General features: G+C 46.1%; 6 protein-coding genes across 17 annotated transcripts in view; 1 reads left to right on the forward strand and 5 right to left on the reverse strand.

The window, feature by feature from the left end:
* Nucleotides 1-811: 811 nt before the first annotated feature.
* On the reverse strand, nt 812-41,824 carry PAK6 (p21 (RAC1) activated kinase 6). 10 transcript variants are annotated; one of them, XM_030483615.1, is made up of 11 exons: nt 41,432-41,520; nt 28,899-29,227; nt 28,414-28,612; nt 18,426-18,634; nt 12,825-13,442; nt 8,895-9,386; nt 8,506-8,639; nt 5,970-6,096; nt 5,640-5,765; nt 4,846-4,980; nt 812-2,936 (listed from the first exon to the last, which is right to left on the reverse strand). In XM_030483615.1, the coding sequence occupies exons 3-11, from the start codon at nt 28,499-28,501 to the stop codon at nt 2,769-2,771; spliced, it is 2,097 nt and encodes a 698-aa protein (XP_030339475.1). In that variant the 5' UTR covers nt 28,502-28,612; nt 28,899-29,227; nt 41,432-41,520; the 3' UTR covers nt 812-2,768. The 10 variants fall into 10 exon arrangements, with proteins under 10 accessions (XP_030339475.1, XP_030339481.1, XP_030339477.1 ...); XM_030483621.1 differs by lacking the exons at nt 28,899-29,227; nt 41,432-41,520 and adding exons at nt 22,639-22,993; nt 27,740-27,804 and having other exon boundaries at nt 28,414-28,491; XM_030483617.1 differs by lacking the exons at nt 28,899-29,227; nt 41,432-41,520 and adding exons at nt 22,636-22,993; nt 27,740-27,804 and having other exon boundaries at nt 28,414-28,491.
* An 11,295-nt stretch (nt 41,825-53,119) lies between these two features.
* Nucleotides 53,120-80,434, reverse strand: BUB1B (BUB1 mitotic checkpoint serine/threonine kinase B). The gene is made up of 24 exons (XM_030483590.1): nt 80,216-80,434; nt 79,674-79,836; nt 78,116-78,175; nt 77,751-77,895; nt 76,728-76,924; nt 76,456-76,634; nt 76,147-76,340; nt 74,149-74,243; nt 70,736-70,962; nt 69,771-69,883; nt 67,575-67,672; nt 67,246-67,298; nt 66,686-66,796; nt 66,244-66,328; nt 65,762-65,864; nt 64,818-65,104; nt 63,708-63,898; nt 61,134-61,283; nt 60,851-60,963; nt 60,416-60,577; nt 59,585-59,727; nt 58,013-58,184; nt 57,797-57,903; nt 53,120-53,699 (listed from the first exon to the last, which is right to left on the reverse strand). Exons 2-24 carry the CDS (start codon nt 79,814-79,816, stop codon nt 53,507-53,509), a joined length of 3,321 nt encoding a protein of 1,106 aa, XP_030339450.1. The 5' UTR covers nt 79,817-79,836; nt 80,216-80,434; the 3' UTR covers nt 53,120-53,506.
* A 6,905-nt stretch (nt 80,435-87,339) lies between these two features.
* Nucleotides 87,340-100,966, reverse strand: CDHR5 (cadherin related family member 5). 2 transcript variants are annotated; one of them, XM_030483631.1, is made up of 14 exons: nt 100,857-100,966; nt 100,476-100,654; nt 99,554-99,604; nt 98,848-98,940; nt 98,632-98,730; nt 97,100-97,210; nt 96,592-96,768; nt 96,147-96,237; nt 95,198-95,295; nt 94,436-94,642; nt 93,288-93,404; nt 93,052-93,124; nt 90,329-90,486; nt 87,340-89,448 (listed from the first exon to the last, which is right to left on the reverse strand). In XM_030483631.1, exons 1-14 carry the CDS (start codon nt 100,930-100,932, stop codon nt 88,987-88,989), a joined length of 1,992 nt encoding a protein of 663 aa, XP_030339491.1. In that variant the 5' UTR covers nt 100,933-100,966; the 3' UTR covers nt 87,340-88,986. The 2 variants fall into 2 exon arrangements, with proteins under 2 accessions (XP_030339491.1, XP_030339490.1); XM_030483630.1 differs by having other exon boundaries at nt 87,340-89,478.
* Nucleotides 100,967-102,638: 1,672 nt separating this feature from the next.
* On the reverse strand, nt 102,639-109,169 carry SCT (secretin). Of its 2 annotated transcripts, XM_030483718.1 has the most exons (6): nt 107,860-108,303; nt 107,142-107,238; nt 106,118-106,222; nt 105,732-105,836; nt 104,539-104,640; nt 102,722-103,034 (listed from the first exon to the last, which is right to left on the reverse strand). In XM_030483718.1, the coding sequence occupies exons 2-6, from the start codon at nt 107,228-107,230 to the stop codon at nt 102,923-102,925; spliced, it is 513 nt and encodes a 170-aa protein (XP_030339578.1). In that variant the 5' UTR covers nt 107,231-107,238; nt 107,860-108,303; the 3' UTR covers nt 102,722-102,922. The 2 variants fall into 2 exon arrangements, with proteins under 2 accessions (XP_030339579.1, XP_030339578.1); XM_030483719.1 differs by lacking the exon at nt 104,539-104,640 and having other exon boundaries at nt 102,639-103,034; nt 107,860-109,169.
* An 11,219-nt stretch (nt 109,170-120,388) lies between these two features.
* Nucleotides 120,389-133,132, forward strand: DRD4 (dopamine receptor D4). The gene is made up of 4 exons (XM_030483739.1): nt 120,389-120,655; nt 131,159-131,271; nt 131,600-132,147; nt 132,866-133,132. Exons 1-4 carry the CDS (start codon nt 120,389-120,391, stop codon nt 133,066-133,068), a joined length of 1,131 nt encoding a protein of 376 aa, XP_030339599.1. The 3' UTR covers nt 133,069-133,132.
* Nucleotides 133,133-134,230: 1,098 nt separating this feature from the next.
* Nucleotides 134,231-141,220, reverse strand: part of DEAF1 (DEAF1 transcription factor) — a 21,184-nt gene continuing 14,194 nt past the window's right edge. The window contains exons 11-13 of the mRNA XM_030483637.1: nt 136,415-136,480; nt 135,682-135,771; nt 134,231-134,867 (exon numbers count right to left, since the gene is read on the reverse strand). Coding sequence (XP_030339497.1) covers nt 134,769-134,867; nt 135,682-135,771; nt 136,415-136,480 — 255 coding nt within the window. The 3' untranslated portion in view covers nt 134,231-134,768. The remainder of the gene's footprint in view (nt 134,868-135,681; nt 135,772-136,414; nt 136,481-141,220) is intronic.

Here is a 141,220-nt window from a genome sequence, read left to right on the forward strand (position 1 = left end):
TTCAGGTGAAACATGACACAAACCAACAGACCCCCTCAGTACGTGTAACCTTGCTGAAAGCAGACACGCAAAGATATTCAGAGCTAACAGCATCTCAAAGCATAATTGCCCACGGAGCAGGCTCTGAGCTCTTCAGAGAAGAGGCTACATTTTGTTATACGCTTAGGTACCACTCAGCATACAAGAAATCTCACTCCTGAATACACTGCATTGCAAATCACAAACCTGCTCTGCTTCTCCTGCTCCTCCTGCCTGGCTGCCTGCTGCCTGGGGAAGGAGCTGCTGGCCCTGGAGATGCATCTTCAGCCTCTTCACTAATCTAGGCTTATCTTAGGCTTTCTATTTGATTCCATACTCATCTAAGTAATGGAACAACTCATTGGTGATGTGCCATGCACGAACTGTGAAAAGAGAAACACAAGAGTCAGATATTTAATGTTCTGTTGGGCAGGAGGATGGAAACTTTCTGCATCCTTCACTAATACGGTGATGAAGTTTTAAAACTTTAGAAGCTATTTGAATGCAGGGCCCTGCCTGGGCTTGGTCAGGCTTGAGCCAAGGTGGAAACCAGTGTTAAATGTCAAACCTGCCACCCCTGTCTCCAACAACTGTTTGTTTCAGGATCCAGGCTCCTGCTACAGCCCCTTCTTGGTTTAAAAGCCACATAGCCATGGAATAGGTAAGTCAGACCAACCTTCAAGGTTCCCACTTGATGATCTTAAAGGTTTTTTCCAACCAAGTTGATTCTGTGATTCCCTTTACAGCTCTGAAGTACAGACATATTTTAAAGCATCTCAGCACCGCAACAGGCTTATGAATAAATCAAGATCTACTTTAATTTAAAACACGAGTGCAAAGGATTCACAACTACAGACGAGCAGGGTCCTTTGTTTCAAATTAGAAATCTTCTCAAAGCCCTGCTCTTTGGCATAAAAAAAGCAGGATATCTGGAATACAGAAACATTTTACATCAAAACCTTCCAGTGCAGCTAAAGAGGAGCCAAATGAATTCATTCCAACCAACTTCATCAGCCCCAAACGCAGACATCCAGTCTAGACAAACCACCCCCATCCCTGTACTGGCCACAGGCAGAGTGAGTGGTGTGAGAGACAGCGATGTGTCCTTCAGCAGGTATCTGAGATAACAGAGATGAACCACCTCTGAGGTGTTCCCCTCACCATGCTCTGCAGAGCCAGGCTATATGCCTCGCAGACTGGGTGCCCACCATTTGCTGGCTGGCATCAGTGCAGATGAATTCCATCCCAAATTACTTCAAGTAATCAACTGTGGCTTCAATTCTGAAGCAGGATCTTTAACTGGAGTCAATAGCAGAGGATAGAACTTAGTGACATCTTCTGCAACTATGAGGTTAGTTTGAGACAGAACAACTGTCCCAGGAATAACTTAAATCCCAATAAATTTGTATCTGGAGTTTCCAAAAAGGATCCGAGTTCCACGTGTAAGATTATACTCTTGAGACCTCACAACACACACTGTTACTGTACAACGTCACATCCTGACCTCGAGTCCAATGACCCTTGACCAGCTCACTGATCAGAAAGTGTATCATATAAAATAGCTACATCTATTTCAAAAGAGCTAAAAGAGCAGTTTAGACAACCAGCAACCTTCCAAATGCATCGGCAAAGGGGTGGTGGGAAGGGGCACACCAAGAATGGAACATACATTAAAGGTTTCTCTGCTCCCCATGTTCTGCGGTAGCAAGCCGGGGAGACAGAGGCTCAACAAAGCACCTCGTGAACACAAAACTCTCTCCTGGGATGTGCAGGACAGCTCAAACTCTTCCATTCAGTCTCCTTGAGCATCCTCAAAGTGTTCCCCAATGATTGTCCCAGGGAGGCCTCTCCTGGGAGGAAGGACTGGGAAAGAAAGGTGCCTGGAAACCAAACACAGGAACCAGCTTCCACATTCCAACCAGCACTGAAGGTGTTGCATATAGTGAATTTTCAAACACGAGATCCTGGTGGCAGGAATACCTGTTGCCAGAGTCTGTTTTGAAGCCTGTGTCCAAGGGTTTCCCCCTCCAAAAGTTAAAGAACATGAAATGGATTCAAGATTGACCACTAAACCATACATATTCCTCAGCAAAAGAGAAGCATGATGATGCAAGAAAGCCATTTAGAAACAAATATATACATATCACATCTGCTCCCTAGGAAAATATGTACAGTTTTCGAGGTCCACGTTTCACCCAAGGAAATTAAAATCATCTGTGAAAAGGTCTCAGAGGAAAAAACCTGTCAAGTCTTTGTGCATTGTCTGAGAGTTTCAAGGGGCCTGTGCCCCACAATGTACGTTTGAGTCAGCTCAAGGCTCCAGTGTACAACAAAGGAAACAAAGATCACATTCGTAATGGGGAAATAGTGTTCCAGTTCAGTAGTCAGCAGCCAAGGTTTGCAGGAACCTGCAGACATTCTGATATGCAACTTCAGACTCCACGTTAAAATGCCATTCTTCAGAAGCAGCAATCCACAAGATACCAAACACCTGCTTTGTTCTTGAGACATACTTGCTCTTATTGGGATCCAGTCTGTATTGATTGTCTTCAGCAAAAGAGAAGCCACAAAAGGCTGAGAATGCAAGGACAGAATTCCCATTCAGCCTCTAAAATGACCGATGACAAGTTCCAAGCACCATTCACAGGGCGAGACTGCCTGTTAATCTATCAGGATTAACAAAAACTCTTGATCTTTGTTAATCTGTGTTTAATAAACATCACTTTTTCCTGGCATTTCCCCTCGGGTAATCAGCAGGTAGAGGTTCGCTTCCTGTACTGTTGGATAAGGGGGACCAGGCACTCTGGAAGTCCTGTCTGGAGTAGAAAGGGGTGATCCAGAAGCTCTTGTGCCGTTGCTCTTTCCAGCGGATCCCGGGTCAACATCCTCTCCAAGAAGTCTCTCAGGACTGGGGAGGTCTGTGAAAAAGCAACCAAGTCAACCCCATAAAGGAATCATGCAACAGCAGGTTGCTGAGGTGGCTTTGGTTAAAAAGGAGCCTGTACATCCAGCTTTGCAGCCGTGCTTCTGCACAGAGACACAACTTGAGGTAGCATCTGTGCATGCTACAGCAGTAACTTTCTGTCACTGGTAGGCACAACGTTTACACAGGTTGTTTTTAATGGGGCACAGCAAGTTAAGACAAGACAGCCAAACCCTTCCATCTAAGTTAATTGTATTTCCCATTTTGTTATTTAATCTTTTCTGCCTTTAAACTCAAAAAATCCACAGAATTCCTCCTACCCAATGCACATCACTTGGGTGTGAGGAGCTCGTTCTTTTCCTGGCCACGGATTGTGGTAAAAAAGCAGTTCAATAGGATTCCCAAATAGGTTTTGAGAGTCTGGAAGCCTGATGCTGCAGGTACAAGAAGCTGAAGAACAGTGTATCAAAAAACCTCAGCAGGTTTGTGCTTTGCAAGATGTGTAAAAGCCTGTTGGCAGCCAGACCCAAGAGCCACTCGGAGCCTGCACATCTCTTGCTGGTGGTAATCCTCTGCATCATTAAAATGGAATAAAAAATTAACCTGGCATGTATTTATTTTAATGCCACTAATTACATCCACTTTAGTTTGGGGGCATTTTCCCAGCTCTGATTAACTTGGAAGTAGATCATGAAATACTCCTCACACTGAGCTACTGCTTATTTTACAAGTGTTTTGAATGGTTTCACTGTGATTGCTAGAGGGAGGAGGCACAACACCGCTCAGTACAAGTGCCAAGATCCAGCCTTTATCACTCTGTCAATAAATCAACTTCTACTTCAGAAAAACAACACAGATTATCCCAGGTGGTGTCAGTTCAACCTGTTGTACCCAGTACTACAGTGGCTGACCATAGTGAGCCATTAGTTGTAATCAGGATGGATCCACAGCTGGTCCTGAGCTCTGCTCAGACAGCAGGGAGATGACAGAGGATGGCTACTGGCCTGGGAATCCAGAGCTCTGCTGGCAGCCAGTTTGCTTCCCAGGACAAAGTGGAACAGAGCAAGACTATAAAGAGCTCTGGCTTTTACAGTCTGTGGCAGGGTCATCTCATCACCAAAGGTGCGTGATCCCAACCGGTACAGGCTGTACACCTAAAGAGTGCAGGCACTGGGTGCAGAATGTGACCTTGAAACGTAGATTCATGTTGCAAAGGCAAAGAGGGAAAAGCAGCTGTGGATGTGTGTGAGTGTCTGCTGTTAGTTCTGCAGTCTACTCTGCTAAATAATTCACATTTAGCAGCTGCAGATATCCTGATTAATTGGAAAGGCCCAACAGCTCAGAATGCTGCAGAGCTGTTTGATCTGAGAGGCTTGGGCTGAAATGAAAGGAGGACTGGCTCTAAGTGGTGACTGAAAGCTAATCACTGTGTTTCTTATGTCACTGCTACTTTGTCAAATGAAATCACGCAGCTGAGCTCATCTTCAAAAGTGGCTCCAGTATCTCCATGAGCTACTGTCTGTACTGAGCTCTCCTGCTTGGACCATAATGTAGCCTTTGCAGTTCTGAAAGCTGTGAAGCTGGAAAATCTCAAGAGCAAGGATCCTCCTATTTACTTCCCTAGAAGATACGCTATTCTATCGACATCAGCAAGATGTTAACTGTTGGGTCCACCTGAAGCAGCTTTGATTTGCATTCTCAGGTTGATGCCCAAGTGACCTTACATTATCAGGGCTATTTCCCAGAGCAGCCACTAGCTGTCAGCAGCAGCTTGCATCCACTGAGGCACCAGGGCCAAAGAAAGTTCCTCAAGAAACATGTGCTAGCAAGATCATCTTTACTGGGAACATCTGATATGGATGTTTCCCCATGTTCATCATTAGTTTACATGCCAGCGTGCTCACCCTGTGGAAGTTCTTCAGCTTGGGAGGAGGACTGTCACGGAGTCTCTTCATTGCCTGGACTGGAGAGTCACTAAAATAGGGGGGTTCTCCATCCACCATCTCTATCACCATGATCCCCAGAGACCAGATATCCACCTGTGGAAGCCAATGTTACATCAATACACACAGCTCAGAGCAACAGGTCCTTGCTTTGCTGCTTTCACAAAGACCACAACAACTCACCCATGACAAATAGCACTGAGCAAGTAAAACATTAACCTACTTGCTGCTATTGGACTCCTTACCACAGGTTAACAAAGCAAGCTTTCCACCTAGGACTGAGCGATGCTGGTGTTGCAACATGTAAAGGTCTGCAAGTAACTGCTTGTGCTACTCCTGATTGGTTGGTGAACAACACTAGTCAGTCTGCTGCCACTGCCCGTAAATCCAGAGCTCACATTTGGGCCTTCTCCCCTCTCCTCCCCTCCCTTTACGGCATTGATTTACTGATCCATATCATGTCACAGGCTGCTCCTTGCCAATATCTGTCCACACTAGAGCAGATACAAGTCTAGGCCAAGCTTCAGGTATAAGAATAGAGTAAGTTTACGCCTTGTTCCCGGAAGCAGAACAACCCGTTCTTCTCCTCTTTCCAGAAATATTGATATCATCCCAATCAAATGTGTAGTCATAATTGTATTTATATTTTAAACAGGCTCTAGAGGCTCTTCCTAGAAAAGCCAACAGTTTTTTTCCTGTGACACTTCAGAATATGATTTGCTACCTCTTCTGACATCGGGGAAGTGGTCCCTTACCTCGGTAGTGTATGGTATCCTCGCAATAACTTCTGGAGCCATCCAGTAGGGAGTACCTACTAGGGACTTCCTCTTAGGTACGTCTTTACTGATCTGAGCACAGAAGCCAAAATCTGAGAGTTTGACCTGTACAAAGAGAAAAGCAACCAAACTTAAAGATGCTTTTGAAACAACATGAAGGGAAACACCAGAGACAAAGAAGACAAAGGGACTAAGAGGTTTGTGAACCTCTTGTTCACAAACAAGAGGTTGCAAACAGAAAAGAAATAAGGAGACAGGCTGAGGCTGCAGCAGCAGGCGGCAGGAAACAATCTGTCCGAGGAAACATACCCTTCCATCCAGTGTCAAAAGGATGGAGTCACTCTTAATGTCTCGGTGAATGACCCCCTGAGAGTGAAGATAGGTCAGAGCCTGCAGCACTGATTCACACACTGTTGCAATCTGCTCTTCATTTAGCCTGAAAGGAAAGGATACAGGGGTTTAACTGCATTGCACTGGTCAGTTGACAGTACTCGTCCACAGGTCCTCTTTGAAGGCACACAGCAATTTTGAAGTTGAGCCGCAGATACATGTTTTGGATCCCCATGACCATTATTATCTCAGTTTCACTGTTCTTCTATGACTGCCTTTTACTGTTGCAAACATTTCTGCCTCAATGGTTAGCAATTTTAAGTTTTCATAAGTCTAATACAGAGAAATTGCATTTAAAAACTTGTATCTCAATTCATTCTGTAAGATGCTGTTTCAAGCAGTTCTGATAGGCAAGCCTGCTTCTTTGTGCCAAGGTGCCACAGGAACTGTTGACACAGCTCTTTCTTAAGCAAATGTAGTAAAGCTATTGTTCACAAGGCTCATTGTGCAACTTTATCCAGAAAGCATCTAAACACATCAATTGAGAGTGAATGCAGGGACCCTTTACAGGTTTCATGTAGCTAGACACTTTGGATACGCTTATACCAGACTAAAGGTAGCACAGACTACAAGCAGGGAAGACACCCCTGAATGTTACCACTCTCTCTGTCAGCACACACTGAGTACAAGCAGTGAAAAATTTATCCTTCCATTGCTTGGTTCGTATTCCATATCTTATTCTACCAAACTGACCATCTCACCAGGACAACCACGTGTGGCTGCACTCTGGCACCCTGATGGCAAATACATCTGAAGGATGTCAGGGGCTACTTTTCATTTAGCCTATAAAGGGAGAAGGGCAAAAGCTAACTGAGGGACTACCCCAATAAAGAACCTATGTAGAAACAGTGCTTTTCATTTCACAGTGCATGAGCTGTAAGAAAAGCTGATACGCTTCTGAGCTCTGTGGTTCCAGAAGATAACAAGAAGTATGCTTTCAGCTTGTCACGTATGGAATTTGGTTTCAGTCAAGTGATTACATAGTGTAAACCAGATTACTAGAGGATTACCTCACTCCTGGAGATGCAGATCAGTTATCAGCCTCAGCAAATGTTTAATGAGTGGAATGAGGGTATTTTCCTCCCTGTGAAAAACTGATAAAGGCTTGCAGCTTACCTTTGATAAATGCTATGGGTAGAACAGATCCTGTTTCCACTATGTGGAAAAATAAGCATTCATTAAAAGCTTCAAAGGAAGGCTTCATAAAATCACTCAAATCTACGTTGAGGTCCCATAGTGGAATTCAGTCTCACTGGTGGGTATAAACTACACAGACCCTTCATAAACCTCTTCAGAACCTCTGTTGTTCCATTGATTCTAATACAAGCTGAGAGCTACAAGAGTTTCACTGGTTCTGCAATGCCACAACTCAGCACTCTTCTCAGGCTTACACTTTAGTTCTCAGACCCTGAGATGCAGCTCTGAACTCAATGCTGGAGGGCCTGGCCAGCTCAGAGTGTCCAAGACACTCCTTACAGGTGGGGTTGTAGAGGCTACAGAGGACAATGTGCTTTTTATGGCTTCCAAACACATCACAGATAGATACACTTCAAAGCAGAGAACCCAAAACCCAACAGAGCAAGATATGTGCCTTAAATCCACCACAGGCTCTGCAAAGGCCAGTCAAAGCACGTAAGTGAATTAAAGGCATAGTGTGATTAAAAAGAAGTAAACACAATTAGTGTTAGCAATACTACCTCATTGTAATCCAATTCAGATTCTGAATGCTCAAAGAAGGAAAGCTCATCCTACAGACTCTCTTGGTCAGTCTTTTCATTAGCATTCCCTGCACCAGCCTTGCAGGATTGCTTGGAAGCAGGAGAAAGGTGCTCCAGGGTCATGGGTAAGACACAATCATCATAACTGCATCACCAGAACACCTTGTGATTTGGACTCTAGAGGCCATCTGAGAACAGCTTCTTTGCCCTACAGAAACACTTCGGGCCTTAATGATTATGAAGTGGTGTGGATAAGAAAACAAATTTAGGAGAGTGTCCAGTAGTTGCTATCTTTAGGCAATGAAATTTGGGAAGGAGTCCAGATCTCAAGGCTCTGCTGCTCTTCTCCAGAGGAGTTAGCCACAAATTCAACCTCACTGAGGCTGCACCACTACAAACTATTTCTGTATGCTCTTTAATACTTATTCAATGAGCTTCCTGGCCAGAATTCAATAGAAATAGTAAACAATATTTTTATGAGTGCTGTATTGTACAGGGAAGGTTATCAAGTAGGTAAATAACAAGTATCTAAAGGGATCAGTGCAGTAAATGAGGTCCCTTCTACATCAGAAGTATTATCACACACTTCGAACGGATGACAATTAAAAGTGTAGTAGTTTCAGGGGACTGCAGACACAAGATCTGAGGGAAACTCTTCTTCCCAGAACTCTCCACTCTCCTGCTTTTGCCTGTCAGGTGGGAACACAGGTGTTGATGTTCCGGATTTAGCTTCGTACCTGATCTGAGACACGATGTCTGTGAGGGCTCCCCCCTGCAGGAATTCCATCAGCACCCAGAGCTCCTCTCCCACGAGGTAGCTCTTGTACATCTCCACTACATTGACATGTTGATAGTCTCTCATTATCACCACCTGTAAAAACACAGTGGACAATTGACCACCACCAAATCACTAACAACACTTAATCTTATCTAACAAAGCAAGTATGCACAACCCTACGAATACAACGCAGTAGCCTCCAACCCCCCTCAGTCATTCTTCTTCTTGCTAGCAGCATAATGCCACTAAAAGGAGACGTCTCCTGCTCTTCCCTTCTCTTTACCACGCTACTGACAGTTACCATGGCTTCCTGGTGGACAGCAGAACCCCTCTCACCTCTATACTCACCTCATTAAAAAGGAGCTCCCGGCGCTGCTGCTTTCTCAGGTCCATCATTTTCACAGCCACTTGCCGCCCTGAGTGCTTCTCTCGAGCAATGCAGACAATGCCTGTGGACCCTTCACCAATCTTCACATAGTTCTCCAGCAATGTCCGAGGGTCCCCTTGATCCACAACCATCCTCAGGGCAGCTTTGAACTGCTCATGAGTCACAACCACCGGGTCCTCACTGGCCAGCTGCCCCTTCACAGAAGAGTCCTGGGGAAGGTGGAGGTTGCTGGAACTTGTCTGAGTCTGCCGGTTCCGAGGAGACCCAGCAGGGGAGGGCCTGCCCTGTGGCACTGCCATTGCCTTCTCCACTGGTGGGGACTTCTGGGGGGTCCCAGCTTCTGAGATCATCCTGGGGAAATCAGATGCAGGCTGGTCTGGTGGAAGAGACTGGGCTTTGGCGGCAGGGCTGCGTGGGGAACCCCATTGCTGGGGCCTGAAGAAAGCGTTAGGCTTTGAGGAGAACAAATAAAGTGGAAGAAAGAAAAAGCACTGGTTAGATTAATGAGAAGAAAGAAGTGTCAGGAATCAGATGTGTGTTATCCCACTCTGGCCTAGTACATTTTGTGGCAGACTGGAGGCAAGAGCTCAGGGTTCTTTTTCTTTGGTCTGCCCAACATTTGGTCAATGAGAAACTGAACATGACCTGCCTTCAGTGCGCACTCACAGCCCAGAAACCATCCATGTGCTGCATCTCCATCTGGCTGCATCCCCAGAGTGTGAGCAGCAGGTCAAGGGAGGAGATTCTCCCCCTCTACTCTGCTCTTGTGAGACCTCACTTGGAGCACTGTGTGCAGTTCTGGTGTCCTCAACGTAAGGACATGACAGGGTTCAAGGCCACGTTGAACAAAGCCTTGGCAACATGGTCTAGCGTGAGGCATCACTGTCCATGGCAGAGGGTTAGAACTGGATGATCTTAAGGTTCTTTCCAACACAAACCATTCCATGATTCTATGAACATACGCTGCATGACTAGGGGAAATCACATGGATGCAGATTTTTGGGGATCAGTTACAGGATGGGTGCTGTGCTTTAAGGACCTCCACATGGAGACAATTTAAAAGGGACCTTCTAAAACACATGCTTTAAAAATAAAATACCAAACCCCAAAACCCCCAGAAAGAGCCAGCTGCTATAAAGCATTCCAAGCTTGCCACCAGAACTCAGGGCAACCTGTGTTGCAGAGAATTTGAAAATCCTTTATCCCTCTGTGCCTCTGATCTTCCTATATATAAAAGGAAGGAGGATTCGTGCCAAAGCTGTAAATCACTTTGATGTCTTGGCCTAATTCCCTTTGGGTAATTCTGCTCTGCCTACTGAAAACTCTCCCTTCACTTTCCGCTGGTACCTGCAGACCATTCCTGTCAATCAGACATGGAATTAGCACTGTTTTTTGGGAAAGCTCCTTGAACCAGGATAGCTGTGGGTGTCCAGCTGAGACTTCAGCTACAGAGAACTATCTGCCACCTCATCATCTACTGGCTCTAAACTGGCTGGTGATGAATTCAGATTAGCTGTGCTCCTTCCCAAAGCACTCCAGGCTTCTGGAGACCTCCCACTCAAGTACCACCCTGGCCCAGCCCTGCTTAGTTGATGAGACGTAGGAAGATCCCAGCCTCTGGCAATGTGGCTTCAGGATATGCATTCCCATGCTAACACTACACACAGGGCTCCCAAGAAGGATAAATCTTGAAGTGCTGGAAATGTTGATTACTTAAAATCCAACACCATGGAGCAGGTTAGGTTTAAACTACATTATCTACATTAGCTCTATGTAAAGTAATAGTGGGTCTGACAAAGTAGCAACTTCAGAAAGAGCCAGCCAATCATTTATATTATAGGGCAAAATAAAAACTTCAAAGCACCAGCTTTTTCTCTCTCACAATTGAGACAGATTATTAATAAAGTTAATAATATGCACATGAGAACTGAAACCTGCCAATAGATAAAGCTTTTCAAGGGCTCTCATTTTCCCTGTCTCAGACAGAAAATAATTGTAGAGCATTTCATTCCAGGCACTTTGGGTTTAATCAAGGATTTTTGTCAACAGTGAAATCTGGATAAGCCTCACACAGGGCTCATTCTCACACACACACAGAGGCCCTGGAAGTCTGAGTGAGCAGCTCCTCGCACCGGGGTGCGGGAGTGCACAGACACAACCTGCCTGTCAGAGGTTCCTTCCTCCTCATTCAGCAGCTCCACCCCTGCAGCCTGCACAGACACGCTCATGGCAACAAGGGCTTTATTTCCCAACTCTTGTTTTGTCTCAGGAGGGAGGGAAAAAAGGAGAAAAGAAAAGGGTTTATATAACCTAGAGCATGCACAGGGCACACAACATGCATGCGAGCTGACACATGTTTGTTTAACCATGTGTAAGCACTGTTTCCTGCTCCTGTAATTTGACAGCCCCTGTATAAACAGAGTCTCTGGACGTCCTGAGGTGTCACTGGTACTCCCACTCCTGCCCACTCATATTAAGTTGAAAGGAAAGAGCATCCGACCTTCCCATGGTGACTATAAGCAGTGTGTCAAGGCACCCACCTCCTCGTTTTCAGCCAGTTGCATCCCGTTCATTTCATCTCCAGTGATGCATTTCTAATATATCACAATTACACATCATCACTTCCATTTGGGAGGGAGAATAAGGTTTTAATCAGAATAGCTTAGAAAAACAATTGCCAGTGACAGCACAGATCCTTCACTGGAGCAAGGAGGTGATCTAAATAACCTCAAGGTCTTTCCTACTCCTCTCTTCTCACGAACAGCCAAATTCAAACATCCAGGAGCACACACCATTTGACTGGTAACCTCTGCTCTTCCTCATGAAAGTGCTGAGGCAAAGACACTCTTGCAGAGAAAAAAGAAGTGGTCAGTTCTCCTAAGTACTCAGGACAGGCCTCCAAGCAGCATAGATCAGCCCAGAGTCACCGAGAGAGCAACGAGTGTAGTCTGTGCTACACAAAAACTGCATTCTTTTAAACCCCACTCCCTTGGAAAGGGAATCTGCAGGGAGAAGGCTGTGTCTGACAGTCCTGAACCTGACCCTGACCCTGCAAAAAGCCAGGTTGGAGCGAGTTCCACCCCGCAATACACTTTGGAACAGTCAGTTTTGTTGGGCCGGTGGTTCCTGTTGTCTCCCTCCGAGTTCAGGAACTCCACATCTGTTAGAAATGAGCCTGGCCAAGCACCAGCCCAACCTTTGAAACCACCCAACAGCTCTGCCAGGACAAGGAGTGCTGAGTTAGCCTGGGGTGAATTAGAGCAGTGGCCTCAAGGGCTGCATTTCCTATCCAGTAACAGGAACCAAAGGTTTTCTCCTAGTTCAAGAAGCGAGTCACTCATTCAGGATAGCTTTCCTGGGGGAGATGGAGCTATGAGCTGTCCCATTCTCACCAAAACCCAACAGTCAGATTTCCCATTTGACAGGGTTCCTATTGCAGGCAGCTTGGCAGATAGAGCTACAACCAGCAAGCTCTCCTGAGGTAATTCTATTTTGCACAGGCAGAAGAATACATTACTACGGTAAATGATGGCAATTTCCCAAATGGCAAAAGCACATTTACACTAGTATAATGGCTGTAAGTTATGCCTTTACTACTAGAGAAGGGCAAAAATGAGTAAGTCCTCTACCTCCTGCAAGCACAGCTCCACTAACAACCCTTTCTCATGTAGATCTGGCTGCCATTTTGAGCTAAGCCTAACAGGATATTCTGTGAAGCTTAGGCAACCTACACGTTCCCCCTGTCCAGGACTGTTTTGATTCCAGCATTAATCATAACAATAACAGATGGTTGCATGATGTTTGCAATCGGATTTGTTCAGCTGTGTAAGTGACCTCTGGAACTGTGAAGTCAACATGGCACTCACGCAAAAACCACTGAATAACTATACCTTTATCTGCAGGGAAGGGCCTGGCTTGTTCGAGCCACTGGATGAGGGGAACACGCTGCGTAAGAGCCTCCTCTTCAAGCTGTTCTCCCTTGATTTGGAGCTCGGGCTGCCCTCCCCTGCGGGCCTGGAGTTTGCTTGTCGTACCAGACAAGGCTGAGGCCAGCACTCTTCTGAGCATTTCTTTCCTGTCTTCTCACTGTCCCCTGGTAGAGTTGGCATGTGCTGCAATCCAGAAGCACGCTGGAGGCAGCTGCCATCAGCACCCTGGAACTCCGAGGGCCCGAGGGATTGGGCTTTCATTACCATTCCATTGGGATGAGATTGTCCTTCCAATCGAGGTTTATAATCTGGCCACATTGTCTGCCTCCGGGTCACCTTGGTCCCACCATTGCAATTGAGGTAGTTTCCATATTTGTCTGCCCAGTCTGCTTCAGGACTCTGAAGGTACATGTCTGGGGGTCTGTCCTCCCCCAGGAGCCCCAGGGACTGTGCTCTCCTCCTGCTGGTGGGGCTCCTTCCCCTCAGAGTGTTGGAGCTGATGGCAGAAAGCTTCTGGATGTCGTTGAGTATCCCGGAGATATAACCTTCCACTTCCACTGTGCTGCCCCTCACCACGGTCTGTGAAGCACAGGGAGGGGGAAAAGTTAAAGTTGGAAAAACAGGTTCAGTTTATCTTGCCAAAGGTTGGATTTTGTTTGTCTGGCCAAAGAAGACTCAAGAAATATAGGAAAAAAGAGAGAATTTTCATAGAATCCCAGAGTGGTTTGTGTTGGAAAGGACCTTAAAGCTCCTCCAGTTCCAACCCCCTGCCACGGGCAGGGACACCTTCCACTAGAGCAGGTTGCTCCAAGCCCCTGTGTCCAACCTGGCCTTGAACACTGCCAGGGATGGGGCAGCCACAGCTTCTCTGGGCACCCTGTGCCAGCACCTCAGCACCCTCACAGGGAAGAACTTCTGCCTTATATCTAACCTGAACATCCGCTGTTTCAGTTTGAACCCATCACCCCTTGTCCTACAGCCCCTGATGAGGGGTCCCTCTCCAGCATCCTTGTAGCCCCTTTCAGACACTGAGTCTGAAACCTTTCAGGCTCTGAGGTCTCCACACAGCCTTCTGTTTTTCTTCTTTCTGTCTTTTTTTCATTGTCCTTTACTGAGGGAAAGAAAAAAGAGGCATCCTTGGATTACATCCTTCTGTCAGAGGCAGCAGAGCCTTCAGCCAGAACAGGGAATTCTGCTGCTGCACTCACATTCTAAAGGACAACATTAGAGCAAAACCAGGGTTATTTTAGCACTCCTGACTCTCTTGTGCTGAAATTGTGCTACGCTACATCACTAACCTGGGCTCACCAAGCTCCTGAGGACATGAGTTCTCAGAAGTTGCAGCATGTTGTAAGCTCTATCTATATAAATCACCTTGCTGTTCCAATACAAGGTTCATCTCTCCCTTGAAGCGCTCTAAACAGTGTTGTAATCTGCTTCCCTTAGCCTGGTTCTCAAAAATTTTTGCTAATGCATCTTCATCCTGACCAGTGAGGACCACACTGTTCCAGCACTGCATCCCTCCTCTGTTCTGCCAAGCTGTTAGAATTAACAATGATGAACAAAGGGTCACAGCAGCTCACAACTGCTTTGTAAGCAAGCCATGAAGAACAAGGCTTCCATCCAAGCAAGCAACAGCACTATACAAGTAGGACACTTGAAGCTGTTGGTATATTATGCAGTGCTCTACCTTGTTTATTCTGGAACTGAAAAGCTTACAGAAGCTTTTTTAGTGCTGGGAACCAAAATGCTTCATTTCTTCACAGAAATTCACAGCATAGGATCACTCCTACACTTTCCCAAATCTCTGCCTGAGGAAAGTCCTTCCCTGGAGGGACGGCGAGCTCCTGTTTGCTAACTGAGCTCCAGGGGTCTTCTAAAGATGCTGAATTAATTACATGGAGCCTAATATTTAGCTGGTGCAAAACAGCAGCTCCACTAATTTCAAGAGAGTGCCAGCACAGTGCACAAAATGAGGACCAGGTTTGCTCAGTGCCTTAGAGTGAAAGACAGAATGGAAGATGTTGTCAAACAAGGTGAAGAAAGGACAATCCAACTCCTACCATTGCATACACACCATCACCTGCCACAGGGAATTCTGCTCTTCAGTCCTCCTGGAGCGATATACCTCCCTCACCACATACATCCACCTTCCTCCATGGCTGCTGTCAAGCAGACAACATGCTGAGGCCACCACTCCTCAAACTGTCTCCATCACTTTGGCACCAAACTCAATAGGGAAAAAAAATACCAAAAGTAAATGGTCAGAAACCTCACCTCTGGAATCCATCTGTGAGGTGGGAAGAGTCTTCTGTCAGTTCTAATTCATCCATTAGATATGCCAGAGGTATCAATTACCTCAATAATGCACTCACTTAAGAGCACTAATTCAGAAAGGAGTCTGACAAATGTAATATGCACACCCCCAAGTCACAGGATACTCAGCAAGATGCCTCCACACCCCTGCTCATGCTTGCATGGGCAGATGGGAGAGAAAGAGGCCCTCCTCCAACACTCACTGATGGTTCTGTGTTTCTACAAACTGGGACAAAGGATAACTCAAAATGAAGTTGGAAGAAATCTCAAGAGACCAGCTAGTCCAGAGTAGACGGACAAAAGCCCTTCCAGAAAGACCTGTATCTAACATGTTCTCAAAGGAGGAAGTCTCCGAGACAGATACCAAGGCCCCTCTAGAAAATCCACTCCAGTGCTCACCTCAGCTCCTAGCTAAAAACTTCCTAAAATGAGACTGTAGTCACTCCTGTTGCATTTCTATTCCATCAAGTCAGTCCTCGGTGGACAGAGGGGATAGGAGTTGGCTGTACTTTGCAGCTGTGTTTAAAGGCTGCAGCAGATTAATGCAGCAGGATGCTGGAGAGGGACTCTTCATCAGGGACTGTAGCGATAGGACAAGGGGTGATGGGTTCAAACTGAAACAGGGGAGATTTAGGCTGGATATAAGGAAGAAGTTCTTCCCTATGAGGGTGGTGAGGTGCTGGCACAGGGTGCCCAGAGAAGCTGTGGCTGCCCCATCCCTGGCAGTGTTCAAGGCCAGGTTGGACACAGGGGCTTGGAGCAACCTGCTCTAGTGGAAGGTGTCCCTGCCTGTGGCAGGGGGTTGGGACTGGAGGAGCTTTAAGGTCCTTTCCAACACAAACCAGTCTGGGATTCCATGATTCTATGATAGTTGAATCCAGGACTCTCTGTGTAGGGGCTTGGCCTAATAGGGAAAATTAGCACTTAGAATAAATCATTAAATAAGTACATAATCTTATATTCATTGGTATCATTGAACAGGGATTTATTCAAATGGAGTTTACCAGAAATAATCAACTAAGCTATGCAGTCTAAGAGAGTATTTGCTGTTGGACTTACTGGGGTAAATAACGCCAGTATCAGTTTAAGATCCTTCTGTAGTTTTTAACCACTGTTGGTATTCTATCCTTGCTCTCAAAGATTTGCACCTCCTTTCAGCTTTTAGCATTTGCAGGTTTAATAAGTCAGACATGAAAGTACCGACTGGTATTAAACTCTGGATGAACTCCAATAAATCTCTTCATGCCCATTTCTATTCTGACAGTGACGCCTCACACTCCTGAGTAGACTTTTCCTAACACTTGAGAAAATGTCCTCAGTTTGCTCTGGGAGTGCCATAAGTACAGCGTCAAGAGCCTAAGTGAAGTCAAGATACAGGAGAGAGCTCTCATTTCTCCCTGACCCAAAGCCTGATACCCTGTGATTGATGGAAATTGGGTTGCATGACATGATTTGCTCTTGATAAATCCATGCTGGCTCCTGGCTATTACCCTGCTATCTCCCAGGAAGTGGTTGCGAATAGATTACTTGCTTATTCGTTCCAGTCTTTTTCTGAGAATTGAAATTATTCTGTCTAATCTGCAATTCCTTGAATTTCATTAGGCCCAGCTGCCTTGAAAACATGGAACTCATCTAAGAAGTCTCATTTCTGTTCATGTTCTTACTCTAGCCTGCATTCCCATCCCATCATGCTCATGTTACCCCACTGATCACAGTTAACCTTTCCAATAGACTGAAAAAAAAATCATTAAACATCTAAGGGAGACTTCTTAAATGTGTGTGAGGATTCTGCATAGTGTCATCTGTTATTAACTTTCCCTGAACAAGGAACAAATTCTTTCCTTCATTCTCCTTTCTCCTCCTCTGTGTACTTACGATGTCTCCTTAGTGCCCTTTATGTTCTTTGAGAAGAACATCTCTTTTTGTGCCTTGGCCTTCCAGTTTTGTTCCTACATACATTTATTTCCTATTTGCCCTTTATAACTTGACCTAGTTTCCACCCTTCTGAGCAATCCTCCTGCAGTTTAAGCTCATTAGAGAGCTCCTGATCTAACCAAGTTGGTCTCTTATTACACAGTTTCTCTCTTCTCTGGATTGTGGACCTATCTCCTACTACATTTGAACCTCAAAGCACATTCAGGACACCATAAACCAGAAGGCAATACCTCCTTCCTCTTTTCTTTTACCTGCTCTTCCTGAGTAAGTTTTTCCTTTCTAAACCAGCATTCTGCTCATAGATTCTGGTGTGCCATTTAAATTGCAGGTTTGATTTTACATTAGTAGTTGCATTATAGTAAAATGTATTCCCATTTAGTCCCTGTGTTTTAATCCTCTGTACACAAAAAGCTATATATTCATCAGACAACTACTTTATGTCCCTCCTAAAATCCAAGTAGTGCCATCTCTATTTTACAACTTACCACTCAGATTTTAGACTCCTGTAGGGTTTTTATGAACCAGGAACAAAAACTTCCCACAAGCTAGCAGGACTTTAAACACAGTAACTCTGTCACTATCTTTCATTTCATTTTCCCAGAGGTCATCATGAATCTGCCTCTCCTCACACAGCAGTCACTTAGGAGCACACAGTCTCCAGATGCCATTATCGATAGCCATTTAAATACACCTACCTACAAGGATCAGGAACTTGTTCCTCCTTGCTGAAGGACTTGCTTTAGGGACATTCTCCTGTTTACTATGTCCCAGTTTGTGTTCAAATGCTGGTTTATAAACCCTTTTAGCCTAAACCCTTGTTTAGTCTTGCTCCCTGTTGTGTCTCATTCACTTCACCTCCCATGAGCAGCAAGCTAGTGCTGCCCCACTCTCTCCCACTCAGGCTTCCTGTTAACTTAACTACAAGCCAGATTTGCTCACCCACGAGAATGACACACTTGCTAAAACAACTCTCTCCATGAATTCTCCTCTTTGCTTCCCTGTACAACAGCTGAACACATCCCAGGCCCTGTCAGCTACCGTGGGAGCTTTCACAGGTCCTTGTTACCGTGACAGGCAGCCAGCTGGTTATTTGAACAGTGACACTATGCCAGTTAAGGACACGACTGTCCTTATTTTTCTTGAAGTTACTATTGCCTTAGAACAGTGTTATCCAAGCCCAGTCCTGACTGTCCACTGAATTCCTTACAGATCCCACTCTTAGCCCCATTTAAGTACATATTGCCTCAACCTGGGCCTCCCCAGAGAGCAGGAAAGCCCAAGGGACGGGAAAGAGTAGGCTTTCTCTCTTACCTTCATAGGCTGGAGTTGCATCCTCGTGATCCTTGAGGGGTCTACCACTGGCTTGGGGCGCCTCAGCGTGTCGAGAATGTTCTGCCATTGAGGTGGCAGACCCACAAATTTGCCCTCCTTTGGGTCAAAGGAAGTGTGGACACGGTGCTCAAAGTTCTGTGGAGCAGAGATCTCCGGGCGTTTCTTCTTCTTCTTGCGGAACATGATGCCTGAATCAGAGAAGGCAATGCCATCAGTGCATGTCCAGGTTCAACATGGCCCATCAGTAATATCACATATCAATTATAATAGTTAATTACATTATTAAGAACATTTTCTAGTCACAAGCACTTTAACAACAGAGTTATCATTTTCTTGTACAGATGAGGAAATGGAGGCAACAAGAGAGCTCAAGAGCTGGGACTTTGAGTGACCTTTCTCATGCTCTGCCCACTGTGAAGCAGTGCTCCTATTTCAGAAAAGGAACAGAGACCTGTTATATCTGTGGCTGAACTCCTACACTTGGCTTCCTTTATTTCTGCAAATTCACATTGCATGATATAAATGTTTTAAATATCTATAGGAGATACATTCTTGTCCCTGCCCATTGCAGGAGGGTTGGAACTAGATGATCTTTTAGGTCCCTTTCAACCCAAACCCTCCTATGATGCTATGATATGTACCTTGGTTAAATCACTTTGGAAGCCAGCCAGTTAGTGTTAATTCCACTACAAGCTTGGAATGAAGGGTGGTTATGAACAGGTTTCAGGCTGTCTTCTCACTGGTTACTCCAGGTAAGTAATATACGTTGGATTCCCATTTAAAAACGACAGAGTTGGGCTGCTCTTCCTTTGGCAATAAGAGTGATTTTTTGCTCTCAGTTTTTCTAGCTTAGGCAGAGGGTCTGGGAGAGAGGGAGGAGGTGGTAGGTGGAAATCAAACCTGTCAGCAGGTAGCTGAAGAAGCTAAAATTAAAACCTAAGACTCCTTTCCCTTGGGGGCTGAAAGAGACAGTTTGTGTGAAGAGCCATTACAACTGCAACAAGCCAAAAGCGGCTACACTTAAATATACCTGAACACAAGAGACTATAAAAACCTGCATTTAGACTTTATAGCCAAAAAAAGAGATGTAGATAGATAGAAAACCGAAAGGTTTAGACCTTCTTGAGATTGGGAAGATATAAAGGGAAAGGAAGAACTGGAGCTCTGCAGGCAGTCACAGAGGTGGGAAAGCTGGAGTAACTGGAGGGCTGCGATGGATAGACACAACTCCTTCACAAAAGACAGACAGGGAAGATGGGGTGAGGGGGAAGTTACTCTTTCCATGAAGAGCCAGCTCAGAGGCAGGGAGATTTTCTATGGAGGGTCAGGCTTTTCAGTGGGAGAGCGGTGGGAGTCAGAGATGATAAAAGGAGAGGCGTAACAAGAGAGGTCCCAACTGGACAGAAGGGAAAACTTTTATGTGACTAGGAGAGTCCATCATTGAGCAGGACAGGCTGTACAGTCTCCATCCTCAGAGGTTTTCAAGAGCATGTTTACTCTTGCAGACAAAGCCCTGAGCAGCCTGGTCTGACCTCCCAAGAAGACCCTGTTTTGAGCAGCAGGTTGGACTCCAGGTGTCTTCATGTCCCTTTCCCCTGAATTGTTCTCTGAGTCTATCGATTAGTTTGGTAGCTTCAAAGTTACAAGTATTCCAAGTTACATTTTCCTATTTGCTGTTGAAGAACATATTTAATGGGTAGATTACTGTATGTAATGTTCTGTAGATGCAATGGAAGTGGTGTGCCCCAGAGCTCCTCTTCAAGGTGCTTTCTGTTAATGCACAGGATGAACTGCACAATGAGAGCCATCAGAGAGATGGGACAAAACAGACTCAGTGACCAAATATTTTAGGTATTGCAGTGCTAAAGCTCTCTGGGAAAAAGCTGTACAGGTTTCTTTAAGGCACTTTTTCCCCAATAGGGGAAAAAAGTTTATGTGCTCTTCCCTTTCCACTGACAACTTTAATATTAGCACTTGCGTCTCACTAATACTCCTAAAGTCATGAATGCTGCCTCTTGCTTGACATCAGGTAGATGATTTTTGTCACAATCTTCAACTCTATCTCTTGTGATTACTCTTCCCCTGTACAGGACCTCAGCTTCCCGCTATTTGTGCTGAATAAATATTTACACGGTCAGAGACCAGAACATGTACAGAGATAATGTGTTGTGTGGATATGGACAGGCTTCTAGAGGACACTGGTCTCAAAACTCAGCAAACCTCGTGCTTTTTTCCCCCCCACAGTGAAATCCAGGTTGTTCCACTTCAAACTTGTTTGAGGAGCAAAGTGCAGGCACCAGGTCAATGCCAACATTGTTTCCGAGTGCTAGACTGAGATCCTGAAACATGTACACTCTGGCTTAACATTTGGTTACCACGATCCTGCAGTCACTGGGATGGGAAGGGTTTGTATGTTGCAGAAGGATCTTTACACCATCTAAACCCCCTTGGTAAAGTACAGACTTCACACACTGACAATGTCCATTGCAGTACTACATCCAGAAGCCTACTAAAGATACCTTAGAGTTGAAAAAGAAAGCAAAAGGTTAGACAAGTAAAAAAGCACTTACAGAAGAGGCTGGAAGCAACTGCTCTGCCCAGAAGAGCTTTCACAGCCAGGATAATCTTTGCTTAGAATATGTTCCAATGAAAACCCAAATACATCTTAATGGAGAGATTATAGGAATACCGTCCGTGCTCCAGGTCTGGATTGCAACTACTCAAACACACTGATTCATAGAATCGTAGAGTCACAGACTGGGTTGGGTTGGAAGGGACCTTAAAGCTCCTCCAGTTCCAACCCTCTGCCATGGGCAGGGACACCTTCCACTAGAGCAGGTTGCTCCAAGCCCCTGTGTCCAACCTGGCCTTGAACACACGTAGGGCAATTCCTTAAGGAAAAAAACACATGCAGACAATTCTGGAAGGATATTCTAATAGCTCATGGCGTTAGTACTATTCAAACCAACAGCTGGTGCTACTGAGGAGCTCTCACAGCCTCCAAGGAAAGCAGGAAGTATTTCTGTAGTATTATATCAAGTGCTTCAGTTCTGAATCAGTGACTACATGTCACTCCTGACAGCTACTTGATCCACCAGAACAGGGGTATTTCCAGACTAAGAAATGGTACCATTTTGGCCAGTACCTTCCCTTCTCTTGCTTCTCTCACAGCTTCATTTCTCATCTCATCTCCATACAGAGAAGGTATTCAGGGCACAGCACACAGTGTCTTACAAGTTTGCTCTTTATCTGCTTCAGGTGGCCAGTAAAATGTGGTGTTACAACAATTAGCACTTGTAGTATCAATTGTTTTCTGAACATTTCAGACATTTCCCCTTAAGGAGAATGATTCCAGCTCAACTAACCCAAAATGCAAATCTGTAAAGCCCAGGTGGTATTTTGGCCTCAAACAGAGCAGTGGCTCTATGCCAGCACATCAGTTTGCATAAGCACAAACACTTACTACATTCGTATACTTACATTCAGTCAACACCTGGACTCCACCTAGATCCTCTATACAAAGCATGCTTCCTAAAGCCAGCAAGAAGCATCTGCTAAGGTCATGGCCAATCTGAGGGTGAGTAGCTGACACAGCCTGACTCTACCTTATGCTTATAACAGACATCTTAAAAACAGCAAAATGTAATCAACTCCAAAACCAACATACCCCTGGGTATCCACTGACATTTGTTTTATAGAGTCAGCATCAATCTTTGCTTATACAGACATTGCCATATCAGACAGGTGGTTTAAAGGTACCACTGCATTAAGAGCAAATGAAATGAATACACTAAAAACAGTTATTTGAAACCCAATGGACTGCAATAATCTGTGTAGGTTTTGCATTTCATGGAGAAGGTCTGGATTTAAGCAGTCTCCTTTCACTTTGTGGTTGTCATGCACAAGCTATTTACTTGTATTTCCAATACCCACCTAAAGCATGTTGAAATACAATACATAAAACAGGCCTTTTCTAATTCAGTAAGAAATGCAGAACAATATTTTATGCAGAGAAGATTTTGTAAATCAAGCCAAACCTGTATTTTAACGCAGACAGCATCCCTTTAATACAACAGCACAAATCCTGTGACACTGATTTTATAATCATCTCCTAGACTTTACTCTTTCATTCACTGCTGACAACTGCACTGTACGAAATGTCACAAACATAAATAAGAAAAGTCACTACCACAAGACAAAAGCAGTCGGAGATTGGTATTCTCTCAGCGATCCATTCCTGCTGCCTGGGAAACCACGTTAGGTTTTTCAACTCCACATATAGCTGTTCCTAGATGATACAGTTCCAAAAGCTGTCACATCTGCCAGGGAGCATGAGAAAAAATCCCACAGCCAGCAGATCCAGAGCAGGGGGAGGGATCGGCTGGGAAGGAGGGGCAAGTAGAGCGAAGGGTCAGGCTCAGAGGAGAGGAAGGGGTGGGAAGACTAAGGATGGAAGAGGGAAAGGGGAATGAGAGTTAGGAAAGGAAAGACGAATGGCTGGGAGACAGGCAACCCGAGGAGCAGGGCACAGGAAAGAGCCAACCCCACTGCAAAACAGAAGTAGATAAATGTTATCAGGAATTGCTCAGTATGACACCCGAGTTCAAACACACAAAGCAGCATGCACTGTCATTGCATCTGACTTGCCTCCACCCCATACACACACAGTCACATACTCCATTAGTATAGATGCACTGTACTTATCCATGTCCATGTTCACTCACACGTACACTTGATGATAGCAAGACAGCAGAGAGCTACTTCAGTCTCACTTGTGTAGTTTCCAGTTAAAAATAAGCTTTCCCTCCCCCTGCTCACTGCAGCAACCGAACGCGCTCCTCAGTGCCTATGGCTCTGCTATCGCAGATCTGGATGCTGCTCTCTACATTCCTCCCTCCCCACACAGCAGATAACGTTGGTCCCTGGGCTGGAGAAAGCCATTCCCCTGATTTCTGAGTACTCCCTCAGCTGATATGTCAAACCACTCTGGGCAGCTACAAGAGGAGGGGGAGAGCTCTTCCTACAGGACCTGGGGACCTGCAAAATGCAGATTGAGGTTGGAGTAGGAAGATGAAGAAGATCCCAAAGAACCCACCAATTAAAAGGAAAACCATTTCCATACTCTGCCACAGGTCACTGTCATGTAATGCATTTCAAATGCAGCACAAGTTAAATAGGCCACTATCGATGCATGTTGTATGCATATGCTCACTCATATGTATGTGTGAACATGCACACAGGGTACTTCATTGCCTTCCATACCTCCTAAACCCTAATATTTACCCTCCTGAAGTTTCTGACATGATTGTTGTTTATAACAAGCCATAAACGTTCAGAGCAGTTTGCAGACAAAGAAAAATGACAGGTTACTTCCCTGGGGAGTTACAAATCTAAATGTGACTTCACACAGTGAGAAATGACAACAAAGGGTGAGCAAAAGGGAGAAAGCAAATGGGCTGAAATCTGAAATGGGATCTAAGAGCACAGAGGCACGATGACACCTTCCACATTGGTCTGCAATTGGAGTTTTAGAAATCCTGGGTTAGGTACTTGTATTTCTCCCAAAGGCAGAGTGGATATTTGCTTGCTGTGCTGTCACTTCCCCAATTTCAAGTCCTTCCCTTCCACTCCTCTCTCAGCCCCCATCAGCAAAGCTACGTGTTGGAGCAAACCAGCAGCACAACAAACTGATGTAACGCTCTAAATCCTGCCCAAACACACACATGAGTGCACAGATTAATATTACACTAGAAATGAGCTTAGGGACAGACATATTTGTTATATTGGTGGGTTTCTGTTTGCCAAATGAGAAAGAGAACACAACTGCTGGATGGCTTTTGCTGTGCCTCCTCTGAACAGGGTCTGAAGGCCACGGTGCTGCCTCTTTTTCTCCTGCTCCATTTCCTTGCTCATAAATTAGGAGTAAAGCCTGAAATGCAGTGAACGCCTATTTGCAAAGCTTGTTTTGGACGCTGCTCAGTGACATACTTTTAGGTGTGTTTTTAGACCAAATCCATTCTGGGACATATAAAAGCACATGCAAAGACCTCTTGAACTTTCACAAACCAGTACAGGCACGTCCCAAATGCTAATGGGCTTTTTCCCTTGACAAGTACTAGTTTTTCCATTCTTTCCAGTCCCTTAGAAATCCCAGCTCAAGTCACTGTCCCACTGTGCCAGTCTCTGAAGCTGGGCCCCACCCTGCAGAGGTTTCATCTGACCAGACAAAAGGTAAGGAAAAGGAATTATTATCCTCATTTGCAGACGAGACAGGACAAAAATTACTAGCTTGGTTTCTTCTCAGCTATGTGTAGATTAGCAAAGCTAAAAGAGCTTCCAGGGACGTCTCCTGGCTGCTTTTTAACTTCATATCAAGGTCAGATCCAGGCCCAACACACCCTGGCTTGCATGGAGAGAAAAATGGGTGCACAGCACCAGTGAGAGCCAAGACGTGCTCTGACCACACGTTTGATCTTGGCACCAGCACGTAGGTCTAGACACCATGACAGAAACCAGCAGCACAGAGAGAAATCACACCCAAACCTCAAGTGCAATCCAATGCCTTCATTATTAGATCAGCCTTTTCCATCTGTGTTTGGTTTGTTAGAGGGTTACAGCTAGCAAATACCACTGCAGGACCCAGAGAAGGCTGCAACTCATCACAGCCTCCTCACCCACAGCCAGCAAGATGAGTGCTGCAGCTCATAAGGCTGAGGCATAAGCCACTTAACAACAATGACCCTTTTTCCCCACCTTTTAAATACCATTAAATGGGGCTGTGACCTGTTCTGGATAGACAAAACCATGCAGCACGGCACCTCTTTGACACGTGCCTTACCCATGCACACTTTACTGTTCCATGTCCAAGATGTAACTGCATTGTTTCAAATGGGTTTACTGACATTATTTCCAATGGGTTTACTGACATCATTTTGCCATGAAGGATGCATTAGGGTTAAAAACAAGTGGCTGTATTTTGGTGTTAATCCAAAATATCAAAAAGCTTCAAGACAGGGATTAAAGGCTGTGGGGCTTCACTCTCCACTGTCTTGTGTGACAGATCCATTCAAAATGAGCATTAAAATACTACCAAGATTAGAATAAGAACATTTAAGGTTCTGTCTCTAAAAAATCACATGAACAGCAACATCTTACAGATCAGATAGGAGGTCACGTTGGGACATGTGCAAGGGGCCACATCTGGTGTGCTGGGTCATATGACACACGGAGAAGCCAAGGCACTGGGCTGCATCTGCGAAACATGTTCCTTCCAACAAAGCACTTTGGAACACCGGGTGCCACATCCTGCAGCTCTGCCTGAGCCCTGTAACCTCGCTGTGTTCCTCCATGCCACGTCCTGGATCACAGATCCAGCTGCCTCTGGAACACTGGGTTATTAGAGGGAAGATGCAAATGTACATGGCACAGACTTAACTTGTGGGAAGCACCAGGCAGGATCCAAGCAAGAGTGGCACACTCAGTGAGCATGGCCAGTGACTTGCACCCAGACCTGTCCCAGCAGAGGCACTGGTGGTCATACACATCCTGGATCACCACTGTCACTCCAGCAGCATGGCAAAGGGCTGGAAGAGACACTTCAGTGATTCCCCAGAGTACCCAAGTATAGAGATGCAAGAGTTAAACTTCCTTCCTGTGTAAACAACACTAAGCAATCTGAGTCCTTATTTATGATCATCATGTTCTCCCGAAGTGAGATACAGATATATTTAATTGCTGTCAACAGCCTGCAAGGCAGTTCACTTGTGTTATTCCCACAGGATAATTGATGGGAAAACTGCAGCCCAGGCAGTGTGCCCCAAAACACGGAGGAGACAGACGAGCTCAGACCCCACAACCTGGCTGACTCTCAGTGCCTTCCTACTCACTGCTGCCAACCCCGAGAGGGAAATCCAAATCAGAACAGACAAGTCTTCTCCTTGGGAGTATCAGTTATTCTGCTCTGCTTGGAAAGGAAAAACACTGCCATGAGTATGAATGTTCACATAGCACTTCATACATTAAAACCTGAAGTGCCCTTATAACACAAGTGAAGATAAATAACTGTTGTTTGCAGCTATGTTATTCATCAATTAATTACAAAGTAATCTCATTACTAACACTATAAGTTAAAATGGCTCAGCCCTAAGGGATATGTAATTTCCTGAGATTTTCTAAGGGACTTTTTGAACTAAAAGTTCAACTCTATTTCAGCACCCTACATTCACATTGCTCTCTTATGCCAGACAAATGGAAGATCAGTCTCAAACCATCATCATCACTAATGACCAAATGTCAGTGCATTAGTCCTCAAACCATACTGAGAAAATCCTTTAAACCAGACCTGTATCAGCCAAGTCCCAGTTCTATACACCACTGTGCTGTGCCCATTATAACTTCAAAGCCAGTGAGACTGGTGCAGGAGCAGGGTTAGTACAACAGACAAGAAAGCTGGTCCCCTACTCCAGAACCTCCCTGGGAGCTTGCTGTCCTCTCTCCAGCTATCAGTGCTGTGCAGCAAAACGTGCTGGTCAGCCTTCAGCTGCTCTTGGTGACTTCAGAGCTGATGTCCTGTCCATGTACTGATGCACAACTCTGAATGTGATCAGACTTCAGCATCTCTATTGGTACCCTCAAGAAACCATGGCGTGCAATGCAGATCTCAGAACCTGGCTGGGTTTTTGCTTGTAGTTGGTGTAGACTAGTCCAAGCTGTTTTAAGCAATTTGCACTAAATATTTAGCTCCTTCCTCTGCTTGTGAATTTCCCTAAGCACATTAGAGAAGTAGGTTAGAAAGTGCTCTTCTTCTGATTGGAGGCAGGACAGCAAACTTCTATAGTGCTTCTCCCTGGCAACCAAAACCATTTTGTGACCAAGCAAGAGTTATGTTTCTCACTTCTGCAAGCCTATGCAGGAGGACCCAGGTACATACATACCCCTGTACAGGGAGCAGACTGGAAGCCCAGTTACTAATCCAGCAAACTATTTGCTGATAGACCTTTCCACTATTTGATCAGCTTTGCTACTAGATACATAAACCATTGCTCACACTTAGCACACAGGATGTACATACCAAGGCAGTGTATTCAAATCAATACCCAGCTTCATCACACTGTCAAGAATGAGACTTTTCAGTGGAAAGGGGTTCAGAGAGCCATACAGCAGAGGTCCTTCCCCCAGAGTAGTGGCTGACTCAGGTTTTACCCAAGAACTCAGAAAAGCAGAGGAAGCCTCAGCAAGTATCTCTTACTCTATGTACAACCCCCCCTCCACCTCACCCAAGAACTCACACTCACCAGCCACAAACTTCTCTTCTGGTTTGTCAGTACTCTGTCCCCAAATACATTAAAGCATTAATGTCCTGGCAAAGAAAAAAGCAAAGGCATCAGCGAACCTCTTTTCTGCAGCTGTAAATACCTGGCTCTTTATGTTGGTTACTACCTGGCAAAAATAATTAAGCACAAATGCCCAGTGTAGCTTCACCAGAAGGAGATGAGCCAGCTCTCAGGTAGCCAAAATCCACTCATGCACTCATACACACACGAGTACTACGGGTCAGTTTCAGTGGGTGTGCTGAAAGGCTCTTGGCTGGCACAGCAGCAAGAGGTCAGGAGTACAGACATGCAGGGTTTAACCAGGGAATCAATTAGACCTCACAAGACATGGTGAGGGTCCTTCAGATACAAGAGACCTCAGAGGAGATACTGCTATGTCTCCTGTAAAGGCAACGAGCATGCATGTTCCTGACATGCTGTCTGCTCTCCCAAGCATCATCCACAGTAATTTTTAACCCCTTCTTCATCCCAGTGTTTTAAGAACATCACCCTGCAAGATTCAACAATGCATTTTCCTCTCCATATTCCCCATCATCCTGAGGGTCAATAGGCTAAAGCTCTAGACCCCAGGCTCCACAGACCCAAATGTTGGTCCACCTAAAAGACACTGGAAAGCAAAAAACACAAGATCTTACTGGCAGTCCTGCTGCAACAATGCCGGTAGAGGACAATTCCGAGTGAGAGGAGAAAGAAGGGTCTGGAGGGAAACTCTCCCACTGTCATGCAGCAAAGCCGATTGGAGGACGGTGTTGCTGGGCTATAGGAGTAAAGATGAAGTAAAGTCCTTCCCAAAGGAATCCACCTCCTGGTTTTTCTTCCCTTCCAGGACCATCCCTTGAGAGAAAAAATTGTATGACCCCCTGAAACCATTCCCCTCTCACTCTACCTTAGGCTGGCACTGCCAACACAGGCTAATTCTTGGCAGTGGCAAGGCTTAGCTCCGGAGGGAAGGGGTTAAGCTGTAGCTGCACAGCCACCGGGGAGTGAAGACGTTAGTTCAAACTGACAAACCTAGTCCTCTGTAAACAGAGGAACAGCAGCCATTAGGACATGGTTGTTACTGCTTTAAAGCAAGCAAGCAAGCCAATACTGAGCCCCAAATCTGCAGGAAGGAGCTTACCCCTGACTCCTCATTGCTCCGTAAGCAGAGGTGAGGTGCGAGTGCTCTGCCACCGGGATCCGCTGACACGCCGATAAACTTGAGAGGGAAAGACGGCGGGAGCAAGCGGGAGAAGGAAAAGGGGTGGAGGCAAGTCTGACATGTTTGTACAGTGCCTGCTTCACCTAAGCTGCCGAGTTTGATTTCAGGGCGTGGTAGCAGATGGGACACAGAAGCTCTTAGCGCGGAGAAGCCTCAGGTTCCTCTTCCAAGGCAAACGACGGACGCCGATAGCGGAGCCTCTTGGGACCATCTTGCCTTCTCCTCATCGTCTTCTCCTTCTTTGGTCCCTAGAGGGGATGAGAAAGAGCTCAGAGTCACACCTGGGCACTGAAGTCTGCTGGGTCTCAGGCAAGAGCCTTTGGGGAGATCATCTCCTGTTCCCCTCCATCCTTTTTTTACATCCCCACTTCACTGCTGACTTATTAAAGCTCGTCAGCTCTTCTCTCTCTGCTCCACAGCCTCAGGGCCTAGAGCTGCTGCAGCTTCTAACGAATCCAACATCTCCGCCAGTGTTGCCTGGCTGCAGATTTCAGGACCTGCCCCGATCCCCTTGTCATTCCTGGCAGGAAAGCTTTGATTTCTTGCTCTATGGCTGGGTTATAGAAGAATTCACCCATGTATTTGCATTGCAGATGAGCAGCACATGACCTGGTGCTTTTACTTTTCCCCTGTCGCTGCCCGGCGTGAGTCAGTGCTGCGAGGGCTGAAGTCTTGTATCACCCTGTAATCCTGACGCCGCGCCTCGGGGCTCACCAGCTCCTGGAAATAGCCGGTTCCACAAGCAACTCGTGTTCAGTGGGACACCAGCTCCACCACCAGCACTGGCGGATGGGCAGGGGTGGAAGGGGGCATCCTTAGAGGACACTTATGGGATTACAAGCCTGGAAGAGGTCAGAGTTCATGTCAGCAAACCCATCAGTTCCTCTTGCTCCACTGCAAATAAAGAGGATTCTTGGCCTCTGCAGACAACTAACAATGCTGGCTTAACCTTAGGATACTTTTAGGTCCAAAGAGCAGAGATAAAAGCCTTAAAAATCCACCTTTTGAACTGCCCTTAAAGTAAATAAAGGGCATGCTACAAATAATCATTAGGCTGTCATCACTTCTGCTGGGAGAGGCTTGTCCATCAGAGGTGGACCAGCCCAGTAGCGTTTTAGCCATGTTCCCTCATTCCCATTTTCCCTCCTACCTGTTCATCCTGCCCAACTAGGCTGCAGTATCTTTGTACAACAACCAGAGTCACAGATCTATTGGGAATGCAGCTCTACAGCAAGATAATGAAGAAGGAACAGAACTGGGGTTCATATAGGGAGCATAGAGGGAACCCTGGCATTGTAGCTGGTGGTCTGAGGTTCCTAATCCTCATTTCCAGACCTGCTAGCTAAGTTGTGGAAAGCTCCTTCCTGAAAGTGCAGTCACCACATCTACATTACACTGCAGGTCCCTGCCTGCCAGAGCCTGCCAAAGAGACCAAGGTTTCCTGCCTGTTACCTCACAGCAGCATCCCTAGGGTACAGGAAATAAAGGTAGCCAGGTTCCTTTCTGTCTGGGGATGAGCTTGTCTCCTACAGGGCAGGCCCTGTACACAGATGTAATCAGAAGAAGAAAAGTCCATGTTAATAGTAGTAAATAAACTACAATCAAGAGAGGGGGACACATTCTTTCTCTAGAAGACTGGAACTTGCAAGGCAGAAGCAGCCTGGTGGAGGATCAGAGATGAGGAAACAGAGCATAATCCTGCTAGGTGTGGAGGAAACAGGACAGCGAGGGCAAAGTCGCTGTCATCTGCTGCATCTCTGCTTTGCTGATGTGCCAGTCAGTGAGGAGTCGTCTACACCACCATAGCTTTGGGAGCATCACAAAGCAATGTCATTTGTGTTCTACAAGGAGTCACCCAGGCTTGGAACTGGCTTCAGATTTGCATAAGGATTATATTTCATGGGCTTACATGCTAAGATAGTCTTCTAGAACAAGACACGAGTTCTTTATAAATGGAAGAGCCTGATTTTACTTGTCAAGACACAAGTTTAGATGAAACCAAGGCATCTTTGAGTTGGTGTGAACCTCTGCTGCCTACAGTCTTAATGAAAAATGAGGACACTTCCCAGTGTTTCTATTCACAAGTTTGGTCCCACAGTCCCACACTCCTTGAAGAAAAATTTCCCAAAGTGATGCATTTCTAATTTCCCCCTTTAGCAACTGTCCAATATTAAACATTTCTCTGCTCCTTCCCCTGCCCACTGCTCCCTTCTTACCTAGGGAGTTGCACAAGATAATGTAACTAATGATACTCACACATCTCTATAAACACATACATACACACCCCACTCCTCCTACAGCTGCTCTACTCCATGCTGCTCATTCAGGTCCTGTCTGCCTTGGCTGTGGCAGCCAGAACTGGCAAGCAAGAAGTGCTGCAGGGTACATTGACTAACTGCTTGCATTGCAGACTGCCTGATGTATCTACACACACAGCAAAGGCCATTCCATGCTCCATGTCCCCTCCCCAGACACAAAGCATAGCAAATTGCAGATGAGAACTGCAGATCTCACCTCTTTCCTCACCCTGCCCGTCCACATCACTGCATCAGGAAGGCACCAGGACTTCACGCCCTGTGCTGTTGCTGCAATAGATTCCATTTAAGCCCATTTCACCTCTATTGGAACAGAATTTTGTGAGAGAAAAAAAACCCTTTTCAACATTTTACAATGCCAACAGGCAAGACTGGGCACTTCCAATCTTCAGATGGCCAAATCTACAAAGCCTTTCTCCTGCCTCAGCCAGGAGAAACATATTTGGGCACCTCTTTGGAGTTTGTGGGACCTGGGAAAGCTGTTAGGAAAAATTTATCCTGCTTCAACAAAGCTTCCAGAGAAGCCTAATACCAAGGCACAGTAAATCTGATGCATTCAGGAAGTCCCAGTAAGATCTAAGGCAATTCCACCCATGGAGATAGGTTGTGGTTCAGAGCCAGACCTTCGAGCTGGGCTCCTCTGAGCACTGGGGTTTGCTAGGAGGCACAAATGCACTTCCACCAAAGACATGCGGTCCCTCTTCTCTTTCATGGCTCCTGAAGTCCAGAGTAAGTTGGACAGGGAAGAGAAAAAATACACCAACAGTTGGGACAAAGGGGTTACGAGGAGAAAGGCTGTGTTGCAAATTCACCAAACATCAGCATCAACTGGTGGGAAGAAGCATGAGATAGGAATCAAGTCTGCAAGTCTCTTAATCAACACATGACATTAGCCAGGACTGGAGATAAGGAGGGAGCAATGCAGAGGCAGTTTCGTTTTAAATAAGTGCTTACAGCTCAGCTACTTTCTCCAAGGCTGCTGTATCCAGAGGTGGGCAGAGCATTTCAAGAGAGCACTATTTGGATTGCTAGCTCTAATGTTCAGGTTATCCTCCTGCTACTGTGTATTGCTGACATTATAGAGGCAGTGTCCTGGAGATCCCAGCAGGATCCACTAGGTCCTGGTTGATAAGAAGCTTCCCATGACCCAGCTTCAGCGTGTGCTTAAGCCCAGAACACCACCCATGCTCTGGGCTGACCCCCAGAGTCTGAGCAGCAGGTCAAGGGAGCGGATTCTCCCCCTCTGCTGCATGAAGGGGAGACCTTAGAGCAGCTCCAGTGCCTAAAGGGGCTCCAGGAAACCTGGAGCGGGGCTTTGGACAAGGGCCTGTAGGGACAGGCCAAGGGGAATGGCTTTAACCTGCCAGAGGGGAGGCTGAGATGAGCTCTGAGGCAGAAGCTCTTCCCTGTGAGGGTGCTGAGGCGCTGGCACAGGGTGCCCAGAGAAGCTGTGGCTGCCCCATCCCTGGCAGTGTTCAAGGCCAGGTTGGACACAGGGGCTTGGAGCAACCTGCTCTAGTGGAAGGTGTCCCTGCCCATGGCAGGAGGTTGGGACTGGAGGAGCTTTAAGGTCCCTTCCAACACAAACCACTCTGGGATTCTATATCATTCTATGACAAAGCTGCACCTACACTCCCACTGTGTGAGCTCCTTCAGTGTGCTGGGAAGTGGCCCCAAGGTTTACAGTCTGATCCAGTTTCCATTTTTTTTGGCGCAATTCAGAACAAAACCCAAATGCACCAAAGATGAAGACCTGGAAGTTGCTTAAGCAACTCCAGCACCTCTACCAGAGCACTGCAGGCTCTTCTAGATCAGGACACATCCCCGTGGCAGGGCAGCATGGTGCTCAGAGTCCCTATTCACCATATGCACATCACCACATACAACCCACACCGGGTCACATGAAAGAATAAAGTTTGTGCCGCTTCAGGCTCTTGTGGGCACTAAGGAAGAATCGCAGCCAGGCTCTGCTGGACCATGCAACTCCAATGGTGGAGCAAAGCAGAACCAACACAGGGGCCTGCAGATTCTGCCAGGATGAGGACACTGGGCTATGCAGAGAGCTGAGAACACAGGCAAGAAATCAGATTAAGCTTAAAGAGAGCAAGAAAACAGCAGATTCTCTGAAAATTTCCACTCCCACTGTGATGAGGAGTTGAAACTAATGCTCCAGAGGATCACCTGAACACAGCACACGCTATTTTGCTACTGGTTGAATTCCTGTGGCTTGGTAGACATTCCCTGCAGATAATATCAATACAGCTTGGCTCACAGCCACCTCCTGCTCCTTCCAGATCTTTTACTTGCAAAAATTCACAGACATATTAAGTTATAATGGAAGTAACGTCATGCTCCACCAGACAAGTCTGTGCCACCCTCCACAAGAGGTATATCTGCTGCTTCCCATAAAGTCAGGACTATCAGTCCGTCAATGGCAATACCACAGCAGGAATTCAGTGTATCCTACCTTTTCCAGTCGCCAGGTCACCTTGGGAAAGGCATTCTGCACACTGGTAAGATGACTGTGACAACACTTAACTCCCACAGAACAGAGGCGGCTTAATCTGTTGGTTTTTCAGGCATGCTGCAATCCTTAAAGATGCTATAGAAATGCAGATTGAAGTCCCTGGCTGACATAAGAGGAATAGAGACTCCAGCTTTTGTTCTGAAGAACTAGGTCAGTCAGCTATTGCAAAAGTATTAACCAGAATTCAGAGTATTTCTAGTGGCTAAAATAATGGTAGCAAAAGTCTAATGCCATTTACTGTTATTAGTCACTCTCTACATCTGAGAACATTCAAACCCAACTCTCAAGAGCCTAGAATAATTTGAGGGCTGAAGCTTATGCTTGTCAAACCTCAGGCACGTGGCTCTGTACAGCACAAGAGCTCCCATCCCACTTGCTGGAGGCAGGAAACAACTGCCCTCATAGATGACACAGCTTTAAGCAGCTGAGTACATGGAGCTCATGTTTGAGAGCTTCACTGTTAGTCTTGTGCCAGGGAATGGGTGGTACAGTCACCCTCCCAGCAGCAGCCACCCTACAGCAAGTGCAGGAGGGTGCTTTGTACTGTGGTGGTGTACGGGAAGGTTATTTTGGGGGAAGGATGATGGAGGCAGAGAGCAGCTGTTTGAATGGAAGGTGACGAATAGAAAAGGGGAAGGGTCGACCATTGCAATGGGGATGAGGATCCAAAGTTTATCTCAACCCCCTCCCCTAAGAGTAATTTCTGCTCTTTCCTTCTAGGAGTCAGAGAAGCGTTTTACTTCCTTTATCCTCAGCTCTCTCCCCCAGTCTTTGTTCAGGCTGCAAGCTAAAATAGTCTAAATACCAGCACAAGACAGAACACACTGTTTCAGCAGAACACAGGCACATGATAAACCTTCCAACCACCATTTTCTCCCTTAAAAAAAACTTGTGAACTACCCAGAACATTTGTGCAACTATTATAGAACCATAGAATCACACAGTGGTTTGGGTTGGAAGGGATCTTAAAGCTCCTCCAGTTCCAACCCCCTGCCACGGGCAGGGACACCTTCCACTAGAGCAGGTTGCTCCAAGCCACTGTGTCCAACCTGGCCTTGAACACTGCCAGGGATGGGGCAGCCACAGCTTCTTTGGGCACCCTGTGCCAGCGCCTCAGCACCCTCACAGGGAAGAGCTTCTGCCTCAGAGCTCATCTCAATCTCCCCTCTGGCAGGTTGAAGCCATTCCCCTTGGCCTGTCCCTACAGGCCCTTGTAAAAAAGGTCCCTGTCCAGATGCTGTCAGAGTCCACAATAAGAAACTGTGACATGCCCACAGTCAGACAATGCACATTACAAAGGACTGAAACATGCCGCTGTTTCTGGTATTGCAAGAACACTTTTATACCAAAACCCTACTGCATGATTAATGGAGTCCAAGCTGAATACAGTCATACAGCCTACCTGACCACATGGACCTGCTGGCATTTGGCTGCAGTCAGAACAAATGCCCTTCCTCTGGAGCAAGTCTAGGTCCTGCTGGCTACTGTGTGGCTGAAAGCATAGAGGAACAACTGAACTGGAATCCTCTTCAAGGTAATCCAGAAAATAATCCACTTTATATCATAGAATCCCAGACTAGTTTGGGTTGGAAGGAACGTTAAAGCTCTTCCAGTTCCAACCCCATGCCACAGGCAGGGACACCTTCCACTAGAGCAGGTTGCTCCAAGCCCCTGTGTCCAACCTGGCCTTGAACACTGCCAGGGATGGGGCAGCCACAGCTTCTCTGGGCACTCTGTGCCAGCGCCTCAGCACCCTCACAGGGAAGAGCTTCTGCCTAAAAGCTCATCTCAATCTCCCTCTGGCAGGTTAAAGCTATTCCCCCTTGTCTTGTCAATACATCTATATATATATGAGTAATTAGTTAAAGGAAATATTCAGATTCTGAATAATAATAATTAAATAACTTAAGAAAGGAGCAACATAAGACACAGCCATTCAAGCTGTAAATAAAATTTTATGTCTCCTATTCTGCAGATCTAGAGATGCTGAAGCTGGCATCATAAAAATAAGTGAAAAATATCACTTAACCTTCTACTTAATCATCATTCATCAAACTACTAATTCAAAAACACATTTCTTGCTCATCTGCTCTCTGCAGTGCCAAAGAAAGTCTATAAATAAATGAATTCAGAGAAATGTGTTCAAATCAAAGAAGTATTAACTTAGTTCATTTCCATCTGTGACCTTTAAAAACAAATTCAAGTCTTGTTAAGACTCAGAATGAGCATTTGCTTGCTTTGTTCTTCAGAACGTTGATGCACACTGGAAGCCTGGTTAGCAGTTGTGCTCAAGCAAAGGTTTCCTACAGAAAGACTCGGGTAGTTATCTGGAATATTCTTCCATATCCTTCTTTCAACAAAGAGCAATCTCAGCCCAAGAACAGCCACCACCCATTATGAAGGTGACCACAAATGAGAAGTAGCCAGATGATTTAAGTGACCCTGAGTTCTAAGGGAGAGTTTAAACCCATGCTTTTAAATGACACAGAAATAAATGACAGTGTTCTTTAAATAAGTTCCTGGCTCAGCTTTACGTCACTCCGGCTGCTATTTTGCAGACGCTTCAGGAGAACATATTTAGAACTTGGAAGAGAACACAAAAGACCCAAGAGCTTTGCAAATTCCTGATTTGGGAGTAAGCAGCAGAATTAGTATTTTCTTCCTGTTAACACCCAACAGGGCATATTTTATAACAGTGTCAGAAATCAGGACGCTTCCTCAGTAGCAGTCACAAACAGGAGTGTCTTGTCTACTAACATCATCTGTGGTTGATGAGGTGGTCCAAGATCTAAACTACTTGTGACATTGCTTTATCCATTTCGGTTTCTAATGAAATAAACACAGCATGCATTTTCATTTTATGGCCCAAATAGTCTCTAACAGCATGTAGGTTTGCAATCTGATTTTCCATTACCTTTCACTACACACCCAGGAGCTCCGATTTCCACAAGTGAATTATGTGCGTACCCAAACTGGACAGCTCACTGTAGCATGAACAGCTCAAAGGTGACTTGCCCAGAGAGATTTCTTTCCTGTAATGTCTGTTCTTCAAATCCAATCCAAAGTCCCTTGAAACCAGAGGTTTCTCATTGACTTCCACAAGTACTAGAAAGATTCTTATTCCAAGCTGTATGCTACAGGAAAGGAGTTAATTTCCAACATTATTGTATGCATTTTTGTACTTTCTTTGGACAAGACCCAAAGTACTCATTATGGAGTGTAACACCCTGCTTAATTCTTCCAGAAACCAATCATAAGGCTACTATGAATGTTAATGAGCACTGAATCAAGACCCAGATGGTTTTTAAAGCAAAATTATCCCCATCTTGGTTATTTTAAGCTCTGAATAGTGCCTTCTGGCCACTACACATATTAACCCATCTGTTCCTGGGCCAGGTTAAGGCAAGACCTTCATACCAGTTCTCCCTATCCAAACACTGCTCTTCAGCTCCTGCAATGACTTGAAAAGTCACATCTTTGAAAGAAGACTCAATGGTTGATATGGGTGAGAATAAAACATACCCACAGCACAGCAGAGAGGGCAGTGGCCTGATCCATACTCTTTCAGTAACACAACTGAAGCTCTGCAGCCTATTTAGTGCTGTCTTCTGGACACAGTAACATGAATATCACCAGAGATCAGTAAGTGAGATCTATGAAAGTTTTCATCAGAGTATAAGAAAACCAAAATATAGTTGTTTATAAGGCATTGGGCATAGGGAGGAAAGTAGGAAAACTAGATGGCCATCAGGAAGATGACACTGCCACTACAGACTGTTCAACTGAACCAGATTCACAGGGGAAAAACAATTGAGCTCAGAGCCATCACTTGTCCCTGCTGAACTGCTGAGTGTGTTTGCCTTCCAGTTTGAAACAGCATGTTTCATTTTAAGGACTAAAGCACCTTTTTTAGACAGTGGTGTGTCAGGTATCTCCACATGGTATCGGCAGGGTACCTGCCCCTGGCCAGTGGATGCTGACTGCAGTGCCTCAGCTGAGTAGAAATGGCACTGCTCAGAGGTGTAGTTTGGCTACACTCTGATTCTTCAGAGCAAACTACAAGCTACCTTCCATATTTACCACAAACAACTATTACCTTACTCTTTCCTTTGACTAAACTTGGGGGTTTTGGGGCTGTCCTTGTTCCCTGCAGAGCACTGCTGTTGCAAATGGTAGCCTGTGTGTGTCAGATATTCTCCAGGTCTTCCTACTTCCCCTCAACAACCTGCAGGGGAAAAAAAATACATCCCTCAACTGTTTCCACAGTGCTCTTTGGTTGAAGCAGCACTATTCCTTGCTAGACTTTAAGCAAGTCCAGAGGAACATGAATTCTTGGTTAATGCTTCTTTCTTAGCAGATCTTGTCACCAAGAACTGACTACGGCAACACGTGCCAGCCTTTGTAAACCAGACAGCTTTCAGACAGCCACAATGCCAGCTGTGGTGGTTTGCTTGGGGTTTTGGATTGGCTTTTGGGAGGTAGGGGTGATTGCTTGGTTGGTTGGGTTCTTTTTCCAGTTTGGGGTAAGGGGGAAAGAAAAGAGAAAGAAAATAAAAAGAAACAGGTTCTACTACCTGCTTTTCTGGTCCCCAAGCAGCAGGTTCTTCCCTCACTTTCCTACCTTGGACAACAGCAGTTCTCATTCCAGCGCCCTGGCACCTCTGTTCTCTGTTAAATCGCTTTACAGTCACTTGTGTGGGTTTTTCTTTTTGTATTCTGGGAGGTTTTTTCCCATTTTTTCCTAAACCTTGTCTGGTAAACAGATGGACATCATGGAAATGAAAAGGATGAAGTGGAAAGAGTAACAAAAATCAAAGTGTATCATTATGCAAGTCAGTGATGGAAAAAAATCATGTCACTGTATATTACTCAGTTGAGAATGGTTAATGACTTGATGCTATTTAAGAACCTTACCAGAATGGGCATCACAGCTTGAGGAATGCAGACGGAGCTCTGAAATGATTTCACAATTCGAAATGAGGAGTGGGAGGGAAATGAGGAAGCAAAAGATGGTTAAATGTCCTTTCTTGCCTCCAGATGCATGACACATGGCTCACTTATCCTAAGTCTGGGCCTGAAATACTCATTTTTAATTCACTGAAAGCACATTGACTGAGCAGCAGGAGTGTGACACACTTAACTTGCTGTCATTTGTTAGAGCAGAGAAGGAGCTCAACCTCCTGGCTCTGCTGGGATTGCCAAGGAAAGCATCAGCCCCGGGTTCAGTAACTCAGACAACTCAGCCTCCTGAAATGGCCTGAGAGCCCCGAGGAGCTTTAACAGGTTTCAGTCCCTTTTGACTTGAACCACATTTGAACTTCTTAGCAGTGCAAAATCATTCTATCCTGTTACTATTCCTCTGAGCAATTGCATCCAGGCCCCTTTTATTATTACATTAGTGTAATTTTGTCTCCGACATTCCCCCAAGAGAAATTATTCATGTCCTGCTATTATTTATTTTACTACTAAGAGCCTGGGTTTTAGCTGTAGTTTTAATTAAATACCAATCCTCCTTCTCCTCAATTAGGATCACCTTTAGCTAGCTTGCTGTGCTTTGTGTTCTCCAGCAGTACCATTTGCTTCCTCCTATGCATCCGTCCCTCCACGGTTCTCTCAGGAAGGGCAAAAAGTCCCTCTCCCACCAAATCCCAGCAGCAAGAAGAAATACAAGAACCATCACATGCAAGATAATATGGTCCTTATGACTAGTTATGCAAAATTCCAGTTTAAATTGATGTCAAGTGATACTGACAAAAGCAGCAGCACCTTCCGTACCCCCCCAAAGCCATACTTCTGGCTGTGCACCAGCCCACAGCACACTGCTACTACTGTCCCTCTTTGGTTTCCCTGCTCCTCTGTAGCCTTGCTTGCACATCCCTTGCTCTCCTACCCTTTGATGCTGGTGTCTATCCTCTCCAAATGTCCTACTGAAAGTTGTCAGGGCAGGTTTTCTTTGGGAGTTTGAAGTTCAATGTGTCCACGCGCTGGGTAAACACCTCTTCAAAGTCTTTGCTGTCCCTGGATAATGATTCAGAGCACAACGTATTCCAGACTTCAGTACAGAGGATTCTTGGAAGCTGCCCTAGATTAGTGTTTTGAGAGTTATTCATTCATGCTCCCCAAGTGTCAGAGGCAGAACTGATGACTCCTGACGGCGAAGCTGGCAGGAATATCCGCATCTCAACTATTTCTACAAAGTGGAATCAAACTGCAGCAACAGCATCCAAGTGCATTAACTGCTCCAGTGCCTGGCAAAGCCGGCTGTGGAGGCAGCAGAGCTATGCACTGACTGCTGGCACCAAGCACCCTCCTGGCCACCATTCCCTGCCTGAGCACCACGCGTAAGTACCTTTCCCTGGGTGATCTCACCCAACCACTCTGCAACCTTCCCAGAGCAGAGCTTTCCCTCTAGGCACCACTCCATTCCTTACCTTGCACAGGGAAGGGGAGGCAACAAGTCAGAGATCATCCTGATTTCAGTTCTCAGACTCAACAAGCTTTTACCCCCTTCTCAGCTCTAGGTGCAGAAGTTTTCCAACTACACTTTACTTCCTTAAATAGAACATGTTTCTGCTTTTATGAGCACATTTTATTCCTTTTCCAAGAGCAAAACGGAACTGAATACAAGTACTAGATCAACCAGTGTGCAAAGAGAAAGCGAAGACTCATGCCTACACCCTGCGCTGTACTTCCAGGCTCAGCAAGTGCTTTCCTTCCTGGTTCCAGCACCTTTGCAAAACCCCTGCTCTGCTGGACTTGCATCAGGGACTATAATTTATACACCACAACCTAAGCATGCAGTTCTCAGCTGGGTTCCCAACTAGGAGGAGTTTCAGGTTTATTCTGGGGAGGAGGGAACATTGATCATAAAAGATTTTTTAGATGTTACCGGTTTTTTCCAGAGCTGTCTCTGGACATTTAAGGTACTTTTTCCTACCTTAAATGAGGCTTTTCAAACAAGTTGCCTACAGCTGGGACAAGGAGCTCTCTATGACTTTCTGGCCTCTCCACAAATGGTTTTTAACAGTGATAAACTGGTTGTTCAGCTGTAATTCAAACAGATGCTTTAAATATATCCTATCATCCTCCTTCCTTGTTTCAATAGCATTTCTTGAAACCAAACATATTAAAAACCTTTGAGTTCAAGTTCTGAAGGCATGAACCATCTCCCTTTTGCCTCCTACAGAACAGCAAATACTCTATCAATGTTTAAAAGCACTAAATGAAATTAATAAACCACAAGCTCATGTCCATTTACTCAATTTGCCTTTCATTCATCCTCCGTTCTTACACCACCCATCATTCTACTATTAAAGTACACGATTTAGAAGCACAGGCAATGGCATTTATTCACCACTAGACCACAGGCAGGCAAAAGGCAGAGCCAAAAGCATTCCCCCTCACCCCTTTTTTACAGCTTCAGACCTCAGAAAATTAGTTCTTATTGGCTGATTTAAATGTGTAGCCTAAAGAGGGAGTAGCAGGAACATCAGATTTATCTCAGTGTTACAGCTTAGGAAGGTAAAAAGACATTGTAGAAGTCATCTCAGTTTTAAAACTCACGATGCTGGACCCTTTGCCCCATCCACCTCCCACAGTAAAGGTCTTACCTTGAAAAAAAGGTCTCCGAGAAATACTTGTGGAGTGAATTGAGTCTCTTCTTCCTTGTGAGCGCAGGTTGCTGCTTGTCTTAAACACGGGAAACATCCCTTGCTTCAGGCAAAAATTCTCAGCAATTTCATCTTCAAGCTTCTTCTGAAAGCTCCTGGTTCAGTCTCACACACATGCAAACATATCAAGCTCAGCTGCTTACTCACCAGCACTACCCAGTGCCAGCTGCCGTGGAGGAGTGTACCAGTGCCACACACTCCTCCTTCTGCCACTCGGCAGAGTGCTAGAATTCACTGAGGTAACATGTCCTCACACTTGGAGGACAGAGGGAAGCACAGTGTTAAATTCCATTCAAACCTTGCACTTAACTGCTGAGATCTCAGTGTAGCCACACACTGTACTGCAGTGAATCAATGTTTTCTGGGATCTTTATTATCGTGGGCTGTGAGCTCAGCAAAGAGGATGGGACTGTGTGTGGAGTGACATTTTGCACAAAAGGCAAGAGCAAGATGCTAATCAAGATCCTGCTGTATAAAGATGATACACACATTTCCCCTCAAATGAGCCTTGAAATCACAGGAGGGCTGACTTAGGCTACACTCTGGGGCAGGGAGGGACTTCACAGACATAACAAAGCTCACACTTTGTGAATCAAAGGCTCCTTTGCCCTACAGAGCTATAAACTGCAGAGCAAGAGTGGCAAATACAGCATTGCTCAGGCAAACCAAAGTGTTACTTATCAACCTGGGCTGCAGTGCCATGGCCCTTTCTGGCTGTCAGAACTCTGTAGGTGTTGTGCTGATCTTGCATAACTTGCCTGAGCCCATGGCACACAATACCAATCATACACAATATAATATCAAGTTGACACTTCTGCAGGCTGAATTTCAACAACAGATCCCTGCAGAAGGAGGGAGGAAACCTGTTCTAAGGCTTTAGACTTCATAGGGATGTAAATTAGGACAGATTTATTAAGCTGATTGAAGCAGTGACAGTTCAGGCTGACTGAAACTCTGCAGATGTATCCATTATGTTCCTGCTACTTGAGTCCCAAATGGAACCCAGCAGAATCCAATCCTGTAATCAAGACAGCAAGTGGAATAGCTTCCCCCCACTGCAGTCGGTTGAGAAATCAAGTCAAACCCAGCAGGGCTGCCAGTGAGGCAATTAGGTATTTTCCATAGGTAGTCTGATAAAGCAGCCAGTTATTTACAGCTTCCTGGCATGGCAGTCACTTTAGTATTTCCTGGACAACATTCAGAAAGGAGAAGCACTTTTTCCTTTTCCTTTTTTTGAAGATAAAGGTGTTGTATCCAAGAGACAATTCATTTCTCTTGCTTTTAGACTTGGCTTTCATTTCCTCCCCTGGATAACCACAAGCACGGTTTTGTGAGCATTAGGTAACAAGAAAACCTGCTGCTAATTCTTTCTCAGCAGGGCCTGGGGAAAAATACAAGCTGTTGGGTGAAAGCTCAAAAACAAACAGAAAAGCTGGAAGGGGGGAGAGAAGGGGAGGGAGAAAATAACTCAGGAGTGAGTCAGTCCTGCTCCTCCTGCTTAGTCACCTGTAGTGCTTCTCTCCAGACACACCGGAGATGGAGAATAAGATGCCTTCCTCCCACCCACCTCCTCCTCCTCCTCCTGACAGGGGCTTATAGAGAGAGATGGGGCAGAGTTTCAGAAGCAGTCATTGCAGATGCAAGCTTTCCAGAGAAGCAGAGGTGACAGGATCCTGTTTGCTCACGCTTCCCACTCCCTCTGATCACCCTCTGCACTATTTCTCAATTAAATCATCTTGAATCAACCTGTTCATCTGCTGGTTTAAGTTTCTGTGCTGGTGCCTTGCAGTTTTGACATCGTAGGGAGTTGCCATGGAGAAGAGGGTGATGTCATTGACACAAAAAGCACTGAATTTACAAATAGGACAGGAACAGAGCTATTTATAAAGAGCTGCTTTTCTCCCCCCACTCTTTGCTGGGGTGGGTGGAGGCAAAGGCAGCAGTTCCGCTCTTGATGTTTCTGTCAACAAGTCTCAGGAATGAATTTTCTTGGTAGAAAAGCTCCTGAGCCTGTGAAATTGCTGAATACTGTCAGCTTTCGGACTTCATTCATTAGAGCTGGAGTTTGCTTTCCAGCTCATAGCTATTTTTGAGGTCATATAACACTCGTGTTTGTGTAGGAACTTGTAGGCTGAAAAATCTCTGCAGCATCACCAAAATACAGCCACTTCTGAAAGGAAAGACAGTAGCATGTCCCCAAAAGAGAGGGGACAGACGCCCTGCTTTATGTAAAGGCTTCACCCTGCTTATAATCACTTTGAATAATAACTGTGAGTGTTGGCTTTGCCTTGACTTTGTGGAGTGCCACTGCACATTAATGCAACCTTCATATAATGAACCATGTAGTGCACATAAAAACTGCAAAACACAGAAGAGAAAGAAAAGAGAAGATGATACATTTAAACATGAACAAAACCCACCATTTTAGAATGCGTTGGGAATAAATTGGGAGGAATAAAGGGTGATTTAAGGACGTGACAGGGAAGCTATCAGAGATGTCAAGAGAGCGTTCTGGGTATGGCACCTAAACTAAACATGCAACATCTATCACACTGAAATCTGACAGGACCAGGACATTCCTAAAAGCTGGATGCTAAAAAGAATTAGTTCAAGATACAGATCAAGCTCCAAAATTCAAAGTTTTGAGTTTAAAAAATAGCTTAGTTTTCAAAGACAACAGCTTGGATCATAACAGCCGGCAGAGCTACTACACCCCAGCTCAAACAACAGAGGATGGATGTCCTCTTTTACTCTCTGGATACTAATACCAAACACAAAACCTGTTTTGGTGAAACATTACTGGTTGAACTGTACCTTACAACTGCCCAGAAGCACTAGGGATAGGGACCAACAGAAATTGCTAATCCCGATGCAGGTGAGGGAACCAACAACTACATGTATCAAAGTGTTACCTTGGTTTTATGAACCATTTCTCCTCCACAGAAGTGAAATATAAATATGTATATTTAGATATGAAAATATACATAAAGGTATAATACCTGTTTTATAAACAGGAAAACTCCAGGAATTAAATGATTTGCCCAGAATCCCATGCAATGCCAGCTCTTCAGTCTGGAACCCTTCTTGTCTCAGTAAGAAGAGTTTAACAAAACTGCACATGCCAGAAGCATTCACAGGCCTTTGCCAAAACATCCACAGCTTCTGCAGCACAAGACCCAGCAGCCTGGCTTTTACCACAATGAAATAGCAAGAAGATTCAGGAGAAGCAGTTTTCTTACCTCTCCTTTACAAATCCAATTACTCAAACACCATTCCCGAATTTGCTGTCTCCCATTTTAAGAAGGACCAGTGTGGATTTCCTAAGAAAGCAAGGAAAACTGGAGCTCTTTTTGTTATCCAATGCAAGAGCGTGTTCCTAATCACATGGCAGTTGTTCTGCCTTTTCCCTCTATCCAGATTGCTACACATCCATTTCTGGAAAGGATATAAGGAAAGATGACTGTGGAAACCACAATGAAGTTTAAGAAAGTGAAGAATACATCATATAGTGAAAGGCCACAGAAACTTAAGCTTGTAATTGAGAAAGTCAGGAAGCGATTTGTGGGCAGCCTAAAAGTAGATAGATATATTGCTCATGTAGATAAAAATGTCCACAGTTTAGCTGATAGGAAGCAAACCCACATTTTGATCTTGGTGCATGGAGCATGTGTAGCAGAAATGAATGCTTATGAACAAGAAGTGATAAAGATGGATCCAGTGTTCAGCTGTGTGAGAATTATCTGTTGAAAGAACTGAGAAGAGGATCCCGGTGAGTTTTCCAGTGTTGTCTGTCTCTTCAGCTGAAAAATACTCTTTCCCAGGAGATAAGGAGGAATAATAACTTTTATAATTGCATCAAAATGGCCTGTTCCTGTTACACATTCCCCATGTGTGAAGCAAATGAGAGCCTATCTTTCCAGCTGCCCACACCAGTTGCCAGTAATGTTTTCTGTTTCAGGCTAAGCAAGACTTTCAGCTGACACTTAGGTTTTACATCTTGATATAAAAACTGCTGCTTTTAGCTGCACGGGAGCTAAGTGATAATTTCCATGATATAATAATATGGCACTCTGCACTAAAGCTACATGGAGGAAAGTCTTCCATGGATCCCTTACAAACATAGCAGGAGCAGGCGACATGCCACTAAGACAATAGGTGCCTTCTTACAGTTGGGTTTAATCCCTGACATCCTTATCTCTTCAACGGGGATATCAGCAGATCTGGACTGTGGAGCCATGGGAACAGACAAATGAAAGGACAAGTTGTAGCCAGTTCAGTTCACAGGTGAAGTACTCATCCAGGCTGGCTCCTTAGGGGTAAATGCAGAGCTCAAGGTGTGGCAGAATGGCGCAAACTGCCTTTTTACTGGATCTATTCTGACTGGATATCGAGGAACAAGCCATATCCACTGAATTTTGCAATACTTCAACACTTCCCTACGAAATGATTCCTGAGTGAATGATTATTTCAAGTGTTACCCTAAATGAAAACACATTAGTAGCTCAGCTTCAAGAAAGGAACTATGCAATTCAAGAGACACTGAAGAGCTGTGCGTCAAGAGAATCCAAAGCACTGGAAAAACAAACATAAGCTCAGGCACAGACACTGAACTGAAGAGTGATGTTTGTCTTTCATCAGCATGGTGTCACTTAGCTGCTGATCCTGCTCTCTAAATCACACTTCCACACCAGCTGGAGCCACGGGATCAATAATTAAACAGCTTGGGATGCTACTTATTATAAGAGGAGAGATGGGAACACGGATTTCTAGACAGCAACAGAAAGGACCAGGTTCCTCCCTGCTCTGACTGACCTCAATGTTCACTTGCTTGTTCAATAATTTAAAACATTCTAGCAGATAAAGAACAAATGGAAATGAAACCTCCTTGTTTTGAAGTTTCTAATGGCATTCTGCTAGCTTAACCAAGCAGAGGGGCAGTGAGTGTAACATAGTAAGAACTGAGAGAATGGAACTGCTAAAGGAGCTTCAGTCTTCCTTCAGCAAGCTTTAAGGACAATCTAGTTAAGCTCAGGCACATTAACAGCAGTGCCCATAGCCCAAGGCTGAACCAGAGTTTCTAACCACCGGTTCTCAAGACCACAGTCAAATAGCTCACTTAGAATAAGAACACTGAGCTTTTGTACACTGAAGCATCCCTGGGGAAATCACTAGTGCAGAGCAGAAGCACAACATCTCAGAAGTTCCAGTTTAGCCCAAAGCCATTTTGGAATATTTATTATTTGGGAAATCAGCAGCAGAGCAGAGGAAAGGTTTAGAATTATTTGCTGATGCACATGCAGGAGGTGTAATTTGTCTGCTTAGAATCATAGAATTGTTTAGGTTGGAAAAGAACTTTAAGATCATCGTATTGAACCATAAACCCAGCACTGCCAAGGACACCACTAACCCATGTCTCCAAGAGCTACATCCACACATCTTTTAATCCCCCCGCAAGGACGGTGGCTCCAGCCCTGCCCTGGGCAGCCTGTTCCAATGCCTGAGCACCCTCTGGGGAAGGAATTGTTCCTCATCTCCATCTAAACCTGCCCTGGTGCAGCTTGAGGCCGTTTCCTCTTGTCCCATCCCTTGTTCCTTGGGAGCAGAGACCAGCCCCCTCCTGGCTCCATCCTCCTGTCAGGCAGTTACAGAGAGCGAGAAGGTCCCCCCTGAGCCTTCTCTTCTCCAGACTAAACCCCCCCAGGTCCCTCAGCCGTTCCTCATCACACTTGTGCTCCAGGCCCTGCACCAGCCCCAGTGCCCTTCTCTGGCCCCGCTCCGGCCCCTCAATGTCTCTCTTGCAGTGAGGGGCCCAGAACTGACCCAGGATTCGAGGTGCAGCCCCACCAGTGCCCAGTACAGGGGGACAGTCACTGCCCTGGCCCTGCTGCCACACTAGTGCTGATACAGGCCAGGATGCTGTTGTCATGAAGGAGATCAGGTCAGTCAAGCAGGATGTGCCTTTCACAAACACAGGCTGACTGAGCCTGATCATCTGGTTGTCCCATATGTGCTGTGTGATGGCACTCAAGATGATCTGGCTCCATGACCTTCCCTGAGACTGAGGTCGGGCTGACAAGCCTGTAGTTCCCTGCTGCTAAATGATGGGAAGTGGCTTGGTGAGCACTTCCACCAGCTCCCTCAGGACCCATGGGTGGATCCCATCTGGCCCCATAGACTTGTGTGTGTCTAAGTGGTGTAGCAGGTTGCTGGCCATTCCCCTTGGATTATGGGGGCTCTGTTCTGCTTCCCATCCCTGTCTTCTAGCTCAGGACACTGGGTACCCTGAGAACATCTGGTCTTATTATTAAAGATAATATAGATATATATTAATATAAATATATAAATACAAAGATATTATCAAAGACCGGGGCAAAGAAGGCATTAAGTACCTCAGCCTTATCCTCATCCTTTGTCATTATGGTTTGCTCTAGCCCTCTTTTTGTTGCCAACATATTTATAGAAGCCTTTTTCATTACCTTTTACAGCAGTAGCAAGGTTTAAGCTCTAGTTGGGCTTTGGCCCTTCAGATTTTCTCACTGCAGAACCTCACAACACCCTTGTTGTCCTCCTGAGTTGCTGCCTCTTCTAGCTCATTCTGGGAATCTTCTGGTAAGTAACAGCACCTGCTTGCACAAGCCCAAGCTTCCACCTCTGATCATGTATCAGTCAGAGCTGCATACTTCTGCTTTATGGGTTTCATAATCTATTTAATACAGTCCCCAGGCAAGGAGAAGTCTCAGATACAAAAGCATTTGGAATACGTCTATCTGAGCTGATAAATACTTTTACCAGTTATCTTAGTTTTAGGAGTTTGTAGCTCCTATAAATATCTTTTGAGGGCAGCAGGGGATGGTACAACGAGCTGACACATTGCCTTAAAATGATCTCTTAAGATGTGATATTAGCAAGTTACTTTCAGAGTTTGCAACACTTTTTGTATGTATCTGTAGATATACTTTAAAAAGTTCTGATTTAGCATTATTGTTTTAGAAATCTGAGTCTTTTTTTTTTTGCTTCTGCAGCTTCTTTTAAGAACTTTCCAGTTCTTCACTATTAAGAGCTGCTTTTTCTTATCATTTGCACTGATATAGTCAAGCATCACAGAATCCCAGATTGTGTTGGAAGGGACCTTAAAGCTCCTCCAGTTCCAGCCCCCTGCCACGAGCAGGGACACCTTCCACTAGAGCAGGTTGCTCCAAGCCCCTGTGTCCAACCTGGCCTTGAACACTGCCAGGGATGGGGCAGCCACAGCTTCTCTGGGAAAAGTCTGTGCCAGCGCCTCAGCACCCTCACTGTAAAGAATTCCTTCCTTGTATCTAACCTAAGTCTCCCTGTTTTAAATTTGAACCCAAGTAGAAGTAATAAGGTTGCACAACACTGTTGGTCATTACAATATATAAGTACTAATGAGATAACCTGTGTCACCTGTGTTTCACAGGTGTAGACACTGATCCTGATGAGCCCCAGAACCAGTAGAAGCAGCTCCTTCTAACCCAGACAGAGCCATCAGAGCTTAATAAGCTGAAAATGGCTCATGACCTGGGGTTCACCTCTGGCTGAAACCCACTCATGACCTGTGGGGTTCACCCCACTCACAGCCTATGTACATCTCATGCACATTAGATCAACCTAGATTTTTTATCTGCAGCATTTGTTGGGGCTCAGTGACTTCCTACCATTATTTCTAGATCCTTTTCCATTTAATATAGAATTACAGAATGGGGAAGAAAGATTCTTAAGACCATCTAGTTCCAACCTCCTGCCCCGGGCAGGGACACCTTCCACTAGAGCAGGTTGCTCCAAGCCCCTGTGTCCAACCTGGCCTTGAACACCGCCCCGGATGGGGCAGCCACAGCTTCTCTGGGCACCCTGTGCCAGCGCCTCAGCACCCTCACAGGAAGAACTTCTGCCTTCTATCTAACCTGAACTTCCCCTGTTTAAGTTTAAACCCATCACCCCTTGTCCTGTCACTACAGCCCCTGATGAAGAGTCCCTCTCCAGCATCCTTGTAGGCCCCATATAAGAGTGGACAACATTATGCACTTAACTCTTACTTTTCTGAAGCAAAGCAGACAGTTTATATGAACACAGAGGCAAAGGGGTGTCCTATGAATACCAGCAAATTGTTTCAAAGAACAACCATTCCACAGCTTCAGCAGCAGCCAAGTGCTCCATGGTCTCATGTGAAAGTATCAGGGGGTTTGGGTGGGTTACTGCATGCAGGGCTGCTCTGTGAGGTGCAGTTCAAGGCCTTTAGAGCATCAGCTAAGTTGCTCTTAATTCCTCAAAGAGTTAGAAGCTCAGCTCTTCTGTACCATTACCCTTTCCTGTAGCCTTTGAAGAACCCTTATCTATAGCATGATCCTAGCAAGGAATAAAAAAGAACTAGGGGCAGGCTCTTCCCAGTCAGAACTCTGGGGACAGATCTAAAGCTGACAGCTGCTGCTGGCACATGGATCATAAGAAAAGTGGCAAACCCCCAAATTCTCAGGCTTTAGAAGCAGGATCCGGCAGTGTCCAACATTACAAATCACCTCCATTCTTCTGACCTTCCTTGTCAAACAGCTGTGATGCTACTGCAGCATTTCAGAAGCAGGGAAATAAGCTGTGCATAAAACAAACCCCCACTTTCCCCCTGCAGGTTACCAAGGTAGGAGAAAAAGCACCATCTGGACAATAATATAATTCCAAGTGGAGTATCATGCATATTATTAGACTGTACCTGAGTTGCATCAAATTAATAATTCCAGTGGAGAAACTTCACTACTGCCACAGCAGCCAAAGAACAGGATATTGTTGCTGTATCTCCAGGTAATATAGATGCAAACCCATCTTTGTGTTCAAATGGAAAGCAGGCTGAGGAAGAACGGCAACATCTCAGGCATCACAGATTTTTTTTTTCCTTCTTTCAGCTATGTGAATATATTCCATTTTCCAATTTAAAAAATTAGAAAGTCCCTTTTATAAGAATAATTGATTTTCTAGCACACTGAAATAGTGCATCTGCTGGAATCCTGCCTGTCATCTCCTACATTCACAATAGAGCTCTTCCAACTCTGAAATTTAACCAGAGAGTTGCCGGATTCAGTAGGCACTTTGTTTGACTAACATTCATATTGATAAACATCACACAACTTGTGTTGTATCCACCAAATGTATGATGAAGGAAACATCCTTCTGTTGAAAGCTTTTAAAGCCATTTCCTTAGGCAAGGAAACTTTTAATAAGAGTTTGATGTTTTCTCCTCAGATACCAAAGCACCAAAGACAAGCAGAAGGGATGTGTGAGATTACAAGCATGTGGCATTTGCCCCAGGAAACATTAGTCAAGTTTGCACCTTGCTCTCCAGATGCCAATGATATTAGTTTCTGGTAACTGAACATGATCAAACTTATTTAGCCTCTAATATTAAGCACATATTTGCAGGCATGAAGCCTTATTATGGGTTTCTTTAACCTTTTAAAGTAAGTGTCTGCCTCCAACCTTAGACAAGTTTTTCCTAAGCATCACTTTTTGAATCATTGTGTAAAAGACACTTGTGCCCCAAGATCTGAGGCCAGCATTGTAATAGACCAGTCATGAAATAAAACTGGTTTTATTTCTTGTGGCTTTGCCCACAAGAAGCTTGGGAGATCAAAATCCTCCTAACTTCTTCAGAGGAAGAGGCAGCTGTAGGTGCTGAGATGACAAGGACCACCACACGTGGTAGAGGGTAGGGTGAAATGATGTCTGATGGCCAAGCCTAGAAGTCCTGGTGAGGTTATCACTAAAATATATGGTGATTGAATCTGAGCTATTACTGTTTATTACATGAATAAGAGTGTAAGCCCAAGGAATTTAATAGATCACAGTTGTACCCAGTTGTGTGGAAAACAAAACTTCCACAGAGATACAGACGTCCCTGACCTTTTTTCACATATTGGTGCAACCAGCTCATAGGATAGGGTAGGTAGAGACTAACCCGTGTGGAAGAGATGTGGAGTTACATTAGAGTCGAACAAGCAGCACAAGAGATGCTGCTCTTTGTTTTTATAGCTGCTAGTTGCTCTTCTTTATTTGTGTGTGTTTGGTTCTATAGAAAAGGTTGTAGTGCCATTGCTAAGTGTTTGTTATTTCAGTCTTGGGGAGGAGTAGCACACATTTTGCTCAGTAAGAACACAGATGCCAAGTCAACATAAGAGTAATAATCAAGCATTTCAGCTTTAAAGTAGACTTCATTAAAGACAAACAGATTCACTTACTGATATTTAAGACCTGAAGAACAAATTTCCTTTACTGAACTTCTGCTGAGAGTCTCATCTGTGTGTTCAGACTGTTCTCAAAAGCTTTCTGTCAGAATTGGGTTTATGAAACAGGTGAAGAGGTAGTGAAGTAGTTCTGTGTTGGCTGGAAACATGTCTTGCCTGAGAAGTCCTTGGGATGACCAATACTTTGTTATGAGCATCCTCTTCCTAAGCTACCTGGTTTCCATATCAGTGTTGCAGGATATAAACTGAAGCAGCTGAAAGCGAGAGGACAGTAAATGAGAACCCCCAGACTTTGCCTAAAGGGAGTTAGAAGATCAGCAAAAGAAAACAGATTTCAGCTAAAGGAAAGCACTAAGAAACACCCAAGTCCTTTTAGAGCTAAAGAAGCTGTAATCTACCAGTGATCTTTGCTTTCCACTCTGGCTAGAGATAGATCATTATTTCATCTGCTTGCTCAACAGATGACTAATGACTTGTACTACAGGAAGCATTATTTGAGGTATTAACGGACAAAACTTCTTGAGCAGCAGTTTACGTAAGCAAGCTTTAATATCTAATCAGTGCATTCAGGTCTTACTCCTGAATGACAAGAGTATATAACCTTCATGAAGGGAGTATAAAGGCAGCACTGGATATCTGGAAAAGGAAAAAGAACACAGGTCAAAACGAGAGGAGTAGTGAGACATACGCAGAAAGAACAGGAAAGAAGATGGGTTGTAGCAACTCAGAAAATACAGAATGAAGTTGAAAAGCAGAATTTAGACAAACAGAACTGTAGCTGGAGAACTTGACCAAATGAAAACACACTTACAGCCAATTTAGTTTTAAAGGAAGAAGTTACTAGTGATGAACTCTTCTACTCTCACTTTGATGCATGGGAGAAGCTATGAGGAAGTAAATCCTAGGTCTGAGAAGTTCCTCTGTACTTGAGGTATGTAGCATCTTTGGTTTGGATCCTGTAAATTCTGTTCTCTTGAATAAAATGAAGCTGTTGTATTGATTTCAGTAATACAGTGCTTAAAAGGTTAACACAAAGATCTATCCACAAAACCTCCCATAAAACCTGCAAACAGATTTAGACTTGAGTGAGATCTCTGAGAGATGCTCGATCCAGTCAGGAAGTGCAGCCCTTGCAAAAGTAAACAGAACACTTGCATTGAGAAGCAAAAATTGAAGCATGTATCTTTTTCACTCATGACAATCTACTTTTTATCATCCATGAGAGCATAGTCCAAGTAGAATCACTCAAGTTGTCTTCAAGTGTCCAGGAAGTCCCGTGTGGTTTGGAAAACAGCCACCAAATGAGGGGGTTTTGTATCCAGCAGCCACAACCAATTCCCAGTAAGGCAGAAGCACTCCAGCACAGACACTAAATCAAGTCTTTTGAAACCAGCTGACAGGAACGTTTAATATGACAGAGTTGCTACTAAAATACAACTTTATTAATGAAACACCAATTAAAAGACCAACTAAATGTAGGTCAAAGACGTTTCAGAGACTGTGGTGTGAACTAGGTATTAAACACATTCTTAAACTATACAGAAAGGGGAGGAGGCAGTTGTGACAACCAATTTCCTCTGGCAAACTGGTCAGACACGGACCAGTTCATGTAGCAGGCTTAGGAGGTTACCTATGCAGTAATGCAACATCAACAGTCTTTAGCAAGTCCCATGGGGAAGCATTGCAGATCCAGCTACAATCACTGTTCACGCTTGGAAGAAAATAAATAAGTTAACAACAAATTCCTCTCTCAAAATGCATTTGTCCTCTAGGAAATCCCAGGAAGTTCTCCAAGAGTTTCTCCCAGTTCAGCTAAGGATTCACAAAGTCGTCCTTGGAAGCTGCTGTCAAACATGTCACTTATTTCCTCTCTTAACTCCCTCAGCAGAGGCACTGTGGACTTACCATCTGCATTCACAATTCTTCCCAAAAGTTTACTCCAGAAATCACTGTCAAAAGTCCTGAAACAAACAGAGCAGTGAAACAGGATGACACATGTCAAGGTTTCCATTTGTATTCAGCACTAAACATCCTTGGAGAAGGAAGGCTGAAATAATAATTTCACTCATATGAGTAAATGTAAAGGAAAACGAGGAATGTGTTGTTAAGTTTATACATGTGAGCCCCTTTTCTCTTTCTCCAGTAGGATTCTGGATAGTAACTAGACAGGCTGTGCCACAGGGGTATCAGAACCAGTGGTTTTGGTTACCTCTTCTAGTATATCTGACCACTATCACCTACACACTTTTAATTTAAAGGAGTTAATCAAGAGCGCTCTTTAAACCAACAAAGTTGGCAGACTCCTTTCATGAATAAGGGATAGAGATAATAAGGGGTAGAGGTACCCCATTTGGAAGCTAAGTTCATAGGTCAATATTAAAAGGAAAGCTGCAAGAGAAAACAAGAAAGTAAAGGGGTTTACAGCCTGTTTTACTGTCTTTATTCCCTGCCTTCCATCTGCCAGAGCTCTCATAGAGATAACATTTCAAAGGCAATTAACAGTAATAAATCCCCTCTCCCATATACCCACACAACTGCAATAGAAAGGTTAAGTGACTCATTACAGTATGAAAAGTATCAGAAAAGTGATATCAGAGCTAACCCTTTGTTCTTCAGTCTCACACTGAAGTCCATAGACCACACTGCTGCTGACTGCTGAAGCGCTTTCCTCCCTCAAGCTAGGAGTCACAGTGGCTTTTGAAGCAGTTATCTGCCTCTGCTGTATGTGACTCACAGACACAGCAGCAGCCACAGTCTCAGAAGGAATCTGGCCTGAACTATTAACTCTTCTATTTTCTAAAATAATGAAGTCATATAGAATCTAACCAAGAAACTAAAACATGCGGAACTTGAGGCCGTTTTCGTCATGGATTTAGACAAGTAAGAGGCATAGCAGAGGAGGTTAAAGATTGGTAAAGATGTTGCAGGAGTTACGAGTGGCAAAAGCCCTAAAAATTCAAACACAGCTTCTACATAGTACCTCACATAAGCCTCCACAGATGAAGTTTCCTAAAATAATATAGTGAAAATACAAACACTTCTGGAACTGAAAAACCCCCAAATCCATTATTTAGCAATGGCAAGATGCTAAAACCTCCTCCCTTGAAAAACAGTTTGTCAGTCTTACAGCAGTACTTAAAGATGAAAAGAGAAACTTCATCATAATTCACATTCTACCTTTCCAGAAGTCCTTACTACAGTGTTTAAGTGCTTGCATTCATTCCATCAGTGGGTTCTGCTTTACTGAGTGCTTTTAGAAGAACTATTTTGTGCTTTGCCTTGCAATTCCCCACTGCTTTGGTATTTTGTTGAACTGGTGGTAAAATTAATGGCTCTACCAGTCATTCTTCTATCTTTAAATGTGTTCAATACTTAAAAATAATTAAGTCTCTTTTGAAAAGCTTTCCCAAGATAAGATGGTCATGGCTGTTGCATTTAACACCAGTCAGCCTTCTAGTAAAAAGCCTTCTTTCTACGTGTCACTGCCTAAATTCTCATACCATTCTTCTAAGAGAGTTATCCTGTCAATATAACCTTCAAAAAATCCCCCAACAAACCTAAACCAACCCCTAAAGAAACAAAAGAAAAGTCCAAACCACTTTCCAAGTCACTTCTAGAACTTTAGCAGAAGGGATATTAGTAACATGATCTTTACAAAAGGAAAGTATAATTACTAAAAGCAACAGGAAAATGAATCCTGTGTCTCTATGGGCGTTGCAAGTGTCACTGTATAGAAAGGATAAAGCACAAGAGTATTATCCATCAGCTGACTCTTCTCACAGGGAAGTGCTTCATTGTGCAGCCCCTTCTGGGGGAGGAAGATTCCTGCAGCAGGGAACTTGCTTGTCAGAGATTGAGAGTTTATTGAAAGCTTCAAACTGACTGGAGAAAATGTCATTTAATAAGAACCAGACACACTGAAAGATCTGTGTGTGGAGGGGAAAAAAAAGATTCAGTGCAGATGCCTTATTCTCACATAAAGAAATGCCTCATTTACACTGATACGAGACTTCAGTACAACATGTAGCTAAAGCACCTGTACAAACAGGTCTTGGATTTCTTGATATTGAAAAAGAACTAAAGAAGATGAATATTAAGCCTATCACACTTTCAGAAGTGAAGTGGAAGACAGGATGGAAAATGGAAATTCCTTATTTGTACTCTCAACTCCAAAGCAAAGTCACAGAGTGACATACTGGAGGGAGCAATGAGCCATTAGAACCTCGTTCCAGCCACATAGAACTCATGCCCAGGCTCTGCCTTCTTCCTCCTTTGGCTCCTCTAGTCCTTCTCCGGTCTTACTCCCCTTCTACCCAAGTCTCCCTCCAAGTTCTACCTTTTCCCAGGATCCTTCTCCTTTCAATACAGTGTCCCCACCTTGGACTGGAATTCCTTTCCAACTGACACCTCCCCTATCCTTCCAAACTCAGACTTACTATACATGCTACTCAGCTCCTCCTGCTCCAGTTATCCAGGCTATTTTTCCCATACCCACATCCTGATCAGGTCCCCAACACCCTGTTCCTACCTTCTCAACTCAGGCCTTGTGTGGCTACATCTGCAGTAGCTCAATGTAATCACTTGTAGAATTAAATAAATAATATTTAAAGTTAAAGGCAACTCCAACCAGAGTTAGTTTGGGCCCTCTGTCCCAAATATCATCAACACCTGATCATGTTCTGATGGAAATTAATACACAGGAGCCCTATTTTCAGTGCAGGTCAGATTTACATAGCTCAGAGATACGGAATGTTAGTTTATCTGTCAACAGAGAACAAAAGCCTTCCAAAGTACCTTTCAAAGAGTCACCTACTATTATGACCCATTAGTCTCCATCAATGATTTAGTTGCCTTTTCTTTAGTATTTCCAAAACAAAGGTGGTATAAGATACATATTTACTGCCAATCTATAAATCATTGATATTCATCTCTCCAGAGAACAACCACCCTTGGTGATTTTGTTCTTCACAGTTTAGTCCTGTAAGTTGATCTGAATCAAAACCAAAAGCTACCAGGTAAAGTACAGCACGTGTAGTAAGTGTGCAACAGAAACCTATTAGAGCCTTTTAACTACTCGTAGTAGTAGAAAAATACATGGCCAGTAAAGAAAAAAGCATTTTTCCCCTGTGCACAGCTGAAGATGAGATGTTTCTTCAAAGACTGAATACAACAAACTAGGAGGTGGAAGCAGTGCAGGTTGGTGGGGAACTGGACAACTCCCTGACTGGCAGTAGGTTTTCTTCAAGCAATGGTTATAAGAAGCACATCCACATAGTGAGTGTAGCTGATATGCCATGATCCTGAATGCAGAAATGCATCAAGTAGCTTCTGGAATGAGAAGAGAGTGTTCTGGAAAATCCTTATGAAATGCTAAGGCAGAAAATGCTGCAGGATGTGACTAACAAAATGAACAAGCATTTAGTCTAAGAACAAACAAAGGTGAGATGAAGGCAGAGTAGCCTTACAGCCAAAACATGTGACTAAAGAAGAGCAGCAGAAATTAATACCCGAGGACAAAGAGCAGCTTCCAAAAAGAAATTTCTTGCATATGCATCTTAAATTATAAACTAAGTATTTAAATTATTTTCCTTCTTGTGCATTTATGCTGTTTCTGCAACTGTTACAGACTGAACCCTGGCATCAGTGTCTTTGTAGCCCTTCAATATAGCCTAAAGTGAAAAAAGCAGAAACACAAAATAATCTCCATTTCTAAAGCAACATGCTCATGTAATTTTTTCCTCCTTACCACCCAGCCACTTATAAACTTCTCCAAGCTTGGTCTAACAAGTGAAACCAGACTAAAGCAGGCTGGTCTGAAAGGATAGAAAAAAACAAAGTAGTATTACCTGGACTGTTAGGCCCAGAGTCAGCTTAAAATTGTCTCCTACACAGCGCTAAGGCTGCTATACAATGAACACATCTAATAGCTTCAAATTTTAAGCCCCCACAAAACTAATGCTTTTGGCAACAGCACTAAGTTCAGTGTTCTGAGCTTTGTAAAGCGAAGGAAGTCAGAAGTCTGTTCTTTCCCAGCAGCCTCCTCTGCAAAAGGACTTACTTTGATACATTTTGGCTGATTTTCCAGATGGAATTCTCGTGATAGACCTGGATATGATCCCCAAACAGCATCAAATGGACTATATCTGCAATGGCAACCAAGTCCACCTGCAATTACAACAAACGTCAGGGTTTCTCTTTATTCAGTATTTATTGATCAGAGTTTTTCTGTAAAGGAAACATAGAAACTAAGATGTGCTGCTAAATACACACTCACCTGGTATGGAAGAGCACTTTTTGCCAGAAGCTGTTGTCCATGAGGGGTCTGGGATATGGGAAAGCTGTTGGACAAGCTTACTCGAGACTGCAATCTCAAATCCAGACTGTGAGAGAAATCCACTATCTTCAGAGCTCTCATCATCTCTTCATTAGCAAATGGATCACAGATCCTGAGCAGAGGGAGCAAATGAAGCATAAGACAACCCAACCAAGTTTATGAAATTCAATGTAAGAGTGTAGCGCAGGCGAGGCTTAGCCATGTCAATGCTCCCCTCTGATGGTTAGCTTAAGAACTACGGCTGAAGGGACTAACCCAAGATGGGGAACCAGGTGGCAGCCTGAAGCTTAGAGATGATGATGGTGTCTCCAAAGCAAGCAATGAGAAACACTAAAGGATTAAGGATGCTGCTGCTTGGACATCTGTCACAGTTATCCAAAACATAGTTGGTGGAATGGAACAGCATAATGTTTAGCACCTCTCCCTCTCCTTCAAGATCTCCAAACGCTTTATGCAAGAAAGAATTAAGCTTCATAATACTTTCATAGACCTTCCCTAGTCCCCACGCTAGGGAGGACAACAGGAAGGGCAGTGAGGAGTACCTGTATAGATGACAGTGCACTGCACTTACACTGTGCGCTTGTCCCAGGATAGGTTATGCATTATCCTAACTTTTTGCCAGTTTAGTTTGGTTTGTATTCACCACAGAGAAATCCAGCAGGAGATATTCAAGACCATCAGCCACTGTTAGATCAGTGACTTCCAAAAGAAGACCCTGAGGGATGTGCAAGACAGTCCATTGGGGTGTGGGAAGAAAGTATTAGAAGTTCAGTAGTACATGTGTGTAATTTATAAATTAATTATATATATGTATTTTATATATATAATGAATTATATAAATAAAATATACTATAAGTAAAATATATTGGTATGCATGTTAGATGACTGTAATTTCAAGTTACTAGCTATTTTTAATCTATCAGTGAAGACTAAGAACAATGAATTTCTTCTAATGGAATTCTATCTGAATCATTAGACATTAAAAGTTCCTGTCTTCCCACGCTTAGTTCACAGATCACATTCCAAGGGATATGTGACTTTGATAACATACTATGGGAAATTGCTTGGAGAAGAAAATTAGATCTAGCTTGTAACTAGGTGTTACAAGCTGGACTGTAGTGGAACGTAAGCAATCTGCTGAGGAGAGTGTCTGGATATTCCAGTCCCACCTGCCCTTTGTCTTCTAATTTCCTGGGTTTCAGCTGCATAAAACCAGAAGGGAAGTTATTTACCAACATCCAGTACGTTGCTAAAGTAGAAACTTGAGAACACAGGCAATAGCAAAAGCATTTTCTCAGTGTTTTTACAACATGGTTTATAATACTTCTACAGATACACACATGAAAAAAGGTTTATTCCTAAGCAAAGTGTTTTCACTGTTTTCAGAACACACTGAGCCTAAAAACCTGACTGCAATAGCAGTACCCCAACGAAAGAGAAGTTACAACAGCACAAGAGCAGTAGCAAAAGCGAGTATTAGATCTCCTCCCATATTCATCCAAAGAGACAAACCTGTCTCCCAGAAAGAACACATCTGGACTGAGATCTCCATGGACAATCTCTGCTTTGTGGAGCTTCTCTACCACACCCAGAAGATTATAAACAACCAGAAGGATAAATTCCTCTGTGATGGTCTTACAGCCACGGATAACATCCTGAAAGGAAGGAATAAACATGTATCTATTATGCCTTAGTTTAAGTGAAATATTTATAGCTCACCTTTTTTTCCTTACTCATCTGTACAGAGATAACAGTCCTACCCTGAATTCAGTATAATCAGATTTTGCCTATGATCAGCCCAGCCAGAATTAGAAACAGAATGAGCTCTTAGGAAACATGATTATTCAGAAGTGGACAAAAGATCAGGAGGGGACTGAAATCACTATCTAATTTGTATCCTACTTATATGCAGCAATTCAAAAGAGACTTGCTTTATTTAAAATGTAAATCCTTCAGCAAGACACTAAATGCTACAACCTTACTATAGCAGACTGGAAGTCACGGATAAATGTCAAGTTAAACAAGAGTTTTAGGTGCAACCCTTGTTGTGGAATAACATGTGGTTCTTGGCTCAGGTTGTTTATCACTCATGAATAAAGAAAATGTGAAAAATTGGTTCAAGTTTGTCTCTGAAGCACAGGATCCATGAATGAGAAACCAGCTCCAACTAAGGCTGTAATGGACACTCCTAAATTGTATATAGATAAAGCACAAACCAGAGGCTCTAGATTGCAGGATTAGAGCTATCTTCAGCAACGAGCATAATGACAAACACAATTCACTAATGGTACCTATGCAAGAGTTCACATCATCTACAACTGCACTTTGTTTGGCTGTACCGACCCCAAGCGTGAAGCGATTGATATCCCTGTGCAAAACAGCACAGCCATCCTGGAACAGGTAACAGCAGCAGTTCTCACTGAAGTTCTGGTCAAAGTCAGCATTCAAACGCTCTTGTAACTGAAGGGTGATATAAAAATCCCAAGGTATGGGCTGAGAATACACCTAGAAGAAGGTACAGAAGAAGAACATTTATTTTGGGGATAGAGTGAAAATTGCTCGTCTTCATATTCTTCTTTTTTCCTCCTCACTTTGTCAAAGATGACATTTTCCACAGTCAGAAACATTTAATCTATATAAACAATGAGAAAGAGGACTTGAAGTAGCAAACTTCGTGCATGGAATTCAGAAATTAAGACCAAACTTACTACATTTTACTTTATATTGGCTGAGATTTTAACATTTCACACTTCTTGTATAACAACCATCATGTGTTACCTTTATTGCAAATCCCTTTGCATCCAACTGTGGAATGTTAGCTGGAATGGCAAAAAACATCTTGTATTCTTCCTTGGTCCAATATTCCCATTTGATGCAGTATGTGTCATTCCCTATTATGAAAGTTTACATTCATGAGCTGTCATAGCAGACACACATACCCAGGATGCTCAAGTTATTCCCCAGCTACACCACATAAAACAAGTGAGGGTGAATGTGAAGCATATTTCAAACCAAGCAGAACACAAATAGATCCCCTGCACTGTGGTTCTGCCATACCCACCTAGCTCAACATCTTTCTCAAGCTCCATGACAGGCAGAGGGCCAGTTTCCAGGTGGAAATAGGGAGAAGCAGTCAATGATTCTGGCACAGGATCTAAAAGCTTCTTACACTGTTCAGTGTTCCACAGGATCTGAGTTGCATCGTCACCTACTAAAGACAATTAATAGAAAGAGATGAGCTGAAACCAGGTGTTGAGGCTCTGTGGTGATTATATCTGTCAAGAAAAAGTAACTCGAGTATTGGAACCTTTCTATCTGCATACTGATTTACTGCATCACCTTCCAGCAAGTCAATTCATCTCTTTCCAATAGCTTCTTGTTCTGTGAAGTGAGCATAATGCTCATCTCTGAAACTACGTTACTATCTCCTCATGAGGTCTCAAGGATTCTACTCTGGTGTCATGCAAAATGTGTGTTTCACAAGAGGAAGCTCTGATTTCTATTAGGTAAGTCTGCTCAGCCATAGCAGAATTCAAACCCATCTGGCAAATGAACACTCCTTTTGTAGAGTCTTTGTCCAGAGCAAGTGATCAGTTTGTGATTTTTAAATGAAGAGATTTATTAAAACTCACTCCTTTGAATACAGCAGGGATTTATATTAGAAAAGGAAAACAAAGTAGGACTCCAACTTTGCTGCTTACTGAAATAATAAGAATCTATTGGCTTTTACCTCATGGAAGGCACATAAAATAATTGTATGTACATCTGGGTTTATTTTTCTACATAATAGACAGGACAGATAAAATCCTTCAATAGATGAGTTCATCTGTACAAGGTGGCCTGAAAAAAGTGTTTCTCTCAAATAATGAGGCAGAGAGAACCACAGCAGAACTAGATGGCTTCTGCCTTCCTCTCCTAAAAACTATGACCAGTAATGGCTGACGGCATTTCAAGCTCTCACAGTACAAAGGTGAGAATCAGAGTGTCATTACCTACTCCTCTATTTCTTTGAAAATCACTGCAGTAAGATATTGCTCAGGAGGTAATTCCATGAAAGTAGATCCAGAAAACACTGTAGGTTGAAGGCTAAATAGGTGTTCCAATATTTTATCATCCCAAATCTTTGAAATTACTGGCATATTTTACAGGAATAAGTTGACAGACATCTGAAGTCGTTTTTCTGCTCTACGGAGCATTAAGGAGTCCTCAGTAGAATCACTACATCCAGACTGACAACTGGATGTTGTGCAGAAAGCAAGTTCAAAAAGCAACAGAATGATCAAAAGTTTAGGAAAAGACCATTAAAACATCTGAAAAAATGCTTTTTTCCAAAAAGAATCTGTAAAGATTCTTCATTTTGCTCTAAAGATCAGAGCATATGATAAAGAAAATGAGTGTAAGATCTATCCAAAGTACTTCAGCTGTATCAGTGACAAGACTATTCTCCTAATCATATTTTCATTCCAGGTCTCAAGCACGCTTCATCAGATGCACAATTCTAATCAAAATATCATAAACCAAAATCAAAGGAGTTAAAGCAGGTGAAACACCTTGAAAACCATCATTCAATGCAAACCTAATTCTACAGGCCAGGTTTTGAAAGCTTTCTGTGACCATTCCTGTTCTAACTGTAATATAAAGATTTATAAGAGAGAAAAACAAAGGTCTTGGGCTAGAAAAAGGAAAAAAAAAAAAAGACATTAACTATTTAAATACCAGTATTGTTTTCCTTCAATAGGAAAAAGAAACATGCTGCAAAGCAGCGCAATGGTTTACAGCAAAGTTGAGAATGTAAATTTAAAGCCAAGCACTTTCACTAGAACTTAAATTCATATTCACCTTTTTTAACGTGGCACTTACCAGGAGAACACAGTGTGATTACAGAGAAAACAATCGAGACAAAACAAAGCTGTCCTAGAAGTTCTCACTAACGTCCAGTCACAGAATCATAGAATTGTTTAGGTTCAAAAAGACCTTTGAGATAGTCATGTTCAACCATAAACCAGCTGTGTCAAGGACACCAATAACCCATGTCCCCAAGAGCCACATCCACATGTCTTTTAATCCACCCCCCCAGGGACGGTGACTCCAGCACTGCCCTGGGCAGCCTGTTCCAGTGCTTGACAACACTTTCGGGGAAGGAATTATTCCTAATCTCCAGTCTAAACCCACCCTGGTGCAGCTTGAGGCTGTTTTCTCTTGTGCCATCCCTTGTTCCTTGGGTGAAGAGACCAACCCCACCTTACTACAACCTCCTGTCAGGCAGTTGTAGAGAGCGATAAGGTCCCCCCTGAACCTTGTCTTCTCCAGTCCAAATTTTTCACTTCAGAATTTGACCTCATTACTCCTACACACCTCCAACTTTAATACCTTAAATAACTTCATCACCTAAATATTTATCATCTTTTGGACGTAACTTTTTTTTATACATAACTTTTGCTCAGTGTACACCTCACTACTAGACAAGGGACAGTGTACACCTCCCTCTGACAAGGGACACAAGTTCAGTTACAAGTCAAACACACAGCGAAATACACAGAAAGCAGAGCAGAATATACTAAGTACAGAAAAAGCACCATAGTTTAGTGACAGTTGCAAGTTCTTTGTTGTGAGTGCAACTCAGTTTAGTACTAACCAGTCGTGTTTTCACTGATCCCTCCAGAATCAGCAGTCGTTTCAGCAGGCAAGCTCTGGGCAAGTTCCAGTTTCTGAGGGATATGCAGGTATTTCATAGTAGATATTTGTGTAACAGAGGAAAGAGATGATCCTGAGGAGACAGAACCACCTGACGAGTGAGTATCCTCCAGGCTTGCTTCCATGATTGGGCTGTAAACGAAGGCATCAGTTAATCAGATTTGCAGAAGATACAGTGTCCAGACAACACCAACCTCATGATCCTGAAAGGATACAGTGCAGCCCATGACTCCTTTCTAGCACAAAGAAGTCCTTTCCCATTCTAGTCCTTTCCCATTCTGGAAAACCAATAGTTATGTCAGAGCTTCATTTTAGCTGATTGTTTACACTCAGAATCTTAGTCTACAGATGAATTTTATCTTCTCTTCCATTAAATATGACTGCTACAACAGGAGAAATACTGTTTCTTACTCCACTACCAAAATTCAGACCTACAGTGCTTTTAAAGCAGTGGAGAGTTGGGTGGGAAATAACTCCTGCTCTTTTTTTCTAATTATAATCAGGGAACCTGCCAAGTAAGCAAACACCTTCAGCATGGTCTATGTGTGTACATACCAAGAGCTAGCAAATCAAACTGTTCTAAATTGAGAAAACCCCACACAATGGATGCTTTTTTCTTTACAGTAAGAAGCAGGAAGTTGTTTGACAGGTTTTTTCCTTCTCTCCAGCTTTTCTCCTCTGTAGAAGTTAAGCCATGATCACCAGATGCATTTTATACACCAAAATAACTACAGAAGCATACAACCAGAAAAGGAACTGATGAGTCTACTTTTAATCTCTGGTTCCAAAGACAGAATGTGTTTATTAATTTCTTTGCAATTTCTTTGGTAGGAAAACCATGGAGTTAAGTCCTGCAGCAGTAATGCTAGAAAGCCAAGTACGTTTGCTATTGCCTCTTAAATCTGCTTGAGGCAAAATGGACCATGAGCTAGAGAAATGACTGTCCTCACCATATCCTGATCTCTTCAGAAAATTGTTTCCTCAACAACAGAATAGTAAAAGCACAACCAAAGACAGGAAAAGGGGCTTAAGATACTTTACTGTTACTTACCTCAGTTTATTTACACATAGAGCTTCACTGTACACTCCCTCGCACACCAGCATTTCTTGATTTGGGGGTGTGCTCTTAGCTTCTGGGCAGTTTTCCTTCAGGACACTCTGGGAGAAACCAGGATCTGGGATTCTCTGAGCTACCACCCCATGAAAGGGTGTTGAAGCCAGATGGGCAGCCCTAACAAAGTCACACGTGTCTTCTGGGTTGGCACAAATGGTTTGGTTCTTGTAGGAGCCTGTCACAATTGCATCTTCAGCCAAAGGTTCAATTCCATTCAGCTCATCCTGAAAAAAGTAGGAAGAGACAGTGAAAAGCCTGTAGACTTTATGTCAAATTTTCTTTTCATTTAAAAGCTGAACATTTCTCTCCCCTTTCTTCCACCCCACCACCTTTCAACACGAATCTGACACTCAAACTAATTACACCCTGACTGTAATTGCACATTTTTTCTCCAAATAGAAAGAGTAGCTTTGTTACCCTCGAGAGCACTGCAGAGCTGCTATGAACTGCTAAAGGCTACTTAGTATCTACTACTGCAGAAGTGTATTTCAGTTCAATTACAAGCTCATTATTAGAATCATAGAATCAGCTAGGTTGGAAAAGACCTTTAAGATCAAGTCCAACCATTAAAATATTTACTAAAATGTTGGGCATCAAAGACACACAGAACTTGTAAAGCAGAATCATACAGTTATCCGGACTGACTCTAGAACTAACACGATTGGTGTATTGGCCACCTTAAATCCTAATAAAACCAGGAAGCTTCCAACATAATCTTAACATCACCCAATTCAAGTATTGCCATGCCAGACAGAAGCTGCACATCCTTGCTTGTGGCACATCATGTCAGCCCAGCCAATCTCATTCAGTTCAACAGTAGAACATTCTATGTTGGATTCTCTGTGCCAGGAAATCTGCTATAGGGGAAACTGTTTCCTTACACTGGCTTCTGGTGACACGTTTTCATTGGCAGTTAGAGAATCTGAAGGTTTACGAACAGCAAGAGGGCGCCGGGCACTTTTCTGTGCATGATCTGCAGAACAACTAAGATAAAGTTACATTCCATTAAATATTTATCAGAGCAGCTTCTGATCTTCAACAGAGATTCTCAAGAGTTTAAGTCTACCAACAATTTCAATCTATCGCTTTTTACTACAGAAATATCAGTAATGTGTAATAAGTAAAGCTTTCCAGAATGAAGAGAGTTTACATAGCAGCTTAAATAGTTATAGACTGAAAAGGAACAACAGGAGAGTATTTCCTCATCATGGACTTCCCAAGCAGAGTCATGAAATGAAACAACATAAACAAAAAAGCCACCCCACATCCACATAAGAAACTGTACAGTATTTCAGCTGCCACACAAAGTGGTTTGATACTTCAGCTTCCCTCCCTTTGAAATCTAAATTTTGAATAACTCTACCTTATATTCTGATTTGTCAAAGTAGAGGATTCATCAAATATGGTGAAAAATGTAGAAGGATCTTGTGGGGGAAGAAGACCTACATCTGTAAAGGAAAACCAGGAGGTTCTATTAAATCACAGGATCATAAAATCATAGAATCATGGAATGGTTTGGGTTGGAAAGGACTTTAAGATCATCCAGTTCCAACCCCCTGCCAGGGGCAGGAACACCCTCACACTAGACCAAATCAACAGGGTTTCCACAACCATGTATCCAATGCTACTAAAAACATTTAATACACAGTCCTAAAAATACCAGTCCTAGCAGGATGTTACAGAACTGACATTAAAAAAAGCCCTATTTAAAAAGGCTGGGTTTTGTCATGTTAATGAACCCCACTTTCACCACCATGTTGTGTTAGCTAGCTTGCTATTTTGACAACATGCTTCAGAATTTGTACCTTTCTTCCCAAGGTTGGCTTTATCCTTTTGCAGCTCCTGTTCATCCTCAGAGTCTAAAAGCACCCTTTCCCTTTGTGTGTCCGGGCATACATCAGGAGGCTGGATAACCTCTGTCAACAGTAACAGTAGTCAAGTTGGGTCAAAAGCAAAACTTCTTCAGCACACACCCTCCCCAACAAAACTGAACGTGTAATTTCTGATTTTAATCCTCTACCAAATCTTCTGAGGTAAAAGGAGGACTTAAGATAATATCAAGCTTAATGTTAATGTTAAACTCTTCTACAGATTTTAGTGAGGCTGCATATGTCAAAGTGCGAAGAAAGCTCCTCAGCTATTCAAAGAAAAAAGCTCTTCTGCTTGAAAGTCCTTCCAAAGAGTGACCTCAGATGCTCAGTCTTCTGCCAAATACAATTAAAGGTACCACTAGAACATTCTCGTTTTCATTCTTCTAATCCACCTAAACTTTTGGTTTTAGTTTGTTCCAATCTTGCTATTCATACAGAAGAGCAATCCCTTTAACATGGCCTTCTCCTTAATGGTAAAAAATGTAAATACTTACCCTCAGAACAAGATGGTTTACGGAGTTGAGTATCTTCAGAAACCTGGAATTCACTGTGAAAGAGGCACAAAGTTGTTTCTTACATTTTACACGCCTTCACAAAACAGAAGTGAACTTTGTAAAAGGCAAGGCAAGCTCACACTGCTACTTGTGAGTTAAGATCCCTCAGATAAATAATAGAAAAATACATAAAGACAGATTACAGATCCTGGTTACAGGCTGATGCCCAGGGTGATATTGCATTCTGCCTGCAGAAACAGGCTGTTAGGGATCCATGTTACTCATAATCACAAATTTTCTCATTGCTGGCAAAAAAAATCCTGTATTACCTTTGCAACTGAGGCTGTTTCTCCCCAACTTCTGTTGCACTGGAAGAAGTAAATCCTTGCAGTCCCAAAGGTGGGGAAGGTTCAGTTAACTCTGTTAGCTATAGAAATAAAAGGATATTTTGGTTCCAGAGTGATGGAACTGCCATGTAACAAGGTTCCAAGAACATTGTGCTAACTCTGTGTAGGCTGTTAAAGCCCTGGTGATCTTCAGCAATTTTTATTTGTACTTAATTTACTTGCACGAAAAAAAAAAAGTCAATTCTTCTGCTTAGTGTAGTTAAAATGCATATTTTTACTCTTTGCCATTTAAAACTTTCATGGGAGACTTTAGTTATACTGCAACTAAGACATATGTAAGCAGTTACACAGCTTATATTAAATTCATGCTTTGTATTTCATGGTTTAAAATGTTTTCTACTAAGGCATTGTTTTGGAAATGAGAGAAGAGAGAGAGAAAGAGAACATGACTTATTAGCCCAACTGATGAAGTTGGGAAAAGAAAAAGCTTTAAATGATTAACTTTTACTTGTTATTTGCAAGCTATAAGAAAACTGGGGTTTAAACACTACCTAGCAATGACAAACTGAAGTATACTTGCTTGAAAGATATTCTGCTCAAGACTGGGTGGCACAGAGAAGGGAAAAAAAATAAGCCAACACATAACAAGGCATATGGCCACGAAGGTGCTGCGAGGGCTGGAGCAGCTCTGCTCTGGAGCCAGGCTGAGAGAGCTGGGCTGGGGCAGCCTGGAGAGGAGAAGGCTCCTGAAGGGGAGACCTTAGAGCAGCTCCAGTGCCTAAAGGGGCTCCAGGAAACCTGGAGAGGGGCTTTGGACAAGGGCCTGTAGGGACAGGCCAAGGGGAATGGCTTTAACCTGCCAGAGGAGAGATTGAGATGAGCTCTTAGGCAGAAGTTCTTCCCTGTGAGGGTGCTGAGGCGCTGGCACAGGGTGCCCAGAGAAGCTATGGCTGCCCCATCCCTGGCAGTGTTCAAGGCCAGGCTGGACACAGGGGCTTGGAGGAACCTGCTCTAGTGGAAGGTGTCCCTGCCCGTGGCAGGGGGTTGGAGCTGGAGGAGCTTTAAGGTCCCTTCAACACAAACCATTCTATAATTCTATGATACTACTGTGTATAAAGCTTGGAGATGAATCAGACATGGCTTTGTGTACTGGTCTTGACTAGGGCAGTTAAATTTTCTTCATAGTAGCTGTTATGGTGCTATGGTTTGACCAAAGCAAATGTTGATGACACACTGGTGTTTCAGCTGTTGCTGAGCAGTGCTTATGGAGCATCAAGGTCTTCTCCCATCGAGGAGGCTGGGAGTGCACAACAAGCTGGGAGGGTCCACAGCTTGGACAGCTGAGCCCAAGTGACCAAAGGGATATTCCATACTGTATCACATCATGGTCAGCAATAAAATCCAGAGGAAGGCGGGGATGTTCAGAATTATGGCATTTGGCTTCCCAAGTAACCATTACCCATGATGAAACCCTGCTTTTTTTCCCTGGACATGATTGAACATATGGCTGCAGTGGGAAGCAGTGAATGAACTTCTTATTCTGCTTTGCTTGCATGCACAGTTTTCAGCTTACTTCTTGAACTGTCCTCATCTCAATCAATGAGTTTTCTCACTTTTACCTTTCCAATTTTCTCCCCCATCCCACTGAGGGGGAGTGAGCAAGTGGCTGGGTGATGCTTAGTTACCTGCTGGGATTACCCACACCACTTTGCAACCCTTCACTTCTTTCCCTAGTTCCAGCTTCTCTCCAGGCTTCTCTTGCACTACAAATTCCCTATGTAGAAGGAGGCAACCCATGAAGAGAGTTTAAGAAAGAGCAACTTGCTCTTAAGCACTTAGCATACCTTTACTTACCAAAATTCAGAACTTTATATCTTAGCATAAGGTACCTTATCCAGTTGTTAAATAACTTAATAATACTTGTAACAGTGCAAAACTCAAAGTCTTTGATTTACATTCCTATAGTGAAAGGATAGGGCTTGGGGACAAGTGGGGGAGGAGAAAGTAATTACTTCTGAGCATTTATTTTCTAGGTGATGTATGTGTACACCACACTGAAGCACCCTTTCAAGAGTTTAAGAAGTGTGAGCCAAAGAGAAATATCAGATATTGTTCCTCCTTTGGTACTTTTACTTAAGAGTAGCTATTTAGAAAAGAACAGTTAAATGAGGGCAATACCTGTTCACATGGTTGCTGCTGCTCGTCACCTTCTTTCTTCTTTAACTTCTTCTCCAGCTCCTCAATTTTCCTTTGTATTTCATCCATCTCCTGTGTTATGGCCTGCATCTCCTCTGTGGAAGAAAAGCTTATATGGCACAACACATTTCACATGCCATCTGTGGCTAAAGCCTAAATTACATTTAAAGGTGCTAAACATTCTGGTTTCTTTCCCTGTTTCACATTTATATGTAAAGCTGTCAGACATGTTACTTCCTCTACACCTCAGAGAGTTAAGTAACTGTCCCAGTAGAGAAGGAAAAGCAGCTACAGTAAGAGACTGTTACCATAAAAGTCAGTCATAGAAACTCTCTAAGACTCAACGTGGAGGTTTAGAAAGCAGCATTCTTTATTGCAGTGCCGGGCGCACACACAAATCGTTTCGCAAAGGTGAGCCCACCCAACTGCAGCTGTATATTCAGCATACTCGTGCATATTCATAGCTTTTCCAGGAACTAATTATAATAATTGCATTCTAATTACACATGCACTTTCTTGCTGAGTGAGGGTCTCTGGTGGTCACCATCAGTCTTCCTCAGTGTGTTTACTGCATGGCCTCAGTGCTTGCACACGCTCACAAGGTCCTAGCACCGAGTTAGCAGCTGGTATGTCCTTGCTTCTGTTCTGTTCCAGTCTCGCTCCATGTTGGGCATCACTCTGCTATCTTGAAGGCTGACATCCTTGGTCTTATTTAGTATCTCTTTAGTTATCAGTCCCATGATGTTCCTTCCCCATCAGGTGAACATTCCTTTCCCTCTACGTGTTAGCAAGTTGGAACAGTTTGCTGTATTCTACTGTGTTAGTTTAAAGACACACACACTATTGCTAGTTTAAACCTACAATTTATCAGCTTTATGCTGATAGCAGTGAGTCCAACTTTACAATTTCACCCCAGAATGTTTTATGTCATCCCATTTGAAGCATACCTTCAGCTTTCTTTTTTGCTTTCTTTCTGTAGATTTCAGCTCGGATCTCCTCCAAAGAAAACTCTTCAACTCCAGCATAAACTTTATCTTTACAGTACATCATCATCTCTTTCTTCTCTTGAGTATCCTGCTGATGATTCTGCACTCGCTGCAGAGGGTCCTCCTCTTTCTCAGGTTTGCGAGCACTTAACACCCGGTTTATGCTGGGTTCAATTTTGCAGGGAGTCCTGAAAACACACACTTATTACTTTATGTACCTCAGTGTAAGACAGAAAAGCAAGCATAGGAGAGATGAAAACAGCTGACTTCAGAAGCTAGCTGTAGGATAGTGTGAAGACATTCTTTACTGTTGATAGAAAAAGCAAACAAGAAAAATGGAATGATGGCACTTAAAAGACCAACTCAGAATTGTGTCATAAAAACAAACCCATAAATAAAAATCAAACCCAAACCAAAGCGTTAGTAAGGCCCAGTCAAGAACAAGCAAAGTTCTTCTGATCCTCCTAATTGCTGCGCACTCTGGAGCGGGAGCTATGTTTACTTTAGCTCCACTGATTTGTGTGACTACCCACGCAACACATCCCTGATCATCCCACAAAACAGTAGTGGGGTGAGGGGAAGAAACAGCGGGAGAGGCTGAGAGAGCTGGGCTGGGGCAGCCTGGAGAAGAGAAGCCTCCTGAAGGGGAGACCTTAGAGCAGCTCCAGTGCCTAAAGGGGCTCCAGGAAACCTGGAGAGGGGCTTTGGACAAGGGCCTGTAGGGACAGGCCAAGGGGAATGGCTTTAACCTGCCAGAGGGGAGATTGAGATGAGCTCTGAGGCAGAAGCTCTTCCCTGTGAGGGTGCTGAGGTGCTGGCACAGGGTGCCCAGAGAAGCTGTGGCTGCCCCATCCCTGGCAGTGTTCAAGGCCAGGTTGGACACAGGGGCTTGGAGCAACCTGCTCTAGTGGAAGGTGTCCCTGCCTGGGGCAGGGGGTTGGAACTGGGTGAGCTTTAAGATCCCTTCCAACACAACCCAGTCTGGGATTCTATCATTCCATGACTTAAAAATTGAAGATCTTAGACTAGTCTAAGCCTGGCATTTCACATTAAGAAAAAAAGAGAAGATTTAAGATGCAATATGGGGGGGAATATTTGCATGCTGAGCCACAGAAATTAAGTGCCTCGTTACAAAAACGCAAACACACACTAAAAGCCCATCACTGTACAGTGGAAGGAATCATTAGCAGTCAACGCCTTAGCTTGAAAGTGCTTTCCAAAAGTGCTACAGCAAATTTCAGGAGACAGGAACCGGAATTTGTAGTTTTATAGATACCAGTAATCCAGATGGCTCCAACAGTTATCTGTACCTCGATAAAAGATGATCTAAATAGCTGACCTTAAAAATGTGTTAAATGTGGTTTGGGTAAATACTTAGAAGAAAACACAGTGCACAGTTCCAAGACACCTGGTTTTGTGTGTGAAGGGACTCACAACTCTAAACTACTGGTGAGATTATGAGGCAAGTGGGTGCTCCTAATGGCTGGGTGTTTTAAAGCTTTTCTTGTGTGAGTGAGGGTTTATTACCAAGATCATCCCAGGCTCCTTTTAACCAATCTCCGATGACAACTGATGGCATGATTTGCATCATGTTTACAGCTTCAATTCAACACTTTCAGATTTGATTTGGTGACCACGGGGCATCATGAGTAAATGCATTCAAAGGCAGAAAAATAAGCTGCTTTTAAACTTTCAGCTACATGGATAAGCTAGATGCAAACTCTCTGCTCAAGTTTCTTCCAGCTAATTTAGCATCATGCTCACAGTTCCCACCCACTCCTTCCTTTTCCCTGGTATAAAGGTGCTGCCTTCTGTAAGTAGTAATTCTTCATCTGAGACCAGCTTGTCAAGAGATTCAAGTCTATGGCATCACTGACTTTCAGGAGTAAGAAAGTGTTTTAGCTTAGACAGAAACTTATTTTACATATTCTTAAACTGTAATATGGCATGTTCTTGGCCAGAGCTATTCTGCAGTCCACATGCAGCATACAACACCCACACAGAAAATCCATGCTGTTAGCCACCTTGCACTGTTCTTTGATTATATACAATGCAGAGGCATGAAAGCTGGCTGTAATAGCAAACATTCTTTTCCATTTCTGCCTTAGGAAGAGCCTGTGTGTTCTATAGCCATCACCAGCCACAGAAAAAGGTGAGCAGATTTGAAAATAAGCTGTTTCCTCTGCTCTAACACAGAGCAACCCCATCTCCTGGGATTTATCAGCATTTCAGTGAGCACTGCACAAGCAGGAAGGGAATTTCAGGCAAACCAGCACACTCGTCCATGACCTAAGCAATACTGTTGTCATGGAAACTTGGAGAGCTTGTTTCAGAATAAAACTCTGGATAGATGTGAGTGGAAAGTACAGGAAAACGGCAATAAGCCTCTCTCACTTTGGGGCTGCTTTCATAGCAAACAGCATCCTAAGAGAGGTAACAGTGTTTTCATGTAAACACACCAAGTTAAGCTATTAAACTAATCAGCATATATAAATATGATCTAGGTTCCCACATAATGAGCAGCAATAGTCAAATCATAGAATCCCAGACTGGTTTGTGTTGGAAAGAATCTTAAAGCTCATCCAGTTCCAACCCCCTGCCACAGGCAGGGACGCCTTCCACTAGAGCAGCTTCCTCCAAGCCCCTGTGTCCAACCTGGCCTTGAACACTGCCAGGGATGGGGCAGCCACAGCTTCTCTGGGCACCCTGTGCCAGCGCCTCAGCACCCTCACAGGGAAGAGCTTCTGCCTCAGAGCTCATCTCAATCTCCCCTCTGGCAGGTTAAAGCCATTCCCCTTGGCCTGTCCCTACAGGCCCTTGTCCAAAGCCCCTCTCCAGGTTTCCTGGAGCCCCTTTAGGCACTGGAGCTGCTCTAAGGTCTCCCCTTCAGGAGCCTTCTCTTCTCCAGGCTGCCCCAGCCCAGCTCTCTCAGCCTGGCTCCAGAGCAGAGCTGCTCCAGCCCTTGCAGCATCTCTGTGTCCTCCTCTGGCCTCGCTCCAGCAGCTCCACGTCCCTCTTGTGCTGTTGCCCCAGAGCTGGATCAGGACTGCAGGGGGGATCTTCCCAGAGCACAGTAGAGGGGCAGGATCCCCTCCCTGACCTGCTGCTCATACTCTGGGGGTGCAGCCCAGCACATAGGGGGGTTCTGGGCTGTAAGCACCCACTGCCAGGGCATGGGGAGCTTCCCATGTTCTTATGCATCCTCTACTGAAGCCTCTGCCATGAGGCTAAAGCACAAAGCTTCCAGGTTGAAAGATTTTTAAACTCTTGTACATCTAGAGGCTTGACTACTTGGCAAAACAAGTCAGAAGTTTTCAAAGCAGCTTTGATAATCTCAAATGCAATCCCCATTGCAAACTGAAGCAAAGACTCACATGACTTGTAGCTGAGCTGACTCTTCCACATACGGGGTGAAACTGGGCAGTGGGTAGGACACTTCTGGACCAGAATTCACACTGCTGCGGGGACGCTGGGAAAGGAAAAGTCGATGTTAACAGCTGAAAGATTCATCTTTAGACTTGACATTCTTCTATACTCTGAATCTCCCTTTCCCCAGGGTTTGGCTCTTTTGTAGGTTTTGTTATTTGAGAAAAATTAAACCTGATAGACTTTTCCAAGGTTAATTCTCCTCAGATACAGACCATCAGCTGAATACTAGCACCTAAAGAAGCAAGACACAAGCCTCCTGCATGTCCTCATCAGTACCTAGTTTGTGTTTCTGAAGGAATGCTGGTCAAGCTGAGTATTCTGGTTGTTCCTCTTGTCTTGTTTTCCAGAAATGCTATAGTCCTCATTTTTCAGCCACGACTGCCCCAATTCTGTGACACTATTCCTTCTGCTGGCCACCAAGAACCTCCAGACTTCTCAGTTTTCCTCTCAGAGGCCATTCCAACACCACAAAACCCCCTTAACTTCTGAGGTCCATTATTTGAGAGAAGAATGATAGAATTTAGTGTGCCAACATGCTGCTCTCATCTGCCTGTTTGAAATTCCCCTAGGCCCTTAAGCAGAAGTTACATGCTGGGATATTTCACAAACTGACTTTTCTCCACCAGTTTTCAAACTATTCACTTGGCCATCTTCACACTGGCAGTAAAAGAGAAGCCTCTTTCCTCTGTGCAGCTTTCAGTATCTCAAAGCGTTCACAAAAGGTTATTCTTTCACTGTAACAGAAGCCAGAATGAGCACCACGCTTCAGTGAAGAGGCATTAAGCAGCCTCAACTATCTGCTAGTTAGAGATCTATTTTATTTTTAATTAAATCTAACAAATTTCATTAAAGGGGGAATGGAGACAACTCTAAGGACAGACATTAAAAGAATATGGAAGAATTTGGGGACCAGAATGAATGTGTTCAGCAGCCCAACAAAAGGCAACTGATTAATAATTCCTCCACCTCATTCTTAGCTAAACTAGACCTGTCACTTACTGAACTTTCTCATTCACTTCATCAAATTGCTTTGTATCTGGTAGTAATTATTCCCAGAGTTTCCACGAATTTCAACCTATCTGCCTCCCTCTCCTCATCCTCTTTTTTGTTTCTAAGCTTCACTTATAACAACTTCTATACTGAGAAGTCTTAAAACATTTTTCATCATCTGACTACTTTCTGTTCTTCTCTAATCTACAAAGAGCAGGGGAACACTGGGGGTTGCCTAAGAGCCTATGCAGCAAGTGATTTTATAGGATTCATTTCTTTCAGATAACATCTTGGATCGCTTCTCTAGAACAGCTTAAACACTTCTAGCACAGCTGTTTCTTTTCATGTCTCCAGCACCATCTTAAACCATTGAAACCTACTTTTGCCATCCTGCTAGCAGGATAAATATTCCATTGATACAGTAGTTCCTCAATTCCTTTGATCTCCACTCTTCTGTTTTCCTTGCATGCACTTCAAAACGGACGTGCAGAATGCTGTACATGCCTTATTTTCATACGAAGAGGCAACAAGTTCTTCCTTCAGGTTGTATTTTAGATAGCAATTTAACTCTCGCTCTTCCTTGTTCCAGAATTCACTAGTGCCTGGCTTCTCTCCCTTTCTTTGGCTAGTGTTTTCCCTCTTACATTTATTCCTTTTCTTCCCTCCAAACAGTTTGGCAGACCATCCCTACCAATTACCTTTTGTTAGCAAGGATTATAATTTCTTGAATTAATAACTCTAGAGAGGTTTTTAAACTTATTCTAGCAAGATCAGCTTGCTAAGCTTGAATAGGTTACACATAGCCAGAGACTCTTTAGAAGGAAGCTAGGAGGATCTGCAGTTACAAACAGACACAAACCCCAAGCAAGGAAGAAGATGACTTTTGTCTCAGGGATCAGAAGTCATCAGCTTACACACACATTCCTCCTTTTTGCCACTTTGAGACTCCTTACCCTGCCAGAGTTCCAAGGGCCTGCACTCAATTCATTCTCCTTGGCCCTTGGTGCTGGAGGTGCTGTCCATGGCTGTGGTGTAAGAACAGGAATCTCAGGTCCAGAAGCTGAATTTTCATCAAACACAGCAAATCCTGGATTATTGGAAAGCTGCTGAGAAGCTGGAGTCTGGAAGCTTCTGGTTTGGTTTGTGGCTATAAGCAAAAAGATATATGCAAATTAACTTTTAACTATCACACTCAAGTGCAAGTCCCACAACAGAGACATGTAACTCTCCCAATAATATGTTGCTTCAGCAACTGAGTATACCTCTAAGTGCATCTCCTACACGGCTGATTGGGGCTCTCACTTTTTTCTTCCCCCTGCCTTTTAGATCTGCCAGTGAGGTTCTCTGAGGTTCTGCAGTTCCCAGCAGACCTGTCTCTTTTTCATCAGAAGTCTCCTCAAGCCCCAGTAATGTCTGCCGAGAAACACGGGTCTGAAACTGCCTGAGAGAGATATTGGAAGAGTCAGCATTAACTTCACTGTACCAGGGATCCATGGAAGCACATAAAACTTCTTCCTTTTAGCTAGAAGCTTACCTGTGATGGGACTGGAGTCTGTCCAAAGGCTCAGCCTTGCGCTGAAGGCCCTCCTGGAATATCAGATCTGCTTTCTTAAAGCTTCCTCTAGCCTCCAGTACTTCTGCCCATGTGATGTAGAGCAGTGCCAGTGTTGTGCCAATTTCCTGGCTGTGGAGGTAACTGTACAAATCCAAGGGCTCATTACAGTAATTTCCCTGAAACAAGTGAAGTATTTCAGTAATTGGACCTCAAGAGATTCCAATTTCAATACAAGTCTTACAGGAGCAGCTGTAAGGTCAGGACACACACAGCGCGCAGGGCTAAGGAAAGGGATTCAATAGGAGAACAGTAGCAAGAAAAACCTCTGACTGTCTGTATGTCTTTGTCAATGTTATTACTAACCCCTTAATTTTAGCCTACATAGTTGAAGTCAGTCATTTCTTAGATCAATTTTTATCTGATATAATTCAATGATTGAACTACATCATCTTAGGATTCCTAATAGTTATTTTAGCTTTAGATAAAGTACAACATATTATTTCTTAGCAGTTTTGGAACTGGTAAATCAGCCCAGGAAGCTAAGCCTGGAGAAAGGCTGCTTGAAGACAAGAACAACAAAAACTAAAGCAATGGAGAGACAGGGCAAGACTAGAACACACTCAGCTTGGTTTTGCTTAAACACAGGATGTGGATACGAGACAGAAGTTAAAATAACTCATAGGACAGATATAGCATCTAAAATGGATCTTTAAATCACTTTTCTCCTTTAATAACCAAGCTCTACCCATTCACACCAGCTTTCCAAAACAAAATTTGTGGAGTTTCTAGCTGTCCAAACTGAATGACCCTAAAAAGGACTGAAGATCCCATTGAAAATGAGAAGTGGAATTCAGGAGCAGGTAATGCTTGCAGATACTTCTGATACTTAACTAGTTGTACAACATACACTTTGACTCTGCTGTTACAAAAAACAGCTTAACTGCGTACAAATGACATAATACCAAGAAAAAGCAGCACCCAAGATATTAACAAAACACTTACAAACTTGAGCCAGAGGTTAAGATAACGGGGATCTTTGTAGTATCGCTTCTGTTCATTGAGAGCTTTCACTGCCCTTTCCAGTATTGCTGCCAGATTACTCTCCTTTCCACCCTGGGGGAAGGTTTGCTCTGTCCACTTTATGTACCTACAGATGGGACATATAAACGGGAAGTCAGTTCTGAATAAGATACAAGGCTTCTCTTTCTGTGCAACACATGGAGATTTAGAAAAACAATCAGGCATAGTAGTGAAACACAACATAAAAAGCCTGTTATAAAATCTTATTAAACTAGAATATTTTTCCCAAACTTTTACAAGGATATCTGACCTTTCTATTCATTCTTCTGAAATAAAAGGCAACTCACCGGTCCCAGACATCCAGTGGATCATCTCCAGAGTAAAACCGGATTTCTGATTCAAACTCCCTAGAGAAATAAACATGAATACAATAAATACAGGTGTATGGCTGCAGAGACGTTTTCTACTCTGTAAACTAAGACCCTCACTCTCACTTATACCCCTTTCTAGGTCTATTAATAAAGAAGAGTTAGCTTGGCTTATTTAGGCTTGAGCTTTCCCTGAGACCAAAAGAATCAAAAAAATAAGCTTTTGCACCCTTCTTCAAAACAAAAGTGCTGGGAAATGTATCATTATTTAACAAGAGCAGATATGTATCTTTCCAAAGGTTATTTCCAAGAATTTCTACTACCCCAAAGCTTATATGGTCTCCCTTGACAAAATGTTTGCTCTGTTATGAAGTGTTATTAGTAGACATATATTGTGAAGTTTAATTTTTGCAAGAAACATGTAAGTATAAAAGGAGGTTGGAACACACACACAGATGGATGGAAAAGCCTGATGATAGACAACTACAGAACTATAACAGAGAGCACTACTAAGACACATCTAAGTGGGCACACTGGCAGTCACCATCTGGTCTCATTCTTCAACTCCAGCGTATCATTCCATCCCTACAACATGATGACTTCTCCCTCAGGAAGCACATCAAGACAGAAACCACCTTGCAGTTTGAGTTAGACAAGAACAGTAGCTTTCCTTTAGCACAGGCTTTGAATTGATTCAGGCAGTTCCTTCTTACTGGAAGGCTCTGCTCAATCATCTCATCTCACAAACCTGAATCAAGTTGGACAAACCTTCTTGCAGATCCCAGTAAACTAACAATTCCATGGCTTTCTTTGAAAAATACATCCAATTGCAGCTGACAAGTGTTCACAAATCCTGCTGACTGCACAGGAAATCACCTAGATGGTTCAGTATGACAAGCACCAGTGCTTCCAATTCTGACGACACAGTACAGACTCAACTATAGACTCTTCAAAGTCAACTTGGCCTTGCAGGACATGCAAATTTGAGGATCAGCCAATACAAACGTAACTGAATAGGTTTGGGATATAGGACACCCTCTGAACTCATACAGTTGTATCCATGGAATACTGTGCAAGGCAGACCAGACCCAAGCTGACTTTGCCCATTCAGGTATCTTTGCAATCCAGAGAAAACATACAGAGATACCTGCATTTTGCCTGTGTTCTGATAGTAGGAACTATTTATGTCCTGAGAAATACTCTGCTAGAATACATTATTGTAAGAAACACAAAAACATAATCTCCTCCTTGTAACCCTTAAGCATTTTAACTAATAAGTACACTTAAAAGTACACAGCTGGAATTCCCTAGTGTTTGCTGTTTGAATGCTCTGTTACAAACCTTCTAATAGTAGTCTGTACTGTATAACATCCACAGCAAGTAGCCCTGGAGTGTGATAGTAGCACAGACATCAGTTACTAAACTTCAGGTTTTATGCTTTTTTTAATGCCTATGAGATTAGTAGAGTTAAATAAGACATTTAAAACACGAGGAGGAAGCAGGAAGATAAGGGGAAAGGTGTCAAAACCCGGCTCACTGTTTTTTGAGCTGAACAGCAGTGTGGATGGAGGTCTCCTGCTGAGCCAGGGCTTCCTGCAAGGTGGACATGACACGGCCCTGCCGAAGGGGCTGCACATTCTCCTTGCTGAGCTCCCACTCATCGCTGCAGTCCTGTGACATGACAACCTCTGCTTTGAACTCTGCGTTAAGGACAAAAACAATACGGGATTGAGTCATTAGGTAGGATACCAACCCGAAATCCGTTAGATCTGGCCTTCATTAGCCGATCCACCACACTCTTTCTGTGTAGCCATCAGCGCACCATTCAGGTTCCCAACTTTTAGAGGAAATTGGGCGCTTAATTCCCCTCCATGGGAACTACATGGAACAAGACTAAGCACTTCTTCGCACCCAAGAATCTCAGGCAGGTGATGTTAGCAGCAAAGGATACTAAGATTAAACAGTTTCCCTCCCCACTTGCTTGCTCCTTTCCCTCCCCGAGGCTTCCACCCCCTCTGAGGCTGGCGAGCGGCGCCCCGGCAGCACCGTAAACAGAGTCTGACCCTTCCCGCTCTTCACCTACGAGTAGTTGCAGCGGGCCAGTAGTACAGGCGAGTGTTGACCTTGCGGTGAGCCGATGCCCCGCGGGAATAAGGAGTGCGGCGGGGACTCTCCCCCACCGCGTGCAGGCTGCCCGTTAGCACAGAGCGTGAGGAGAAGCCGTTCGCTACGCGGCTCCAGATCAGCGGCTCGCCGCTGCGACTCACCCTCCGCTCCTCTGCCCTCAGCCCGCGCGCGAACCCCGCGCAGTAACGGCAAAACGGGCATCAGCCCCCTTCAAAATTCAAACTCCCAACCGCCGCCAGCCTCCTCCCCATTGGCCAACCCCTGCGCCACGCCCTGCCTGATTGGTTCCGCCCCGAGCCGGCCCAGCCGCACCGGGGCATCATGGGAAATCGAGTTTTCCTGAGGCGGCTCGCGCTGAGCGGTTCAGGCAGGGAGAAATGTATCATTAACTTTATCATTAATTAACTTATAATTAATCATCTGAAAGGCAGTTGTCACCACAAGGAGCATTCCTGCGTCCTCTTCTTCTTGTTCGCATGTGTTCCCAGGCTCAGCTCTGGTGCTCGTCTGGAAGTGGCTCCACTGATGATCGAAATCGCTGATTTCTCCAGGTTATTTCTCTGACAGAAAAAATACCTGTTATTTGCCCAGAGAAGCTGTGGCTGCTCCATTCCTGGCAGTGTTCAAGGCCAGGTTGGATACAGGGGCTTGGAGCAACCTGCTCTAGTGGAAGGTGTCCCTGCCTATGGCAGGGGGTTGGAACTGGAGGAGCTTTAAGGTCCTTTCCAACTCAAACCATTCCATGGTTCTGATTCTATTTTCTCTGAGGGGAGGATGACTTTCAGCATGTAACCAGCCATTAGCTCACCTTTGTTGTCACAGAAAACCTCACTTTCCAGGTATCCCTGCCAAATACAATGCAGCATTTGAGACCCCCAAAATAGCTCTAAGTAACCACTTTGCTTCGAAGAGAAGAGTGTGCATACAGAGGTACCAGCTCAGGCCCCAGAGGCAGCATTGCTGTGTTAATGTGATGCTCAGCCCGGTTAATTGCCTTCTCTCCTACAGCGTTGCCAGAGAGAACTACTTACACCACCAGGTTGCGGGAATATTGCTGTACTGCTTCCAGTGCCAGAGATGTGCAGTCAGACACCAAATGTTTCTGCTCTGCCCTTATTTACATGGTATACTCGTGTCCGCAAGAGTTACCAATCTAATAAGAAGGCTGAAATGTTTAACAACAGCTCAAACTAGTTCAAGCTGTTCTGCAGCATTGGCTTATGTTCCTGTAGGCTAATTGAAATGAGTTGGGACTAGTTGTTTACCTGGTTTTAAATGAAAGTTGAGATCTTAATAAAATCCAATATCTTCAGGGTCTTAAATGTACAGATATCTGACTCCCTTTGCATTCTGTATCTGCAGAAACTGAAATATGAGGCAGCTGACAAAAAAATTGCCTTAGACATGGAAAGAAATTTCCCATGAGTTATATAGATCAGCTGCTGCTATTATTGGAAAGGCAATCCATAAAAAAATATTTCTCATAAAGTAAATTGAATATTTAATGAGTAAAACATGATTTTTTCTTTACAACTGACACTAATAACTCACAGAGTCTGAAGGCGTTTGTGACACTTGTGAGTTATGAAACTTTCATACCAGAGATGAGATATAGTAATCACCCTACACTGCTTAGATATTCCAAAGCATTCACATGATACCAATCAAAGACTCAAGTCCTCTTGTGGGGGCAAGTATGCAAAGTAAACACAAAAGATATTTACAGCCTGATATTTGCTTTGTTGGTTTGTTTTTCTTCATGACACGGTCAAGAAATTCATGACATACCTAAAAGGGATGTATTGCTTTATAGCCCCCTAATAAATTTGTTACTTCTATACCTGAACAGTTAACATACTTATCCTACAATGAAAGGCACAATGTGTGCAGAAAGATATAAAAATCCAATCGTATAATCAAGTATAATATGGTCTCTTTCTTTTTCAGCTATTCCATTAAGATTTATCATACCTGTTTATCTCAACTTACACAAAGCCAAGGTGAAAACAGAACTGCAATCTCTACCACTCATTACAGCAACCTCCCCGTGCCTCATTTAACATAAATCAGATGTTGTGTGCTGTTGTAGGCACAATGAATGTCCTGCACATGAGTTATCACAGACCTGCTTGTGCTCTTATGACAATAGCACAAGGGAACTTTCAGGGTCTAAGGTCTTGCTCATGAATGAAAACTCAATTTGGAGGTGACCAGAGTAATGACAAAAGCCTCTTTCTCATTCTTTTTGGGCTCCTCCAAGAGCCTGTGGAGAAACAGATAGAGGATGACATATAATGTGATGTCCTGACCTTTCTGTTTCTAGAAACACACAGCATTTTAACATGATGCCTGATAGCATTAATCCATCTCCATTAATGTTCTACATACAAGGGGCAAAGTAGGAGCCTTCAGAAAGGTGGTACAATGCAGTAACTCAAGGACCCAGAGCGGAGCTGGCACTGCTGGGTGCAAAAGAGACCACCTAAGGTTTAGCCTAAGATGGGTGCTTCACGGGGTTCAGGAGCCAGGGAAACCCAGCTAGTGCTGAGATCTCTGTGAGAGTACAACCACTTTCTCTCTAACACATCTTTTGTTTGATGTGTTACAGGAGCTCTCCAAGGCTATGTTATAATAACCAGTTTCCAAGCCTGAGACCAGTTATCTAAGCTGTTTGAAGAGGAAACGATAAGGAACACAAGCAGAGGTTTTGAGCAGCTCTTGGGGACAAGGTACAACACATTAAGATATACTATGTTTAGACTGAACTATTTACAGTTTAGACTGTAAATCCCTGTTGTTTTAAGATCATTACTTAAAACTGGATTTCGATCTTTCCACCTACATTTTCATGCAGGACTTTCTTATGATGAGTATTGCCATTGTTGTTAAAACTTTTATATCAGGGTGTTGTGGGCAGCATGTATTTATAAAACAACGGAAGTGTGTGGTGAATTACCTTTTGTTGAATATTGCCCTGAATAAGTTTTCTGAGCACAGGTATCCTTTTTGAGAATTGGTTTTCATTCTGTTCTTGAATCATGGCTCAGATACAGAGCCATACATGTGTGCTGCAACATGTCCAGCTAACAGAGATGAGAGCAATAATCCAAAGCTAAACCTGGTAGCAAGTGCTTCCATTTTGTGAATATCCTTTCTGCAGCAGTGACTGTCTTGGAGGAGAGTCCTCTGAGTTTGAGTTGAATCAAAGTTTTCTTTTTTTAATGATATACACACACAAGTCTTAGAACACAGTATTTGTATGTGGTCAGATGGTGGTGAAGGAAATCTCGTGAAATCATGACTGCAAGTCAGTGAGTTTATGTGACTCTGATTTTATAATGTAAAATTCAACTTTATTGAGCCACAAACAGGGGAAAGAGGCATTGGGAGGAGGCTTTGGGAGGAAAACCTCTTGCATGTTTTTAGAGAGCAGGCGATTTCTATTGAGGAATGTGGATTTCCCACCCCCTCCAGATCTTTGTGCTTATTTTCACTCTGCTTCAGCCACTGTTACAGCCTTTGCTGCTGTAAACACCATCGAAATACTCTCTGAAATACAATTTCTATCATGTATTACTACTGGGTCACTGCTCCCACAAGTCATTTCTGCAGCTCAGTTTTTATTATAGTTTCAAATCTGTTCCTTTGAATCTATTTGGTGACTGCTTTGGTTTTATTGATTGGATAAAATATGTATTTATAGAAAGTAAAGGCCATAGTTTGCTTAACACCCACCTGATGGAGTTGATCTTACTTCTTTAAGTTTCCATTCACAGGTCTGTTGAGGTCAGCTTTACTTTTATGAGGGCTTAGTAGCCAAGTAATGAAAAAAAAAATCGTATAAAATTGAATTGACTTGTTTTGGAAGGAAAAAGAATTCCTTTTGGAGCTAAAGACACTGTATATCCAAAGCAAATCAGGTTAAAACAGGTCTTCTACAGTTGACTATTTATCATTTGGGTGGTGTTCTTTGAGATCAAGAACAATTTTATCAGCATTATGTGGTTGCAGAGATCAGGGTTCACTATTGATTCAGATAAATGCTAGATGGTTCTGCCCTCCTGCATTCAAAGAGGGTAGGTCTCCAGTCATCTTCCATCCCTTCAAAACTAAATCCACAAGTGTCTTCCGCACTTTCATTAGCCATGTGCCAAAGCCATTTTTCTCCTAGAAGCAAAAAAGGCAAAAGGATGCACTTGATGTCAGCTATGCAGTGAAGACTTGATGAGGTTCTTCAGTCCTAAATGGGGGCAGAACTTGGGCTAGCAGAAATGAATTTTCAGACACCCGGGAATTGTTTTGGTTTGTTTCTGTTACTTCCTGAGGGTAAAATGTGTGTATTTTACTTGATTTTTCAAATTCCCTGCTTGCAGCTGCTGGTTTCAGTTCAGCTTTACAGTTTGCCCTGGCAGCCAAAGGGACGTTGCTGCCTTTCCTATGTACACTAAGAATGAAAATGAAATGGTCACTTCTTCAGTGTGGGTTACCCCAGAAGAGGGTGCTCAAAGCTCAGAAAAGTCACGAGCATCACCTTAGCAGCCGTGTCATCTCTGCAATGCCTTTCAGTCTCCTTTCAGCTTCCACCAGCAATCTCAAAGCCAGATCTACCACTGCCACACTGAAACTACTTTTTCCCCCGCAGACAGTTGACAACTGGGAGCATATTCTCCTATCCTATTAGGTCAGAGTTATACTAATGATGGACCTTAGAATTCCTTAGAATTGTGCTGAGCATAGAATCATAGAAGGGTTTGGGTTCGAAAGGACCTTAAGATCATCCAGTTCCAACTACCTGCCATGGGCAGGGATGCCTCACACTAGACCATGTTGTCCAAGGCTCTGTCCAATCTGGCCATGACCACTGCCAGGGATGGAGCATTTACCACATCTCTGAGCAACCTGTGCCAGTGCCTCACCATCCTCACAGGGAAGAACTTCTTCCTTATATCTAACCTGAACTTCCCTTGCTTAAGTTTAAACCCATCACCCCTTGTCCTGTCACTACAGCCCCTGATGAAGAGTCCCTCTCCAGCATCCTTGTGGTCCCCCTTCAGATACTGGAAAGCTTCTATGAGGTCTTCACGCAGCTTCCCTTCTCCAGGCTGAACAGCCCCAAGTTTCTTAGCCTGTCTTTATAAGGGAGCTGCTCCAGCTTTCTCATCCCAGCTGTGCAGGATAAAAGACAGATGCTTTGGCTGTCCATGTGATGGCACTATTTGAACACATTTTTCTCCTTCTGAGTGCTGCGGTTTAACTTCTGCGTTGGCAAGCACCAGCTTCTGGGTAATTCCAGTAGGAATTTTTCAGGATAAAAGAACACAAAAGCTTGTGAGGGAACAGACTGAGCAGCTGGGGCTGCAGAGGAAGGAAGTGCCAGCAGGGAGCCTGGCAGGTGAGCAGCGCATTGATGGGATTTCAATCACACTCCAGTAGTGGGAAGCCAGAGCACCAACAGCCAAAGAATTGCAGACTGAGGCTGCCTCGATTCAACCAGCACTCAACATTCCAATTCAGTTCACGATTCACACAAACACAAAAGGCCAAAATCATGAGAAGCACAGCGGTGAGGGGAAGGTGAGCACCAACAGATGGTGACAAATTGCAAATAGAGGGAGCTCATAAATCAGTTGAACAATGCATGTGAGACCCAAAAAATACAGCAGCAGAGAGAAGACAGGCTGACAACAGTGTGCCAACAGACAGGAATAGATCACATAGGACACAGCAATGAGGGAAATGGAGCCCACACAAAACTACCTTCTGCTGGAAACCATTCAGTTCAGTCACCGGTCACAGCTATCATGAAACAGGCTTCCAGACAAGCAGAAAAAGATTTTTCCTTTCTCCAGTGCGTAGAAAGAAGAGTTAGAGAAGGACAGGCCACAGAGAACAGCCTCTAAATGTGAAAGTGAAAGGAAAGTTGTGCCTCAAGTAATCCCAAGGCTAGAAAAGATGCTGCTGGAAACGAGGAGGTATTTCTGCTCTCGCACACTTAGGGGGACAGCTGGTGTAGGGGTGTTGTGTGTGCCTATGCCTGTCCCTTCATCACAGTAACAGCTGGTGGGGCAAAATTCACCACCCTGCTGTAGACACGAGCCCAGCAGAACCTGACTGCAGATACCCAGCTGCACCAGGACCCAGTAGAGCCTGTCGCCTGTCCCTTGCTTTCAGTAAACAGGTCTGTCTGTGTCAGCATTTCTCTTAGGAATGTTTTTCCTGGTTCATGGAAGGCAGATGGGATCTGGCAATCAGCAGTTCTCCTTCCTAATGCCAGGCAGTCATTTTGCAGGTCATTATGCTTTAAAATAATCCAAAGCTCATTATTAATGCAGTGAGGCAGGAATTGCCAATCACAATCCATGTAACATAGCTGGGGATAGCAGTGACTGGTCCCAATTGCAGGAAACTGGGGCAGACATGCTGATAAACATCCAATTGCTTTTACCTGCACTTTGCTCCTTCCCTTACACCTCCTCTGTCCTTTCCAGGCTGTTGCCATGCCCACATAGGTTAGAGAGCACAGTGCTGTGTTCCCTTTGTCCACCTGATCGGGAACACTCACTGCTGCGTTAGTGGCAACATCTGCTTCTTAGTTCAGCTTTCTGCTTTGCTTCCACAGAGATCAGCCCTTGCTCTGCGGAAGCTGGGTTAAAGCCAGCCACTGGCCTGGGACACCATCCTGCATTGCCAAAACAACCCCACATCAACTGGGCTCTTAGCACCATGGAACCCTCATAAGCGCTTATTCTTGGTGCACAGCAAACCAGTGGCATGTTTTTGGACCGTTAGCCAGAGGTGAAAAAAGCAAATACCTGGAGGGGTCAGAGTAGAAACCCTCTAGCTTTGCCCCCCATCAGCAATCCTCCAATGAGTAGCATCAGCATGGAGGGCAGGTAGGCTCTACCCTCGCTCTTGAATGCATTACGCTGGCAGTTAGCAACTACTGGAGAGTTCTCACAGTCCCATGGGAACTGTTTGCTGCAGATAACCCTGAGCAACCCTGGAGCAACCATGCTTACACAGCAAACACAGGGCACACTCCCCACCCTCTGTTGTCAGACAAACCGCACTGGTAATTTCTGGTCAAACAGCTTTATTACAGTAAGGAAGAAAGCTTTCAAGCTTTCCGCATCTCAGGCTCCACCTTCAGCTCTTCGAGTCCACACAGCAAGGGCAGCACTCCTTGGAGAAAGGAGAGCAAACCGGAGCACTAGCAACCCTGGGACAGGGAGATGTTCAGGCCCTTCACCAGCTCCATTGCCCTTCTCTGGCCCCACTCCAGCACCTCTGTATCTCTCTTGTAGTGAGGTGCCCAGAGCACACAGTCATATTCTCGCAAGTGGAAATCAGCCCAGCATTTGGTTGACGGCTGGGGAAGAGATTGAATGATGGGAGGTATAAATCTAGCTCAGACCATCAAACAGTTTACTCCCCACTCTACCTGGAAATGGAAATGCTCACTTTGCTGAACTGAGGCTTTATGGCAGGACCGTTATTGAAGACAATACTGCTGAAGATGAGGGAAGATTGAGGGAGGCAGGGTCCAACATGCTCTGGGGCTGTCACCCCATGAAGTCAATCCAGAGGTCAGTAGGCTTTCTAGCTGAAGCCTGGCCTCATAAGCAGAGCTGATATGCTGTCGGTGAATCACCTCAGGTTACATCTTGTGTCTAGATAGTATTTTATCAGCAAAAGAGCCTGCTGAGCTCCTCCTGAATGGAGAAAAGTGGTATGCAAAGGGGTTGACATCTGAGCCAAGAGAGGAGCAGAGAAATGGTGGTGATATCTGGCACTTGAAGGCAATACTGACCTCCACCTTCAACAGCAACAACAAAAACAATACCTTGAGCCCTGCTGGACAAGGGAAAAAAGGGAAACAAAATGCTGACCCCCACATCCAGCACCACTGGAATGATACCCATAGTGCCAAAAGCCCAGGGAGCACGAAATATCCCTGGGATTCTGTAGGCAGGTCCTGGCAGGAGTTTTTCTTTTCCCTGACAGCTGAAGTACTGCACAATTACTGGTTTTATGACATAGAAAAATTGATGACAAAGTCCTTCAGTAAAGAACATGCGATCAACCTTTGTTTATCAGTGATAGAGGAAACAGCAGCTCTGCAGCATGTAAATTCCTGGCTGCTGGCAGGACAAGGACTATGGTGGCTCATACCAGCTGCTGGTGCTGGAGCAGAGTCTGGCATGGTGGAAAGCAGAGCCAAGCCCCAAAATGAGCTCTTGGATACGGTCTGAAGCAGGGTCAGGGTGACTTGTCGTGCCTTACACCCTGCAATTGACACCAAACTCTAACACCCTAAATTCAACAGCCAGAGTCAGTGCTGGCTTACTTACCCACCAAGAGGGGATGAGCACTGGGTTGTGTAACTCAATTGCTCCCATGAGACACGTGCCCACCCATCCCCCAGATCCTAAGTGATACTTCAAGCTCTCACAAAAGTGTTGAATTAGCTGTAATCTCTTTTGGCTTTAAGCACTGCATTCAGACAAGCAGGACAGGCAACCTCATCCTCCTGCATTCCAGCTTTCCCCCCTGAGCAGAAAGATAGGCTCCATGTCAGCAAAGCAGCTTAGACTCCCCCTTTTTTGGGGAGGATGGAGTGGGGAGGGTGGGTGCAGGCCTATTTCCATCCTAGGTCACTGTCATCTGTCACTTCATCTATATGAGACATGTTGACCATCGCTTCTGCAGCTGGGAGGGAGCTCTCAGTCTAAGGACGCTCCCAGCCCTCTGTAGTGATCATTCTTGTCATAATCTTCTTCCTCCTCCTCCTTCTTCTGCAGATCTTGGTCACTCTCATCATCACTATCTACTGCATTGTCCTCGATCACTTCAACTGTTTCTCCAGCTTCTGGATCCCCACTGGTCTTAAACCACACAGCTTTGTAGCCATAATCTGCCACATGCCTGTCTGTCTTGAGGATAGACTTCACCTCTTTCTTAGGCTCAGTGTCTTCCACTTCTTCCTTTTTCTCTTCCTGGTCAAAGGTGATGGTGGAAGCTACAGAAGCCTCTGGGGGGCTGTTAATTACTTCTGCATTGGAAGAGGGCAAGGGAAGTGCTGGTTGCTCCAGTACACGTGCCATTGACTGGACACTGCCGTTCTCTGACGCCTCATGCTGTTTGGTGCTCACATCTGGGAGTGAATCTTGATTGTAGCTCTGGCTCTGGAAACCACCAGAGATTTCCTTTGAGAACTATAGGAGGAGAGACACCTTGTGATTGTAGCGAGAGGAGAAGACACAGGGAGAAAAGGGGTGGCCAAAGTGACTGAGCTACTACTGCTTGCTTTGCAGTTAGACCTGTTTGAAGCCTGGGAGAGATACAGCTCCCTCGAACAGCTATTTTCTACTGACTCCATTTCTGGATTACTTTTCAGATAATCATGAGCATGTTTTCCAGGAGGGCTGAGCACCAGTGAAATGTACTGAGTTGTAACCATCCACTTCGGGTATTACCCTGGAGTGGGATTTACCTCGCTCAGGGTGAGGTATGAGGTATTCACCTGAGCTATGTGCTCCGGACTCATTTTGTAGCCAGTGGGGTCTAGGCTCCTGACAGTCCCATCCTAAGGCAGAGACCAACCAACATCTGGTCCTCAACTTCAAAGCAAGCAGTCTGCCACGGACTTGAGATCACCAAAAGGAAACAGCTCAGCTGCAGACAACTGTCTAAACCCAGGCTTTAGCATACGATATGAAGAGACCTTTATCTCCTTTGACCACAGAGGGAGGATGAACAGTGGTTTATACCATAGACGCAGGTTTTTCAGAGACTGCCTCTGACATGTGTCACGTTCATCCTAGATTTTGTGCTCGATGGAGCTGTGGTCCTTACCTTGCCATGTCTGCTTATCATCTACCACACAGCTCCAGCCTTGGGGGACAGAAAAGAACAACAGCAAACCCCACCTTTGCCAACAGTGTCTCAGGAGCAATTCATCACCTTCACACAGACATGGGCGGTATTTGGACAGCCCATTCCAGCCTTAAAACCTCCTCAGATTCTACTTTCTAACTCAAGTTCAGGTACCAACAAGGCACTTACCTTTTTCCTTATGAGGTATTTGACTCGTTTTCTGTACTGTTTATATATCATCACTCCAAGGAAGACTAAGGCAAGTAATAGCAGTGCTGCTAATATACCACCTAAGATAGCCATATCCTGAGCAGTGTATGCCTTATCAGAGGAGGTTACAGCTCCAGCTACAAGAAAAACAAACCAGTGTTACAAAGCCTGAAATTGGCACCTTTTTATGGAAGCTTTAACACAACATTCCATTGTGTGAGAAGCTCCAACCAGTTTTGGAAGGGCAAAGCAGCACCCTGTGCTGCTGAATGTGACAGGAATATATTTAATATCACAGAAAGCCGTTTGTTTGCTGTCCTAAAAGCAGAGAGTTTGTTTTTAAGGTGACCACCCACAGAATATTATAACTTCCAGTAAATTACATGAAGTGGAAATAGCATCCATTCACAGGACATGATTTCCACCCCACCCCACCCCGATTTAAGCAAGTTAATGTATACATGACAGTGTAAGGCCAGCAGACACTACATGAAGTAAGGCTACTTAGGTCTTTTACTTTCCCACCTCACCCATGTACACCAGAATGCAAAGTGAGGTTTATACACATGGGTGAAAAGGCAAAGCTTCCTTTAATCCGGAGCATCAGCTCAGATGCTGATGGGCACATTAAAATAAGAAATGAAAAAGCATAAAGAGGAGGAAAAGCATTAGAAGGTCCCCAGCACAGGAAACACTTCCCTGCCTTTTTGTAGCTGTACAATATAGAGCACCTTTCTCAGGAGCAGCTTGTGCTTTCAGCCACCAGGCAGTGTAAGCAGATATGTATAGAGATCAACATTACAGTGGAAAGACAGTAACCTCCTCAGGGTTAAGCAGCTTTGGTGGTGGTGGATTCTTCATATTTACATTTTCCAGCTTCACTTTAGAGTGTAAATGAGTCTCTGAAGTTTAATGATTAATGAATCACAGTTTTGTTCTCATGCTGATCTGTTTCTGACAGCGGACTTTGAGTATTCCCTTCACATCTGACTGCACCCTCAGTTTATCTTTAATATAGTTCGTGATGGTTTAGGACCTATGCTTCATCATACCTCCTGGGAAGCCACAGCCCATGGAGCTGACGTGGAGCTCCACCACCCTTAACTCCTCCTGTGCTGTGCAGCACACGGTGCTTCTGGGAGAGCTTGGGAATGGCCTCCCTCAAGATCCATGTGAGCTTTGCTCTGGCAAACCAGAGTCCAATGTACAGTTACCACTTCCCAGGAGGAGGGTATATTGAAAACAACTCTAGTTTCTCCCTGGATATTGGGATACTCAGTAAAGCACGCTCCAACCGTTCATAGAATCATAGAATGGTTTGGATTGGAAAGAACCTTAAGATCATCCAGTTCCAACCCCCTGCCATGGGCAGGGACACCTCACACTAGACCGTGTCGCCAAGGCCCTGTCCAACCTGGCCTTGAACACTGCCAGGGATGGAGCACTGTTGGATGCACATTCCTTAGCACCACCTCTTAGTGTCCAGGGTTAAATATCCTGCAGATTGGCCAGGAAAGCGGTGATCTCAGCTCAGCTTAGGCCATTCCTGGATGCTGGCTATAGTATAAAGCACAATTCCTCTCACAGGCTCTGAGCCATTCCGTGCAACTTCAATCTACTTTTTTGCATAGTTACCAGCATAATTTTGTGTGGTTTAAATAACAAGGGCAATACTTAAAAGTTGCATAGAAGTGTTGGTACATCTGTTGGGAACATCTGTATCTCCATGTACTGACAGCTGAACTAGCTTTCTGCTGAGCTGGACTGTGCCCTTAGACTGGGTTTAGGTGGTTTTAGCTGTGAAGTGAAAGATTCACACCCAGGCACTCACATTTTTATCCTTCAGAAATCCCCATGATGGTCATAAGAGGGTGATGTAATGGGAAAGCCTAACTGGGAACTTCAATCACACATCATCATGTATAAACCAATGGAGTCTGGGCATTATCTGCCTATCCTGATGTGAAAATGCATGATACTGGTTCATCTTTATGCAAAGCATAAGAAGTTCAAATCAAACTTAATTAATAGGTCTTAATTTATAAGACCTATTTAAGAACCACTTCTAAGTAGTAGGGAAGTGAGAGATTTTTACATCAACAAAGCCAAATGGTAGCTGGAGGGTTGTGCATGTAAGCCTCATGTCTCTCCTGTTTCTCATGGGTCATTCCTCCTGCTAAGATCTTAAAATCTTGGAGTATAAAACTTGACTTGACCTGAGCCTGGGCTCACGAGGAAGCCCGGCTTTGTGGGGGTGTGCCAGCTTCTGTGTGCTTTATATAGATGGGAAATAACATTGCAGCTTTCTCTGGATTTGGCTAAAAAGGAGCAATGATGCACTAAGGTGTCAGGGCAACCGTCCTGTGCCATGATAACACATCATGGGTTCTTTCTGACCCACAGAACAGCAGGAGGTAACCCCAGATTTAGCTTTGGAATAGCAAGAAAAAACACTACAATACACAGCACTACTTAAAGTCTCAAAAGGCTGTTTAAGGCATGTGGTAACCACATCATAAGGATGATATTTGACTATTTTCCTTCTTGTAGCCACTGTAGAACCTCCTGTAGGTATGGGGTTGGTCTCAGCCCAGGTCCACAGACTTCAGTGGGTGACCTGTCATTGTCAGTTTGCCCACAGAAGTAGAAAAGACTCTCCAGTCATCTCCACAAAGCAGAAAGCAAAGAGACACTCAGCCTACCTGTGGCACGCACGACCTCCACCATGATCACAGTGCTTGCCTCCTGCAGGCTCACTGTGTCTTTTCCAACAGCCTGTGTGAACGTGGGAAAGACAGAGCTTAGGGACTTCCTAGACCTCCAGCTCACTCCCAAGGTACATGGTGGGCCCTTCGTGGACAACATACCTTGTCCATGTCCTCACCACACTACCCCTCCCCTCCATGACCCCAGCAAAATATGAAGAAAGCTGCCCTACCTCAATGGTTACAGTTTCTGGGGATTGCAGCACCACATTTGTCAGGATGAATCCATCTCTGGTTGCAGTGAAATCAGTGCTGTTTTTTATGTAGTACTCAATATTTGGGTTGACTTTCTGAAAAGTCAGAAGAGTGAATGATTAAACCACAGTTTGTGCTTTGGGGGCACCTTCATAACAGCCTTTTGCAGGACTTGTCAAACACACCTGAAGTATTAAGAAGGGTATAGAGCAGTAAATAAATCTAGACTGAGGAGGTGAGAAAGGCTGAACTCAAACATGTTCACCCTTGAATTCTGCTCCTTAGAGTCCAAGAATGCATCCTAAAAGTATTGCTTCCAAAACAACCCCAAGTCTCATGCACCTTTTGCTGGTACCTTTAGCATTTACCCAACCAAAACACATCTATGCATGGGACCTTGCCAATCTGACCAGTTCTGCCTTTAAAACAGTGCCAAAGGGGGATGTACATGAAGAAAAATACCTGTGCTGAAGGATGCGCTGTTTCTTCCTTTGGGTCTAGATAAGCCCCAGTCATGTTATGGAAGCCTTTGCAGCTATAAAACCAGCACTTTTTTCTTTACTCAGTGGGGTGGGATGGGAATGGCTGATCAGGAAGCCTCTTCCCTTCCCTTCTCCCAGTGCATTGTTCAGGAATGGCTCTGTCCAAAGGAGTCTTTACAGGGAGAAGGTTACAATTCCCAGCCCAGGACTGCAGGTCCTTCCTAGTCTGCTGTCTTTGCGCTGGCTCCTCCTCCCAGACCAGTTCACAGGTAACTCTGCTTGTCCTGGCAGGGAGAACACCTCCTCCTGGGATCCTGCCAAACTCTTCTAGGAAACACTTCACCCAGCCCTCATTCAGACCTGGACCCGTTCCCAGTATTGGCTGACCCTGGGCTTACTCGGTGGGCTGTTTTGCAGTGGATCAGCTCACATACATAAATCTGGGGGTTTAGAACAGAGTGCTCCAGCAGGTCCTCCACATTACACCAGAAGCAGTTCTGATCCATGTGGAATTTCCAGGGAAATGTAATACAGAACACGAGAGGAAAAGGTGTGTTTTCCTCTCCCCACCTCCCCTTCTTCATGTTTTCTGATCTTAACCCTGAAGCAGCAAGAAAGAATGTGGTGCATTTTCAGTTTCTTACATCAGGGAAGTCATCATCCGCTGCTGTTATCATCAGGGGGCTTGAAGAATCACCAGCTTGGAAGACAAAGCTCCCTGGGGACAGTCCAACAAACGTTGTCCCACTGTAGATCTTGTTCTCAAAGTATGGTGGATGCTCACTTTTATTGACGACCTTAATCTCTACACTGGCTACAGAGTATTTCTGGATGTTGTTGACCTGGGTGGCCTGAAGAGAAAGAGAGAGATGCTGCCCATTTCCTAGTAGTGATGAGACATAAAAGATAGGCTTGGTCTGAAGTCCATTGCAACACATGGGGTTCTGCCACCATTTCCAGTGAGCTTTGAGCCAGGCCTGCCACAGGGGGCCTTAAGGAGTCCTTGTGGTTGGTATGTTGTGCATGGGGTGCTTTTCAGCTCACTCCTTTCCTCTTGAGCTGTAGCCAGAAGAGGAGCTTGTCTCTAGGGTTATGCTAACTACTGTAACAGAAGCTCCAGTCATGCCTAAAGAAAGCCTGCCAGTCGTGCTCCTCCATAGTTTCAGCTCAGCAGGATGCCCCTTGTTCAGTTAATTTGCTTTGATGTAGCAACCTACACATAGGGAAAGTGTCTCTTAACTTCTGCAAGAGCTTTGTAAGTTGATATAAGCCACCAAATACTAGGCCCTTCCAAAAGAGAGGATGTAACTGAGTTACTAATATAAGCAACTCCTGTGACACCAAACCTGCTGCCTCCTCAAAAGCCAGCTATTCTGGGCTCTTGGCTGCTGTGCCATCACACTTACCATCACCTGCAGGAGGAACCCATCTGGGGAAGTGGCTGCTTTGTTCATAGTCAGATTCCCTGTGTCTGCATCCACTAAGAATACATCATCTGTATTCCCTAAAGAAAATGGAAAGACTATTCAACCATCAGATACCTTCATGAAGTGACCTGGAGCTCCAGGGCTTTCATGTCTTAGTGACCATACTGCCAGGGCATCATGCAGCTTTCCTGGCCTGGCTGCTCCAAGGGCTGGCACTGCTGGTCAGGGATTCAGAGGGACTCAACAGACAAAAAGCACTAAGGAGATGCGTGTGAACCCAACTAGATGAGGCAGAACAGCAAAGCTTCGCCTTTCCAGTGCCTGGGCCCAGCTATAACCAGCTTAAATTGTGCTAACTGCCCAGAGCCTCTGGTACAATTTGAGGACTGAAGGTCTCCAGTTCCCTAACCTGAACCCAAACTGCATTTCAGGAGAGATAAGGGAAGAATTATTCCTATTTTAAAGGTGAGAAACCAAGCTACAGAGAATAGTTGGGTGGAGATTAGTCTCAAATAGCTCTAGGCATCTAAAGAGAAAACATCTCTACCTGAACTTGTTACATATATTGTGAAGAGAAAGCAGCATGGCGTATCCAACTTTCTGTGAACATTGGCCCAACGTGAGCTGCATTCCACTCTGGAAATGCTTATTTCTCTCCACAAATGGAGCCTAGACACAGAAACCTTCTTGGATTGTAAAGGGATGTAGGGGGTAGAAATCAGCATCCTACATCTCTAGTCTGCGTTTGAATCATAAATGCATTTATGTCACATATACGTTAAAATAAAAGCAACATTTTTAGTTCTCTTCCTCGCTCTGAGCCACTGCGGGCTGTATTTAGGCAGCCATGGCGGGGGTCTCCTCTGGGCAGGTAACGTAGGGGACACATAAGCAATGCAGTTTGTGGAAGGTGACAACTTCTACTCACCACCAACAATACTATACACGATTCTTTCATTTATAGTGTAGTCAGGATCAATAGCATAGATAGGCCCCGGCTCCAGGATGAGTGGTTCTGTCTGCAGCAACAAGGCAAAGCATTACATACCCCACTGCAGCACCACAGCAGCATTGCAGCACCCTCCCAGCTCAGCATGGCTCTGGTGGTTTTGTCTGGGCAGAATGGCATCTACTGCTGGGAGAGGGTTGTAACAGGGCAGAGGGGGACAGCCTAGAGCAAAGGGGTTTCCAGCACACTGCAAGGTGCTGCAGGACAGGGACAAGCAGTGCTGCTTAGGGTGGAGAACCTCCACTTCCCAGGATGATGAAGGCTCCCTGTCATGCTGCATTGATGACTGAAGATCAGGATGAACCCACTGGGAACAGCATCTGAATACTGTTTGAGAACAGCATTAAGGATCTTTCCTGCTTACCGACACCTCGGATATATTGACCCTCCCAGTGTAGGGGCTGCTGATGCAGATGTTGTTGTCCGTGTTAATGAAGGTACAGGGTAGGAACCAGGGAGGTTTGGTGTCAGACTGTTCAATAAGTATATTTATAGTCGCAGTAGCTGTGTTGGTGGTGTCGGAGCTGTCCACAGGCCTGTCCTGTATCCAAAGGCAAAGCAGACTCATGAGATGCCCAGAGAAGAACCCACCTGCAAAAGCAGGTGACCCAGGGGCTTTTACCTGTTGTAACTCCACTCTAAGGAGTAGCAATTTAGTGAGATTAGCTAAAACAGTGAATTACCATCTCATTCTGCTGATGAAGTGGACTGAATACAAGTGTGTAGTTATGGAGAGTGGAAAGTTACTCCAAATTCACCACCCCAGTATCCACCTTCTCCACTGCCATCCCAGAGATCTCCCATTCAGACTTATCCTTCAGTTAAGAGCCACTGGGGCAAACAAGGCACTTTGTTCCTCCTGAAGAACTTACCCGTGCATACAGCAGCAATGTTGTCAGTTTAAATTTGTCATAGTCCAATGCTCTTCTTAAATAAATTTCTGGGTTATTAACTCCTTTTATGGCAAAATAACCTTCTGTGTCCTGGTGGGGGGAAAGGAAAACCCTTACTAGCAGAGTGAGTCACAGACACGATCAAAATACTGCTCATTGCTGTGTTTGTCATCCCATTCAGACCTTTAATCCTGAGGACCAGGGTGAGTGGGCAAGGGCAGTGTGAGAATGCCAGATCCTGGCTTGTCATGGAATCACAGAAAGGTTTGGGTTGGAAAGGATCTTAAGATCATCCAGTTCCAACCCCCTGCCATGGGCAGGGACACCTTCCACTGGAGCAGGTTGCTCCAAGCCCCTGTGTCCAACCTGGCCTTGAACACTGCCAGGGATGGGGCAGCCACAGCTTCTCTGGGCACCCTGTGCCAGCACCTCAGCACCCTCACAGGGAAGAACTTCTGCCTTATCTCCAACCTGAACTTCCCCTGTTTCAGTCTGAACCCATCACCCTTGTGCTATCGCTCCAGTCCCTGATGAAGAGTCTCTCTCCAGCATCCTTGTAGCCTCCTTCAGACACTGGAAGCTGCTCTGAGGTCTCCACGCAGCTTCTCTTCTCCAGGCTGAACAGCCCCAGATTTCTCAGCCTGTCTTATCAGAAAGGTTTGTTCAAGCTCCTGTGAATTTTCTTCTCCAAGACGCCCTGCTTCGCCTGCCTACCTGCTCAGTAGGCAATGGATGACATCTTTTACCTCGTTTATTTCCTACACTCAACATGTTGCCTTTGGGTTTGGGTCCATGACAGCCAAGCAATCTCACATTCATGCACGAGACAGACCAAGGATGGCTCAGCCTCAGAGCTAAAATCACTTGCCTTAGCCTAGAGCTTTGAAAGCCACCGCAAAGCCAAACTGAAATAACATACATTGCATTTTACTTTAGAACCATCTGCACTTGATTTGGTTCTCCTTTAATCTTATGTCTTGACTAGAATTACCAAGCAAATCCCCAAAGAGCAAATTAATTCACTGAACTGGAACCTGGGAAAAGCAGAGTCTGCCTTTGGCTTTGCCAAAGACTTTTTGTGGGATTTTAGGCTGTTGTCTCCACTCTGCATGGACACTGTTGGCAAATAGGACAAAGACTCCTCCTTTCCCTATTCAACTCAGTACAACCCTCAACTCAGTAAGATACAAAGGTCTCTACCTGACATGTTTACAGAAAATCCCAACAACACTTTCCTTGATGATATGGCTCAGAACATCCCAGATAAAAGCTTATTCTGTGCAGTGGAATAAAAGTGAAAGCAGTAACAGATTTCAATGCTGAAATACTGAATGCTCACTAACTAATACTGCTAACCAAACCAACCTTTGGGTTTTGCAAGAGATGCACCTCTTCCAGAAGCTGTCAGAGAACTAAATGCAATATGGTGACCTGAGCCTCCAAAGTTGTGGTCTTCTGAATTAAACACAAAGACTTCTCCAGAGCTACTATTTTCCCCTGCAGATGCTCACCTGCACTACTGTTGTGAGTTCATAGAAGATGGTGTCCTGATCAGCATCACTGGCACTTAACTCCTCACGGGCTATAATGGTTGCATTCACTTTTGTATCCTGGAACAAAGTTGCTGTGGTTATTCTCTCTGTGAAATGGGCTGGAGACTTCTCCCTGCTAATACTTCCTTAGCCCCACAGCACTGAGTTCCCTCTTCACTTCCATAAAATGCCTACCTCAGGAACAACTTGGGTGATGTTGGTTTGCTTGAACACCGGGCTGTTGTCGTTCTCGTTGAGAATGATCACCAGAACGTCCAAGTAATTACTCTGCAGAAAGGTTAAAATGAGAGTCAAAGACAAAAATAAGACTGCTGGGGCTGATCCTGCTTTGCAGATTGACCAGAGGGGATGGATTGGGTAAGAAGCACATCTGGAGGGGGCAGAATGGGGCTGAGGTTTGTAGTCAGCCCACACTGTGTGTGGGTTTGTTCCCACCCTTTCCCCATTCACAGAATCCCAGACTGGTTTGGGTTGGAAAGGTCCTTAAGATCACCCACTTCCACCCCCGTGCCACGGGCAGGGACACCTTCCACTAGAGCAAGTTGCTCCAAGCCCCTGTGTCCAACCTGGCCTTGAACACTGCCAGGGATGGGGCAGCCACAGCTTCTCTGGGCACCCTGTGCCAGCGCCTCAGCACCCTCACAGGGAAGAGCTTCTCCCTTATACCTAACCTGAATTTCCCCTGCTTCAGTTTAAGCCCATCACCCCTTGCCCTATCACGGAGCTTTGGGTGCTCTCTTTGACTGAGAGGAGTGTGCCTGCAAAGAAAAGGACATCTCCTCATCCAGGTCTGTGGACAAGGAGGAGCAGAGGGAAGCGTGTGCTGCCCTGCAGTACCGCATAACAGGGCTGGGTAGAAGAGGTTTGGAAGAGCACTCACCATCACATCAGAGTTCCAACAAATCAGGGTCACCATCAGCACATTGTTTTCCTGTAAAACCAAAACCCAGTCAGTGTAGAAACAAACGAAAATGTACTAACTCCTTCTAAAGTAAATGAGACAAGTACATGCATTGCTGGATCAGAAATGCTGCTGGGCTTTCTTCTTGCTCTCAGGAAAATCTAACTTCCTCTTTCTTTCCTTTACAGCCATCCATCAGTACAGGGATCCTGTTTATGATGAAGTCAAAGCAAACCTATCTTCGAGCCTCTCTCCCTGCGATTCCTGTAGCATCAGAAGAGCTATTGGCCATTTTCTAGGACTTCAGGTAAATCCAGAGATTTCTTTTCCACTTGAACAAAATAGAAACGTCCCACTCGCACCACAGTGCTGCCTGCGGGCTGTTCACTCTCTGCTGTTCTCCACTCACATACACGTATGGGTTTGCATTAGGGGAAAGACAGCTTAAGGATGCTTATGGCTGTGAACAGAGCACTCCAGGAAGGTAAAATAATTTAGTAGCAACCTAAACTGAACACACTGACCTTTCAGGCTGCCTTTATGCTTCACACAAGAGCTCCTCACTGCTCAGAGCTATGTTTGCTACAGGCACACAGGGATCATTTTATAGGAGTCCTGGAGATTTCTGAATACTACAGTTGCCACATTTTTGGTTTTAAAACTTCCTCTTGCTTTAATTCAGACAGAGTCATTGAAGGAAGATGACAGCAGGCACACCATGCACTTCCTTCCTCCCTATTCTCTGCTAGTGGAAGGGTGACCTCCCAAGCAGTGAACTCAAACTCAACTGATCCTTTAAAAATGGGTTATGAATTATGGGAGATCCAAGCCCCCAGGTTGAAACTCATTGCATCCCAGAATTACCCATCTCATCCTTACAGCCTGCTAGCTAAAGGCTTACCTCATAGTCCACTGTTTCAGCCAGCTGCAGCTCAGACCCCTGTATTGTGAAAAATTTGGCATCTTGGGAAGAAGCATCAATGGACACAGTGAAGCCTGGATCCACGTGGATGGTGGTCAGCACATAGCCAGGAGGGTTATTTTCATAAACACTTACTTCACTGTCACTGACAGAACACCCTGGAAAAACACACAAATGAGAAAAAACTGCCTTTGTGACAGAGCTGGGTGAGACCTGAGGCCCCTCTGGTTCCTGTTGGGGAGAAGGTCATTGAACAAAGCTGTCTCAGAGTAGGAGTGTAAAAATCTCCCCCCTGCAATGGTGGAACCTGCTGCCATGGGGTTATTCCCTAGTGGTCATAGATCTTCTGTAAGAGCTTACCTTGCTGTGCTGAAACATGTGTTATGAAGAGCAGCAGAAGCAGCACAGAAGTGAGGAGCCAGTGAGAAACAGCCATGTTGAGAAAAGCCCCTCTCTCTGATGGAGCTGGTCTTCTCTCCCTGTTTCTCTCAGTGCCATCTGCTGCATTCACTAGTTCATGAAGGCAAAAAGCATTGCCTGGCTGGCGTGGTCTGCTGCAGTTCAACCTTTGCCTCTTTGCCTCATTGGATGACTTATAGAGAGCCATTTACCACTCATGGAACATGATGACGCATAGATTTCTATTTCTACTGTGTTCCTGGGTCTTACCTGCCCTAAACTCCCTGTAGCAACAGGATATATTTGAAGCATTCCAGAATTCAGAGCCAAGCCCCCTGAGATGAGCATGAGAAAGGACAAGGGCTGAGCTCTCAATAAGCTCCCTGTATACTCCAACCTGCTGCAGTGGGGAGGAAGTGGACAAACACCCTTGTTTTCAGCTTGCCCATGGTGTAGAAGGAGAAAAGGCACAGCTGATCTCACAGCTCCTTTTAACATCCCAATTGATTTCAGAAAGTTCTCACATGCTGCATTTTAGCCAGATGGTCATTAGTGGCTTAACAAAATACAGGCTGTCAACACTCCTTCTGAAAGGTCTCTTTCCTATGGATCAAAACAGATAAATGTCAAGGTCCTTGAGAAGAGCATTTCAGCATCACAGCAAGGGAATGGGTGCTTAGATGAACATTTGAGAGCAACTGGCTTCTTTGGTACTTCATAAATGGTGAAAACTGATGGTACAGGACAGATGAGCAGTTCTGCAATAGGCACACATGATTGCAACTGAAGATGCTTAATTTAAACCTGCTCTTCAAAATCATTGTGTCTCTGTTGTGTAGTTCTCAGTACAGAGAAACTGAACATGACCCAGCTTCAGTGTGTGCTTGAGGCCAGAAACCCCCCATGTGCTGGGCTGCACCCCCTGAGGGTGAGCAGATGGTTGAGGGAGGTGATCCTGCCCCTCTGTTCTGCTCTTGTGAGACCCCACTTGCAGCACTGTGTGCAGTGCTGGTGTCCTCAACATAAGAAGGACATGGAGCTGTTGCAGCAAGTCCAGAGGAGGCCTCGAGGATGCTCAGGGGCTGGAGCACCTCCCGTATGGAGCCAGGCTGAGAACATTGGGGCTGTTCAGCCTGGAGAAGAGAAGCTGCGTGGAGACCTCAGAGCAGCTTCCAGTGTCTGAAGGGGGCTACAAGGATGCAGAGAGGGACTCTTCATCAGGGACTGGAGTGATAGGACAAGGGGTGATGGGTTCAAACTGAAACAGGGGAAGTTCAAGTTAGATATAAGGCAGAAGCTCTTCCCTGTGAGGGTGCTGAGGCGCTGGCACAGGGTGCCCAGAGAAGCTGTGGCTGCCCCATCCCTGGCAGTGTTCAAGGCCAGGTTGGACACAGGGGCTTGGGTATGAGGCATCACTAGACCCCATGGCAGAGGGTTGGAACTGGATGATCTCAAGGTACTTTCCAACCCAAACCATTCCATGGTTTTATACATTTCTTTGCAGCAAACTCTAGCACCTGGATGAGTTTCTGCTAAATGGAGGCCCTGATACTGGCCTCTTTGTACAGTTGGGCTGTGGACAGTTCTGACTCCCAGCCATGGAAGGCATGGCCAGGGACTCCAGCTGATCCCAACGTGGTTTATGTGGGGAAAGCCTGGCAAAACACCTCTTCCCTCACATCCCACATTCCTAATGGTCCAACACCAAACCCTTATTCCAAAAGAGCAGCCAAAGCACAGGAGTAGCTGACAAATCTTTATTTGACTTCAGAAGCAGGCAGATGCTACCACAGAGTGGAAGTGATGTGCTTCATTCAGGCTCCATCTACTGACAGCACTTCACACTGACATCTATTGCACTCCTCATAATCAAAGAGGTTTTATTGGGATTTGGTGGCTTTCCAGATTATTTATTTCTTTATTTACTTGCTGATGTCCAGGGTTTTTCCTAAGCGAATCCAGTAGCTTCCCTGTTTATTTCAAGGCTATATACATGCAAAAATGTCTCCTTGGCTGTTTCTTCACCCTCAGTCAAAACTTTCTGTGTCTTCCTTCATGTCTGCAGCCAGATGCATAAGGATGGGACAAATGTACTGGCTGGTAACTGCAGCAGCTTCCCTGGCATCATCCTCTGGGTGGCTGTTGGAAGGGAACAGATGAGTGACAGTTTGTTATTCCTGGGGGCACAGACTGCAGGAGGTGTGACAAGGCCACCTTGTCACGTTCAAAGATTACTCCAAGCAGCAGATGTATGATAGAGGGACCCTGATTGTGACTTCCTGCAGCCAGACACCCCACAAATGCACAGGTTGGTGCTACCATCCCCATTTTTGTGGGCAACATGGACAAGAGGTACTAAGGGCCAGCTTATTCCTCCTGATTTTCATGATTTCACAGTGAGATGTCTCACTGAAAATGGTTGGTCACCACGAAGAGACAACGTCCAGGTGCTGGGACAGCCCATCCTGAGGTGTGTGTTTGAATCAATAACTGAAGGAAGACAGGGTAGAAAAGGCTTTCCATTTTAACTGCTAGATCAGGCCTCCTCATGGGATGAACTATTGTTTCAGTCCAGGATGATTAGAAAAGGATACTATTTAATTTCCCTGGGATTATTATTTTTAATAACTGGCTTTTACATGGCACTTCTCTGTAACTCTCAATGCCAGCTTTGCTTTAGGGAAGGCAAAACTGAGTGCCAGGTGTGCTTGGCACATAGAAATAGAGGTTACCATGAAAGTAGGCATGGAAACCAATTGAGATTACATACAGCCACGTCACCTTGCAGTTCAACTACAGCATTTGCTTTTCCAGCTCTGCAAACCACCCCTGGGAGTGTGGTTGTGGGCAGAGTGACAGGAGGGACCAAACTGTGTGATGGAGGCTGCAATTCAGCAATGACAGTTCCTCAGATGGTGCCTCACAAGCTGATGGGGAATGAGGCAGAAGTGATTTTAAGATATGGACAATTTAATAAATCTTCCACCCTTCCCCTTTTTAAAGATATTTTGGAGGATATTTTTGAAGATCTGTTTTAGTTGGAGCAAGTGCAGAGGAGGCCACGAGGATGATCAGGGGCTGGAGCACCTCCCGTATGGAGACAGGCTGAGAACATGGGGGCTGTTCAGCCTGGAGAAGAGAAGCTGCGTGGAGACCTCAGAGCAGCTTCCAGTGTCTGAAGGGGGTACAAGGGTGCTGGAGAGGGACTCTGCATCAGGGACTGGAGCAATAGGACAAGGGGTGATGGGTTCAAAATGAAACAGGGCAAGTTCAGGTTAGATCTAAGGCAGAAGCTCTTCCCTGTGAGGGTGCTGAGGCGCTGGCACAGGGTGCCCAGAGAAGCTGTGGCTGCCCCATCCCTGGCAGTGTTCAAGGCCAGGTTGGACACAGGGGCTTGGAGCAACCTGCTCTAGTGGAAGGTGTCCCTGCCCGTGGCAGGGGGTTGGAACTGAATGATCTTAAGGTCCTTTCCAACCCAAACCATTCTATGATTCTATGGTATCAGCTGAGCCCTTCAGATCATTAACATCAGACTTGTGTGCTTGGGGAAAAACCTGGGCATATACAAGTTACTAAAAGTCTTCTTTCAGCCTCAATACTGTGACGAGCAGGGCCATAGAGGTGACAAACCTGTCCCACCTACCTGGTGTTTAGAAAGCTTTGGTACAACCTCAGAAAGCAAAGTTCCTCATTGCTGTTTTCATCTTCTCTCTCCTGCACATACGTGTTGACTGGCCCTGGAGGGCTGGTTTAGATAAAGAAAATCATTAATCATAGAATCACAGACTGCTTTGGGTTGGAAAGGACCTTAAGATCATCCAGTTCCAACCCCCTGCCATGGGCAGGGACACCTCACACTAGACCATGTAGTGTAAGCAGCACAGCTGTAAAGCAGCACTGCTCTGGAAGGCAGGTTCACCCCACAGCACCCCAGTGATGGTCCCATCTCTATTAACGTGCTGTCACCAGTGCTGTGCAGGAAGAAGAAGAAGTGTCCTCTTCAAATTAGGCTCTATGCTTTCTTGCTGGCAAAGGGACAGGCTTTAATATGCACTTGCTCTCTGACTCATTACCCAGTTACTGGCATGTCCTTCCACTCACGGATGTATATACCTTTTCCAAGCATTTGGAAATGAAAACTCTCCTGCATCTGCCAGGGCTTTGTTAGTGGTGCGTGCCACAGAAAATATCAAAGCACACGGAACAGATGGGAAGGAATCAATGTGCTGTCTGTGCCTTGAAGGAAGGACCATGCTTGAAGGAAATCTCTGCAGGCAATATTGACCCTTCATAACATACCAGCATCAAGGGCAGCAGCAGCTGTGGGTTGTATCACAGTGCTTCACATATTGTAACTGCTGATGTGTTCATATATGTGGCTTCAGTGAGAGCAGTGGCCCCATATTTCAGCTGGATAAAAGGCCCCATATTTGCCATATATATAGGATTATGTCTAAAGTCTGCCCAGTTTGGCAGTCAGAGCCGGGGGGGGGACAACTGTGTCCAGTTCTGGGCCCCTCACTGCAAGAGAGACATTGAGGGGCTGGAGCGGGGCCAGAGAAGGGCCCTGGAGCTGGTGCAGGGCCTGGAGCACAAGTGTGATGAGGAACGGCTGAGGGACCTGGGGGGGTTTAGTCTGGAGAAGAGAAGGCTCAGGGGGGACCTTCTCGCTCTCTGCAACTGCCTGACAGGAGCATGGAGCTGGAAGGGGGCTGGTCTCTGCTCCCAAGGGATGGAAGAAGAGGAAATGGCCTCAAGCAGCACCAGGGGAGGTTTAGATGGAGATTAGGAACACGGCCCAAGCTCCTTCCCCTTCCCAGGAAGCAGAGCTCTTACCTGCGCTTGCGGCCAATCAGGTTTTGGATGAATTTCTGGACCTGAGCATTTCCTCTCATCTTGCTGTACTCACTGGTGAACAGTCCATCTGAGTGCCTCTGGGACCTGGGAACATGCAGTACAATGCCTGTTCCTCTCAGACATGTGATGTGGAGCTCATCATCACCAGACACAGGAACCTCTCTCTTCCCACCATCAAGGTGCCCTGTAGCCCTCCCCTTCTCCTCTCCTGTCTCATCTTGAGCATCTTTTGGATGAAGCCAGCGCTCAGGCTGGCTCTGGAGCTGGAGAAAGCTCAGCCTCATGGACACCACCCTCATTGCTGGGATCCTATCTTCCTCTGGAGACTTCCAGACCCCAGAAGGGTGGCTTTGGCTGGTCCTTACCTCTCCTTGAGGCCCACCAGGTGCTTGACCAGCTGCCGCACGAAGGCATTGCCATTCATCTTGCTGAGCTCGCTGTGGAAGAGCCCATCAGCATGTCTCTCAGTCCTGGGGGGTCCGGAGAGGAAGAATGGTGAAAAGGAATGGGTTTAGGACCAGAGAAAAATGGGATTTAAAACTGTTCCCTCAAGGAAAGAGGGTTCCAAGCAAAGATGGGCAAGAATTTGAGAAAGCTTCACACAAAAAAGGAGGCAAATCTTATAGGAACTCCTATCTTTGTTCATCATCACACAGAGAAACTACCTGCACCTGCTTCCTTCTGATATGATCATCAGGATATGGGAATGGGAGGTTAATGCTGATTTAGCACAAAAGAGCAGGACAAGAGTCTGGAGAAACAGTAAATTAAACACCCAACTACGTAAACCTTGAGGAACAGGCAGATAATGGTGGTGGTACCAAAGCCCAGCACCCACAGTGGCTGAGTCACAAGGCATTAAAAGCAGTGCTCAAAGCCCCTTGTTGTGGCTGCAGAGGAGCCCCAGCTCTGTCCTCTGACAGCCCAGCTCCTTTAGTCCTCTGTGCTTTAACTGCTCCTGCACAAGAGGGAGGAGGGACAACCCTGCCAAGGCCTTACACGCAGGATTGTGAACTGGTGAGCTGACAAGTTGACTGGTTTGGGTTATGTTTTCATGCGAATACGCTATTTGAAACAGAAACTTCCACCTCTATCAGCCTGCGTAAGTACGTAGCAGGAAAACAGGCTCAAAAGTGTCTTTTTTACTGGAGTTTGGTCTGTTTGGGGCCCTGATTTTCTCTCCCAAACAAATCAATATTTCTGTTCTTAAGCAAGACAAAATGTCCACAACATTTGCTCTCATTTAACTAAATCAATTTAGGGAAGAAAAAATCCAACAGCCAAGCAGATGCAAGTTGTGGAGGGAAGATAAAAGGCTGACTTTATAGCTAACAGGATCTTTGAGCAAGCCGTGCAGAAAAGGGAAGCAGAGGCACAGGGAATGTTTACCTTTGCCGGGATGGAAGAGATGCTGAGAAGTGTGAGAGCACAACCATGGGAATAACCAGTTGCCACAGACCAGTCATTAGGAAAACCATGTTCTCTCCTGAATTAAAGCACAAGCTTTTATGAGCAGCAGCAATGACCTTGCTCTTTGTCTAATATAGTCCACATGCCACTCAGAAGTCCTGGCTCTTCTAATAACACCATTATATGTAAGACAGGAATTCCTGCCAGCAAAGGTTGTATTATTTAAAATACAAAAGAGGAACAGTTCAAATCATTCATGTTGTCAGCTCATTGGAAGGTGGATGTAGTTGTTATCCCACCACTGTGCAGTCCTGGAGCACAGGGCTGAGGGTGACTGTGTGAAGTGATGGGTGTGCTGGAGTTTTGCTGTGAGTCAGTGTAATATACATTGAATGCACAGGGAGGTATGGCATGAGTTAATCCATCAGCAGCACAACACCATGGAATAAAGCCCATTCTCCTAGAAGTCTCTGAGAGCTGAGCCTTCAGGGAGAGGATTTAAAGCCCTCACATCCCACACAGTTATTAATATACGTGGAGGATGCTCAGAAAAAAGCTATTTGGGATTTTTCAGACCAAAACAAATGGCATGTACCAACTAAAAGTTCATGTCCACACAGGGGAAGGGAAGAGCTCTGTGTGTGCCTGTATCTGTCTATGCTCTAATCTTTCAAGAAAGAAAAGAGAAATAACCCACATTTACAGGAGCAGCAGAACCTCGTTTCGTTTTCTTACTGAAATGAAAAGAAAAGCACATTTTGTTCATCACAAGCCATTGCATTGTTTCCCCTTTTATTTCCAGGCTCTTTTTGCAGCCCTATGCCAGCAGAGATGGGGCTGTGCCTTTGTGGGTGCTCACATTTCCCCAAGGATTCCCCAGGAGCCACATCTGTAATGTATAATACTTCTGCCTTCGTCCTGCGCAGAAGCAAGCCTTGCTTGCTTTGTCCTGTCCTGGAAATTCTCACATAGCACTTGCTAACCCCAAAACTCCCACTTTGGCTTTATTTTAGTCTGAAACTAGACAGTAAAAAGAGTATTAAAGGGCTGTCAGAGTTCCTTGGACAGTTTCTAGCCACCCTTCTGGGCCTGCTTACTGCTCTTGAGATGAGAAGAGGCTTTATACAGAAATGTATTTGCTGTAAACCACAGCACAAATACTAATGGTGTCAAAGAGCAGATAGGTGAGAGGTTTTGTATGACTAAGGAGCCATAAGCTTCATCTCACTCACACTTGTGACGCTCTAGTGTTGTGTTTTCCTGCCTGGTTTGGCTTTGAGGGAGGTGGAATAAGTAAAACAAGAAGGAAACTTCAAAGTTTCTTATTGGAGTCCATATAAACAAGACTCCACAGTTCTGCTTCCCAGCTGAGGGATGGGAAAGAGCTGAAAACAGCCACTGAAACCAGAGAACACCATCCTTCAGGGGTGAAACCTGGATCCGGAGCCTTGCTCCCAGCCAGGATCTCACCACAGCACTTTGACTTTCCCTGTGCCAGCCCTGGGCTGGCATTTGTCTTGGAGCACCACGTTTACGAGCCCATTTTAAACCCCAGCCCTAGCTCCAGTTTCCTCTCTCTTCATAACCTTTCTAGCTGATCAAGTGGATCAACTTCCCTTTTCCCTTTCCCTAACTTTGTCTTTCCTGTGCAGATCAGACTTGCTTGCTGAACTTGCTAGAACAGAAATGGCTGCTGGGGAACTCCTGTGTGTCAATAATGATGTATTGCATTGGGTTTATGTCAATCAGACCCCAGGGAGAAGGCAGATCTTCAGTGTCCTCACAGTAGAGCCATTTACCTTTCTTAAGATACTTCTGAGCTTTTCATTGCCCTCCCCAGTGATGCTGGCTCTCAATAAATGCAAACTCCTTCGCTAGCTGGGACCTTTAGCTGGAAGAAGTGTGTACCAAGTCAGCCCAGGACCTGGGAGCATCTCAGATCTTTCCAGATCCATCCTGCTGAAATGTCAGATTGCACCCAAAGGCTTTGCTCAGTCAAGGCTTCCATCCCCCTGCAAAAGCACTAGTGCTAGGAGAGCTTCCAAACAGGCTGGTACAGAGCCATTTGAGCACCTTCGTGCTCCTGCCCATCTGCTCTACTCTACCTAAAACTAAAGACCATGCATTTCTGGAAGCCATCTGGTCCAGCTGCTCTCTGGGCTGTTCTTTCCACTGGTTGCTCCAGAGGAGGAAAACCCCCCATATTACCAGCACCGCAGTTCAGGACATGGACAGCCTCGTGGCAATGGCTCAGCAAAGCATCACAGGGGCCTGAAATCCCCCACCCAAAAACTGAGAGAAGGGAGAAGGCCATGGGGCCAGTCTGACCATGCCAGCACCATGGTACTCACCACCCCGTGGTCACCCCCGGCTCTCCGCCGTCTCACTGCGACGATGATCCACTGGCCCACTCCTCTCCATGGCCCCCCTATAAATGTGCAGCCCTTATCAGAAGCAATTATTTGGGTAAAGATATGAATATGAGTAATTGTGATTAACAGCAAATAATCCAGTTCTGCTGATGGGCAAGAATTCCTGCTTCTGTCTCTAGTGACAGTAATTCCTTGGGCAAACATCCCTGTATGGATTGATTCGTTATGATTGTCATCATTATCTCTCCTCCTGACTTTAATTACCTCTTGATAGCAGCTTAATCTGCCATTCCTTTTTAGTCCTGGCTTGCCTTTTGTTTGCAGCTGCCCGGAACTGTTGGTGGGTGCATGTGTGCACCTGGGATTTGCCTAAACACTGGACACATTTTAGGGCAAACATTGTCTGATCAGTAGGATGAGGGCTGATTTCTGCAGGAAGGGACAACACCTTCTCAAGCTGTGGTTTCACAGCCATGTCTGGGAAAGGGCTGTATCGCAGCCTCTGTCACAGCTTCAAGAAAAGAAGCATATTCATACATGCATAGAAAACATGTGGAGTAAATTCCCTGCTTTTCCTGGGGTTTGGAGCTGGTTGCTCTCAAAAACTAAAGGTGGCGTGGAAATGGAGGGAAAAAACAGGATTATGATCTTTCTCTTCTTCTTTATGTTGTATGAAGTAGCATGAAAGGTATAATGATTACAAATAAATCTTCTTTATCTTCCAACTGGAGAAATAGGAGCTATCTTACACTTCTTGTTGTCTACTTACCTTGTTTTCTTTGGAAAAGCAGAGGGAATCCCCATGACTGGAGAGCTGGGTGGAATCTGATCTTCCCTGTCATCTTTCCCTTGGAAGAATAACCCACAGCCTGCTGAGCACCAAGCCTCAGTACCAGTACCTGTGACTGCAGGCTGCAGCCAGCCCCCTGCAAATGCGAGGGGAAGAAACAGCAGGGACATTCCAGGTCCCGTTCCAGGACTGGAATATGGAGAGATGCCATGGCCACCGCTGGGACTGGGAAGCCCATTTCCTCTTTCAGACAGTGCAGGTCAGTCCAGACCCAACCATCTTCTGTGTACAGGGACTGCTTTCCTCAGCTGCCTTTGTGCTGCCATTCCTCTCTGGCGCCCAGGCCCTGCTTTGGGAGCCCCCAGTGACATTGGTGACATCTGAAATTCTTGTAGTTTTCTCATTTGCATTTAAATCTTATTTTCTGTATTTGTATTTTCTGTTTGCATCAGTGGTGGCAGCTTCAGCTTGGGCTCATGGTCTTGCCGAACATCTACAGGTAACAAAGACCATGTAGGAACAAGGCCAGGAGGAAACAAGGGAGCTAACATATAGGGAGCTACAAATGATTGATGTCGTTTCCTTCCCTTTGCAAAGAACATCAATGGGTCTGAAATTGGGAAAACTCAGTTTGCTGTGAGAATCTAACCTTGTCTAAGGCAGAGGCATCCAGAAGAGGTTGCAATGACGAGGTGGCCCCTTGATGGCAGCAGAGGGTGAGTAACAGCAGGGCAAAAGCTGCTGGGGACTGGAAGAACATGGACCAAGTAACCTGATGCAACAAAGCCCGAGGTTTGCCTGGCAGCAACCAGGCAGAGAGGGAAAAGGTGATGGGGTAGAAAACTGTGTGGCCATGGCCAGCACCGCTGCAACATAATGCAGGTGACAGACACAGCTTGAGCTTAACGGCAGCTCCTGAGGTCCCTGATGAGGAAATTAAGGACCACAAAAGGAAACCCAAAAGCTTTTGGAAGCTGAAATTTAAACCTGGGTAAATAGGAGCCCAAAGCAAATCCCCAGTCCTGAAACAACATCTGATTGTGCTTTAACTAGAATTGACATTAAACTCTCATCAGGAGACATTATGGAAGCAGGAGTGATAAACAGGACTGCTTAGCAGTATCAGCTGAATGGAGCCTGGTGAATTTGCAGCTTGCTTTTCCCCTTCTCCATTTGCGTGAGCATTCAAGGTGGGAGAGGAGATTTCCCCTGCCTGCATGCAGTGGGAATAAAGTGTGATTAAATCATCCATTAATCACTGGTATCTAACCCATCATCTCTGTGCAGCATCATTGCAGAGGAAAACTCCCCATCATTGACTCTAAGAACAAGGGAAAAGGATATCATTGCCCTCATCTGATCCCTGCTCCTTGCACAGTTGTCACACCCGAAGCTGCATGAAGTCAGTGTTGAACAGATCCCTGCCACCAGCTGCCGGTGACTTACCTGTTCAGGGGACATAACACCATTTCGCAGGGTGTATAGCAAAGTGCACCAAAGAGGTGACACTAAGGAGTACTGAGGCCGTGCACCAACACTCCTTGAAGAGGACAGGGGCACAGATCTGAGGGAGAAGGGGTCTGTGAGCCTTGGGGCCACCCCTGAGCAGGACATGAGCTGCCCTCAGGACATCGCCAGGTATAAAGCCACCAGGATCTTGGTGCAGTCACTTCTGCTTAGGCTTGACACCAACTGACACGCGCAACGTGGAGAGACCTGTGGTGAGCTGCATTAAGTAAATCCAGTCACTACAGGTCCAGGAGCTATTCCCAGCAGCCACACTGTTGGCTGGGGACACCCTTGTGTGTGGCAGTGAGCACAGTTACGAAACAGAGGGGCCATCCCTAATTTGACACCAAGACCCTGCATTAAAGGGTACCTACTGGCTAGTGCCCACAAGCTGACGCATCCCGAAGGCATCAAAGCTGAGAGTGGCAGAGAAGGTCTTTTTTCTCCTCTTTAGGGAGGGAGTCACCAAACCTGCAGTGTGAAATGCAGCATCTTACAACCATGTTAAATGTATTAGCCCCAAATGTGGCAATGTTTAAAAAGAGTACATGAGCCTGTGTTGGAGGAAAAGACACAAGGACCAAAGTTTGGAAAAAGAGAGGGTTTCATCATTAAGCTGTGAATCCTGACCCCACACTACCAGAAGGAGGCAGGCAAGGTCTCAAAACCAGCACACAGAGCTCAGGGGGATCATTCAGAAATCTGAAGGAGAAAAATTCCCCTTCACACTGCAAAAGAAGTTGATACAGGAGATCAGGAAAGACTCTGGCTGGAGGAGCAGAATGGATGCACTCAGACTCCACTTCCAAAGAGCTTTACGTGATAAATGCTGCTACAGTATCATGTGGACATCGTTGCTCCTGCCTGGACGAGGAAAGCCCATCCAGCCTTTGGGGATGCTGTTTATCCAGGGCAACCCATCCCAGGCAGCATCCCTTGCCAGCTTGTCCACAGTCCAGAGCCCAGCTGTGTTACTGCAGCAACTCAGGATCTGTTGGGGCTGCTCTTCTTCATGCACACACCTTGGTTGCCCAAAATGCATATCCCAAAATGCTCCTACAGCCTCTGCACTGCTCTCTTTGAGGTCCGTGGCCCCAAAGCCAAGTGCTCAGGGTCAAGACAGGCTGAGAAAGGTGGGAAAGGACCATCTCCTCCACCACACACGTCCAGCAATGGTGTCACAAAGCCCTGTTGAAGCTGTCTAGGTGCACTGAGCTTTGAGGAGCTCAGGCACAGGTTATGACCCCATCCAATGGTGGCCCCTGCTGATGACATGGGAGTTTATCGAGGTCACATGGTGCCAGGAACTGCATGGCTAAATCCTTCCTACGTAAAATACCCTTTAATCAGCTTAGGGGGTGTTCAGGAACTTCTACCTCCCCCATTCTTTTTTTAGCTTCCTTAACCTCTGTGTGTGTGAGTCCGTGTGTGTGGTGGGGATTTTCTCCTGTATGTTTGTAGGTGAGTCTTCCCCACGTCAAGGAGCTGATCATGATGCTGCTGTCTCCTCAGAGCACATTGGAGTCATTTTTAGCATCACTCCCAGGTCTGTAAGAGAAAGGATCCTAATTGGAATAAGGGGATTGGAGGATTTAGCCTTCTAAATGCTCCTTTCTTGCAAAGGATGGTTTCAGGAGTGGTTTTAATCTTTACCACCTGATTTGGTAATTCTGGCTGCAAAAGGGAAGAGTGGGATGATAGGAAGGGGTGAGTGGGACAGATGAAGGTGGCCCTGGGAGAGGAAGAGACAAGGAAATCACAGTCCTATATGGTTGTGGGAACATAGAAAAACCCCCAGCCCCCTCCCAAGCCCCAAGGTGGACTCAGTTATTATTCCCAAACCCTCAACAGGGTATGGAGCAATCCTTGTTATGGAATAAACCCAGTGTCACTGAAGCATGCCAGCCCCTCATGGCCCCTTTTGGAGGTCTGTGTTTGAAGCAATGCACAAACAGAGGGAAAAGCCACGTTTGCTCTGTTTTGTTGGCTTTCCAGTGCCTCTGTGTGTGTAAATGGGCTATTTCACTCTCCAGAAGGTTCCCTCTGTGACCAGGGAGTATGCACCTCCCTGTGACCAGTATGACAAGACACCTGGGTGTCATTCAAGTCCCAACCTGGATATGGGAGAGCCCTGTCTTTCATAGAATCATAGACTCATGGAATCAACCAGGTTGGAAAAGACCCTTAAGACCATCAAGTCCAACCATTCCCAGCACTGCCAAGGCCACCACTAACCCATGGCACTGAGGCCTCGGCTACACAGGGTGTGAACACTTGCAGGGACGGTGGCTCCAGCCCTGCCCTGGGCAGCCTGTTCCAATGCCTGAGCACCCTCTGGGGAAGGAATTGTTCCTCATCTCCATCTAAACCTGCCCTGGTGCAGCTTGAGGCCGTTTCCTCTTGTCCCATCCCTTGTTCCTTGGGAGCAGAGCCCAGCCCCCTCCTGGCTCCATCCTCCTGTCAGGCAGTTGCAGAGAGCGAGAAGGTCCCCCCTGAGCCTTCTCTTCTCCAGACTAAACCCCCCCAGGTCCCTCAGCCGTTCCTCATCACACTTGTGCTCCAGGCCCTGCACAAGCCCCAGTGCCCTTTGAGGCTACATGGCAGCATCTGATTCAGCAAGGGGCAAACTACTCTAAGCAGAGACGGTGTCTGGATCCAGGATGTGCGTGGCTCACTCTCAATCTGCCTGTGCAGCTCCTGAGCTGCTCTTGGGGTTGCTTAGATTGCCTCTGTCACTCCTTTGCTTTACTTGGCTGGGCAGCAGACTCCAACTAGGTTGTGCTTCACTGCAGCATATGGCAGCTTTCTGGATTTGCACAACTTTAAAAAGAAAGTTAAGATGTGGGAGCCAAAAACAAGATGTCACCTTCACTTGCTCTGGTGTCTGGAAGGAAGGTGCTGGACATGCCAGCTAGCTCCATGGTTGGCAGCACCACCCAGGGGCAAGGACAGCCAAACCTTTGTGTTAGGAGCTCTGGGCTGTGCTAGAGCAAACTTCAGCCAATCTGATCCAAGTTGGATCTGCTTCCAGCCAAATCCTCAGGTGAAATCTGCAGCAAACACCAGCTCTTTTCAAAGAAGAGATTAAGAAAAATATTTGATGTTTGGCTCCCACTGGAAAAATTAAAAGCTTAAAACATTTTGCTAAGAAATGGGAAAAGAAAAGGGAAAAGTGCCCCACTGGTGCATGAATGGTACCTTGGGGGCTGGCACAGTGCCTTGGCTCTCCATGGGATGGGAAGCAAGCCAGAACATCCCTCACCCCCTGCTCTGGATCAGGGAGGTGTGCTAGGCCAGAGGGGCCCTCAAGGGTGCTGAACTGCCTGTCTAGAGGTGCTCTGCCTGGGAATGCTGGGGCTGAGCCAGGCTCATCCTGCAGATGCTGCTCCCTGTGCAGACACACCTGCAGCAAGTAGAATAGAGCCTTGAATTTGGAAGGGTTGCTGTGAGGCACTTCCCTCCTGCGAGCAAATCCTCCTCCCTGCTGGGGAATGGACACTAGAGAGAAACAAGGGTTGGGTTTGCCATGGCTGGCACTGCAACTGGAAAAGGAAAAGCCAGCTTCAGGAACAGTCTGGTTTTCAGAGGAAGGGGGAACTCTGTTTTTCCAACCTATGTGTGTATTGTGGCTGTCTCTCTGCCACCAAGGAAGCCCAGAGAGCGTTAGAAAGACCTGCAAAGACAAACTGCCACCCTGATCAATCACTTGCTGGTTTTTTACACCCTATGGGCCTCCTTCCAAATCTCCTTTGAGGACTATGAGGGTGCTGAGGTGCTGGCACAGGGTGCCCAGAGAAGCTGTGGCTGCCCCATCCCTGGCAGTGTTCAAGGCCAGGTTGGACACAGGGGCTTGGAGCAACCTGCTCTAGTGGAAGGTGTCCCTGCCCATGGCAGGGGTTGGACCTGGATGAGCTTTAACATCCCTTCAACCCAAATCAGTCTGGGATTCTACGATATGATTTAATGACTGCTGAAGTGGGTGCACTCTGCCTGTCCCCAGGTGGACTCCACAGTGTGGAGATGGAACACGGGTGAAACAGATACCACTGCAGACACATGATGGAACAGGACTGGGGGGGCTTCCTCCCCAGGACTGCTCTGGCCACCCGTGCCCTCCTGGCCCAGCATTGCTTCTGCCCAGCCAGAAGCCACCTTGTACCTTGTCATGGAGGAGCTCCAAGTGCCGCCTGTCCCCAGCAGAGCTCTGTGCTGTTGCTCCCCATGCATGTGGCCTTATCACAGCTCTAATTGGCATCAGTGCCTGTAATCTCAGCCTCCAGCTGTTTGCTGGGTCTGGGGAAGAGGAGAAAGCACTTCAGAGGATTAGTTTTAATTATAAGAATGCTGGGGACTGTGGCCAGGCTCTGTGTGTCCAGGCTCTGTGTGTGTTCAGGCTCTGTGTCCATGTCCAGGCTCTGTGTTCAGGCTTTAATTGGCACCAGTGGCTGTGTCCAGGCTCCGTGTCCAGGCTCCGTGCCCAGGCTGACAGGCTCCCCCAGCTGTTCCAGGTGTGCAGTGCCAGCAATGAGACAGCAGCTCCTGACAGCTACACAGCTGCAGGTCTTCATTTTGGCTGCATCCCTGTTTGGACTTTATCAGGGACCTGAAAGAACATCCCTTCCAGGTGAGCAAGAACAGGCTTTGTGAAGATGGAGGTGGATGGAGATGCACTCATCAGTGCTTGCTGCTTGCAGGCATGCCCTTCCCTGCCCATGCTGCCTTCCCTTCTCCTCCTCCCCAGGAGGTTTCTCATAACAAGTGGCTCTAATAAGCTCACTGAGGTTTTAAAACCACTAGGAGCTCTTGAAGTATATTAATTTGATCTGCCCTATGACACAAACTCTTAGATTTCAGCAGGTTACCCCTGCATGAGATCAATTATGTGGCTTAGTCTGAAACCTCAAAAACATCTACTGTTGTCTTGAAGCTGAGACAGAAAATCCAGCCATTTTCTCTGTAGTTCCATCCCCACGGCTAATTACCATCCCAAATGCGTTAGTTTTTACATCTTACACGGATTTATCATAACTTGCCAGAATGTTAAATGTCAAAAGATCTATTCAGTGAGTACATAAATCCCTGCAGCTTCTTGGAGGGGGCTCAAGAGAGCCCGGAAAGCCAGGAGAGCCGTGCCGTCCTCTCCCTCTCCTGTAAAGGTTAACCTGAAAGGCAGGATGCTGCTCTGTCTCTTTTCTGGGAAGTGCATTTCAGAGTGTAAAGCAGGATGGCTTTGCTGCAGATGATACTTTCACAGAGAATTGCTCAGCTAAATATATCAAATAAAAGGAACACGATTGGCCTTAAAAGCTCTTGATTTTCCTCCCTTTGTTCTGAACCTCAAGATAGCCCCGGTGATCTGTTGCCCAGGTATCAGGGTACTATTCAACAGCTGACTTTAAGCTGAAACTCTGGCAGGTAATTTTGTTCTCTTTTTCTATTTAAAAATCCAGTGTTTCAAGTGGGAGAAACTACAGTGATAAAAGCTCCATATCTCTGACAGGTACCACAATTCCCAACCTTCCTAATCCTTTGAACTGGCTCACGACTGAATCCTCCACTAACTCGTCCTTGGGGGGGTCTGTGGAACTCCTGGCTCCTTGGCTGGATGCTGGGGACCAGCTCAGCTGAAAAGGCAGATCTCCCACTGTTGTGCTGGCTTGCAGAAGAAATGCGTGTTTTCCTGGTGCTGCCACGGGCTGGTCTCTGGCAGCTGAGTTTGGAGGTGGCTGGAGGGCAGTGACGGTGACATTGAGCTCACAAGCCAAGGCTTTGCATGCCAGAGGCACAGAAGGAAAGGCAGAGGTCCTAAGAGGAACTGGGTATGAGAGACTCATTCCCTGTATTTGACAAGCAGTGACATGGGTTTACACAGAGACTCCATCCCTGGTGTACGGACAAAGCTGTCTCTGGAGTGGCTGCAGGACCAGTCTGCCAGTTTATAAGAGGGAAACTGAGGCACCATCTTGCGTGAGGCCGGGGTGTCTGTGCTGGCAGGAGGTGCTGCTGTTCATATCTTCTGTCCTTCATAGCACCTCCTTAGGACAGAATAAAGCATTTTTTCCTGACAAAAGAGCAGCTATGGATGGCTTTCCCAGCCTGTCCCCCTGCTCTGAGCCAGCAGCATGTCACAGTGTGACAGGGGAACCAGGACGCTGCAAGCTGCACACCCAAGCAAAACAAGGCTGTTCAAAACCACTGACCACATCACTCTCCAAAGGTGCTCTTAAGCACTCACTGTCCATCACTTTGACATGTAACTTTTTGCTTTCCATGAGAGTGACCAATGGCTCTGTCATTTGTCATCTCTTTTTTTCTTGCAGTGACATGAGATCCAGTGTCTGAAGGGGGCTACAAGGATGCTGGAGAGAGACTCTTCATCAGGGACTGTAGCGACAGGACAAGGGGTGATGGGTTTAAACTTAAACAGGGGAAGTTCAGGTTGCCTATAAGAAAGAAGCTCTTCCCTGTGAGGGCGCTGAGGTGCTGGCACAGGGTGCCCAGAGAAGCTGTGACTGCCCCATCCCTGGCGGTGTTCAAGGCCAGGTTGGACACAGGGGCTAGGAGCAACCTGCTCTAGTGGAAGGTGTCCCTGCCCGTGGCAGGGGGTTGGAACTGGAGGAGCTTTACGGTCCCTTCCAACCCAAACCAGGCTGGGATTCTGTGATTCTATGACCTTCATATGACCTGACGTATCACCAAACTTCCTTCTCCTCCACTAGGACAGTTCCTCTTATCCAAGAAAGGGACTGTGTCTGATGCTTATACCTGCCAACAGGAAAAAAAGGTGCTTTTCTGCTAACCTTTGCTCTCCAGGATTCAGTGCTCCCCTGCAAACACTGTCACACAGCAGAGCTGAATCAGTCAGCCCATGCAGGACGTGGTTTACAGCCCTGTGTCTGCCAAGGGATGCTTGTGGGCAGAGTGGCAGCAGGCACACAAGGAGGAACTGTGGTGCTCAGTGATGGTGGGCAAGGCTTAGTGCAGCCTGTGAGTGTGCAGAGGAAGAGCCACCCTAATTACTGCTTCGCATAGCTGCTCAGTTTTGGACATCAAAAGCCTTATTTCACATTAGTTTAATCTACTCCAGGATTAAACTAGTTTAGGATTAAAGCACTGCTAGACTGGAATAAGGGCTGCCACGCTGAGAATTAAGAGTCATTCTGCACTAACACACAGCGAAAATCAAGATAATGAATAGAAATTAACTGCTAACATGGATTAGGTACAAGGCGTTAATCCCTGTGGGAAGGGAGCCTTCATTCACAGCCCCATCCCGCTCTCTTTGCTGCTCAGGTAGTTTAAACATAAATAGATTAAGGGTGTTCTGTCCACACAGGGTTTCAGTGCCATTTCATTAATGCACTTCAGGACCTCCTCTGGCTAATTTGAGTTGATTTCTTGGAGTGAAAGGGCTGTAGTAAAAGCTGCTATACCAGCTCACTGAGTTGAAGGCTGTGACAGCAGCAAATGCCAGCAGTGAGGTTTTTAGGGACCAGCCACCAGACCTGACAGCTGTGACCAGGTGATAGAAACCACTGAGCACACTCACACTCTCATGACATATGGGTTTAAAAAACACTGGTGGGGTACTTTTGTCTCCATTTACTGCACTGGATAACACAGATCTTCCTTGTCTGAACTTCCCAGCAGATGAGGACACTGCCAGATGAGCTCTTCCCAACCTGATGGATGTGCAGCCGTGATTGTGCCCACCAGAGTCCAGCACAGACTGTTCCCAAAAGAACGCAGAAGCACAGGCAGAGCCTAAGGCACGTGAGTTCCCACTCCAGTGCTGTTTGGAGAAAGACCTGGTCCCATTCAGAGGAATGGAGAGAAATGTGCTGGTTTTTACCACTCACAGGGCAACTGACCACTGCTTTGAGGTGGGAAGTGCCAAATATGGAACACCAACCCACTGCTGCTGTACCTGAAGGAGGGTGGCAAATCAAAGAAGAAATCTTAGGTGTGGCAGTGCACAGCTGTCCTCTTCCTCCTGCTCAAGAGGCAACGTAAAGCCTAATCCCAGGAGAAGGTGGCTCCTCCACTGGAGGAGGTGGCTGAGGTAAATTGGGCAGTGAAGGGCAAGGCGCTAATCCCCGGCATTCTCTCGGTAAAGCCCGGACTGCCAGCACTCACCTGGGCCACGGGAATAGCTGGACCACAAACGGAGATCGGTCCCACGACGAGCATCCTCCAAGGGCTAGACGGGCCACCTCCACAACGCGCCTCTCACCTCCGGGCCGGAGCGGGTGGGGGTCCCCCGGGGCTCGGCGGGGGGAGCGGGACAGGGACCCCGGGAGTCCGTTCCTCCCCCCCCCCCGCCACCCCTTAAGCCGCTTGGTGACCCAGTTGGGAGCGCGGGGGCCGCAGCCGGGTGGGGCGGGCGGCGGAGGCTCCTCCCCGCTCCGCGGAAAGTTTGGTGCGGGCCGGCGGAGCGCGGCCGCGGGGCTGAGCGCGGCGGGAGGCGGCGGCAGCGGCGGTGGGGCTGAGCTGGGCGCCCGCGGTCGGGGGCGCTCCCATGCGCCGGGCTGCCGGGGCCGCGCCGGGGCCGCGCCATGGGCAACGGCACCACCGGGGCCGCGCCCTGCAACGGCACCGCGCTGCCCCCGGCCCCGCCACCGCCGGCCGCCGGGCACAACATCGCCGCCCTGGTGCTGGGCATCGTCCTCATCCTGCTCATCGTGGGCGGCAACGGGCTCGTCTGCCTCAGCGTCTGCACGGAGCGGGCGCTGAAGACCACCACCAACTACTTCATCGTCAGCCTCGCCGTCGCCGACCTGCTGCTCGCCCTGCTCGTCCTGCCCCTCTATGTCTACTCCGAGGTGAGCACCGGGGATGGAGGGGCACTGGCTGGGCGGGGGATCCTGAAAGTTACAGGGCTGCGGGGCGGGATCGTCAAGAGACCAAGGATCGAGGGTTAAAGCCCTTCTCCGTTTTGCTCCCCACCTCCATCCCTCCGGATCGGGGGTGCCACCGCCACTGCTCAGCCCTTCGGGACAGCCCCAGCCCTGCTCCGCTGCAGGGACCCTGGTGGCGCTTTCAAACCGCCGCGGCTTTTACCTCTGAGTCTCTCATGGAACCTCGGCTGTCAGCATCGCAAATCCACTGCAGGACAGTGACCGGTGGTGGCGGCAGCCGGCGCCGTGCAAGTTCGGGGGCTCCTCGGTCCTGCCGGGCCATTGCCGAGCTGCAAATGCCCCGAGTGGAGATGCCCCGGGGGAGTGTGTCTCCCCGGGCCGGGTCGGCAGCTCTGGGGAGCCTTTGTGTTGCCATCAGCAAATGGTTAGGAAGGGAGAGAGCTCCTGTGTGACAGAGCTGTGCTGTCCAGCGTAAGGTGAGCAGGTTTTGGCGGCAATCAGAATAGAATCATGGAATATCAGGTTGGAACAGAACCTCAAGGGTCATCTGGTCGAACCTTTCATGGCAAAAGCACAGTCTAGACAAGATGGACCATAAGGGACACCTTTAGCCAAGAATCAGGTTCCCATGTCGAGTTGAGAGGGGAAAGAGGTCTTTTTAGGGAGCTAAGTAGGATCTGTCACTCTACATCAAGGTACCTTTGGCTGGGTTGCTGCAGGGCTCCTCCTGGCAGGTTCTGTGGTTTGCACAAGCCTGACCCTGCATGTGCTGGTGGTCGTGGAGAGCCACCTTAGGGAGACTTTGGGTCAGGTTTTCTGTTCACCTCCAAGACTGTGACAGCTGAGGGAAAGAAAAACAGGAGCTCCGGAGGCTGAGCGGTTTTGGATCTCTCTCTCTGTGTCTCTGTAACAGGGAGACAAATGTTTACTGTGAGGGGATTGATAATGCCTTTAAGTGGGGGGCTGTGTTGGATGGGGGTGAGGAGCCCTACTAGAGCCTGACCATTAGCACTAGCTGTCACCTCCTTCCCTGCTCCAGTGGATGAAAGCACCACAAGCCAAAATAACAGGTTTTTGTACCCACCCCTGTGGAAGAAAGAGCAGTCCTCTTCTTTCCAGATGTGGGGAGAGGCAGGACACAACCTTGTGCACAGTGAGCAGCCCCAGCAAGCTGCAGTGTGATGAACCTTGCATTTTCTGATAGACACATGAGTTGCAAGGTGGTGGCTTAATGCTTCCTTGGGGAGTGAAAGGGGTTGTCCCAAGAGTGAGACCAAATGGTGTTCCTGTCCTTGAAGGCAAACACAAGAGCACACCAGCAGTGTTCGGGCTGTAGCATCTCCCATTCTCTCCCACAGCAGGGCTGCTGCTCAGCACCTCACAGGCATGGAGCTATACTTAAGCAAGGCAGGCTGAGGATTAGAGCTTAGGATGCTTTTAGCCTCTCTACCTGGTCCTAGGATTTTGCAGGACACTGTGACCTCTCTGAAGACAGGTATTCTAGAGGGACAGGCTCATCTGGGGACCATACTGAGAACCAGTGAAGAAGAGGAGCATTAGATTCCCCTTTCCACCACACTGACAAGAACCCCCCATGCTGTTTGGTTGTAGTGGTTTTGCTCTTCCTTCACAATCTCTCTGGTTTTGGTGGTTGGAAAGTCTCTGTCTTCATTCTTCTTCACAGCTGCTTTTGCTAACTTGGATCTCCTTTTTCTCCTTGCTCTTTCTGTTGTCTCTCCATGCTTCCAGCTCCTGTTTCTGTGGGCAGCCACACACACCAGTGTGGTTTCCTCTTGCCTGCAGGCTTGAGCTTTGCTGGTATCTGTAAAATGCAGGTTAATATACACTGGGATACCTCTGAAAATGCTTCCATTTGGGCATCAGCAGCGTGGGGCTTTCCTTGGGTACCACAGACATCCCACAAATTCTGGATGCTTGGACAATGGGTGTTCAGCCCTGCATGAACCTTAGAAATATGCTGAGGGGAAGTTTGAGTAACCATTGAAGCAGTGCCAGGGGATGGAATTCTTGTAGGTTTTAGTTTTTCTTTTCTTGGAGGCAAAGCAAAACAAGAATCAGACGCTTGACAGGGGCTATAGTGGTTGCTGCTGCTTAAAACCAGCTTGAATTCAACTTGCATTCTGTACCACTGCATTTACCCACTGACAATGTGGCATGGGCAGTCCTGAATGTTCAGATCAACCTTTGTTCTTGCTGTGGGATTTTTCTTTGGTGGTTGTTTTTAACTTGAGTGCAGCTCCTGACAGAGTAAAGGTGACTTTGAGGGCTATTGGAAAACTTGAAAACCAGCTGAGAGGGTGGGTATTTTTTTGCTTCTTGTTGAACAGGAACAGAACAAGGAACTCTGACCACTTCTTTCATTCAGCAGGAGATGCTTGGTCATCTTGTGCTTTCTTCCTGTATGAACTCTTCTTGTGTTTGGTGTTTGGAACCATCCCTCCCAGGCAGGGCTTTAGAAGACAGCTGGAGGGATTTAACATTTGAGGTGAGATCTGACATCCCCACAACAGATCTCCCACAAGCGTCAGAGGGGATGGGATTCCTTCCTGTGAGATGTGAATTATCCTTTGCTGCTGTTCACAGAAGCTGGAACACAGTGTGAGAGGCCTTGATCTTGACTGTTATTTCTAGTTGCTAAAAAAGCTGATTGTGATGCTTCAGCTGCAGTTGTTGTCACCTATTCTCCTTCTGTATTTCTGAAAGAGCCAGCGTAACTTTTTGTCACAAATAAACCCTTAGTCCATGAGGAGGATTCAGAGGTCTTGGCTGTAGGAAGCCAAATTGTGTCAGTTCTCACTGTATGTCCCTTGTTTGTGCCTGCAGGGTTGGAGGATTGCTGAAAGCAGGTGCGAGATAAGGGGGAAATTGGTGTGTGTGGTCACAACTGCTTCTTTTCTGTACCATTTCACAATCACTGCAGCCTCAACGGGAACCAGAGCTTGGCAGAAGGGCAGGAAATGGGACCATCTAAAGCAAACCTCCCCTAGTCCTGTCCTCTCAGGTGCAGCTCAGGGGAGAAGCACCACAGTGTGCAGTGGTGCTCTCATGGTGACCAGGAGATGGTGTGTCTTACTCCTGGCCAGTTGTGGGCCCACAACCAATATAAAAATGGACAGTCCTTGGCTCAGAGAACTTTCTTTGGAACTAAAATGAATAGCTCCCACTGACCTGGGGCTCTGTGGCTCTCTCCAGGCATGCAGGAAAGCCTGTGGGCATCTTCTCCCCACTGACCAGCCTCGTCTGTGTGAGATGAACATTTTCTCCTGAATCCTGCCTGTCCTAAAACTCTCTCTAGTGCTCACTGTGCATTGGTGGGAGTGCTTCAGAATGTATTTCTTTCCTCATTAATTCGTCCTGTCAAATTTACCTACCTGAGCAGCTCAAGTTAATGCTTGACCTTAATGAGAAAGTGCTAAAACTGCTGTTACAAAGCTGGTCTTCCATAAACCCAAATGTTGCTGTCACTTGTCAGTTCTGATCCTTCACAACCAGGAAGTACCCTATGGATGTGAAGGAAGAAACATCAGCTTTCCACTGGCTTAAAGCATCAGTTTCCAAACTGAGCCTGTGGACATGAAGTCCTGACAGGGCAGTGTTTGCAGCCAGTTTCTGTCTAGAACTACATATCTTTAAAGAAAACCAGATGAACTTCTGGACCCTGATCATTCCTCACTCTGTCTGGAGTGCTGGCTTGGATGGAGGTGAATGTTTGCCATGTCAGCTACTGCTATCAGCATGTGCATAGGAAGTCATACACCAAATAACAGTGTGGTGATGCAGATGTGTCCAGCACCCTCCACTGAACTTGTTCAACCACAGAACAGGGACGTGTTCTAGTGCTTGCCAGTTGTTGATCACCACACAGCAGGCTGCCGTGATGTGCAGAAGGTGCTTCTCTTCCAACTTGCTTGGGAATCTCAGGTCTTAGCAGTATGACAGGGAGAGGTAAAAATCCATGGGGAAGGTAGACCACTCATCTGCAGCAGCCTTGTCTTTCTGAGGAGAGCATGAAATACTCTCCTAGCAATCAATCCAGTGCCAGTAAGGCAAGGATGATGGGAAGCAAGCGGGAAGAAGGTGGCCTGGGGCACTACCAGGGGTGCACAGTGATTCCCCAGGAGCAAAGCCCTGCTTTTGTGTGAAGAGAGGCCAGGAGAAGATACCAGAGTCAGCCTGGAGCAGTGACAGCACCGACAATGGGGGTTACCACTCCCCTGAGGCAGTGAGGACACATGAGAAAGCAGAGCTACAAGGTACTGTGGAGGTACTACAGAATCTCCTTGGGCTCTGAGTGGCTTTGCCACTAGAAATCTGCAGGGAGGGAGCTGCATGGCTCCAAAGGCTTGTCTGTTTTTAACTAACTGCTTCCTCTGCCCAAAGACTCCATGACAATGGCAGGAGCCAAAGCCACAGTTTATCTGGTCCTCATTAAGTGAAGGCATCCCCAGCAATTAGGGCAGATGTCAGGCTGAGCAGCTTCCACTCTTGTACTCACTGTAGAACATCCCTCTTACCTGCCTCGCTCTGCACAGGGCTCCTCTGGTCAGCTCTCCTTAATCCATGCTGGTTTCCTGAGCTGAGGAACACATCTGATCCAGGGGCTGGGCAAGGCAGCATTACATAAACGTCTTTGCCACTAAGATCTGTGTGAGTAAGAAAAAAAGGAAATGGTTTTAGCAGTGCTTACCCAGCTCCTTTCACAGGTCAGGCAGGATGGGCCTTTCCAGCAGACACTCCACCTCACACATCCCCAGAGCTGCAGAGCAGCCAGTACTGTCACACAAGCTGTGCTCTTGGTCAGGGTGAGGCTGTTCTGCATAACATTTTCTGGGTGTCACTTATACCACTGGTATCAAAAGGGCTCTTTGAAGCATCTCATGTGTATATGTGCTTGTGATGCAGCTCTTCTGCTGAGAGACCAGAGCTCTACCCTCCTCCAGATTTCCTGTGGCTCCCTGTGAGTGCGTGTCATCCTTTCTGTTGCAGTGTTCAAGATTAGCCATTCCCAAATCATACAGTCTTAGTGGAAAGAGATGTTCTTGTAGGCCTGACTGCTGCCTGAGCCACAGTCTCTGCACACATACTGGGAGGTGATACACACCAGTGCTAAGGATTTTATTTTCAGTGACCAGTTAATCATGGGGAGGTGTCTTTGAATTTTGGACCCTCATAATGCTTCAGGTGGATGATGAGACTTTCTTCTCACTCTGAAAACCCTCGACCTCAATGACTTAAGTCAAGAAAGGATGTTAGAGCAGACGTGAGGCCACCTTCCTCTCCCCTTGCAGCTGCATTGTGTCTTTGGAGAATGCAGAAGCCATCACAGCTCATGAAAAAGGCCCAGAGTCTGCTCCTTGTGGCATTTGGACAGTTCTTTGATGCTGGACTTTGCCCCCTTGCAAGGTTATTGCTCTTCTGATTGGTGGTGTAGCCTTCTCAGCAGGCCTTGGCTCTGAGGACTAGTGCTTTTGATGTCTTCTATGTGATGTGTTTGAGCCATGTCCTTGCTGAGGGCAGGCAGGTGCTTGTTCAGAAATTCATCTGGGCAGCTCTTCATTCACTTTGAGGCTGCTGTTGCTGTGTATCTTATCGCCAAAGATCAAAGGATCCCTTTCTGCCCTCTGCTTCTTAGTAAGCCTGTTTGTAGGGCTGGCAAGAGGGGCAGGTATGCAGCTGCCGTGTGGTGCCCTGTAGAAGCATGTGACAGGACTGAGACAAGAGCTGTTATCAATAAGAAGACTAAACCCTTTGGCCCTGTCCTGGTTCATGCCCTCAGGAGCACTGGTGGTGTAAGAGCTCTTCAGGCAACAGGCTAGTTTGCAAGAAGGCAGATTTTTGTCTTGGAAATCAGTTGGGTGTAGGGATAGGGACATCAAAATGACCTGACTAGGAAGGCAGCCCGCAAGGGTGTTTGAGAAGTCAAGTCCCATCTCCTGCCATCCACCGTCCTACAAAATCTTTTCCGTAACCTTTTTGTATTCAATCATAGAATGGTTTGTGCTGGAAGGGATCTTAAAGCTCATCCAGCTCCAATCCCCTGCCACAGGCAGGGACACCTTCCCCTAGAGCAGGTTGCTCCAAGCCCCTGTGTCCAACCTGGCCTTGAACATTTCTTAGTAAGAAGCAGTTGGAGTTGTTCCTCCTCTGCACATCATGCTTGATTCAGAACCTAAGTGCCATTTGTAGTGAGATACTGGTATATTGCAAGAGACCACAGTGGTTACATGTGAATTTAATGGCATTGCCAACCCTGGTTGGCTAAAGAAGCAGCCACTCTGCACCTGGGATACCACTGGGAAAGGGGCTTGTGTCTGCAGCAGTGACCATTATCACCTTCCTATAAACCTTCCTTGTCTGCCATGAAGCGCTGAGCTACAGCAGAGCATGACCCTCTCTGCCCATATAGTTTTCCATCCTCTTCCAAGAAGTGATGCCTGGAGGTTTTGAGGGTGGTGGCCAATATCCTCACCCAAGCAAGGCTCAGCCAGAGCTGTGCAGAACATGCCACCAGCCTTAGAAGCGATGCAGCAGCTAGGCTGGCTTGGTGAGGTTATATTTGCAGCTCTGATTTAATTTGTTAGGGGAGGCACTTTGTCTCCAGAGCATGTTTTCGCTGTGCACCTCCCCGTGTCCTCGCAGCAGCAGCACCACTGATGAGCATCGCTGGAGGAAAACAAGGGACCTCGGGCTGAAAAAGCAGAGAACCCAAAAGAGCCGCTGGAAGTGGAGTCCCTCTGGAGCATGTCTTAGAGGCAGCTTGAGCTGTTTATGATCCCTAAAGCCCTACGCTGCGTACCTCGATGGGCTAATCTTCTCCTGTGATTAGGTACCACTCGATCACATGGCCCTGCAAAGCCAGCTACGCCTCTAATCCAAAGTCACTCACCCATCCAAGAGGTTCTTGGCACATTTTGCAGCCAAGAAACATGGTATAACAGGAAGTCCTCACCCAGCATGTTCCCCCCAGTCAGTGCTGGGGGTTGTTGGGGAAAGGAAGGGTTTGGAGCATTTCCTAAGAGCCCATCGTGAATCTCTCGGTAAAGGCTGAGTCCTCTGGAGATGATGCAGCCCAAGAGCTCTTGTCCTTTTCAGAACCAATTAGTTCCCCAAAATCACACAGGTTTTGGAAACTGCAGCCCAGAATCAGATTTGACGTTGGCAGGGTCCCAGCGAGCTCGGCAACAACTGGAGGGTTGGTTCTCCTGATTCAGCTCCCAGATTCAGTTTGGGGTGGCTGATCCGTGCTAGAGAAGAGGCTGGATGAAGCATTCAGGTCTGAAGCCAGCCCTTCCCAGGAGGTTTGGGCTACCTCTCAGGGAGATGGCTATACAAAAATAGCCAAACAGTTTCTTCAGAGTCTCCTTTGGCTTTGCAGCTCCACTAATTATAATCCCGTGCATGACATCATTACTGCCTGATAGTAACCCTGCAGAGCTGTTCTGGCAGGGGCAGGGGGTTCTGCTCCTGCCCAGCATTACGTGGCTGTGTTCCTTGTGCCAGGATGGATAAAACCACAACCTGTTGTTTAGCATCTGTACATGAACAAACCCACACTCTGAACTGTGCATGGGGTCAGCAAAGTTAGACTGTATGGGCACCGGGTGACTGTTGCTATAGGTTTGCTTTGGGGAGAGGCTGGGGAGTAGCAGTGGAGTAGGGGTGGAAGTGCCTGGCTCACTCTGGGGTCCCCTGGCTGTGTGCCTGGGGAAGTGGGGCTGCTCAGGGCACATGCTCCCAGTTTACTCATCAGTTTTGGTCATGTAACCTGTGCATAAGTGCTGGGAGGTGCCACCTGCCTCCCTGGGTGCCTTTGTTTCACGTTACTTAGCCAAAACGAAAGCCCTTTTCCCTACCTCACCTGTTTTAGAACCAAATACAGCAACTGTTTAATTATTTCTCTTCTTGGCTTCATCCCATCATTCCTCACTTGGCGCTGGCACATGGTGGAACTCCTCTCTGCACTCTTGGCACGTCCTCTGTTGTCCCCATGCAAGGTGTTGGGCTTATTCCTCATTCTCTTGAGATGCTGGATTGGGCTTTTTTAGCTTTCCCTCTCATTTCTTAACAACAGTTAAAATTGCTCCCAAAGTGTGTATTACAGAGCTAACCCAGGGATGTGGTGGAATAGCAGCTCTGTCTCCAGGGGGTGTGCTTCAGGTGTGCTTCTTGAAGGTTCAGGTACCACAGAGCAGCTCCACAAACACAGCTGTAGCATTGATGTTGTAAAGCAGAATACATAATATATAATAATATGTTATGTATGGTTTGTGTAGTTTACTGCATATTACCATAATATAGGATGTATAATATAGACATTATTTATATATCATAGAGTCACAGACTGGTTTGTGTTGGAAGGGACCTTAAAGCTCCTCCAGCTCCAACCCCCTGCCACGGGCAGGGACACCTTCCACTAGAGCAGGTTGCTCCAAGCCCCTGTGTCCAACCTGGCCTTGAACACTGCCAGGGATGGGGCAGCCACAGCTTCTCTGGGCACCCTGTGCCAGCGCCTCACCATATGTTCTATATTATATTATTATTATATGTTCTATAATACAAGGATCCCTATATGTATATATGTTCTATGTTATATTTATATATTAATGCACTGTATAATACATAATATTAATTCATTGATAAATTATATGGATTAAAATATAAGTATAGAAAATAAAGTCCATGGGACACATACATATTTATATATATAAATATTTTTATATAACACATTACATATAGATAAAAATATATAGTTAATCATATATATTGCATGTAGCAGTATTTATGTTATATTTATTACTACAATAATATATATTTATAATAGTGAGAGTATATGTAGAGTATATATAGTTTGATGTTTTGCAACGTTCCAGAGGCATTTTATATTTCTTTGTATGCAATCTAATTTCTAATCATAAATACATTAACTTTAAATTTTATAAATACACATACAGGCCAAGGGGAATGGCTTTAACTTACCAGCAGAGAGATTGAGATGAGCTCTCAGGCAGAAGTTCTTCCCTGTGAGGGTGCTGAGGCACTGGCACAGGGTGCCCACAGGAGCTCGTGTGTTTCTTGCTGAGCTGAGCTTATTTCTTGCCAGGTAACATCTCAATGTTCCCTGCCAGTGCCCCCACTTTGTGCCCTGCTCCTGACAGCAGCAGCAGAGAGGCTCAGGACCCCGTTAGAGCAGACACAGGCAGCTCAATTTGTTGTGCCTGGGGCTGAGTGGGTTGGACAAGAACTTCATCTGGAGTCGCTGCCTGCAGCCCCCACACAGTGTGTGGGGTCTGAGCTTTGTCTGAGCATGACACGGGGGAAGGAGGGAGCCCTCCCTCCTCTGAGCTGCTGAACTAGGAGGGAGGGGGCTGAGCTTGAGCTGAGCAGGGTTTTAAGCCCCTCTTTTATTGTCAGGGGAAAACAAAGGCAGCTTCTCTTGTATTAATGCTGTTAATGGTCTCCTCCTGGTCTGATTAAAATGCTGTTGATGGTCTCCTCCTGGAGGCAGTTTCCTGGTGTGAGGAAAGGAAGGTGATGTTCAGTGCATCAGCTCTGGATGCAGGAGGGTCTGGACAAGTGTCTGGTTGGTGAACCCTGACTTATTTTAGTGCTCCTTGAGCTCATCCTTCCATTCCCATTGCCAACAGCTGATTCACAGCACCCTGCTGAGCAAACATTCCAGTTCCATGGGCTGGTATTGATAAAGCACAAACCCTGGGCCATTTCCTGGTTTTGTTGGGTTTCTTCTGAGAATTATTTAGGACACAGAAGTGTAGATTTTTAACTTAATACCTTTTGCATAGCAGAGCCAGTGCTTCTGAGTAATACAGACCAATGGCACATGTCTGGCAACTGGAGAGCAGGGGCAAGAGATGGTGTCTGACTGCCTTGAACAGTCCGGCCTTGGGCTTAGCATGACAGAACCAAACAATTGTGTAGCACCTGGAACTATCACATCAGCTGCAAACAGGGTGTTGGAGCAGTTGGAACATGAAAGAGGAGGTCTGTGCTCTGTCCCTTATTCAAGAGCCTCTCCCTGCCTCCTCAGTGACCCATGGCTAGTGATGCTGTGTAGGGAATGCTGAGCCCTGCATTACTGGGGGGATTGTGGCATGGAGTTTGAGGAGTTTGGATTCCCATTAATGGGCCTCTGCACCCTTTAGTGTGCCCAGCACCCCTTGCTTGGCAATGCTGGTGGGTTGTGGGCTCAATTCTCCAACCAGGCTGGGACCACAATGTCCCAGGCAAGCTGTGAGCTCTTGTGGGGGGCTATTCCATGTGCTGCTGCTTTCCTGGGCAGAGAGGATCATGCCTGGAGCAGGAGTGCTCCAGGGCTGGCTGCTCACCTGGAGGGAGACGTGAGTGGTGGAGGTGCCCAGGCACGGAGCTGTTTTGAGGCATTTTCACACAGTGGGACATGGCACCTGCTGACCTTGGGGATCTTTTCAGTTCCAGGGAGGTGTGTGGTCCCTCAGCATGGTGCTGTGCGATGCTCTGATGACCATGGACGTGATGTTGTGCACAGCCTCCATCTTCAATCTCTGTGCTATCAGTGTGGATCGGTAAGTGCCTTCCTCCTCCTCCTCCTCATGCCAGGGGAGGGAAAGCTGTGTCCTGGCACCAAGCTGCTTCCCTGCAGGCCCCATGCTCTGCCCTTCATTTCCCCCTTCACCAGCTTTGTGTCCATCCATACCCTTGCACAATAACATGATAAGGGCAGAGCTGCCCCTTCGGGTGCTCTTCTGAGGGGCTGACTGGTGATAGCCCAGGCCTTGGCTCTGTAAGTGAATTCACCAGGGGGAAGGGCAGTGGCAAGAGGCTTTAGGACTCACGTTACCAGTGGTACCACCACCATACAGGGACTGACTCACCTGGGGCCTGTGTTGGCAGGTTTATCGCTGTTTCAATCCCCCTGAACTACAACCGGCGACAGATCGACCTGCGGCAGCTGATCCTCATATCCACCACCTGGATATTCGCCTTTGCCGTCGCATCCCCCGTCATATTTGGCCTCAACAGTGTCCCAAACCGGGACCCCAGCTTGTGTCAGCTGGAGGATGACAACTACATCATATACTCCTCCATCTGCTCCTTCTTCATCCCGTGCCCCGTCATGCTGGTGCTCTACTGCGCCATGTTCCAAGGACTCAAGCGCTGGGAAGAAGCCCGGAAGGCCAAGCTCAGGGGCGGCATCTACGGGGCCAACAGGAAGCTCTATCACCCTGGAACTTTCATTGCGAGCGAGCAGACCAGGCTGGAGCCAGATGAGTGCAACCCCTATGTCCTCTCCAGCCACCCAGGAGACTGTGGGATGAGCAATGGGATCCAGACTGTCTCCTACTCCCACCTCAAATACCCACACCCGGGACACAGTCGGAAGCAGGCCAAGATCAATGGCCGGGAGCGGAAGGCCATGCGGGTGCTGCCTGTCGTTGTTGGTGAGGAGTAGTTGGGGTTGGCTGGGGAAGGGCAGGGGACATGTCGTGCTGGGCTTGGTCCAAGCAGGACTTGTTTGAACCTGGGGAAGCTAACACACACCTTGGCCTCCCCTACCAGGAGCTGCATGGCCCAGGTGTAGTGCTGAGGACTGGGTTTTGTCCTTGCTGGAGGGGGTGAGGGTGAGACAAGAGCCACCTCCCTCTTATTCCAGCCCAGGTCCTCCTCCCTCTCCCTCACATACACTCGTTTTAACACCCACCCTCCCCTTGTCCCTGTGCCTGGTTGTGGCTTAAGATCCGCTGCGCTCATTGCTCATCATCAGGAAATGATTATCTGGGGAAAGTCTCAGTATCCCTTTGAGCAGGGTAGTGCCACCAGACACCTCCCCTGGGACAGAGCAGGAGCACCTACAGCGTATGTAACCCAACCTCTTACTCAAGGTAAACCTGTGACTCCTCACACCTTAAATGCAAATCCAAACTGATCCGTAACTCTGACTTTGCACCAGTGTTTAGGATGATAAATACATCCTTGTCTGGGCATGAACCCAGCTCTACACATCAGCCCATCTGCTGCTTCTGCCTTGGCCCTCTGAGCTCTCTCCCTTCTTGTTTAGCCCAGGCTTTGTGTTAAATTAACCCCTTTTTTTGTTAAATTAACTTATTAACCTTTTTTTGTTCAATTAACCCCTTTTTAACATTCACTGTCCTTCTGCAGGTGCTTTCCTCTTCTGCTGGACTCCTTTCTTCGTGGTCCACATCACCAAGGCTCTCTGCAAGTCCTGTGCTGTTCCCACTCAAGTCACCAGCACCGTCACCTGGTTGGGTTATGTCAACAGCGCCGTCAACCCCATCATCTACACCGTGTTCAACGCCGAGTTCAGGAACTTCTTCCGCAAGGTCTTGCACCTCTTCTGCTGAGCCCTGGGACAGGGCCGGGCGGGTGGGGTTTTGTATAGTTCATTAAAGTTCTATTTCTGTCTAAGGGCTGCTGTCTTTGCTGGGGGAGGGGGACAGCTGAAGGCTGTGTGTTACCAACTCATTACAACAAGGAGTTACAGGTGGGTACCCCTGGATACAGCTCTGAGACTTGTTTAACACTTGGTGCGTGGTGTAAGCAGAAAATGGATGACAGAGCTGGGCCTGGCTTTGGGTTGAAGTGTTTGGGCTGGGCTGCGCTTCTCTGGGCCGGCACTAGGGGAAGTGACCTACCCCTGTCCCACCAAGATGCCTAGAGCTGGGACAGCTTTGATCCTGGTGGCTGCTCTGGCCTGGAGAGTCACAAATGAGTCCCTGCACAGGACAACAAACCAGCCTCCATCCCCTGGAGCACAGGGAGTGACAAACCAGCCTCCATCCCCTGGAACACAGGGAGTGACAAACCAGCCTCCATCCCCTGGAACACAGGGAGTGACAAACCAGCCTCCATCCCCTGGAACACAGGGAGTGACAAACCAGCCTCTGCCCCTGGAGCACAGGGAGCACCATGTAATGATACCTCCGAGTGTCACACAGGAAGGAACAGACTCATCAGAAGCCATCAGACTCTGGCATTTTCCATCTCATCTTTCTCTGTTATTAACTTTCCTGTAACTCCGGATAGGATTTGTGATGCTGGATTGGATCACTCTGATTCAGGGAGACCCCTCCTGGACTGTGAGCTGAACACCATCCTCCTCACCCACCAGTACCAAATGGGAGCAAATAACCAACAGAAGTGACCCCTGAGAGCTGTGAGATGAAACCCACCCCCCCCCTCCTCCCAGCAGCATGTGGGGCCCCTCAAGCCTGGGCACCATCTTCAGCCACGAGTGACAGCACCTGATTAGCCTGAATTACTAAAGAAACACATTAATAATGAAATTATTTTGTTGCAGGTAACAAAGCAAATCACTTCCCAATGCTCACCATGGCTGTGATTAGCCCTGACAGGAGCAGGGCAGGACAACCCTCTGTTAATGCACAGAGGGTTTGCTCTGATAATGGATGTCCCCACCTGAGCAGAGGACACTCGCCCGTCACCGCTGCTGCCACTCTCTGCCTTCACCTATGGGAACTGACCCAGAAGCACCAGCCGTGCAGCTGCTTTCACCTCATTTTATTTAACAACATGTTCTTTTGCACTTGGATTCAAGTGCAGAAGCTCCAACGTGTTCCACGTTTGCCCAGCACAGAGGGAACACAGGAAAATACCCAACCAAAAGTCAGTCCTTCTGCTACACGCTGAGAACTTGTACCGAGCTTTTCAAGGCAATTAAATAAACCAAATGAAGGTTCTTTTCTTTGTTCAGACCAGAGGTAGGAGGCGCAGGGAGAAGGGGACAGCGGCGGGTCCCACCGCAGCACCCGCTGCAGGCCCAGCTCACCAGAGGTGGGTGATGAGGAGGTCGCTGCTGTCCCCGCAGTGGAGGTTCCCCTCGGTGAAGCCAAAGCTCCCAGCACCGGAGGATTTCACAGTCTCTGTTTTACTCAAAGTCCTGGAGGAGGCTCAGGAGGAAGCAAATGATGTCCCAGTATCAAAACGTCTTTCAAAGCCGGGTCTGTCCGCAGGCAGGGTGCGGGTGGTGGAGGACACCAGTCAGTGGGTGGCCGATCCAGCGGCCACGCTGAGGTAGCTTTGCTCAGACACTGACTTTCTCCATCACACTGTCTGTGACGTGCACGTCCTCGGCCTGCACCGCGGCCGCCTGCCCGCAGACGTGCTGATGGTCCTTCCAGTCCTGCACAGGGAGAGATGGGAAGGCCTGAGGAGAATGGGCCCTTGGGAAGGGTGAAACTACACCCCTCCCCCTAAAGCGTCATCTGAGAAGCACTTTCTCCAGCACTGCAGGGCTCCAGTGCTCAGCCCGATAGGACTAACAATGGGCAGGAAAGGGACCATGCACTGGGTCAGTATTGGAGGTGGAATGTTGGCTTCTCAACCCAGACACCCATCCAGGGCACCCGTGTCAGTTAGCACATGGAGAATTTAGTAGAACAGAGTCATAACTGGACTTAAACCCTCTCCTGAAGGACATCTCTGGACCAGCCAGTGTCCCTAAGGGACAGTACCACACACAGAGTCTTAATTCAGCAATGGCAATGGAGAGGAATAGAACAACTCCCAAAACTTACTTCAGCTTCTACTCTGAACCAAGAGAACACCCTCTTTTTGCTTAGCCCAGCGGTGGCACATCACAGCTCACAAACCTGGGGGGAACCTTGAGGAACCGGTCACTGATACCACCTCAAACCCTCCCACCCTCTTACAGTGCCGAGCACCAGCAGTGGCTTGGGCAGATGTCCCCTGGGAAGTGACAAGCTGGTTTTTAGTGTCAACCAGGGTTAGACCAAAGGTTTTAGACACCTTTGAGAAGGTGTGTGCAAGTGCTGAGGCCTCCCCTACCCCTCTGACCCAGGCCCAGCTGGCTGGTGCCTCTGGTCTGCCTGCCCGTGTGACATGGTCTGTGCCAGGGACCGGGCAGAGCCACTGGATCTCCCCAGTGTCACACACTCTCCAACAACCAAACTGGCAACTGACACACAGGCTCTCACCTTCCGTTGGCAGAACGTGGAGCAGTAGTTGACTTTGTGGCATCCTGTGCACTCATTCGTCGCCTCCCGGCCGCAGTTGACACAGGATTGCTGTGAACAGACAGCAAAGTGACCACGTCAGAGAGGATGACACCAGAGGGGGGCCCAAAGCTCTGAGTTCAGCTCAAATGTAAGGTTTTAAAGGTTTGGTTTATAAACCTGCATATGCCTGAGAGAGGGTCTGAGGCAGGACAATGAGAGCAGGAATAAAGATGGGGCCCTTCAGTTTAATCATTTTTAGGGAGGAGAAAGGTGTATTCCTGCACCAGTCAGCAGCACTGCCACATAAACTGTGTCCCAACAGGGAAACAGGAGATGGAGGAGTAAAACTAAGAAAGCTGTAACAGGAGCAGGGACTTGAAGTGAGGCGAGACAAGATACATGGATAAAAATTCCCACCTCGTTTTTAAAGGATGTGTTTGTGTCTCTCGCTTTCATCTGTATCAGTGACAGCAATTAACATAACCTGGGTGTTTAGGTGGAAATATCATTGAACTACCACAAGAAATAGCACTTCAGAGGGGACTCTGCTGCCAGCTCATTAAATCCTGACACATCATTAGCACTTTGGAGCTGTGGTGGGAGCCTGTGACAGGCTGTCAAAGCAGCGCCGGCGTCTTTACTTCCACCAGCTCCTTCTCTCTCGTGGGCAGGACCAACCCCCCAACCAGCGCCCCGATCAGCACCAGCTCACCTTGATGATGATTTCTGTCTTCCCGTCCACATCTTCTGATTGTTGAAATAACTGGTTCTGGTATTGCTGCAAGCGAAAACACACCAGGCTTGTCACTGCAGCCAGGGTATGATGCGAGGGGTTGGTTGTGAAAGGTCCTGACAGTGAGCTTGCTTCTATCGCACCCAAAACTGCAGTTGCCAGAGGACAGAGGGGAACCTCAACCCCCTTCTAAGAGAGGGACACTGTGACCTTGTGGAGACAGAGCGAGCAGCCTGTGACAAACAGCCTGAGGTGACAACCTGCCATTAGGTACAGCACTCACTCAAGCCTGCTCTCCCCACTCCAGCCAGCCAGGCCTCTTTCCTAAAACCAGTGGTTTCATTGCCACAAGGGAACTGCAACCACCACCGCAACGACCTAAGAAGTTAGCACAAGGAACAGGAGGAAAATGCCAAGATAGGAGGGCCAGGAACCACCTTCATGAGCCAAAGTCTGGGTCAAGTCCAGGGATCCTGACCCACTAAAAGGCAGAAGAAGTCTGGAGGGATGGCACAGCCCAGAGAACAGATGAGGGGAAGAAAACCAGACAAAACACCCCCAAGACTTCAGAAACAGCATCAGCCACAACCATTATTCCTCCTTTTAACAGCAGCAGAAAAGGGCTTTCAAAGAGGTTTGGAATCAAGGAGTGCTCTGGGTGTGACTGTCCCAGCACACTGGGGGTGCGCAGCAGCTTCAAACCAGCTCAGCTGCAGTCTGTTGCCCTGCCATGCTCAGCACGGCTGAGACAGGAGCCCTGAACCAAAGGAATCCAAACCCGATCCCGAGTGGATTATCCACTGAGCCCGATTTACATTTATTGGGAGCAGTTGCAAAGTACATGAAAAGCTGAACCCCACCTTCAGGCAAAGCAGGTTTAGTGAGTGCAACCAACACATAAGGAGATTAAGGGCTTAGTTCACAGGTGTCTCTGTGACCCCACATCCCAGTGTTTATTCTCCTGTGGAATCACAACCTGCTAAACCTCTGTATCACCAGGACACCAGTTCAAATTAGAACATTCCAGGAAGATGGAGGAGGTGGTGACAGGGAAACCAGAACTGTGTGCAGGCTGTAAGCATTCCTGTGAAGGCAGGGAATGCACTGGCCAGCCTGAGGTGAATCCATCCTGCCGGCTCTCAGGAAGAACATGACCTTGATTCCTGAGAGAATCACTCACATCAGTGAGACCAGGCTATGGAGAGCTGGGACTCGAAGCCTCCTGCCCTCTGCCACCAGCACACAGCAGAGAACCAGGGCTGGCATCAGGCGAGGTTAGAACGAGCTTCCCACTGCTCACTGAGACAAGTGACCCGTGTGAAGAGCACTGGAAAACCACACAGGGATTCTAAACACCTTCTTAGTGAAGAGGTGGAAATGCAGATGCTGAAGTAGCTGTGAGCCAGTGCTTCAACCCAGCTGGAAAACCTCTGCACACACAGTCCCCAGTGCCAGCCCCTCTGCAACAGCCTGGCAGGGGCAGTGCTGGGATGGACACGCTCAGTCCTGTTCTGATCAAGTGCTGCAGCTCCAGAATTGAAACCCTTTCTACCACCAGACCCCACTTCATCCTCCACAAGTGTGGCCAATCCTGTTTTCCAGGGAGATTGCCAATGGGAAAGACACTGAGAGGAAGCCCAGCCACCTCTGTCACTGTCTGAGCCACAGCAGCACCTCCACCTCAGCTCTCAGCCCTGAAACCACACGTTTAACCCCCTTCTGCCTCCTTTTTATCTACCCCATAGTCCATAGTGTGAGGAATTCAGGCCATGCAGAAACTGGAGAAGGAAAAGGTGTGATAAGAGATGATCAAGCCAGACACATCCAGATCTCCCACAAAACAGCTCCAGAAAACCAGGAACCTCCAACTCTCAACTGCTCTCCCTGCTCCTTTGGCATACACCAGTGGCCATTTGCTTTCCAGAGCTGCACTACTTAATGCCCGACCCTTTTTAGGTTAATTTCATACTCTCTAACCCTGAATTGTTTTAATCTGTCTAAAGCAGAACTCAGCTGGCCCAGCTGTTGGCTGCTTTAATCTCCCACCCTGTTTTCGGAGGGGCTGTGCTCTGAAGGCACCACTGCACCACACAAGAGCTGCTTTAATTAATACACTTGTCACATCTCAACACCGATTCTTTTAAATTTAGACAGAAAAACTGTTTAACACATTTCCTGAATAGCTTCATTATCTCCCAGCAGTGTCTCCTGCACTGCACTGGGGGGGTCCACGTGTTCTCCCCCTCCTTATCTGATAGAAACAGTGGCTTAATGCACACTCCAACAAATGGACCCACAGACCTCAGTGTAAAGCTTTGCCTTTAAACCACTCCTTGGGGCCAGCTCCTCTCTCCTGCAGGAGACCCGGAGCCTTTCCTGCCCCATTCACTCTCTTCCTAAAGGCAGCAAACCCAAAATTCAGATAGTAGCCACAGGATCAGATGCACTCAGTCACACACTTAACTATAGTGGGGAACAGCAGCAGCCTGATGATGCTCTGACAGAGCAGCCGTATTTCATGAACCCACACAAACAGGGTTTATCGTTTGCTTTTCCTTCCGAATGTCATTCCCCCAAACTTGTGAGTATCCTTATTGTAACTTACATCTGGTGTTTGCCCACACAAAGCCGTGCTCAGGCTGAGCATCGCTGCGTAGGTGCCTGTTTCCACATGGAAAGCACAAGGCTTGTGGCCACCATCGTCTCTTACACAGCTCCATGTCTGGAAGGAGCTCTGTGGGGGCTCTGCTTGTTCACTGAAGGGTTCTCACTCACCAGCAGCTCTGCAGCAGCACACACATCAGGACACGTGTTTTAACCACTTCCTTACACTCCAGAACAACTTTGTTTCAAAGGAACTTACTGCAAAAGAGATACTTTCGTAAAGGATGGAATTATTGTTTTCGGGTTTACGGGCTGCCCTTATTCCCAGGACTATGAGGTTAATGCCTTCTCACACAGCCTTTTACCCAGACCCTGCCAAGCTGCCATGCAGGAAGTGCTACCCTCAGTGCAAAGAGCAGGCTCCAGGGCCCAGAGAGGCCAAGACCCACCCAGGGGCATTTGAATCACCTCTGGCAAAGATGGAACTAAAATTTGGAACAGATCTTCCACCTTGAAATTCACCCAGCGAACCCCAATCCCTGAATGAATCTACAGAAATCAAAGAGGACAGAGACAGCACCAGCACATGTGAGGAGTTCCAAATTACAGATTATGTGCTAGAGAAACCGCTGGTGAAGCCTTTTGCTCCAGCACTTGGAATCTGACCCCCAGGTTCTTCAGACCAGCTGAGGAGAGACATCACCAGACTCTGACACGGGGCATTACGGGGCTGCCACCATATTAGTGAAAACCCCTCGTGTCATAGAATCACAGAGTCCCAGACTGGTTTGGGTTAAAGGGACCATAAAGCTCCTCCAGTCCCAGTGCCCTGCCACGGGCAGGGACACCTTCCACTAGAGCAGGTTGCTCCAAGCCCCTGTGTCCAACCTGGCCTTGAACACTGCCAGGGATGGGGCAGCCACAGCTTCTCTGGGCACCCTGTGCCAGCGCCTCAGCACGCTCACAGGGAAGAGCTTCTGCCTCAGAGCTCATCTCAATCTCCCCTCTGGCAGGTTAAAGCCATTCCCCTTGGCCTGTCCCTACAGGCCCTTGTCCAAAGCCCCTCTCCAGGTTTCCTGGAGCCCCTTTAGGCACTGGAGCTGCTCTAAGGTCTCCCCTTCAGGAGCCTTCTCTTCTCCAGGCTGCCCCAGCCCAGCTCTCTCAGCCTGTTTCCATAGGAAAGATGCTCCAGCTACATCTTGTAGCTGTCCATATCCCTCTGTCATCCCCACTCACATCCTTATCAGTGCAGTCAAAGAGAGGACATCACCGCTTCGTTCTGCTCCCACTTGCTAATGGTATTAACCAGGACTGTTCAAAGGAGGCTCAGGATTACATTATTCCCCTCATTGATATCATTTTGAAGGTGGAAATACCAACATCAGAGAGGAATCGTGGCAGGAAGGGGAGCTGCTAAATGTAGCGAGTGAAAACCATAAAACATCCTAAGTGCAGCATGAAGATCAAAAGCACTCACGCTCTGCATCCTCAGGAGCTGAGATGCTGAACCACGGAGTAGCTCTGCACCACTGTGAAAACTAAAGATACACATTAGTTCTGGTCATGGCAGTGACGTCTGCGCATCCAGCTGGGAAGCAGCCTGCTCCTAACAGATTCCTTTAATCCTGCTATGTATTAAGTCACTCTTCCAGGAAGAGCTGAGTTATAATAGCAGCTCTATTATAATTTAATCTGTTGGACAGCCTTTGCTTCACAGCTCTGATACGACGACCCAACCTTTCACTGTTAAATACCAGGAACATGCTGCTGCACGGAACTCTGCAAGGTCTCCTGCAGAGGGGCACCCACACTGGGGAGAAGGTTCTCCCTGTTCATTAACCCTTGGAAGTTCTGTCAGCAGAACAAACACAAAGTTGAATCATAGAACCATGGAATCAACCAGCTTGGAAAATACCTTTAAGCTCATCAAGTCCAACTGTTGCCCAGCACTGCCAAGGCCACCACTAACCCATGGCACTGAGGCCTCAGCTACACGGGGTGTGAACACTTGCAGGGACGGTGGCTCCAGCCCTGCCCTGGGCAGCCTGTTCCAATGCCTGAGCACCCTTTGGGGAAGGAATTGTTCCTCAGCTCCATCTAAACCTGCCCTGGTGCAGCTTGAGGCCGTTTCCTCTTGTCCCATCCCTTGTTCCTTGGGAGCAGAGCCCAGCCCCCTCCTGG

The sequence above is a fragment of the Strigops habroptila genome, chromosome 4 (assembly GCF_004027225.2).
Source record: "Strigops habroptila isolate Jane chromosome 4, bStrHab1.2.pri, whole genome shotgun sequence".
In the NCBI taxonomy this organism is placed as follows: Eukaryota; Metazoa; Chordata; class Aves; order Psittaciformes; family Psittacidae; genus Strigops; species Strigops habroptila.

Coding starts and splice junctions, on each gene's coding strand:
- PAK6 (XM_030483614.1), bottom strand. CDS start 41,528: ATGTTTCCCGTGTTTAAGACAAGCAGCAACCTGCGCTCACAAGGAAGA. Junction 9,387..12,824: donor GCCCTTCCCTGCAGATAAAG/GTATAGTTATTC, acceptor TTCTCCTCAAAG/CCTAACGCTTTCTTCAGGCC. Junction 5,766..5,969: donor TTTTGACACTGGATGGAAGG/GTATGTTTCCTC, acceptor CTCTTTGTACAG/GTCAAACTCTCAGATTTTGG.
- BUB1B (XM_030483590.1), bottom strand. CDS start 79,816: ATGTCACAGGACTGCAGCGATGAGTGGGAGCTCAGCAAGGAGAATGTG. Junction 76,341..76,455: donor TGTAGGAGATGCACTTAGAG/GTATACTCAGTT, acceptor TTTTGCTTATAG/CCACAAACCAAACCAGAAGC. Junction 60,964..61,133: donor TGAGAAAGATGTTGAGCTAG/GTGGGTATGGCA, acceptor CTTTCATAATAG/GGAATGACACATACTGCATC.
- CDHR5 (XM_030483630.1), bottom strand. CDS start 100,932: ATGGCTGTTTCTCACTGGCTCCTCACTTCTGTGCTGCTTCTGCTGCTC. Junction 94,643..95,197: donor GGTTCCTCCTGCAGGTGATG/GTAAGTGTGATG, acceptor CTTTCTCTTCAG/GCCACCCAGGTCAACAACAT. Junction 90,487..93,051: donor GGAGGTCGTGCGTGCCACAG/GTAGGCTGAGTG, acceptor TTTTTCTTGTAG/CTGGAGCTGTAACCTCCTCT.
- SCT (XM_030483718.1), bottom strand. CDS start 107,230: ATGGTTTTCCTAATGACTGGTCTGTGGCAACTGGTTATTCCCATGGTT. Junction 105,837..106,117: donor CTGGTGGGCCTCAAGGAGAG/GTAAGGACCAGC, acceptor GCATGTTCCCAG/GTCCCAGAGGCACTCAGATG. Junction 104,641..105,731: donor CTGATTGGCCGCAAGCGCAG/GTAAGAGCTCTG, acceptor TATCTAAACCAG/CCCTCCAGGGCCAGTCAACA.
- DRD4 (XM_030483739.1), top strand. CDS start 120,389: ATGGGCAACGGCACCACCGGGGCCGCGCCCTGCAACGGCACCGCGCTG. Junction 120,656..131,158: donor CCCTCTATGTCTACTCCGAG/GTGAGCACCGGG, acceptor GGATCTTTTCAG/TTCCAGGGAGGTGTGTGGTC. Junction 131,272..131,599: donor TGTGCTATCAGTGTGGATCG/GTAAGTGCCTTC, acceptor CTGTGTTGGCAG/GTTTATCGCTGTTTCAATCC.